The sequence below is a fragment of the Callithrix jacchus genome, chromosome 1 (assembly GCF_049354715.1).
Source record: "Callithrix jacchus isolate 240 chromosome 1, calJac240_pri, whole genome shotgun sequence".
NCBI lineage: Eukaryota > Metazoa > Chordata > Mammalia > Primates > Cebidae > Callithrix > Callithrix jacchus.
Window position 1 is genome coordinate 213,885,983 of NC_133502.1, and position 128,902 is coordinate 214,014,884.

Genomic DNA, 128,902 nt, shown 5'->3' on the forward strand with positions numbered 1-128,902 from the left:
GGCAGGTGGGAGGCCGCCAGGCATGTCACTGCCTTGGGACGATGGCCAGAGGCCCTGGCATGTGGCTGTGATGGGCACAGAGGTCCCCAACCCGCCCCCCCACCACACACCAGGGGAGCGGGAAGTGCATGGGCCCCTCTCCAGGGTTGTCCTCAAACCCAAGGCTTCCACAGCCCAGAAGGGGTCGCCCTATTCACAGCCTTGGCCTCAGAGATGGGGTACAAGCGGGCCTGGCAGCTCAGAGCTCCCGGCGCACCGCCTCCTGCTGCCACACGGTGTCGCTGTCAGGAAACTCACAGTCCGATGGCAGGGGTGGCCCGCGGGGGGGCAGGGGATGCGGCAAGGGTGGCAGGCTACCCGGGACGGGCGGATGGTGGGGGAAGCAGGGCGGGGCGAGGGATGGCAATGAAGGAGACACTGACTGCCCGGGGCAGGGCCCTCTATGGCTTCCCTGGCAGGGCACGTGGTCCTCCTGGGCCTTTCCTCCACAACTCACAACAAAATCATGAACCGTACCCATGACCGGGGTGGCGAGAAGATACCCAGAACCCAGGCTGGGCCCTCGTTCTATTCACCCATCACCCACACCTCTCTACAATCTACTCACCCTATATTATATATTCAATATGGGGGAGCATTTTCTCTTTGCATTTTAAAAGAAATGGAAACAAGACTTTTCCTGGGCCCTCAGCTCTGCGGCTTGTGCTGATGTGTGACCTGAGAAAGGCCCCTGCCTCCCTTTGCTCCCTCTCTTCCCCCTCACTGGCCTTGTTCTAGCCCTGGCCCTGCATAATGGCCCTGTCCCTTGGTGCTCGGACTACAGGTTCAAGTGGTAGACTGGCTTTGCAGTCCTCCTAGGAAGGCCCAGCTCAGGGGTGGCCCTTTTGAACCTCAGGGCCCACGGGCCTCACGCCTTTTCTTCCATAGGGTACAGCTGTTCTCTGGTGGCACTGCCTGAGCTGGGAGGGATCCCTGGCACGTGGCTGCTGCACAGCCTGGGAAGCTGGGGCCACCTCGAATGTCCCTGGTCCCCAGCTCTCCTCCCTAGACTTTGTTCTCAAGGCGGCTCATCCACAGCCCTGGGCACTCTGATCTGGTACCTGCTTAAATCCTCACAGGCACCCCAGGAGGTGGAAGCTACAGTGACCCCACTGCAAGACAGGAAACAGACTTGGTGAGCGGAGTGACTGACCCAGGCCTGTCGCCCCCAGAGCTGCCATGGGCTCCCTCCTCCCAGGGCCCTCCTGCCTGTTTTTTGGATGAGTTCTAGCAATCCCATCTCTGAGTATGGCCAGTCAGCAGGGAGGTTTTGCTCAGCTGGAAGGTAGGGAGGGACTTGGGATGAGTGAGGCCATCACCTCCTCCAGGAAGTTGCCCCTGACTGTAGGGCTGGATCTGGGGATGCTGCTGACCCGTACACATGGCCACTGTGTGTCCCTGGCAGCTCCCTGACCAGGCCCTGCGCTCTATAGGGCCAAATCCTGCCCCAACGACACAGTGTGGGGGCTGGGAGAAGAGGCTGGCTCCTCTGGACCTTCACGGTCTGCTCAGACACAGACAGGAGCTGCGGTGGCCAGAGGTGGGTCTGAGCCATGGACTGAGGATTGGGGGAGCCATGGTGAGCAGGAGGGAGTCCTGGTGGAAGTGAGCACAGGCCTGAGGGAGGAGTGCTGGGAGGCAGTGCAGGCAGGGGACTCAGAGGTCTGCTCCGGAAGGACGGGGCTGCTGAGACTCTGAGGCCTGGCGGCGGGAGTGGGGAGGAATGGAAGTGGTGTTCACAGAAGTGGCCAGACATGGCTGCTGACTGATCACGGGGTGAAGCGGAGTTGGTCAATGCCCACGTGTCACCCATTCTGGCCCCCTTCTGTCCAGGGGGCATGTCACTCGTTTCTAGCTGCAAACTCCTATGCAGCTGTCGAGACCTGGCTCAGATGGCTCCTGCTTTAGGAAGCCCTCCCTGCCCTTGGGCCCCTCCTCCATGCTCCCTCTGCTCGTGGCCCACAGTGTGGCAGAGGCTCTGGGAGGGCAGGCAGGCATGGCACAGACGGGTTTCAGGGCACGGGGTGCCGGTCCGCCCAGACATGGCCATGCAGGGCTGGGTTTGCCTGCAGAGCCAAGAGGGTGCAGAGTGAAATCTGGGCCAAGGCCATGGTCTGTGGCAACAGGAGGGACGAGGATGGGCACTGAGGCAGGAGAGGTGTGGCCGGCTATGCCCGCACTTCCCCCCAGGTGCTCTTGGTGGCTGGGCCAGGCACAGGCAAGCCCACACGCCCAGGCCAGGATCGCTGGGACCAGCCCATGGCAGCTGCTGGCACGAGGGCCTGAGGCCTCCCAAGAGAATGGGTGACATTTGAGATGGTAGTCGGTCAGAGGAATTACAGGTGCTCCAGGAACTGTCCTAGGCGAGCATGGAAGGACAGGTGCATTCAGACTCTGGTCAAGGTGTTCAAGGCATCGAGGGGGCCTCGGGAGCCAGGCCCCGGCAGTGCTCTGCGCTGCTGACCTGGGATCTCGGTGGCTGCCTGCAGGGACCTCTCCACTAGGGCTGGTTCCCAATGCTCAGCCCACCTGGCTCAAAGCAGTGTGAGAGGGCAGAGAATGGGCGGGGGCCGGGGTCCTGAGCCCATCCGAGGACTCAGGAGGCACCGGGAGGTGGGAGCAGCAGCTGTGACAGGCGAGCCTGATGACCCCAAATAGCTCGTGGCCAGGGCCTCCCCGTGTCCCATGGCAGATGTGCTCCAGAGGCTAGTCCCTGGGCTTCCAGAATGAAAGGGGCCAGTTCCAAGTTCATGGTCAGAAGAGCTTTATTGCATCCAGGCCCCAGATGCCCACCCACCTCTGGCTTAGGCCCCCCTGCCTGTCACTGAGTTTGGAGGCAGCCCTCCCGTGGGGTCACGTCACTGGGCTCCTCAGGGAAGGCAGTAGGTTGTATAGTTATCTTCTGAGGGGCAACATCACTGCCCTGAAACCACACAACCTACTACCTCACCCCGCCAGGCCCGGCCTCGCCCTGCGGGAGGGCCCACCAACCCCGCCCAGCATCGCCCCCACCTGGCGGTCCTCAGCCGCCAGAGCAGAAGGGCTGGGCAGGCTCAGGGCAGGAGGGACAGTGCAGATGGCACCCCTGGAAGGGGCAGCTGCTGCTGGCTGGTCTCAGGAAGCCCCTGGCTACCTGGGCCTCAGTTTCCCCAGGTACAGAGGAGCCACCATCTGCCTTCAGGCTGTGCCCATGTGGGACCCAGGGAGTGTGTAGAGCTGTCGCTCTCACTTCCTGCTCGGGAAAGGGGCCTCAGCCTTCCTTCCTCCACAGGCAGAGGCCCTGCCACTGAGCTGGCCAGGGTGGGGCATGTGCTGGGTGCCTGGGCTGGTAGGCAAGGCCCACACTCGCGGCCCTGTGACCCCCAAACATCTTGGCCACCCCTGGCCCCATGGTGCCTTCTCCTGGTGCTCAGCGGAGGGTGTGGCCCAGTCTCCGGCTCAGGGCCACCCAAGAGCCCGGCCTGATGTGGGGGGTGGTTGAGGGACCGAGGTCGGACAAACAGCCACGTGGGTCGCACTCTCAGTGCGGCTGGGGCAGAGGGTGGGTCGGCTCGGCTTTCCTTTGCCCCGGCTGCTCCACACTGCATCTCCTTCCAGCCTCATTTGCTTCCGTTTTACAGAGGAGGAAACAGGCCCAGAGAGATCAGGGGCCTGTCTCAGGTCACACAGCAAGTGGGGCCTGGGCCTGTCAGACTTAGTGTGGGCAGCTCCTACCCCTGACTGCTGCCAAGGCTGTCCCCAAGCCCACGCCTGCCCCTCCCCAGCCAAGGTCCCAGACGCTGTGTCCGCCGCAGATATTACAGCCACTTCAGGAAAGACAGTAGATTGCATAGTTACTCCACAGGAGGGCAGAGCCCCAAACTATACAACCTACTACCTCACCCCAAAGGGCAGTCGGTCTCGGTGCGGAGGTGGGGCTCCATGGCTTCCGGAGGCACCTCCTGGAGTAGGGGAGGAAAGAGGGCTGAGGGGCGCTGAGGGGCCTCAGGGCTCCCGTGGCAGGGACATGTGGCAAGAGACAGGCCTCTCTGAGCCCCACTGATCCCGGGCCTGGCGCAGGCTCAGCCTCAACGAACGCTTGCTGTGGCCACCACCTTCCTGGGGGAGCCCGGGGAAGAGCTGAAGAGGCAGGCACACCTGTCAACCCTTCTTACAGGTGAGGAGACTGAGGCCCAGAGAGGCAAGGTGACCTTCTCGAGGTCACACAGCCGGGGGGTTGGGGGGAGCAGAGTGACGTCCAAACATTCTGCTTCCTGCCAAGTTAAACCACGCGCTGGCTCTCAGCTCCCCTGCACCAGAGTGGACTTGGAGGGTCAACCCCAGCCCTCCTGCCTCAGCCTGTCCTGAGCAGGCTGCCTACTCCAGGCAGGCACTAGGCTGGGCTGGAGCATGTAATCCTCACAGCTCTGGTGAGGCTGAGATGATGGATCCCACTTCATAGTGGGGAAACTGAGGCTCAGGGGAGCTGTATCTCTGGGCCCAAGTGTCTTTGCTCCCAGAAGCTGGTGGGGGAGGGGTCTGCTTGCTCTCCGGCCATTGCCTCCTACTCCCTCCCGAGGGCCACTGGAGCAACTCCCAGCTCCTCGGCCAGCAAGGAGACCACTGAGGCTCATGCCCGGTGCTGCCCACTCAGAACTGGAGACGAATTTGCTGACACCCGGGAATGGGGACCAGGAGGGCCCCAACGCAGCCTGGCTCTCCTCCATCCCGGCACCATCTGGCTTCGGGTAACAGACATCCCCTGTTCACTCAAGGGCTCGGAACAAAAGCTATGTGAGAGGGTCTGGGGTCCTGTTCCCTGTCCCAATTCTGGATCCCCTGGTGGGTGGGCAGGACCAAGATGTCCCTAAGGACAGTCCAGGCAGAGCCAGCCAGGCTGGGACGGCGGCTGAAGGGACAGTGGCTAAGGGTGTCCTTGTACCCTCCCAGCAGTGGTGAGTGGCCGAGGTGGGGAAATCAAGGCCACCCTGTGGGGTGACTCAGGCTGCCATTCACCTCGTCACCAGCTCCCACTCAGGTGTTCCATCCTGAGTGTCCCTGCGTCTGCCCCGATCTCCGCCCCTGGGAAGCGCCTTGGGGAAGGCTGTGGGCCGGGGTGCACTCAGCATGAGCTCTGGGCTACTGACTTAGTTTCTGAGACTCCCACCCCCTCAGGCTGGACTGGCCATCTGTGCTGGCTGGGTCCCCTCACCTACTAGGTTCTGAGCCCTGGTTCCGGCAGGTTAAGAGTGGGTGGGCAGGACGGCCCAGCGGGTAGCACTGTGGGCATCCAGGCTGGCCTCCGGGCTATGCTCTGGGCAGGTCTCATGCCCTCGTGAGCCATGGTTTACCCACTGAGGCACAGGATCAGCTGCCAGGGCCCCCATCATCAGCTGTTGGAGCTGGAGTGCAGGTGGGGACCACCGCAGATTCCACCGGCCCCAGCCTGGCCCCCACTGGTACCCCAGGCCAGGACTTCAGCCCCCTAGAGCCTGCAGTGCCCACCATGGGGGCCCCCAGCCCACAGGTCGGGCTCTACAAGGCAAGGCAGGGAGAGAATAGGAGACAGACCCCTAGTCCACCCTGGCCGTCACCACAAGTGCTCTCCCCCTGGGCCCCCAGCCCCACCTTGGAGAAGTGATGGCTGGGTGACAGCAAGGGCTGCTGCAGGGGCTTCTGTCCCCAGGGAGCCCTTGAGGCAGGCCGGGCCCTGGAGACAGGCAGTACACACGAGAGAGCCCAGAGCCAGAGTCCTCGAGTGTGGAGGTGAGGCTTCGCACCTCTTCCATTCAGACACTCTGCCACCAACCACAGCGGCTTCAGGCCCTGCCCAGCCTGAGGGGCACACCACCATGGGCAAAGGCCACCATGTCCCAAGTGCATGGTGGGCAGATGAGGTGGGCCACCTCGGGGAGTTATGGGAAGACAAGAGACATAGCTTCCAGGGAGGGCACAGCCTGGGCGAAGGTCCCCATCTAAGGACCTCTGTGCCTCAGGGCGGGACCCGGAGAGGACTGGGAGTGTCCTGGCTCTCACGATGGCTCCTACCTCCAGAGCCAGAATGGCAGGAGGCCCAGCTCACTGCGAGGAAGGCTGGCCACAGGCAGGAGCTCCTAGGTCAGCGCCACTTCTTGACCTGTTTGGTTTTAAAAACAAAAATGACAAGTGTCAGCTCTGGAAGAGATGTGGCCTCGCCCAGCCCTGAACCCCGTTGCGACCTTGGGCAAAGCCGTGGATAGAGTGGCCTCCGTGGCCGGCCCTGGATGGAATGGCTTCGTGGCCGGCCCTGTGTCGGTTGGACAACGCCAGGTCACTGATGACCAAGACCCAGGCCTATCGTTGTGTGGTCAGTGGCCAGGTTCCCCTGCTGGGTAGCCCGTGCCCTGTCAAGCTGGTACCTCGATGTTCTAGGCCCTAGGGGAGGGTGGAAGGATACATGGACAGCCCAGTGCTGCTTTCCTGGGCGCGTGGCCTGTCAGCAGGTGGCTAGACCCTGGAGGGAGGGGTTAAATCCTCACTGCACTGAGGAGGATGCTGAGGCTCCCGGGGACTGTGGCTTCTCCTAGGACCCAGGATGAGGAAGGTTTGGGGTTTCCCTATGAGTAGAACCCGCTGGGAGGGGCTCACAGGATCCAGCCTGGGGCTGCAGGGACCCCTCAAGGGCTTGTTCAGTGAATCACAATTTTACCTCACTCCGGCCCATTCTGGCCAGAGTGCCCTTGCAGGACGGGCACGGGGTGTGAAGGGCAGAGAGGCACATCCAGGCAGGAAGGGAATGGGGGTCCACAGGGCTGTGCCCAAGAGCTGGATGGGAGCAGACAGACCCTATTCCTTGCAGCCCTATACAGTGTGACCTTGAGGAAGGGCAGCCCTGCTGGGGATCAGGAAATTCACCCACCAGGCTACTGGGGGGCCTGCGGGGACACCGGGTGGGGGGTGCCCTTCCCTCCTCCTCCGTGAGCACCAGCCCTGCCTGAGCTCCCAGCCAGCCAGTCCGTTTACCACTGCTGCCACCCTTTCTACCATCTCTGCCCCTCCCCTGCGTGCCCACAGCCCTGGCTCTCTCCCAGAGCAGCAAATGCCCTGGGCAGGTCTCTGCTCCCAGCATTGCCTGGCCCATCCCTCTGCCAGGTGCAACCACCCTGCTTTCTCCTGCTCCTTTCCCCAGAGGGCCCTGTGCTCTGCCCCGAAGAGCTCTGGGACTCACATCTGGACCACCCTGGCCTGCAGCGGTCAGGGAGCCTGAGTGTGGCAGTGCCCACTCCCGGGGACTCTGAGGAGGGTGTCTGATACATTTCCTGCACACCCAACCATGCTGTGCTCCTCAGGACCAGGACACAGACGCTGTGACCTCACGGGCTCCACCCCCACCGCAAGAGGACTAGTCTGGAACAGGACTCCAGCCGACAACCAGGGCTGTTCTGGGTGTGGGGTGGGGAAAGATTGACGTTTCCATGTGGTGACCCCCCCTCAAAAATGTCATTTCTGAGCTGCGGGGGAGAAGGCCCCAGTTGCATGTTGTGGGGTGTGATCTCTCGGCAGCCCCGGGGGGGAGCACAGGCCTCGGGCCTGGGGAGGCAGCAGGAATCTCCCCTTGCTCAGGAGGCTTCAGACCAGAGAGACCCTTCCCAGCCAGCCTGGACGAGAGCTGAGCGGGCCACACAGTGTGAATGACTCCCTGAGCAGAGCTGACGGGGAGTGAGCAGTCGGCAGGCGCTCTGCCATCTGCCAGCTGCCACCTCTGGGGCACTGCCCTGGCCCCACGGTGTCTGCCCATGGGCTGGGGAGGGGCCAGGCCGGCCTGGGACAGGTGTGCGGAGCCCTCGGTGGGCAGGTGGCCATTTCAGGGCCAGGCGGATGTCTGGAGCAAGGATGTCTGACACCTCTGGAGGCAGACAGACGGTGTCACCCCGAAGTCACCTCGGGCTTGGCTCAGGGCCACCGGGAGCTGGACCCCCCCCAAAGAGGCTCCCCCCACCACCCTGATTGGGTTTCTCCCCAAAGCGGCCAGTGTCTCTGCTCAGCAAGCGGTGCCAACAATGGGGTCTGGGAAAAAGACGGGGAGGGGCGGTGTCCAGGGGCTCTGGCGGGAGGCGGGCCTCCCAGAAACACGGCCAAGAAAGCTAACGAGACTCCCGCAGCCTGCGGCTCTGGCTCGGCTGAGCAGGGTGGGGACCAGGGCAAGGCTTGGGAGGCGTGTCAGAGGAACCAAAAACCCAGCCATCAGCAGAAATGTCTAACTGCGAAATTGAATAAAAAAATAAACAGAATGCAGAAAGGCCCATGATCTAAAAACATCAAACTTAAATCAAGATGGCACGGGTAAGGGTTACTGACCTCTCTCTGGCCCCAGGCTGCGATACAGCTGGGCCGCCCAGCAGCCTCACGGTCCCCAACGGCCCGCCACGGGGACGCCAAGGGAAAGCCAGAGCTGGAACTGCGCTCCTCGGCCCCGTCCTCCCGGCCCTGCACACCCCACGCAGGTGCGAAAGGGGTGCCCCAGGGTGGGGCATGCACCCAACCTGCCTTCCTTTCAGGGCTGGCCAGGGTCCCAAGGTCCCCTTGTCAGCACCCTCCCTGTCTCTTCCCCAAAACTGACACCCGTGTGCTCCGGGTCCGGGTCTCCCACTGTTAGGGGTCTGTGCCCTGTAGAGCTTCCTGCTTTCCTGTTCTCTCCCAGCCACTAAGTTCTCAGTGGGGGACAGGCTCGGGGAATGCCCACTCCTCACGGCTGGGGCCAGGCCCACTGTGGCCACACGTCCTGTACCTAGAACAGGACACGAGGCCCAGCAGGCACCAGCACTGTGACCACAGTGTGCGTGTGGAAGCCCACAAGAGTTATGCAGCTCCCAAGACACCCAAGGGCTGGCGCCGGTGGGGGAGGACCCTGCCCTGCACACGTGCTCGCATCCACGGAGCACAGGCCTGGGGGCCTCCAGGCCTCGTTCTGACCTGCCTCTGTCTCCCTCAGTGACGGGCCTGGGATGGGGCAGGTGAACCCCTCTGGGCCTCAGCTGCCTCCTCCATATGATGGGTCAGGACGTCAGCCCCCAGGGCTGTGGGGAGACTCCGGGGAAGCTGCTCTTCAGCGCTCCAGGTCACGCAAACAGGTTCGCTTGGAGTCCAAAGGGGAAATGCAGGAATGCAGAGCCTGCTCTTCTCCCGTGGCGATTTCCATCTGCTGTTTAATCATTAGGCATAGTTTCAACCTCAAAGGCGTCTACTTATCGGAAAACATTCTTAATTTGAGCCACACTCTGGGTCACAAGGTGGGGAAGACAGGAGAGAATGGGGGGTGGCGGCATGGCGGTGACCAGATGCAACCACATCATTAAAAATACCCCAGCCTGAACCCTACCCTGAGGTCACCCACCAGCAGCAACTTCTCCCCTCACCCCTGCCCCAGGACTGGCCCTTCTGCGGGTTGGGGGCGCTTTTCCTGCTGGGAAGCCTGGAGCTCCCGTGCCCTGGGAGGCTGCGGGCCTGGCCTGGCATGTGGGGTGACTCTGGTCTGGGCAGGCAGGCGGGCGGCATTCCTCCTTCCCATCCGCAGCTGGGTTTCCCCAGGACGAGGGCAGGGCCTGGGCAAACTTGGCTTCATGGTGACAGAATGTTCTGTCTAGGAGCTGCAGGGAGAGGAGTCTGGTCGGGGTGTGGGGTGGCATCCAGAGACATTCCCAGGCCTCAAGGGCTTGGCTGGGTGACCAGCAGGTGCCTGGGTAGGGGTCTCCTCCAGCGCAGAACTGACCCACGGCCACGTGAGGAACACATGCCACGGTGGGGCCCACCCAGCAACCCCCATGACGCCCAGAGGACCCACACTGACCCCTAGAAAACGCACACAGTTTTATCAAATGCCATTTCCTGCTTCACGAAGAGATTTCTCATTGCAGGCAATGATGTGTGGCCAACCCCACAGGGCTCCCTCAGGTCCGCCTGCCTCCTCCCCGCCTGGCCAGGCCAAGGGCACAATGTCCCCCACGGCCGACACCCAGTGTCTCCCTGATGCTGCTCTGCAGCTCCTGACCCCCAGGGGTTTCCTGGAGACCATCCAGGGCTGCCTGTCCCTTCGGGAATATGCCACTTCCCAGGGGGGAACAGGTCCTCCACTTTCGTGTGTCACAGACCTTGGCTGACTCCACCACAGGGGAATCCCGGCTAGAGTGGGGGTCTGCCCGCTTCCTGATGATAGCGGTGCCCATCTCTAGGTCAGAAGCTGGGCTGGCCATTCAGAGACCCACCCCCGGCCAGTGTCACAGGCGAAGTGGACAAGGCCTGAAGGTGTCTCCCTGCAGATCCATGCAGACCCACACGGACCCCACACCTGCTCACGCTGCCCTTGGCCCCGGACTCCCCCGCCCGCGAGGCTACACTGGCCTGGCCCTGGCTCAAGGCTTCTCTGTCTGCTCAGCAAGTCCGCCTCAGGGTCGGCAGGGCTGGGTGAGGGACCAGGACTCTGGGGCCGCCTTGCCAAGGGCTGGCTGGTGCCAAGCCTGGGGCGGCCACAGCCAAGGCCAGGCTGGGTGGGGGCCGGTGCTGGGCTCTGTCCAGGCCGCTCAGGGCAGACAGGCGGGCCATGGCCACCCTCCCTCACAGGCCTCGCCAAGGCCGCTGCCACCTCAGTTACAAAATGGCGGCGGGTCGGGCGGCCATTTTGCAGAGCACTTGGAAGACAAAGACCGCCAGGGCGCGGGCGGGAGAGGGGCGGGGCCGGGAGGAGGAGAAGGCACAGCCACTGGGAAAGAAGTGCAGCAGCTGCCCTGCACATGGGCCCAGAGACAGGCAGGTGGTCCCTTTCTGGAACCTTCTTCTGTCCAGGCTCCCAGCAGCCAGGGCATCCAGAGGCCTTGTTGTCCCGTCTAAAGCTCTGGAGGTGGCCCTGGGGGGCTGCAGCCTGCCTGGGGCACCGATGCCCTCCCACCTTGCAGCCCAGGCAGCCTAGCCTGAGGCACAACCTCTGGGGGAGGCGGCAGGGGCCTACTGAGCCTGGGCTCCCAATTCAAAACCTTTCTGTGCCCCCAGACCTGTGGAGGGCGGCTCCTCATGTGCCTGAGGTTGGAGCGGTCCACAGACAGGTGGCATGAGGGCCTGGCCCAAACTCCAGCAATCGCTGTGCCAGGAAGTGACTGCCACAGGGACACCGGGGGCGGGGGGCCTGCTCCAGGGATTGGAGGCTGTTCCCCCGCCTACTTCCACAGCACCCGCCCCACAGCCTGGAATTTTCCGGGCCCTGACAACAAGGGTCGGGCCCACTTGGCCCCTCCTGGAGCCCTGCCCCAGCCACGCTCAGCACCAGCCACTTCCCAAATAAGCCCCAAGCCCATCCCGCTCATCTGTCTGGTAACCCCCTGTCTACTCCCCACTTGTGTCCCCTTCTCCAGCCTCCTCTGGACAAGGGCACGAACCCCACTGCCCCTAACAAACACTCGCTGGGCAGAGCAGAGCCTGGCAGGCAGCACCCCCAGATCCAACAGATGGGTGGCCCCAGGGTGCCACAGGGATGCCTTCCTGCCCCCGCCCAGCACTGGTCTCCATGTCTCTTCATCAGATCTTATTCAAAACCGGCAGACACAGCGAGGCTGCTCCTGGGCTCCTGGGCTCCTGGGCTGGGGGTGCAGCCACGTGGCAGTCCCTTCTAGCCTGTGCAGAGCAGAAGCCTATGATCACCACCAACCCCACTGCACAGACAGGGAGGCCAAGGCCCAGAGTGGCCGAGCTGTGGCTGGCAGCGGGGTGCTCGAGGGGCCACTGGGCCAGGGGAGGATACTACTCACACACCTGTGGACTCAGCCCAGGCCTCTGATGGGGACCACCACTCTGGAGCCACGGGCAGGGCCTGCATCAAAAAACAAGGATGAAATTAGGGAAGCCGGCACGGTGCTCACCCAGGAGGAGGGGCTGCCTGGGTGACACCGTGCAGCATTGAGGGCAGCTGCCACCGTCCCCATCACTGTGTCACCCATTGCCCTGACGACTCTCTGGTTGTGAACAGACAACCACCTCGCCTACTCCCGGGGCCTCTCCCACACGTGGCTGTTCCTTGGTGGGGCCAGACCAGCCGTACGATGCAGGCTCCTGAGCACATGCTCCCGGCTGGGGACCTGGCCAGTGTGAAAGGTTTGCCACTGTGACACGCCAGGCATCCACCAAAGCCCCTCACACCTGGTGACTCACTCAGTCCTTGTGACAACCTGATCTTCAGATGCAGGAATGGAGCAGCTGTTCCTTTCCCATAGCCACAGCCAGTGCAGGAGCGACCGTGCTCCCCATGATTCAGGGATGAGGGGGCAGGGACTCAAAGACGTTTACCTGCCTGTTCACAGGCACTAGGAGGTCCTGTGTTGGGTGAGCCCAGGGAGCCCCCAATTCAGGAGGCCCAATTTCCTCTTTCAAAGACAGCCAGGAGCCTCTGGCTCTCCAGTTCTCAAGGCCACCCACCTCTGGCTGGGTGGAGGAGGGCATGTTGTACCCTGGACTGCTGGAGCAGTGAAACGCGGCTGCGGGGTGAGCTGAGAGCCTGTTCCTTCCCTGTACAGAGCTGGACATGGTGTGCTTTCCGCTCACAACTGTGTGGGGAACAAGGCCCCTAGCCTGGGCCATGCCTGAGGCCAGGTCCTCAACCAATCAGGCCAGGGAGGGAAGCCAGAGCTGTGGAGGTGGCCGCCTTGGGCACTGCCAGGAGCACTGGGGTTGGGGGCCTGGCCCGCCCTGGCACCATCCTGGCAAGGGCCTGAGTGGCAGGGCCCGTCCCTATTGCACAGCCAGGCTTTGGAAGGCTTGGCCCAGACCCCAGACCCCAGACCTCAGTCCCTCCCCACTCTCAAGAGATCTGGCAGCCCCACACCTTGGCGAGACCATGTTCTGGTACATGGAACCCAGAGGTGTGTCTACTGCAGTGCAGGTTGGGGCTGGGGTCCTGCTCTGCTGTACGGCGGCCTGGTGGCCAAGGCAAGCCCCGAGGGCTCTTGGAGCCTCAGGTGAGGGGCACTCAGCAGGGAGGTCAGGAGGAGGGACGACTCCTCATGTCCCGCTCAGGGCTCGGCCCACGGGAACTCCTAACAACTCTGAACCGAACCCAGAAGGCGTTTCACCCGGGTACTGTTGCGTGGCTGTGCTTGCCCCCTGCCCCATCCCTCGTCACAGTGAGGGCTCAACCTTATGCTCACTGAAGTTTCTCACAGCCAAACAGGGCTGCTCAGAACCAACAGGGAGGTGTCGTGTGAGTGCCACCACTCTGCATTTTGTCCATAAGGACAGCCCTGACTCTCCAGGATTCAACTTAAGATTTCTCAACCCAGAAGGAGATGAATTCAGCGGAAGCCAGACACACTTCGATAGTGTCGAACAAGTAACAGGAGCTCTGCAACACCTGATTGAAACTCGGCTGTGTTAGATGATTTTGCCCAGCGGGAGGCGAATGTTTCAGGGAGGGCTGGGCTAGGCCACGATGTCTGACAGTTATGTGTATTAAATGCTTTTTTGACTGACGGTGTTTTCAATTTACAGTGGGTTTCTCAGGACAAGCCCCATCGCAAGTCAGGGACCGTCTGTACTTTCCAAGGGAGTAAAAGATCACATGCTTCTGTCTGGGTAAAAACAGGCATCCGGGGCCAGGTGCGGTGGCTCACGCCTGTAATCCCAGCACTTTGGGAGGTCAAGGTGGGCGTAACAGCTGAGGTCAGGAGCTCAAGACCAGCCTGGCTAACATGGAGAAACCCCATCTCTACTAGAAATACAAAAGTTAGCCAGGCGTGGTGGCAGGTACCTGTAATTCCAGCTACTTTGGGGGCTGAGGCAGGAGAATCACTTGAACCCGGGAGGCGGAGGTTGCAGTGAGCCGAGACTGCACCACTGCACTCCAGCCTCGGCTACAGAGTGAGACTCTGTCTCCAAAACAAAATAAAAAATAATTAAAAAAATTAGAAAAGGCATCTGGGTATTTGACATGAGAGCAAACCTCTGTTCCCTTGACCTGCACCTGGAGGCCACCTGGGCTGCTGCTCATGCCCTTCAACCTCTGAGGAGGAAGTGCCACTCCACTGTCTGCAGAAGCTGCTGAGGTCACACCATGGGCCCCACAGTCCCTCCTCAGGCTGTGGAGGCCAGGTCCACTAGGCAGTCTCGGAGCTGGCTGATGTGGCTTCTCAGCGTGGCTCTGCCATGGGGTGCCAGGCCATTGCCCCGTCCCACGCCTGGGTTTCCCATGCACGCACATCTGCACCCACCCCCAAAGGACAGGGTGGCCTCTCCATCAGTAGGAACCTAGGGCACCCAGGACAGGAACAAGTCCCTTCCAGAAACCAGCCCCCACGGACTATCAAGGGGGCCGCATGGCCACCGGCTCTGGTTGGGGCTGTGGATCCTGTTGTCTGTCACCAAGTGTGGGTGAGGCACTGGCTAATGGCATGGTGTGGCCAGCAAGATGCCACCTCCTGAGTGTGAGGCCTGAACAGCCCATGAGAGGCAAGCAAGGCCAAGGGGCCCACACGGCTGAGGCTTCCCTGTCCTGGGCCAAGGCCTCCAAGGTGAGCAGTTTGGGACACCTATAAAACAAATGCTGCTGAGCGAGTGCCTGTCCCCAGAGACCTTCAACGGCTCCCCCAGTCCAAGCCAGCACCCCAGAGGCCCTCCACAGCCCCAGCAGCCCCCAGGCTCTGGCTCCGCAAGAACGGTGTGGGGTGGTAGCCCTGCCTTGCCTGTGGTCCTGACGGAGGGTCAGTGTGACCCTGTGGTGATGACTCTGGCACCCGGCATCTAATGAGCACTAAGCAGTTACCATGTGCCCCACCTCATCCTCCACTGGCCATGCACACTGGGGTGCTGGTTCCAGCCCTGAACTGTCCACTCTCCCCTGCAGGCCTCTCCTCCTCCACTCCAGGCCCTTTCCCACACGTCCTGAGCCTCAGCCGCTGCACACTGTGGCCCCTGCCCATGATCCTGGGGACACACCCTCACAGCCTCCTGGACATGTCTATCTGAGCTTGGGAGTCAGAGACCCAGAGGGGCACCTTCCGTGCCCAAGCCTGGGTGAGGGACACGCCTGTGGTGTCCGTTTCATCTGGACCCTGGAGGCCACCACTGCCGCCGTGGGGTGTTGGAGGGATTACACTGGATGGTGGCCAGTTGTGTACACGGGGAAGGCTGGGTGCAGGTGGGATGGGGTCCCAGGGGCAGGCCTGGCTTATGGTGGGTGCCAGGAAAACCCTGGCTCCGTGGACCAGATCACCTTGGCCAAGACCCACTAGGTCCCTGTCACATGCCTGGGGTCAGCTGCTCCCCCAGGCTGGTGTCCCTGTGACAGCCCCACAGTTCCAAGGGCCACCCTGACCTGTGTCTCCTCTTACCCAGGCCCAGCCCCTCTCCTGTCCCCTATGCTGTTCTCTTTCCTCTGTTACTCCCCATCCCCTCTCTCCTCTGTCCTGCCCCTCCTCCCTGAGTCCCCCAGGAGCCTCCCCCCACTCCCCACCTGTGTCCTGCCCCACTCTCTGCTCGGCTGGTAGCCTGGCCCTGCGTGCAGACACAAAGGCCCCGGGGCAGCGTCTGCAGAGTCTGGCGGGCAAGGCCGACCTGTAAACACGCCGGGACCCAGATGGCAGAGGGGTCCGGGCCAGACGCCGGCTGCTCTGCTTGCACACAGCAGCCTGGGGTCCTCTCTACATAGCCTCGGGAGGTGGGCCTGCCCCTGGCCATGGCAACGGTGGAGGGGGGAGGATGCCAGTCCTGCCCAACACACATGGCCGCATGGATGCCCCAGGAGGCGAGAATCGTCTGCGACAGTCTGCACTCGGGGGCAGGCTTGCCAGCGGAGGGGCCCCAGGCTGTCTGCAGCCTCTGAGCACTTCCCAGTATGACAGGCCTGCCCCCAGCCATGGCCACAAGACAGCCATGACAGACAGCAGCAGGCAGGTGACGCCTTACCTGCTGAGCCCTCAGCAGACACTGTAAATTGCCCCCTAGTCCCTGGTCCCTCAGGCTGCCCTCGGCCTCCTCTCCCAGGGCCCTTGACACAGGATCCTCCCAGGGCCCTTGACACAGGATCCTTGCAAACAGGAGCTTCACTCAACTCAGGCAGGAGGGAGCCCAAAAGACGGGGCCAGACCTGGACCAAAGCCGAGTTCTTGGAGCCCTGGTCCCTCAGCTGCAGACAGAGGACAGTAGGCGCGAGGAGGGCTGAGGCTGGGCCAGACCCAGCAGAGCCCATGTGAACATGCAGGAGCATCTGCCGGGGTCCTCGGCCCCCAGAGGTCTGTGACTGGTGCACGTACAAGGGCGTGGTGTGTGTGGGCCTGGTGGAGGGTGGAGTCAGGAGGGAGGCGACTGGGGATCCCCAGTTTTCAACACTCAAAAACTGTACTCACCTGAGGGTGGACACAGTCCCTTGACCTTCAGGCGTCACCTGGCGCGGTGGCTAAGAGTGGAAGACCAGGAAGGAAAGGGAAATGCTAATGGAGTTTTTATGGTGGAGCCCCCGGGGTATGGGGCGCTCTTCCCGCATCTCTTCCCTGTCGACTCTGGTCCCCACTGCCCTAAGGCTGCCGTGAGGCCTGGGCCCAGCTCAGGGGCTGCCCGAAGCCCTGGGTGCCCACAGGCCACCTGGACAGCGAGGAGGCGGGGTGGGGAGAGTCCCCGTTGCCAGGCAGGGCTGTGGACAGCAGGCCAGGGACCCTGTGCTCCACTCCCTCACTCCTGGGCCTGGAGTGGGGTCTCTTCTACCCATCAGGGTCAGGCTGAATCCCTCGGGTACTCTGGGCGGGCAGACCAGGCTGCAAGGTGGGGCCTGGGGGCTTTGCTGGGGTTTCGCCCTCTCTGCCAGACCACCCATTTGCAGGCTGCTTCTGAGTGGAGTGAGCCTTTCCTGCCCGGGGGAGGGTGAACACGAAACTACCTGGGCCGTGAGGTCCCGGAGGGTCTTCCCGCGTCCACAATGGACTCCTGACGTCTTGGGTGGTACTCTGGGGTGGGACCACGATCTGCAAGACACAAGGAGACCAGGAAGTCAGCTCAGGAGGTCTGGTAGCTGAAGACTGGGAGGGAGTCAGGGTGGCCCCTCCCTCCACCCCTCCGGGACCCCTCGTAAGCTCCTGCAGGTGGGCCTGACCCAGCGATCCCTGAGGTTAAGAACTTTCCTGGGAGGCTAAGGGCCGCGAGGAGGACCTCGACCTCTGCCTCTGCTCCTGCCTGATGCACATGCCCAAAAGCAAACCCCCCGCTGGCTCCTGCACACCCCACCGTGGACCTGGATGTCCTCTTGTCCAGAGGAAGGACCAGTGGGGCTTGGGGTGCCGGCTTCCGGCAGAGTGCGGTCTCTCCCTCTCAGTGCTCAAGGAAGCACCCCCCCCCACTCATCCTTGCCTTGGCGCCTGCTGTTCCCTGGGGCTGGTGTGTTCTCCCACCATCACAGGCCCAACTCCTACCCATCCTTTAGGTCACCTTGTCCAGGGAGCCCTCCTGAGTCAGGGATCGCCCCATCTCTAGCATTGAACTGGGGTCCCATGCACGGCAGAAACCATGTTTTACGTGGCTTTGTCCCTGGGCCTGGCACAAGGTACCTGGCACCCAGGATGTCAGGAAGTGTCCCACTCATCCCCCTCCCCACTCATCCCCTCCCCACTCATCCCCCTCCCCACTCATCCCCCTCCCCACTCATCCCCCTCCCCACTCATCCCCCTCCCCACTCATCCCCCTCCCCACTCGTCCCCTCCCCACTCGTCCCCCTCCCCACTCGTCCCCTCCCCACTCGTCCCCCTCCCCACTCGTCCCCCTCCCCACTCGTCCCCCTCCCCACTCGTCCCCCTCCCCACTCGTCCCCCTCCCCACTCGTCCCCCTCCCCACTCGTCCCCCTCCCCACTCGTCCCCCTCCCCACTCGTCCCCCTCCCCACTCATCCTCTCACTCCTGGAATGACACCCAACATCTGGGACTTACAAGGTACAAATGGGACTTTGGTTCTTTCCCAAGAGGTGACTCAAGTGGGAGACCCCCCAAGACTGACTGAGGGAGGACATCAAGGCCCAGGAGCCGGCATTCACCCGGGGTGACCCTGAGGCCCGCTCCTTCCCTCCCCATCCTGCCTCCACTCAGGCCTGCAGCTGGGTACCGCTCGCTATTGGTGAGGACTTGAGGGCAAACCGGAGCCATGGCTGGGGTTCTGCGGGGCCTCAGGCCAGACTCAGGTGGGGTGCTGAGCCCTGAGTGGGGGTGGGAGGAAGGAGGGGTTCAGGTCCTGAAGCAGGAGGGCACTGCACAGCCCTGCACAGCTGCACACCTTGGACACCAATGCCCCCGGAGACCGCTTTCTCTCTCACGCCCCCGGAACCCTCTCCAGGCCGAGGCTTCCCGGCTCCTGTGGAACCTGGGTTGCAAGAATGCTTGGCTGGCTGGGTCGGCCTAATGTGGCCATCCCCAAACCCTATCACCTGAGGATGGGGGCCACTCTCCTCTTCGACAGCTGAGAGTGTGACTGATGCTGGTTCAGGGAGGAGGGTGGGGACAGGAGTCCCAGGTAGCTGCTAACTGGCTAGAGCAGCTCCTTCTCAGCAGCACTGCTGGCCTCGAGTTGGTTTCATCAGGCCTCCGAGGAGCGGGACCTGCTGGTAGTGTCCCACGATGTGCTCAGTCACACACGGGGGGAGCCTGCAGCCAGCCCCCTACCCCAACCCTCTTCCCATCCCACAGAGGCTGTGCCACAATCAGCCCATCTCTGAAAATGGGAACAGGAGCCTGATGTCCCCAGGTGGGCAGTCCATGGTGACAATGTCCATGCCCACGGAGGGCTGGGAGGGGTACGGAGGGCTGGGAGGGGTCCCACAGAAGCCACAGGTGACAGATAGCGAGGTGAGGTCAGCACAGGCCCAGGTGCTCCCACCTCTCACACAGCCTGCAGGGCCTGCTATGGCACATGCTGTCCTAACCCTTAGGAGAGGGCCCTGAGGTCACAGAGCCCATCACCAGGATGGCCGGGACTCCCTCTCCACCTCTCCCACCAGCAGCCTGGGCCAAAATAAAAGCCCCCACCCTGGGGACCAGTGTGCCGTGATATCCAATCTAATAACCGTGGGTCGCCCTGCCTGCCACCCACAGAGATGCCCCTCTGCAGCCTGGTTAGGAAATCCCCTGTGCCCACCCTTTTCTACTGCCCTGGGCTGGGACCACCCCAGTGCTCTGACCTGGAGCAGATGGGACAGCAGTTCTAGGGCGCCCAGGAAAGTACCACAGACTGGGGCTCCCGAAACAGCACAGGCCCGGCGGGACATGCCCCTGCTCAGGTTCACAGAGCTGCCACCAGGCAGGCCCAGCCTTTTTGCAGCTAGCCCAATTTAATGTATCTCAAACCCATGTTTTTTCTTTTTTTTTGAGACGGAGTTTTGCTCTTGTTACCCAGGCTGGAGTACAATGGCGTGATCTCGGCTCACTGCAACCTCTACCTCCAGGGTTCAAGCAATTCTCCTGCCTCAGCCTCCCGAGTAGCTGGGATTACAGGCATGCGCCACCATGCCCAGCTAATTTTTATATTTTTAGTAGAGACGGGGTTTCACCTTGTTGACCAGGATGGTCTCGATCTCTTGACCTCGTGATCCACCTGCCTCAGCCTCCCAAAGTGCTGGGATTACAGGCATGAGCCCAGCCTGAAACCCACGTTAACATCAGAAGTCAGACTTCAGATTATGAGAGCTAGGGGAGGGGAGGGGAGCCGAGACAAGCCCGTTCTCCCGGGTGGTGAGTGGAGAGAGACAGTGAGCTGCCGCGGCAGTGCCCGAACCCCTGCCTGCCCACCGCCACTCACCAGCGGTCTCCCTCCTCTCTGCCCGGTTTTCGTCACTGGGTTCTTGAGATGAACGAAGGCTTCATTACCTGCCTACGGAGACTTTAAAAATCTCCGGAAAATGCACTGCTCCCTCGGGCTGCCTGAGCCTCCCAAGGCTGTCCCTGCCCTGAGCCCCACACCCTAGGTGTGTGGAACAGGGCCAGCCTAGGCCATCCAGGCTGGTGCTAAACCATTAGAATCAACACTGGGCTGGGAAAAATGTCCCCGAGGCCAGTCCCCAGCCGCATCCCAGCCCCCTCCCTGCCCGGGTCCACGAGCACCCCTAGGTCCAACTGCAGGGTCCGTTCCCATCTCAGCTCTGTCCTGGTCATGCTGCACAAGCTCCTTTCCCTCTCTGGATCTCACTCTCTCTGTAAGATGGGGACAATGACACCCACCTTCTCGGATTTACACCAGGCAAGACGACGCTCCTTGCCTGGGCATGGTGGGACTGAGTGGACAGCAGCCTCCACTCTTAATACCCCAGGGAGCTTTGAGTAAATGGGAGAAGTCACTCCAGGCTGCCCTGTCTAGAGAAATTCCTCCCCTGTCTGTCTTCATACAACTGACCACCAGCCTGGGCCTGTGGCAGGAGGGGCCTGGGAGGAGGCTCCAGAGGCCGGCTGGGAGATGTGGCAATAAATGTGGCCAGCAGGACCTGAGACTGTGCTGGAGGCAGCCCAGGAGGCTCTGAGTGCCAAGCTGCAGGGCCTAGGCCCGGGGGTCAGGACTAGCCAGGGACTCAGTCTCAACTTATCTTCGGCATTGAACTTGGTCCCTCCCTCTCCAAGGTCACACGTAGGAGAAACATCCTCCCTGCACGGTCAGGCACACCAAGTGCCCCTTAATCTACATGTGAAGATGCTGTGGTAAGGACTGAAGTCTGGCCTGGGTGATGCTGTCAGATACCCAAGGCCTCAAAAGAACCCCAAGCAGGCCGGGCACGGTGGCTCACGCCTGTAATCCTACCACTTTGAGAGGCTGAGGCAGCGGATCACCTGAGGTCAGGAGTTCAAGACCAGCCTGACCAACACGGTGAAACCTCATCTCTACTAAAAATATAAAAATTAGCTGGCCACGGTGGTGTGTGCCTGTAATCTCAGCTACTCAGGAGGCTGAGGCAGAATTGCTTGAACCCTGGAGGTGGCCATGTCAGTGAGCTGAGATCATGCCACTGCACTCCAGCCTGGATGACAGAGCTAGAATTAGTCTCAAAACAAACAAACAAAAAAACCCAACAATTACAAAAAAACCCAAGCAGTTGGCAGAGGTCAAAAACATGTGGCAAAGTTGCAGGCGGTCAGGTGCCCCAGCTTCCTTGCATAAACCAGAGCTGCATCCCCTTCTCAGCCACTTCTCTTGGGTCTAAACGGCTCCAGTAGGGACCCTGGGGGTCTGATGGCTACCAAGGCGGCTGGTGTGTTCAGGGCACAGGGGGAGTTCAAATCTCCAAGAACGTGGCATCTACTGGCAGAGCTGCCACCCCTGGAAGAAGCACAGGCTCTCGAGCCACACACATGTTGCATAGAACCTTCTAGGCTCTTCAGCCTTCAAGAAGTGGGCCTCTCCTCTCTGAGCCCCAGCTTTTTGTCTTTTTTTATTTTTGAGATGGAGTTTCATTCTTGTTGCCCAGGCTGGAGTGCAATGGCTAGACCCTGGCTCATTGCAACCTCCACCTCCTGAGTTCAAGCGATTCTCCTGCCTCAGCCTCCCAAGCACCTGGGATTACAGGCATGTGCCAATGCACCCTGTAGATTACAGGAATGTGCCAATGCATGTCTTTTTAGTAGAGACGGGGTTTCTCCATGTTGGTCAGCCTGGTCTTGAACTCCTGACCTCAGGTGATCCGCCCGCCTCGGCCTCCCAAAGTGCTGGGATTACAGGCGTGAGCCACCAGCCCGGCTTCCAGCTTCGTATCTTAGAGGCAGCTATTTACACCTACTCTGTGATCTGGCGCCACAGTAAAGAGAAAATGAACAGACATGAAATTCCCAGCGGCTTGCTGGGCACACAGTAGGTGCTGACACGAGGCAGCACCAACGACTGCTAATTACCAAGTTGGGTCTGGAAAAGCAAGGCACGGCGACACGTGGCGGTTCACACACCCACCTGGGGCCTCTGTTCCGTTAGGGTGTGTCCGAGACACTGCCAGTATCTGCAGTGGCAAAATGACGGGCCCGAAGTTCTAGATGAGAGAACTGAGTCCTGCCTTCTTTACAGATGCTGTTTTCAGACCCCCCGGGGTCTGAAATTCTAACCGCTGCATTCTAACCAGTACCCGAGGCTACACGGGATGGAGTCTGCCCCAAAGTGGCAGCAAAGTTGCTCTCATCAGCCACGCCAAACGTGGGGAGCTGGCCTCGCAGCGCCCCTGTGCACCCCAATCTCTAGAACATCCCTTCCTTCCCCTTCAATCAGCTCTGCTCCTTTTAAATGGTGGAAATAAAATGTGCCCGGCAGACGGGTGCTGCCACCCCATGACCTGCTGAGCATTTTGCAAATGTCTCTCTTTTAGGGGAGAACATGCTGTGATAATTTGGCCAGGCTAGTGTCGCTCTGGTCAGATGATAAGTTTTGTAACAAACATTTTTTGCCCGTTCCAGAAGGAATGGGTGCTCATTCAACAAACTTATGGAAAACTTAGAGAGAAAACGTGGCAGCAAACACCAATAACCCCGCGCCAGGTCCGGCCCGTAGCACCCTGGCCTGTGGGGGTTCCCATGTGCGTGTGGACGTGAGCTGCCTCCACCCGCCTGCAGAGCCTCTCCCATTGTGAACGGCCACAGCAGAGTCAGGCAAGTCATGTTATCACAACTCAGGAGCACAGCTATTGTCTCAAGCTTCCCACATTTAAAGAGGCACTGCGGCCGGCGCGTGAGCACAGTGGCTCACGCCTGTAATCCCAGTACTTTGGGAGGCTGAGGTGGGTGGATCACCTGAGGTTAGGAGTTCAAGACTAGCTGGCCAACATGGAGAAACCCCGTCTCTACTAAAAATACAAAAAAATTAGCTGGTCATGGTGGCGGTTGCTGTAATCCCAGCTACTCAGGAGGCTGAGGCAGGAGAATCGCTTAAACTCGGGAGATGGAGGTTGCAGTGAGCCAGGATTGTGCCACTGTATTCCAGCCTGGGTGACAAAGTGAGACGCTGTCTCAAAAAAATTTTTTTAAGTTAAGAACAAAAAAAAAATTAAAACTAAAGAGGCACTGCACAAACATCTCTGTAATAAATCTCTCCTCTGTCCTTCAAGGGAGGCCCCCAGATGTGAGATCCCGGGTTGAAGCCCAAGAATGTTTTCATGCCCAAGGCAGCCATTCCACACCTGGACCCTCAGAATCCTCTAGAGACCCTCCACATGTGAGAGGTCGGGGTCAGTGAGATTGCGGGAAGCTGAGGCTCAGAGCAGGGGAGTGGCTGGCCCAAGATCACATGGCCATGTGGGACCCAGGCCCACTCGTTGATCAGCCGTGAGCTCCCCAAGACACACTTTAAAAGCCTTCCCTGAACTGCCTCTGACCCTCTGGACAAAGATGCCAGGCCCCAGGCGGGTGTGTGGTATCTACACGCTTGTTCATTGCACCTGAGAAGGTGCAACATGGGAAGACAAGGCCGTGGTGGCTGCGACGGTTCCTTATGGAGGGACCAGGTGAGCCAAGGACCCAGCTGCCAGGAGGGGGCAGGTGAGAGGGCCCAGCAGTGTGTGGGGGTGCTTCCTGGAGGAAGAGGATGTTCGTGAGCTGCGATGCAGAAGAGGGACTGTGCCACTGCCCACGTGAATGCACCACTGCCCACGTGACACCTGACGGGTCAATGGGTCCCCGCCCTCCACACCTAGCAGTCGGAGACGAACAGGCCCTGTAACCCTTCTGGGCCACCTCTGTTTGTGAATATTCCCCAGTGAAACCCCCAAGCAGTGGCCTCAGTTTCCCTGTAGCCTGGCGCACACAGCTGCCCTTACCCCACAGCCGGCGGGACGGTCCCCCACCAGCCTGCCTGCTGAGTGCAAAGATGCTGTTTTTGATGAAGTGTGGCTTCACAACCTCTCGGATCAGTCCTGAAGGGGGAGCTGATTGAGTGGAGGTGGAAAAATAAACTTGCCGGGGCAATGCCACCGCTTAGTGGCTTCTGACCTGCCACTGAGCACAGGCAGGCAGGTCATGGCTTTCTTCTGATTCATTTACTCATAAAATGTTCCCCAAAGCCTGTCCCCAGTCAGGCTAGTACCAGGCTTCAGGGCCCACAGCAGGGCAATGGGTGAGCAGAGAGCAGGGAGGGCTTCCAGGAGGAGGTGACACAAGGCCACATCTGGAGAGGTCGAGGATGGTGGTATGGAGAAGGTCGGGGTTGGCTGTTGAGGGTCTCAAGAGTCTCTTGAAGGGGACACTGGACCTTGGCCAGGAGAAGGACAGGAGCCCTGAATGGCAGGAGATAGGGCAGGATGGGCAGAGGCCTGTTTCTTGACCATCGCCACTACCACTCTGCCCTCGTCCCTTCTTCTAAGGAGGGACAAGGGCCTCCCCAGCCCTTCCCATCTGAGGCCACTGAATGTGGCCATGGCAGAGAGAAAGGCCTAGGATATGGGCCGGTGGCCAGGCTGGCTCAGGCTCTGCTGTTTAGAGGGTCGCACGAGGCTTGGCCTCCTAGACCTGGGCTTCCTGGCCCATAAGATGGGGCCGGTGATCCATCAAGGTTCTGTGAGATGGCTCCGATGACAGATGTCCGTGCCCAGCACACAGAGGAGCCATGCCACCTGCCCAGGGACTGTTGAGGACCCAGATCCTGGAGACAGGGCAGAGCATGGGTGCTGGGCCTACCGGTGGCCTCTGTCTTCCCCGTGGCCAAATCTCCAGGGCTCGGGGCACTAGGAGGGAGGGGACAGGGAGCTGCCAGGAGCGGCCTGCCTGGCTGTAACTCACCCGCCACGCTTAATAATCATGTGGGCACTTAAGCTCCTCTGTCTTCTCTTCCCCTTTCCCTGGGGAAATTTCCTTCATTTCCTACATTATCCCGGGCTCCCTGAATGTCTAAATCAAGCCCCCGCCAGGGCTCTGTGGTGACGCCCTCGGCCTACTTTTATTGGGAGGGTGGGATGGGGGTTGCAAAGGCAGGGTGGGGGGGCACAAAGGCGGGGTGGGGGGCGCAAAGCTTGGGTGGGGGGGGCGCAAATGTGGTGGCCATCTGGATGTAGTCACTCAAACCAAGGTTTCATTCTTGCCCAGGACAGAAAACTGAAAACGCCACCAAGCCCACCCTTTGAGCTACAGTGACGATGTCCCCAGGGCCCTGCAGCTGCATCCCCTGTCACTGGGACCAGTCAGCAAAGCCCGGTGGCTTCAGGCAGGAGGCAGAGGCAGAAGCTGAGTGGGGAGCTGACTCAGCCCCTTGGTTGAGATGAAGAGGAAACGCCACCTCTCGGGCTACCTGGGACACCAGGGCAGGGTGACTGTCACCCTGGAGACCAGCCAGCAGCCACTCCAGGTGGGCCTGACCACAGTTAGCCTGCCCCTGCTCTCCCATCATGGAGCTGGGCTCTCTGGGATGTGTGGTCTGCCTTGCTCATGACAAGGATACTGGGTGGACACAGTTCTGGTGCCATCTCCTGCCATTTATCCAGCTCCAATCCTGCCTCTCATCCGGTCAAACTCTCACCCTAACTAGGAGGTTAAGGTTACTAGCCCCATTTTACAGATGAAGATACTGAGGCAGGGGGAGGCAAAGCAACCTGCCCATCCCGTGGGCTGTTCACTCCCTGCTGCCAAGAAGCTCTGCCACCACCTCCTGGGCTCTGCCCCTCGTCTGTGAGTGGGAAACATGTTCCCAGGCTGGTGCCGGCACCCACAAGGCCCAGGGGAGGCCAACGCGCAACACCACCCCAGGCAGCAGGAGCTGGGAGGTCCCATGGGGAGAGTCAAGCCGGCCATTGGCAGGCCAGGCAAAAGGCCCCAGCACCATCACCACCTCCCCGCTGGAGACGCCCGACTCCCAAGAGCTGGATGAGAAAGGCACCACCAGGACATCGTCTGGGCTGCGGCCACCTTGCTGCTGACCCTAACAGCCCAGCACCCCCAGGTCTGGCCTGGTGAGCGCTTGCAACTCAGCCACGAGGTGGTGGCAGCACCTTCTCAGGCCTCCCTGGGCTCCCTGGGCTCCCTGGGGATGAGTCGGCCAGGTTTTTAAAAGCTGGGTCTCATTTTCTGCCCACATTTCTGACCTCCGGAAACCTCTCAGGGAGTGTTCCCGAGCCCTTCGGATTCCGGTGCTGGCACACTTCCTGCCTCCGCTCACTGTGTTCACAGCCAGGTCACTGGGTGCTTGGTTGACGGGTACTGCTGCCCAGGCTTCTGACTGCGCCTTCTGTGCTGCATGTCCGTGGGCTCTGGCTGGCTCTTGACCCCTCAAACAATCATCTCTGGTCAAATTCTATGACTCCTTCCCTCAAAAAAAACTCTTTGCAAACAAACAAGAACGCCAGTTCTGAGAACCTGGCAGTGCCAGTGCTCCTGCGGCTTCATTTTCTCTTTCTCTTTCTTTCTCAGCATTGCAAGGAACTCATGAAATAGTTCCACCCTCTCATTTTACAGATGGGTAAACTGAGGCCCAGAGAGAGGAAGGGGCTTATTCAAGGGCCGTCAGTGATTCTACGGCCCAGACAGATGGGAGCCCAAGGCCCTGACTCGGACACAGGGCTGAGTCCTCAACACCAGAAGCCAGCAGCCACTGGTTTCAACAAGAAAAGACAGGGGAGTGGCCATGGCACTGGGCATCAGGTGCTGCTGGTGGGTGTTGGCCAGGGCGGGCAGGGCCCAGACTGCTGGGTTCCCTGGCACCAAACGACTGGTGCTCTGTGAATGTGAGAAGAAACCCCCAGGCGAAGCCTGGAACTTCAGGGGCAGAGCTCAGGGAAAGCAGGCCGGCTCTAATGGAAACCAGTCAGCGGGCCAAATGCAGCAGGAGCCCCCCCACCGTGGTTTCCATGGGGACGGAGCCCGGGAGGCGGAGCTCTGGCATGGCTGCTGCAGCAGATGTGGCCTGTACAGGGCCGGCATGGGGCGGTGCCTGGCAGTGGGGCCCTGGGACGTGGCAGGCCTGAGGGCTGGACACAGGAGCTCTGCAGCTGCAGCCTCGGAAGTCAGCTTTGGGAAGGAGCCGGGGACTGTAGGGCTGTCACCTCTGGGAGGCCTCCTGGATTCCTAGGATGTTCCATGCTAACTTCTTGGCCCCGTCTGGTACTGGCCTCTATCTGGTCTCCGTTTGGTGCCTGCGTTTGCTGAGAACACGAAGCCTGCCTCTCCATGAGGATGCCATGCCTGTGGGCCAGGTGCAGGCAGCGCAGGGCTTAGACTGTGGGTCTGGGCTCCAGTCCCTCTGGCCAAGGCCCCAGTGCTCCCCCAGGTCCGCTCTATCCCATCACTCAATGGTGCTGTTGGACCTCTTCCCATGGCCGTCCCAGGGCCTGGCACATGATGGGTTCCATAGCCTCTCTGAGCTAATCCTCTGCAAAATGCAGTGAGCTCAGCACTACTCCGAAACACAAGAAAACCCGTGGGCTCAGGGCCACGCGTGCTGCAGCACACGAAGATGATAGGTCATTCAGGAGTGTGAACCACGCCGATGGATGGGGTGGGGTCTCCAGAAGGTTCTTGTGCCCCTGCCCTGATGTGGTCCCCATCTGCCCTGGCGGGGCTGCTATCCTGTGAGCCCATCCTGGTCTGGCGCATGGTATCGGGGGCACAATCTCATACGGTGCCTGCCTCTCAGCCGCAAAACACCAAGAACAAGGACGATTGCGGCTCCCTCCTTACCGCTGCCTGTGGCCACACTGTGTGCAGTCCGATGCCTGCCAGCACACCAGGACTTGAGGGCACAGAGCCGGAGAGTGGCAGGTTGCCCTGGAGCCCAGCACAGTCCAAACCAGCATGCCCTGAATGCAGGCGCAATGGCCACTTAGCCAGAGAGGTCTCAGGGCCTCAGAGCCAGAGTGACCCATGCCCCCAGTACAATTCTGGCTCTCCCTGGGGCAGAAGGATTCCAAGCTGAAGGAATGGTCCTTCCTCGTGCTGGGGGTCCAGAGAGAACCGGACAAGGCCAGCATCCAAGAGAGGCTGAAGAGAAACAGGGATCCGTGTGGTTCTGTGCAGGCGCAGGTGTGGGAGGACCTGGCTTAGGGAGTAGCTGCTGGCCCTGTTACTCTGCGGAGATCCCTCGGCCTCCCTGAACCTTAGTCTCCTCATGTAGACAACCATTAACACCCACACCCCACTAGACTGGAACGTCCACGCAGACAGGGGCCCGTCTGTCCTGTTTCCTCCGTATTCTAGCCCAAGAACAGCACGGTGACATGCTGGCTCCGGATGGCTGTCGTAATGAAATGGAATTGGCAGATGACATTTAAAAATGGACATTTATAAAAATGGATGGAAAGCACCTGGTCCGGGGTCTGGCACTGAGTAGGTACTCAGCAAAGCTTGACACCCCCGCCCTGAGGGTGTCAAGGCATCCAGCATGCACCGAACGCAGCCCCAACTTTCTCCCCTGGACAAAAGCAGGGGGTTTCCGCCACCCAGGATCCCCTCTGCTCCTGCCCTGCTGGCCCCGTCACCCTGGCAGATGGATACGCTGCGGAGGCCACATCTTTTCCTCCACGGCACCTGGCCAAGGCTGTGGCCGCCGTGGACCGGCGTGGCCTGCCACATTGCTTGGCCCCAGGAGATCCCATTTGCAAGTTGCTTCCACAATGTGGGTGCCTTGGGCCAACCCCCGTGGATTTGAGTCATTTGAATCCATCGTAGGAGACAGCTCACCCCAGTGCTGGAGGCCTGAGCCCCCTTCGGCCCACCCACCAGGTGCTGGGAGTCTCCACAAGTGCGGGCATCGCGCAACTTACTATCTCCAGCTGAGGGGACCGTCTCCACGCCGCCCAGGCTTCCGAGCAAGGCCACGCGGACTTTAAAGAGCGTCCGCTGCAAGGTCACAGGCGCCAGTGTCCGCTCATCCGAACCTTGAAGCACCAGGCCCAGGTGGAGTCCTCCTTCCATGGAGTTGAAAGAAGCCTCCCGGGTGGAAGGCCCGGGGTGGGATCCCTCCACCCACGTCTGGCCGGAAGCGTGGGCACGCCCACTCCAGGAATCCCAGGGCGGGGCCCGGGCTCCCAGGAAATGGGGCCAGAGGTTCCCTGGCAGGCACTGGCGCAACCCGGCTGCCTTCCCAGTCCCCGCCTCCTGCGGATTCCTTCTGGGGTTTTGGGAACGGCTGGCCCAGCCCACACCCTGAACCCAGCCCGCCTAGAAGCCTGGAAACCCAGAGGTTCACACAAGCCGGTGCTGGGACCCTTCTCCAAGACCACCCGAAACTGCGGCACACCTGGCATCTGGGTGGCTGCTGGATAACGCCATCCTGTTAAGGTCATGGGAAGCCAGTGGGGAGGGTTTGAAATGGGCTAAGAGGGCCCACCGCAGAGCCCGGGCCTCCCGTCCCGTCTTCCTAAGGCCACGGTGCGGGAAACGCCAACAGACCAAGGGCTCCCAGATGAGGATCTCATGTGGCGCCTGCAACCGTCTATTGAGGCGGAGGCTGGAAGCCCCATTTTAAAGACAAAGCTGAGGCCTTGTGGTAAGAACCACTTTTATCAAGGTCTGTTTCATCTGAAGGCGTGCTGGGCACTTACGCCGTCTCATCGGACCCAGTCCCTGCTATGCTCCCTATTAGGAAATGGGGCCACGAAACTCCCCGTGCCCCGGCACGCAGGCACAGGTGTGTGCATGTGGGCAGACACACAGGCCTGCCTGGGAAGGCCTGGCCAGCTGGCTGCTTCTTGGAGAAAGGCCGCTAGCACGCTGACCGGCCCACAGAGGCCTTTGGGGCCGCTCCCTCCCTGGGCCCGCCTTCCCGGTCCTGTTCTGGGCCTGCCCACGCCGCCATTTCCTCTCTGGGGCCTGCAGGCCTCACTTCCACTCCTCCCAGTCTGCAAATGGCCGGCGCCCAGAACCGCCTGTCCACAGAAGGAAGCAGCAGTGCGTCTGGCCAGGGCCCAGCGTGCAGGCCACCTAGCCAGGGCCGCTCAGCAGTGCCGAGTGCCCATGAGAAGCCCATGCCTGGATAGCCAGTCCACCCCCATCGGCTTCGGCTAGCCCCGGGCTGGGGAAAACCACCCTTCACAGGCATCCCTGGGGCCTCGGAGGCCCATGGCCCAGTCATCCTCAGGGGTGGGCTGAGGGCTCCGTGGCCCACTTAGACAAACGCACCTCCAAACACCAGTTCACGTCTTCTGACGCTGCTGACCTGCCAGGAGTGTCAGCCAGTGGAGAAACGAGAGGGCGCCTCTACACGCATGCAAACGTTACACGCACATGCCTGTGTGCAAGCACGCTGTCCACACCCGGGGCAGCACGCACGCCAGTGCGGAAACACTCACCGGTGGATGCTGTGGCAGAACCTGGGCTTTGGAGGGTGGCAGGGCTGGGTTCAAGTCCTGGCCCAACCCTGATCAGCTGATTGAACCTTGGGGAACCCACTTAGCCTCTCCGAGGTTTGCTGCCTCCCCTGGTGGAACGGAGGTGATGATCATGCCCCACTGCAGGCATCGTCTGAGTCTCAGAAATAAGGCAAGGAAGCAGTAGCATTTATGGGGTGCTCACCATGATCCCAGCTTTCCATGGGTTCAGAAAGTTGACTCTTACTGCCTCCATTTTACAGATAAGGAAATGAGGCTGGAGAGGTGAAATCACTTGCCCTGGATCAACACGGCCCCAAATCAAAGACGACCCGATCTGAACCCGGGCTTCGGGTCCCAAGGCCACTGCTCTTCTGAACACAGGTGCCAGGGCACGCAGCGGGAATGGGAATAGCAGCAGGGAGTGCTGCTGTTACTATTACAGCCATCGCCATGCCCACGGCTGCTTAGAGACTCTGTGGCCCAAAGGCTGGGGCCGTTTCACGTGGCCTCATCTTTTAGAGTGCCCAGACCTGGACCAGATCCCAGCTATGGAGGCAGGAGTCGACAGGCTCAAAGACCAGACTTGGAAAAGAAGATGTGGTTTAAAACTGCCAGACAATGCCTGTAATCCCAGCACTCTGGGAGGCCGAGGCGGGTGGATCACAAGGTTAAGAGATCGAGACCATCCTGGTCAACAAGGAGAAACCCCGTTTCTACTAAAAATACAAAAATTAGCTGGGCATGGTGGTGCGCGCCTGTAGTCCCAGCTACTCGGGAGGCTGAGGTGGGAGAATCGCTTGAACCCAGGATGAGGAGGTTGCGGTGAGCCGAGATCACACCACTGCACTCCAGCCTGGGTGACACAGTGAGATGACTCCATGTCAAAAAATAATAATAATAAGGCCAGGTGGCCGGGCGCGGTGGCTCACGCCTGTAACCCCAGCACTTTGGGAGGCCGAGGCGGGTGGATCACGAGGTCAAGAGATCGAGACCATCCTGGTCAACAAGGTGAAACCCCGTCTCTACTAAAAATACAAAAAATTAGCTGGGCATGGTGGCGCGTGCCTGTAATCCCAGCTACTCAGGAGGCTGAGGCAGGAGAATTGCCTGAACCCAGGAGGTGGAGGTTGCGGTGAGCCGAGATCGCGCCATTGCACTCCAGCCTGGGTAACAAGAGTGAAACTCCATCTCAAAACAAAACAAAACAAAACAAAAAAGCTGCCGGACCGCAGAGCAGGCTCCCGAGCAGCTCCGGTGAATCTCATCAACTTTTTACTTTTCCTATTAGTTGCTAACATCTCCGCCAACAGGTCCATCCCCGAAAGTAAACAGGCTGCAACAAAGCGCTTCTATGAACAAACGGACGCGGTGGCTGGAGCTGGCGGGAGGCAACACCGGAGGCGCACCCTTCCCTCCTCCCGGCCACCGCCACTGAGGCAGGAACGTGGGAACTGGTCTCAGCCGGCGAGGAACTGCAGAGCCTGAATCCGGAATTTAGAAACACAGAGGCAAACACACATAAGGGAAAAGAAAGAAGCCTTCACTGATTGCACCGTAACATGAGCATATTTGCAAAATAAACAGTTATCATCATTTGCAGATTATTGTGGCTGTAAAGGCTGCTCTGCCCTCCAGGTTGATACAAACCGATAAATTCTGCCCTTTGCTATCTTGGTGAGATAATTTTTTTTAAGTTTATGGCTACTCTGTATTTTACCTGCTGCATTTCTTTGCTGGTGGAGTTTGGATGTAAATGTATCTTTAGAGCATCCTAAATATAAATTATCTGATTTTTCATAAAGGCCTCAAAACAATATGTAACTCAACATAGAACAGTTAGAGATTTAACACCTTCCCTATAGATATTAGTAAGATACTAAAATTGTTAAGATGTTAAAATGAAAATCAAAAGATAGTCAAAACCACAGCCACGAGTCCGAATTTAAAACTTGTGTTCCACGGCCTGTGCTGCAGCAGAAGAGGAAAATTGGTCATTAATTAAAACACTGATGGGCCTTTGACACAGGGCATGTGGGGTCTTAAAAGATGCAGACCAAAAATTCAATTAAAGTTTAATGAAGGTGATGATCGCTCTCTGCCGAATTTTCCAAGGGCTGAGAAGATCGTTGAATAAGTCTTGTTTCTAAACACAAATGCAACTTGTTTATTTTGACCCCAGTTCTTCGAAATTGTCGACTCCACAATTGAAATATGCTGTGTGTTCCAACAAGTACCCGGCAGCCGTAATGACAGACCAGCCCATCTGTGCTGCGAGAATGTATAATTTCAGTCTATAGTGGAATTTATATAGAAGCGATGATGTGAATAGTGCTTTGCGTGGTACTTTCTTCAAAAAAAAATCCTGCCGAGAAGCGCTGGGAGCCATGGAGAATGCTGAGATTTTGGCCTGATTTTTTTAAAAAGCAGAATCCATAGCATTTTACTGATTTTGAGGTTAGAGGGCGAGGGTCGAAAGTTATCCAAGTTAAAAGCTTAGATGATAGTTGATCACATGCAACGGTCCCAGGTGCCCGAAGTGTACACGGGACAGCGAGTTTCTCAAGCATGTGAAAAACACTAGGTAAATGTAACTGCACTGGCAATACTAATTTAGAATGAAAATGTTCCTTTATGTGAATTAACTGATTTTTCTGCTACTTGCCCCTATCTTGTCCAAAAAAAAAACCCAAAAAACAAAAACAATAAATTAATGATCAGGAAATCTGACCATCTCTCAATCCAGGATTTAGGATTAAGGGTCTATTTGCCAACATTAATTATACACAAAAATGAGTAGCCAGCTATTAAACATGGAAATTCTTCTAAAATGCTGAACTCCCACTTTTCCCCTGCCCATTCCCTATCTCCTTGACTCTTTTGCTTTTAAATTGTATTATGCTTTTTTTTCTATTACTTTTATTTTGCCACCAGTGTTTTATTTGATGCTTGCTAAATATTTGGGTGGCACGAATCCTCCAGCTTGCAGCAGAATGTGGCTGTCATGTCAAGAAATGTTTTAATTATCTCTGCTATATATGCCTGTTTCTGCAGCCCCAACCCCTCCAGTATCGACTGCTGGCTCATCTAAGAACAAAAGCAGCCGCTGAGAGCCCTCGTGTTAGCTGAGCTCCGTTTTCAGATTTGGTGCTGTCTGCCGAGGCCGGCCGCTCAGACCGAGACCGGCGCACGCAGGGCCCACGCACCTCCAAACTGGGAAAACAAAGATGGATTTCCATGGGAGTTTTCCTCTCAGTGCCATTTTAGAACTTTCCGGGTCTGATTTTCCATTTTCCATAAATCAAGACCCTGGCTCCCCTCAAGGGTGGGGAACCAGGCCGCATCCAAGGATGCTTTTGTTAGCCTGCCAGAGCATGGAGGTGGCCACGGAGCAGTGCTCTGCAAAGCCCACCTCTGAATCAAAAGGGTCAGTGCTTCTGGAGGGCCAGGGACCAAGGGACACCCAGGCAGCCACTGAGCCCAGCTCCTGGACAGCGGTGGCGAGGTGGCGGGGGACACAAAGGTCTTTGAGGGACTCTCAGCCCTGCCGGCCACGTTTCAGGCCCTGGACAAGCTGGGTGTCTCCCCCAGCAGCTCTGCAGGTGAGGACCCCCTGGCATGGGATCCAGGACATGGGCAGGCCACGAGGCCACTCAGGCCCCCCTGAGGGTCTGTGTAGCGGACAGTGCCCACACGTGCACACTCCACATGCAGTCTGCGGGCAGGGCGGTAACAAGACCGGCACAGCACTCTCAGGTGGAACCCCCACGTTGAAACAAGTGCTCGAAAACAAAGCCCGCAGCAACCGAAAATATTTTTCCCTATGCTGAGCTGAGGCCAAAAGGAGCTTGCTTTCTTTTTCTTTTTTTTTTCCCAAAACTAAAATGAAAGGGAGAAAGAACTAGATCCCTAAACTGTGGACATGGAAACATTAAAGATGCCGGACAACATAAAAGGGGCTCTGTTTCTAGATGCGAAGTCCTCCCTCCCGGGGGCCGGCCTGGCCGTGCCTGCCGATGAGTTTGCTGGGAGGAGCCGTGGATGGTCCTGGTGGTTTTCCCTATGCCAGTCCTGGTGCCGTCAAAAATTAAAATAAAATAATAATAATGAGGCCTCCGCACAAACTGACACGGCCAGGCAGGCAGGAGTAGGCCGTGGCTGTTAATGCTTCCCCAGGCATTTGTTCCCACCATAATGGAAGACGCAGCGACTGTGAAATGATAAACATTCATTTTTATTGTGATTTCTAAAGCCTGTAGCTTTGAATCTCGAAAGCAAATGGGCTTGGCTCCTGCATTTTCCCTGCAGTTTTTGGCAGGGCATCCTTCTCGGAAGATGGAGGGCTCTGAAACAGAATTCCGAGTTTGGGGAACCAATTAGAGGGAGGACACATAACAGGCACCGGGGCACAAGATGGCAGCACCCTCGGCTCGTCTTCACGACAGAAGGAAAGAAGGTGACTTACCCGAGGTGCCGGAAGATGGAGGCGCCTTCTCCAAAGCCAGGAAGTGAAAATGACATCCCCGGGCCTGGCCCATCACCCGGGCGGGGGAGGAGGGCAGGTCCCGCCCGCCAGCAGGCTGTCTGGTGCCAGCCCTGGCCGCAGGCCTGTGGGCCCCCTGGTCTCCGGCCGCCGCTGTCCTTCGGTCCAGTGGGCCCTGCTGGCACAGGGGGCAGGGCTGCCAGGAGCCATGTGGCGCTAGGGGAAGGCCCCACTGCCAGCCCCGGAGTACGAGGAAAATGCTACTTTTGTCTCCTGCTCTCATCTGGCACTGGCTGCCCGGGGAGGGGGGGCAGAGGCGGCCGCTGCAGCTCGGCCCCGCCCACCGGGAATTTTTGAAAGATGCTCGTGGGTGCGGGAGGATGGCAGACGTGGCAGTGGCGGGTGGGCCGGGCCCCCAAACCCACCACCAAAAAAGGAGGAGGCTGGCCAGGCGGGAGAGGGAGGAGGAAGCCAGCGTATGGCCACTCAGTCGCCGGCCAGGGAGGATATGGGGAGCGGCCGCCCAGGCCTGGCCAAGACGCCAGCACCCTGTGGACGGGCAGCACTGACTGGGCGCCATGCTGTGGGCGCCTGCCTGGCCGGGCTGCTCCGAGGGGCTGGGCGTCCAGGCGGCCTGGCTCGCTCCAGGGATAGAGGCCGCATTGTTCCCACGCCGGGCTCAGCAGGCAGCAGCCAGTGCCCTGGCCGTTTCCCCAGGGTGAGGCCAGAGACCCCACCCTGAAAGCTGCCCTGGCTGGGGCCCTTGCAGTGAACCGTCTCCTAACGCCCCTAGAGGCTGGCGCTGCTATAGCTGGGAGTCCAGGCTGCAGCTACAGTGGCCCTGTGTCCGACTAGCCACTTCATCATGGGCAAGCCTGCCTCAGTTTCCCCATCTATAGAATGAAAGGGGATAATGGCTCCTCCCGCTCAGGGCTGCTGGAGTGGCAGAATTAACAACATGCACAGAGCCCCAAGCCCCATCCAAGCACCCAGTGGGCGCTTGATACTGAGGGGGCTGAGGGTGGCCAGGCAGCCACAGCGGACAGGGTGCCAGGGGCGGAGTCCAGGCCCATCAGCCCCCACTCTCGCACCCTCACTAATCTTTGATTTCACCAAAACCAAACCTTGCCACCACGTCAGGGAAACATCCCAGTCCTCTTGCCCTACAACTGGGGTTGGCAGGCCTGGGGTTTCACTGTGGCTCTTTGATCTGGAGATAAAATACTGGACCCCATTGCTCTCTCCTGCAGGCATCAGGCTGGGTCTGCTGGGCCACACGTTTGTCCAGCTCTCCCCTGTCGCCCTCTGTGACCGGGAGCTGCAGCAGTGACCACAGGGAGCAACAAGGCTGGGAGTGTGGGAAGGGGCTCCCCAGGAAGCGGGGCTACCCACCCCATGGCTGTCCGGGTGCAGGCAGGGCCAGCCCTACACTAGAGGGGACGGCGTGGAGTGACCACCGTCTGGCTCTGAGCCTGACTCCTGGGCGTACGGGACACATCAGGGCCTTTCTGTCAATAAGGACTTGAGATAAAGAGCGGTCTGGGTGCACTGTGAGAGCCCAGGGGACCGTGAGAGCCTCCTGCAGTGGACAGGAGCTGCCTGCCGCCCGGATTCTGTTTGATATTAACACTGCTTTACGCCTGCTCAGAGCGGGTCCTGCTGAAAGCCAAAAAAAAACGGGGTGGGGGTGAGTGAGCAAGGAGGAAGCTGCCCAGGAGGAGCCCTCAGTCCTGGGCTCTGGTCTCACTCACGCACATGGCCACGTGACCAGCTCGCCAGCTGATGCCAGAGACAAAGCAGGTAGGATTCCGATGCCATGCGCCCCACCAGGAACGCTGGGAATTCCATTCCAGCAGCGGCTTGGCCTGGCTGCCAAGAGCCTGGCCCTGGGAGGGAAGGGTCCCCCATGCTCCACAGCATGGGGCCTGCCCTGCCAGCCAGCAACATCAGGAAGCCACTCAAGATGGGATGGCAACAGTAAGACCCACAGGGGCATGGCAGAGGAGGCAGGGCCTGGGTGACGGCTGCAGGAGGAGGTGCCCGCCCCCCAACCCACAGGACTGCCTCAACCAGAAGTGGCCACTGCTGTGCCCAGCTGGCTGCCCAGGAGATAATGGCCTCTAGAGCAGGCCTACCGGCCATCATGGGAGTCAGGCCACGAGGGCGGTGGGCCTGGACTCCAGCCGGAATCAGGCCCTTCTCAGATGGAGCTCCAGGCAGCAAGGCTAGGGCACCATTGTACTGTATGGGGCCAGAGTCCCCGGCATGCCCTTCTCCTGGCAGTGTGGGGAGGGCCCCACAGGTGACACCCATGTAGGCCCACATGCTCAGTACACACGTGCCCCTGCAGGCCAGAACCCACGCGGTGGGGCAGGGGGGCTCTGGGGACAAGCAGCCCCCACCCAATTTGCCACAGCTGCCCTTAGCGTCAAAATACACGGAAAACTGGAGCGCCGGCACCATCATTTTATTATAATTTAAAATGTAATTATAAAAGGCTGATTTGAATGTAAATATCTCTCTTAAACACGTGAAAGGGGATTCTAAATTTAAGAGCCCCAAATCAGCAGGTAAATATTTCAGCGAAATGCTCTTCCTGCCATCTGAAATGCCAGAACTAAGGAAAGGGCGTTCCGCAGGAAAAAAAAAAAAACCCAAACCCGGTTTTAGAAAGCCAAAAGCAAAAGGGACGATTCTTTTTTAATCTGGAGGGAAAATTCTATCACTGAATTAAAAAAAAAAAATTGTTTAGCCTTTTTACTGTGTGGCTTTCATGCACAAATTTGGTTAATGGCAAACACTGGTCCTATTTTACAACACCAACCGGTGACCCGGCGGTCACATCTCTACTCAGAAACCTCCTTGGCGCTAGCTGGACAGTGGGCACAGCCACTCTCTCCACACGGGTTCCTGGGTGGTCAAAAAGAAGAGACTCCCCAGTCCAGATGCCAACGAGAAGCTTCCCATCCCCAATTTTCGTTTTACTTTCAAACTGCCTCCCACCACGCACAAAAAAGTGACTAAGAACCTGGTTTGGGGGTTTTTCTGCCCATTGTCACAAGATTTCATTCTTTTTCATGATTTTTATATTACCAATTCTCCCTATTGCCTCAGAGGCTCCTGGACACCCTGAAAGGGAGCTCCCTTCTGAGTGGGCTAATGTCGAGGGCGACAGGGGCCATGCCGAGAAGTTCTCACATTGGAAAAAAATAAAACGTGACAGCCGACTGACAAAAAATGAAACCTCATTTCTGAAGCCAGATATTAGAATGAGCCAAGAAAGCTTGGGTGACCCTGGTCCCCCACCGGACCAGGGACACTCCCTCATCTGTCCTCCTTCAAGGCCTTGCTGGGGTGTCCAGACAGGTCCCCCTAAGGGGCTGGGTGTCCCTGGCCGATGAGCCACCTCAGCCTTCCCAAACCTCCCCCTTCCGATGCTTCGCTTCAGGCCCTGGCACGGCCCACCCCTCCCAAAGCTGCTAACCGGAGCCTGGGCTCTGGCCTGGCTTCCCGGGCAGCTCCTCCGACACCTCGCAGAACGGGCCGGGGGGACAGGTCGTGCGTAGGCCTGGGGTGAAATTCTCTTCATTCTATCAATTCGGAAAATATTCACAGAGCCCTAACTCTGGGCCACGTTTGTCAGAGTTACAAAAACACCCTCTCCAGCCCGGAAGGGTGTTTGCTCGTGTCGGGCTTCACCAAGTCGGGGCAGACTCTCCCGCAACCTATGGGCCACTCCCAAGTTCATCTGAGAACGGAATTTGGGGAAGAGCAGACCCTGGAAAACCACAGCTACTGGCCCCAATCGCCCTCTCGATGGCCCCTCCCTGAGCCCTGTGGGGACAGAGCTTTCCTCTTCCAGGCTCTATTTTTCCTCACTTCCATGTTGTGACCCAGCTAGCTAAGGCCCTGGCTAAGGCCGACTGGGCCTGGCAGAGGGAGGCCCCATCTGCCCACGACCCCAAACCTGGCCATCTCTCCAGTACTTGCAAGGGCAGCCCTGCGGCTCTTAAAAATAAATCGCAGAAGAAAACAAAATGAACTCATGCAAGTTTAACCTCCGCTCAACAAAGAGAGCCAGATGTGCCCACAAAAACTGTTCAGGAACCATGGGGCAAGAGGCTTTCTCTTTTTCTTCTCTAAATCTCTGTCCCCAACTACATGTCTGGGGCCTGCCATTCCCGGACACTCGAGCTCCATGGACTGTCCCAGCCCAGGGAACGCTGGGCGGCCCCGAAAATAAATATTTCCCATGAAAGATCCATTGTCTCTGCTTGGAGACAATTGTTGCTTTTTCTCCCTGCTCAGCTCTACAGCATCAGAAAGCATGACCGACGCCATTTAGGGCTCTCTCTTATTCCAACAAGATGTTTTCAGCAAGGACGATCTTGCTGGGTCTTCCTGAATGACCAGCTAGGAGGGAAAATTCTCCAAAGCAAGCACTTCGGTTAACGTGCCAGGCCAAAGAACAATTTGCTCTTCAGAGTGGTGAAGCCGTCCCACCAAATCACCAGCCAGGACGCTGGTGGCCGCTGCGGCCGCGGTGGGCCCTGTGTCAGGACGTCCTGCCTCTGAAGGAGGGGGCACAAAGGTCAGACCCCAGGGCCAGCACCCACACGTGCCTTCTGTCCTGCCCCTGGGAAGGAATGCCTCCTCTGTCAGCACTTGCCAGGTCCCCAAGGTGACCCTGGCCTCATCCTGTGTACCCAATGTGATGTGTAAGACGCATCTGGATGTCACTCACACCAAGCCCCTGTGACGAGGGAAGCGCTGGCTCTGTGAGTTCCCGCCAGTCTACCTTGGAGGTAACATCAAGGTCCACTTTTACCCCCACCTGTAGGGCCGGAAGAGGAAACTTCTTGGTTCATTTTCTGGTGAGACCAAAGTTGGATTCTCTGTTACTTCGAATACCACATAATATAATACATAAAATAATAGTAGTGGTAAGTAAATAATAACTCAACAAACACAGGGATTATTATTGACAACAGTACGAATGCCAATAGCCGGAGCCATTTATGCCCCGCTCCCCGACAACGTGCTGGAAGGGTGCTTTATCAAAACAGCATCTGAAGCCTCCGAGGTGGGTTCATACTCTTCCCACTTTACAGCTCAGAGTCCAGGCTCAGAGGAGCTCAGAGGTGCCAGGTTCACCCAGGGAGGGGCAGGGGCAAACTGCAGCCCAGGCTCTCAGGCTGCAGCGTGCTAGAGTCTTCTCCTCTCTCCCAAAACATTCAGAGAAACTTCAAGACCCAAAGACAACACCCCAGGGAAGCATGGTGGCTTTACCAAGTTTCTTGCCTGGCCTGAAAGGACCCCTCCCTTGCTAGAGACCGTCCTCCAGCACAGGCATGCACCTACACCACACGAGAGGTTCCCCTGGACACCCGGCCAGGCAGGGTGCCCATCTGGGTGGGCAGAGCCCTTCCCAGTCCCTCCCGGGTCTCACAGTCTACCTTCTGGTCAGGCCCAGTCCATGCTGGGCCGGGACAGGCCCCAGTGCCCTTTAGGGGGCCGGAGGGATCGAGACAGTTTCACACAGACAGCCTGACCCGGCCGGGTGCAAAGCACACAACAGAAAGTAACCCTGCTGCAAAGCCCCACCCCGTTCCTGGGGGCACGGCAAACTGCTGGCCTGCACCTGCTCAGGCGCCGGGCATGAGGACCTCACCAATGCAGAGGGGCGCTGCCCAGGCAGAAACCAGCGTGTCCCCGCCAGCACCCTGCAGACCCTTCTCACCCAGGAGCGTCTGGGGCCCAGTGAGGCGCCAGCGCAGGCAGGGGACCATCCTGGGGCAGGCTCTGGTTTAAAACAAAACAAGGAAAACCAAGGCCTGTCCTTCCACCAGCCCACACCACAGTCCCTGTGGCCCTGGCCCCCTGCTTCCTATGTTCTTGATGTGAAATCTACAAGCAATAAAGACAGACAAGCGCCAGTTTCATTTTCAGAGCCTTCTCCTTTGTGTGTGTGCCCTCAAAAAATGAATAGTGCCAAGATGGGAGAGCCAACACCGCATGGGAGCCCCTGGTGGGACCCCGAGACCCCATCAGGCTGAGCTGGCTTGAGGAACACGGGCAAAGGCAGGACGGGGCCTCACCAGGGCCTCCGTGCCCGGCGCCGGCCCCACTGTTGGCTGCAGAATCTTGACCTCATCCCATTTCATGGACCGGGGGCACACTGTGTGGCAGAAGACGGGGGCACACTGTGTGGCAGGAGACAGGGCTACAGGGCTTCGGAGCTTTGACGAATAGCAGCCCTCGCTCGGTGGCCCTGGAGACTGCCTCCTCCGACGCTCAGGCCTTTCCCTGGCTCGCCCCGTGTCTGGCCCCTTGAGCAGGAGAGCCGGACACTGCTCATTTGGGGACACCCTGCAACCTCAGCAGAGCGCCACACCATGCCTGCCCTCCACGCCGTGTTCCCAGTCTCCTGTGGCCTCGGGGAAAATGTCTTCAGCATTTTACAGGCAAGGCCCTAGTGGAACTTGAGCTTCTTCTAATTACCAACCTCATCACCACCAATGCCATGCCAAGCAGAAGCTCCCGGCTAGCACGGCTGCCTTCTGCAGCGGCACCCCGATTCTGAGATCGCCCCCAAATGTCCCATCCCGGGTTTCATGTCTGCTAACTGCCTCTGATAAAGTCATAAATAAAAACTCAAAATGGGGCAAGGGGGCTGTGGGGGAGGCAGCCCAGAAAAAAGACACCCAAGGGTAGTTCTTCCAGCACAGAGGTAAAATTTCCGCCTCCAGCTGTGGCTGGACTGGACTGAAAAGGTCCCCTCAGTCCTTGGGGTTCGTGCGGGGGGCACTAGGCAGCCGAAAGGGAGGGACGCATGAGGCAAGCGTGGAGTATCCGGGCCTCTGTCCATGTCCCGGAAACACAACCTCCAAGAGCCCCCTGATGGCCCTGGGGTGTTATGGAAACAGGCCCCCCATTATTTTGTGGTGAAAGCACCCAGCAAGGTTATCCAAACCACATCAATAAGGTGGGAGAGTAGGCGAGAAGCTGTACCTGTGGCACAATCAGAGTTAAAAGCAAGCTCAATCCCCCACTGTTTGGGGTTTCATTTTAACCCTGGCCCTGCACACACGGACAAACACGTATTTTAAAACCCCGAAGAGCTAGAACCATGAACTAAAATAACATGAAACTATTGCTGGCCTGCAGGCTGCCTCGGCTTTTGAAACCCAACTTTGAAAAAATCTCCGCATTACCTTAAAACCCTATGATCACAACAAGCAAGCATTCCTTCATCCCTTTCTTGCTCCCCACAAACTCCCCAGGGCCCCTGGCTGGGCCTGTGTGTGCGGTACCTATAAAGGGGCATTTATTACAAAAAGTTATGAGTTGTTTTTTGTTTTTATGCCACCGTAAATAGCAGCTGCCACACCAGGGCCTTTCACTGAACCGGCCCAAATGGCGCCAACGCCGAACCGAGGGTCCCCTCTTAAATCATCTCTCCCCAAGTGTCTGACCGGGAGGGAAAAAATAAGCAGCGTGGGTTTAGAAAGTAAATGAAATATTGCAATTTTCCAAGAAAGAATTGTAGCCTCCCAGTAACCTTTCCAAACACATCACACACACACAAAATTCTAAAAACAGATGTTTTCTCTTTTCTTTCTATTGTGTTTAAGATGTCTGCTAACGCTTATTTTAGGTGTTCAGCAAAATTCTTTCTGGCAAATAGCCTGCACACCTGAGATTAGAAGCTGTGCTTCACAAATTCCGAGATCCAGATGAAGGCCGAGTGGAGTTCTTGCAAGCTGGTGCGGCTTTGGGTTCAAGAGCAACCTCCTCGGTGCGTTCCCTGGTCTGCGGAAGGCCTGCCCTATGCAAGGGTCCCTCTTAGAGATCCCTTCATTAATATTTAAATACTCACTAAGTAGCGAAAGTGAGAAATGCACTTACCGTTCTCGGGAGTCGCCGTGAACCCGATGGTGACCTGGAGCGCGCACAGGTCGACAGCCCTGTCCTTGCGGGAAGACCGCGCCTGGCCGCCGGCGCCGCGCTCCCGTGCCCAGAGCTGCACAGGCCCTCAGCCAGCGGTCCTAAGTCCTGGGTTCCAAACGCTTCTCCTCTTCCCGCATCGAAGCGGCGGACGGCAGAGCAGTGCCAGTTCCCGCAACTCTTCTCAGGGTGTGACGGCTCTGGACCGCCGCTGGCGAAGCGCACGGCCCAGGCCCCACTTTCTCAGCCCCGCGCTGCTCCTTCCCTTCGGGCTCCGGCTTCCCGGAGCTTAGCGACCGGACTGCGCCGGAGAGTGGCCCGCAGGACCCGGTCACCGCGTCCGCGCGCGCCGCAAGGGACCTTTGTCCCGGACGAAAACGAAAGCGCGCCGGCCCGGGGGCGCCCACGCCCTGCCGCGGAGAGCCCGGCCGGCGCGCCGCGCGACTTTCTCCAAGTTCACGTGCATTCCGAGCGGGCGTCGCGGGCCAGGACTTGCAGAGCCGGGCCGTCGGGCGGGCGGCGGGTTGCAGGCGGGCTTGGGGACGGCCCGGCGGGGCGGGCCGGGGCACAATGGGCACCGCCGGGCGGGCGGGCGGGCGCGGGGACAGCGTGGGCCCGGCCGCCGAGAGGCCGTTCGTCTGGCGCTGCCAGGGCGCCGAATGCTGCGGCGGCTTGGCACAGACGCGCCGCGCGCCCGGTGCATGCTAATGGCCGGCGGCCGCGCCATGAATTATTCAGCAGCGGCGCGGAGAGGGCGAGCGCAGCGCGGAGGGCGACCCGGGCCGCGCGTCCCCCGCCGCTGCGAAGCGACCGCGGCGACTTCCCAAACTTTCCCGGGTCGGCACCGAGGATGCGGCCCCCGCGGCGCCGCCGTCCCCGCCCGAGCGCGCCGGCCGCGCTTCCCCCGTTGCCGCCTATTTTATGTCTTTTGTCTCGGAGTTGGCACCTGTCCCAGAGAGCGCGTTTCCCTGCCCACCCCTTCGCCGCCGGATCGTAGCGGGGGAGGGAGTACGGGGGACCCAGGGAGGAGGGGACGGGGAAAGCAAGGCGCCTGCGGGCCCCGCAGCCCGCGGAGACCGCCGGAGAACGGCGGCGGTGCCCGCGCTCCCGGGCACCCCTGTTCTGCGGGAAGGTCGGGGCTGCAACCGCGCCCGGAATACCAACGAGGCCGCTCGCGGCCCCCGCCGTGCCCGCTGCGGGTGAGGACCGGGCGCCGCCCCTCCTGGGTTCCCCCCTCCGCCGCCCCCCACCCGGGACAGCGCGCGCGGGCGGGGCGGGCGGCGCGAGCTGCGGATTCGCCGCCCGGGCCCCGCGCCTCGCCCCGCAGCCCCGCGTGCGCGTCCCCGCGGGCACGCCGCCCCGGGCGCTCCCCGCCAGCGCGCCCCCGCTCTGCGGCCCCTCCCGCTGCCCGCCCGGGGCAGGGGCACCGCGCCGCGGGGACCCAGAGTCCTTCCGTTTCGCGCCCCGGTGCCCGCGCGGCCGAGGCGGGGGGGCGGGCGCGAGCTCCCGGCCTGGCCCACCCCCGCCGCCCTGGCACCGAGGCGGCTGCTGGGGCGCGCTCGGCGACTGCGCTCCAAGGCTCCGGCTGCCATGATTGCGGGCAGTGGGTCGCGCGCGCACGCTCGGGCCCGGCTCGGGGACCCCCGGCGGACCGACGGTCCCTGAAATCCCGGCAGCCTGGTGCCCGCAGCCCCGAGCGCGCCGCTGACGGTGGCCAGGCTCTCTGGACCCTTCCCCGTGGGGACAGTGTGCGCCGCGGAGCTCTCGACGCGGCCCCGGGACAGCGCTCGGGGCCGACGGTGGCAGCGGGCTTCCCCTAGGGCGGAGTGCGGACACAGGCGACCCGGCGGCGGCTTTCCGGACACCTCCAGAGCGAGGGGTGCCCAGAGGGGTGGGAGTCGGGACCCGGCCCACGGCGGGCCGGCGAAGGCGGGGGTCAGCGCACAGTGCCTGGAGATGTAAGAGGGGCGTGCAAGGTGCCTGAGCAGTTGGGGGGTCGTTCAAGGTGCCCAGGGAGGCGTGGGGGGGGCACGGTGCCCGGAGCTGCTGCCCAGCTCCGAGCGCGCTCTCTTCCTTCCCGGTGGAAACAACTTCCTGCGCCCCCCCCTCCCCGACTCAGGGCACAGCAGCTTCGGGGAGAAGTTCAAGGCCCCAGCTTTGCTCTCTTGGAGCCCGATGGCGACACTGCTGGCCCCAGGCCACACGGTTCCTTCCCAGGCCCTCCTGGCGGTGGGGACCGGCGGGCCTCCAGGGTCCTGACACGGGCTAGAATGCCACGGAGGCCGCGGCGTCTTTTCCCACCCGCTCCACGGAGGCGCCTAAGTGGTTTCCAAACCGCAGAGGGGCCGACCTGGGCCTCCGGTTCTCGGGGACGCACGCGGACACAGAGTCACTGTTCGCAGACCCCGTTCCCCTGCCCGGGCATGCCCTGGCTCTGAGCCGCATGGATCTGACTGTCCCCAGACGCCTGCGATGGCTCGTTGACGGCCAGGGTCCGAGCGAAACAAGGCCTCCCGAGTCCCATCCCAATGTCTCTCTGTGCCTGTCTCCCCCCACCACCCACCCACCACCCCCCCTCCCGCTGCCGGCCTTGGCATTCTAACTAGTGTCCCTTGACGTCACATCTCGCCATTTCTGCCAACCAATTGAAACTTGCTCGTTGTCATAAAAATATATATACTTTTTATGCCATTGGTAAATTCAAAAGTTCCCCGTGTGCCCTGCTTCCCAGGAAACTTCATTTCACGTTGGATTAGACTACCCAGGAGGGCAAAGCTGGGCTGGGGCAGCTGGGCCACTCTGCCAGGGCCTCGCTGCCCACTAAGCTGCCTTCCACGGCTCCCTAGACCACCATGATTGTGGCTTTGAATTGTGCCAGTCACCCTGATACACACACCACTGCCTTCACCCCATGACACCCAGAATTTGTGGTGGGGGAGGAAACTCAGGGTATGTTAAGAAACCTTCCCAATTGCTTTCCTGGGAGTTTGGGGTTGGGGGTTGCCTCTTCTTTCTAGAAGCTAAAAGAATGCTAAGGATAGCTTTATTCTTACTTTTTTTTTTTCCTGTGGGAAAACTCAGTTTTAGAAAATGGAGTAGAAATGTTTACCAGTTAATCTTTTCAGTGGAATCCAGACCAACTTTCACTTTCCACAGCTGCCTGGTGTCTTCACTGTTGAGTGGGTTGCCCTCTTTTTCTGAGGAAGGGCCTATGTCTCCCCATCATCTCCCAGCTCCAAGGGCTGTGGGGCCCAAGCTGGAAGCTCAGGAGCTCTGTGCTTCCCCAGAAAAGGGCACAGCTCTCCCGCAGGCTGAGACTCAGACATGCCACCTTCTAGCAATACAGCAGGGGAAATCAATCCTGTCTAGCTCAGTGCTTTATAATTTTCTTTCTTCACTATTAAAATTTTCAGCCCCAAATAGGAAGTGTGGGGTAAGAACGCACATTCCCACAGGATGAGTCTGTGCCCAGCAGTGCCCAAAGCCCCTCATATGCCACTGCAGCCCCTCCTAACCCGGCCACACCAAGGCAGAATTCAACCACTAACTGCTCTATAAACTCCCCCTGTACCCCATCGTTACTCTATGGTTCAACTACTTTAAAAAAACATACTACAGATATTTTGTGGTTTAGCAAGTTTAGGGACTTCAGAAGAAAATGCTTTAGAAACTGGGCTGAGGGCAGAGATCTAAACATCATCAGCGCCAGGCCTTTCAATATGGAGTCCTGTTTTTCCAAAATAATGAGCACGCCGGTAACTACCAAATGGGGATTCTGTACATAAATATATGGTTACTATTCTCAATAAAACTGGTCTCAAGGGCAAACTCTAGAAACGATGCATTCCTCTGAGATACACATCCAAGTGAAAAAGGAGGAAAAGCCTGCATCCCAATAACCACACTATAATCTATTTATAATCACTTTCCTAAACACTATAAATATTATAGCTAATGTGATATATGTTTTGTGATTAAATGGGTGGATTAAAACATTGAATTAAAAAAGCCACAAAGAAAAAGAGATTATCTTCTATTATGCCACTTACAACTTTTGTTCCATTGGCACAAATACGAATTTGACAAGTGTATCATCAGTGAGCGCACTGACTAAATGCCAGGATATCAGCTTTGTAATTTTCACCTGAAATCACTGTATAATCACACTGGCTTGCTAACCTTTTTATTAACTGATTTTTTTTTTCTTGCTCTCAAACCGTAATAAGTTAATTTAATGGCCTTTTTCCCCCTTTCCATTTTTATTTGGTAAAGCAAGAAATCAGATAAGTCAGAACAATATTCACGAACACACAATCTTTTAAAAAAAATCCCCCCTGTACTTGGCAAGAATTTACATATAATTTGATTGCAAATTCGGAAATCAAATGCCGCTTTATTCGGTGAAAATAATAGCACTCAGGTAGTTCCACTGGATACTATTCAGGTTAGATTGTTTTTTGTCTATTTGCCATCATATTATTTAAAGCAAATAATAATATTTTTTAAAGTATGCTCAAATTATCAACAAGAAAACCTGGAAAATATACACTGCTGATGAGTATTACCATGGACAAGTTTCCAGGAAGAAAAGCCTGGTTTTCGCCTGCGGGCCACAGCCGTGCCTGAGGTCACACGTTTGAAAGTAAGGTCCAGGGAGGCTGCCGCCGTACTCGGAAGTTTACAGTATCAGGCTTCTACAGTGATTTTTTTCCTGATTTCTCCCCAGATCTGCCTAATGGGAATGCAGTCGGCTACTTCCTGCTGCCTTGCTCTCTCCGCCAGCCCCTGGCCCACAGTCCGGCCTCAGAAGGCTGGGTGGGGGGTGGGGGGTGGTGGGGGGGATGCTCTGGTTTAGTTTCTTTTTTCTCAACGGATCGACATTTAATAGTTTAGATTTTTCAGTATCCAAGACATTATGGAGACGTCATAAACAGATGCATTTAATCTAATTAAAGTGAGGACGACGAGTGTGAGGGAAGAATTACATTTTCACTTGTGTTCCAGACATTTACCTGCACCTCCAAGAATAATGATGTTTTTAAAGCCGGCCCAATAAAGTTGAGATTGCAAGTTTTCCGTGGCTCCTGGATAAGATGCCACTTCCATCATCCTAGACAATGTGCCTTTTGAGGAGCTGCTCAGCAGCTCTGGGGACTCTGGATAAAGGCAAACCAGGCTTATGATTTTTTTTTCTTTTGCCTTTGTCTCAAAGTAGTTTGCAGGTTTGAGAGTCCATTTTGATAGGCCTGCTTCAGCACGGCATGTGCTCCTGCGGCAGGATGGGTTTATTTCCACTCTCAGCTATTCATACGCAAGACCTCTAAGCATCAGTCCGCCTTGGACAAACATGAGTTTATAATTTTCATAGAAATAAAACCGTGAAAGATAATTCAGAGTCAGTAGGGTCTCAGGCTGGGAAAGGAAATGTGAGGGCATCCGTGAAAAGGGTTCTTTCCTTCTGACATGATGAAGCATTTTTGCTTTATTTCACTGTTTTTTGTTTCTGTCAAACTTGGCATTTGTTTACCGGCAACAATAATGAAACTCTGACCGGGGACCGAGCCCGTCTGAGGACAAAAGCGTCCGCCGGACACTGCACTAGTGCACCTCACCCGAAAACAGCAAACAGAAAAAGCCCCACATGCTGCCACCATTTTTCTACCTTCTTTCTTTTCTTTTCCGTGTAAAGACCATGCTGAAGTGTGCCTGCCTCTGTGAGTGATGAGCATCAGCCTTCGTGGTGCCAGCTTCACACGTGTGCCGTCACGTCTGGGTCTAAACCTGTGTAAGGGGCGCTTTGTCACCTTTAACAGGCTTTGGAAGCTCACACATCCTCGTTTCACGTGTGGCGCCTGCATATGTATCTCAGAAAGAAGTCTAACAAGCTGAAAGCATCCTAAAGGGATTCATGATGACTTTTCAATTAAGAGGAGTGCTGGAAACAACCGGAAGTCCACGAGAAGTGTGTGTTCCATCATATGTGAATATATTGTATCTAATGTTCATAAACACACGCTAGTGTGGAAAATGTCCCCAGAGGAATGAGGAATTACAGTTGTTTTCCACTTCAAAGGAGTACCAACAAATCTGAAAATATGAATTAAGGATGATGGGCCGATATCCCCGATTATATATGCGTCTATCAAATGCCAAAGCTAGATTCTTGGCTTTAAATGAGGAATGAGCAAAGGCACCACGCAAACTCAATGTTTTAAAAATAAAAATGTCACCTTTCAAGAAGTGGGCGCTGAATTAATTTTAGTTGATTGATTCTACAATTGTTAAAATGGAATCATCAGAAATTGGGAAGTTAACATTTTTCTGAAAAGTTTATGTGCTACTTATAATATTTTATTGTACAGGGCTAGATAAATTCCTCTAGAATAAGGGGAAAAAAAGAAAGGAGAAAAAAATGATTTTGAACTCAAATGATTTGTTAAGTTGGGAGGGACCACAGGAGCTTTTTCCTGAAATCAAGATTTCACAGATAACTTCTTTAAAATTACTGTAACAAACTTCAGCTGCCCGCAGATGGAACTCATACTGGATTTGGGATTTGGTTTTGGGGAATTGTCAATTACAAGTTGTTTGGAATTTGACCACACTGGTCTTACTTATTGAAAGACTCCCATTTTATTTTAAAAAATCAAATGTGACTTCACACACCCCGGGTGACTAATTCATATATAAAAACAGTTTCATTTTCCTGTGTCCAACTATCTTAGCTTTTAGATCTGGTTAACTTCAAGGTTAAGGTCAGATTTTTCATATGAGCCCTTTCTACAAAAAGAGAAGAAACGCTTTAACTAAACTTATCACTACAAGAAAATATTTCATTGCTGCCCTCCCCCCAAAAAAAACAAAACGCTAAAGAAGAAAACCTGTGCTTTTTGTTTCTGGCTATTTTATAGGTCAACTTTAATTTCTAATTTTAAAAGAAAATGAAGTTCATTTTTTTAATTCCAAAAAAGTGGTAATGTAAGCAATCAGACAAGAAGAGACAGGGACCTGGAAAATAAGTCTACGTAATATTTACAGGATGAACCTGTATTTTAAAAATCGATTTCACAATCGTCAGAGACGTAGATAGGTATTTTCACTCCTGCGCTTGGTTTTCAATGACGCACAGAGGCGGGGGTTTTTTAGCATCATCAAAGGTTTGTACCTCTGCTAATAATATTTTATCCATCGATTTTTCAACTCTGCATGCTAAATTTGATTCTACAGTTTAGAATCTTGCAAGGTGCTGCTTCCCGAGTGCTCCTTGCCCGTTGACTTTCTGCCTGAGAGGAGGCAGTGGACACAGAGCCGCACGCTCCTTCCCTCGCTCTTTCCACTTCTCCCAAACTGGAAGTCCCTCGCACGTAGAATGCTGGAAATTTACAGAAGGACTCCAAGGCTCCCTGAGAAACTTCTCGGGTTGGGAAAAACCTTGTCAACGCACACCTGGACCTACAGATTTGGAAAAAGTAACTGGCGGTGGCCAAAAACCAAACACTCAACCACCCGAACACAGTCTGCAAGAAACACAGAGTTCTTTGACGTGACAAGAAGAATTATAAATAAAATAGCTCCAAGGCAGACAGGCTGAATGAGCCCTTTAAGACAGCCTGTTGTTGCCTCAACGTTTAATGCTTAGAATATTAAATGTTGCTTCCGTGAGGAGAGTATCCTGGGATACGTGTGCATGCACGCATATGTATGTGTGTGCATACGTGTGTATCTGTATGTTTGTGTAGTGATAAATGTTTTGTGGCCTTGATGGCGTGGGTGCTGATCGAGGGCCTAGTGGAATGCCCCTAGCCTAGAGGAAGGAGCAGGCCCTACCTGGGTTACTCCCTTCCTCATTACACGAGCGCAAACACCAAAAGCCAGGGAAAACAGCACTGCTGTAGACTACAAGGGCAGATCTCGGATAGAGAAGAGCTTTCTCTGCTGTGAATGGTAAGCCAGGCCGGCCTCATTTATCATCATCAGGACAAAACACAAGCAAGTCGGTGTCGGGAGCGCGGCGCGGCACCAGGGCACCGGGGAAGGTGTGCCCTCTGCCAGGCAGCTCTGGAGGACGCATGACGCCATCCCCCGGGAGAGAAGGCCCAAGAGTGTGGAACGGGCTGGGGTTTGAGCGCAGCAGACACGTACCCAGTCCAAGTTGGGCAGGTCAAGGAGGGCTGCAGGCGACAGGCTTGGACCCCAGGATAAACACTTAGGGCTGTCTGGCGTATATCGCAGGAGGGTCTCCAAACTGTCCAGTCCAATCACCCAAAGTGGGGGCCATCTCGTTGTCATGTCTGAAGGCCTTCAGAGGCCAGGGATGCTCTCTGTTTTGACTCCCTCTCTCACCGTGCTCAGGCCGCCTCTTTCTCACAGCCAGTGCAGAGGGTTTTGACACCACGGTTCGAGTCAACAAAATCATCCGGATCACTTAGTAAGTGCTAGGTGCCATGTGAGTCACTAACCATTTGAACCCTAAAACAACGCACTCGAAGTAGAGGTTTTTTTCTAAGGTAGTGGGGACAGCACCTCGCATGTCCAGAGCAAGCACTTTGTCATTTACGCAATGCATTCTCACCTCGCCTCATGTGACTCTTCACGGCCGTGCGACAGACAGAACAAGAACTCTCCTATCTCTTTAAAGACTGGGGAAACTGAGGCCCAGGTGAGTGGAGTGGTGACTAGGCCTGATACTGAACAGACTTGGGGACCCAACTGCTGTGTACACACGTGCACGTTGCTATTTTTGTTTTTTTAAGGAAAACATCACCATCCATCCCTTCACACTCATACACACATAGGCTTATTTTATGAACAGTTTCCAGGCAAAACAGAGCCCCATTGAAATGTAGGTCCTTAGCTGGTCCGGCTTTGGCAACTCTGCCCCCACCTTCCCTTCAGTGGCTTCTACCATCCGAGGTGCCCACCCTTCCCTGCCAGGTGCATCCTGATCAGCCCCCAAAACTAGACTGGGACTAATAGGTCTTGGGTGTAAAATCACAGACACAATTGCCCCACTGGAGTCCGTGTCACAAAGCTGCTTTGCCTAAGCTGAAGGATCATAATAACCTCGTCCTCTATTCTCATCTGCCGGACTGCCAGCCCCTGCAACCAGAGCCTCCCTGGCCGGGCACCTGGGGTGGTTCCAAGCCCCACTCAAGCCTCATCCCTGCTTACAGCGCTCTGTGAACCTGGCAGCCACCTGCCCCAAGGTCTCAGTATCAAAGGCTGATCAGTGTTGAGCACATCCTGGGAGAAGTCCCACCATCTCATGTCTGCAAGCACGGCTGAGAGAGGGGTGGCAGGGTCCCCAGCCTGGGCATCAGCATTCCACGGAGGCAAACTTATGCTGATCAGATTGGATTGTTGCTCCTCAGGAAGGAGAAAGGCTATGTAGAAGCAGTGGCCTCGGGAGGAATGCCCAGAAGTGAGGAAGGCAGGTAAAGAGACACTGGGCTGCTATTTGGCAGTTGTTCTATGAAAGCCAAGAATCGTAAGGCATGTCGCCCAGGGGCCCCGGTTCCCAGATGGAGATCTGCCCTGCACACCCGGAAGGTGACTACCACACCTGCCTCCCCCTACTCATGGCAGGACCCCTACCCAGCTCCATCCTCACAACAAACAGCTCGGCATATACGACAACTCCTGAACGACACGCCTTCCCAAAGCCACATTCCACGTTAGAACAGTCCACCCTGCAATCGAGAAGCTCCAAAACAAACTCAACATGAAAAAAAAAAAAGCTTCCTGTGCAAAGCGTAGCACTATTTGCAGCTGGGGAACAAAACTGAAATAATTGAGAATCAGGCAGAGGGCCCTGCCTGGCCATCCGCTCCTCTTCAGAGGCAGAGACTCAAGACAGTCCTTTTTCTTCTTTCCTTTTTGCACCTAAGTCCAAAAGAAAGTACCTTTAAAAATCAGACAGAATCCTTACAAAAATTACAAGGAGCTGAGTCTCAAAAGCTTCTTGAGATAAAAATAAGAACCTTGTCCAACATTTGAGGAAAAACAAAACAGAAAGATGCGAAATGGTCGAGGCCTGAGTTTCGTGTGAGCGGATGCATTCATGGCCTCAGCATCCTCCTCCGGTCTAGAACATTCCCAGGTGCTGAAAAGATGGTGATTTGGAGGGAAACGAAGGTTGTGGGGAGGGAGCCCACGTGCAGAGGGTCTGATGGGTTCCGTCTTCCCACACCAGGGGATGTGGGGTTCTCATAGATGGGGCGTCTTTTCTTTCCCATGTGACAGGCTTCCAAGCAGAAATAAAGAGCAGAGAAAGAAAGACCAGGACTAATAAACCTCTCCTCCTCTGCATCCAGGCCATCTGAGGTCCTTAAGGGGCCTGCAGAGGCGGCTTACCGGCCCCGGGACCCCGGGAACAGTGTCGCCGCGGCCTCCCCCAGCCCGCCCCAGGCGACAGGCACCCACGTGGCCGCGAGAGTGCGCGGGGACCTTCCGCGGACCAGGAGCACCCTTGGCCCCGGGGCGGGAGGCACGGGCCGGTCTCAGCCAAACAGCGTCAGGTCTGGCCGGGCCAGGGCCCGGGCCCGCAGCGGCTCTCTATGCCGGGAGGCCTCGGTGCGCCTCCTCCAGGCAGCCCCAGGGTTCGCGCGCCAGGCAGGGCAGTGTGCCGCACCAGGCCTGGGGCTCCGGGTCCCCAACGGGCAGGGCGTCCGGTCTGCAGCGGGGCGGGGCGGGCCACCGGGGTTCGAACCGAGGCCCAAAGTCGGAGTCTGGGGCCGGGGTCCGAGTCCAAGTGCGGGCGGGGCACCTGGTCCGCCTGGGCAGGGACGAGGGTTCGAACCGGGGTCCCGGGCCGGGGTCGGGTCGTTGGTTGGCGGGCGGGTCCGGGGCCTGAGTCCGAGGGCGCGTCCCAGCCGGAGTCCGGGGTGCGGTCGGAGCAGAGGCGGCGGCACGCGCCCCAATTAGCCGCGGGCCGGGCGGCGGGGCTGCCCCATTGAGGGCGAACAAAGGGCGCGACCCCGGGGTCAGGAGTCGCGGGCGGCGACCGCCGCTTTGTTCGGCGCCTGTTTACTTTGCACAAGCGGAGCTCACAATATATTGACTAAAGCGGATTAGGGGGTCGCGCCCCGGAGGCCCGGGCGGGCTGCGGGCGGCTCCAGGGCCCGCGGGACCTCCCAGCCGGGCGCGCCTGGCCGAGCCGGCCCCGTCCCCGTCCCCGCCACCCAGGCGCCCCCTGCCTCGTCTCCGCCCCTCTCTGCCAGGGAAACTGAGGCTCCGGAGGGCGGGGCCCGGGGAGAGGGGGCTCTGCGGCCGGCGGGCCGCCCCGGGGACCGCCCGGAGCCAATGGGACGCGGTGGGGTTGCCCTGGGCCCTGCATTTTAAAGAATTCTGCCCATCCCGATACCGCAGGTCCTGGGAATCCATTTTACAGGGAAGCAAGTCGCACTTGCCTGAAGGCTAAGAAATATTAGTTGGAAACATGGACAGGTTTTTCCATATAACAAAAATCCTGGCACATTATGGTTAAGAAAGAAAATTCTTGTCTCTTAATGCAAGCGGTGCGCTCCTGTCGTGAATAGGCAGGTGACTTAGTGCAGAGAACTATTTTAAGGGCAATACAAGCTTAAGAAAATAATTGTTTTCTTTCTTTCTTTCTTTCTTTCTTTTTTAAATCAGGCAACTGATGAGTCTAAATAAACCGCTAGGATTCCCACTCGAAGACCACAATGTATTATCTGACACTGTGAATCCAGGTTCTATGGACTTCTTCAGTAATCAGCTTGCAGAATCTTTTAAATTGTCTTTAAAACCCAAACGGGGGAAGCAGAAAGCCCAAAGTGAAAATCAGGCAGCATGGCTCGCCATGGGAGGGTGGTCATCCCACCGAAGATTCAAGAAGAAGACTGTCGTTTCTCCCTTCTTAATGCTATTGTTAGGAGACAAAAACACTTCCCCAGTCCACAGAAAATCTTCACTGAGATGTTTCTGCCTTGCTGTACAAGTACATGTGTTTGAACACTCATGTAGTATTTGATTAATAAGCTACCAACATACAACTCTCTTATGAAAGAAAGAATAATATTGACTTACTATTCCTATTTGTTGGCCCAACGAATACTTCTGCTGTATGTATCATTCGTCCCCAGTGACTGAAAGAAAACGTGCCATTTGTCTCTATTTGTCTGTATTTCTATAACGAGCCTTCAAAAATGGCTTTTCCCTGATTATAAAAATACCATGTGTTTAAGGAAAGCACAGGGAAGCACAAAGTATATGCAATTTAAGACTAAAATACAAAGATAGGTAAGACATAATTTCAGTAGTAAATAAAAAATACGTGTTAAGTATAAAATACACAAGAAAAGGAAAATTCACCTACATGCCATTATCCCAAAATAACATCCTGTTGTATTTCCCTCCCAACTCCTGCTCAGTGCACATATGCAGACAGGGACATGCTTCACATACGTACGTGCTGTAGGAAAGTGTTGTACCCCATACATACCCATGCCATTCCAAACGCTTTGCCAACACCATATTTTTATTTTTATTTATTTTTATTTTTTGAGATGGAGTTTTGCTCTTGTCACACAGGCTGGAGTGCAATGGTACGATCTCGGCTCACTACAACCTCCACCTCCAGAGTTAAAGTGACCCTCCTGCCTCAGCCTCCGGACTAGCTGGGATTACAGGAACAAACAACCAAATTCAGCTAATTTTTGTGTTTTTAGTCAAGGCAGGGTTTCAGACGTTGGCCAGGCTGGTCTCGAACTCCTGACCTCAGGTGATCTGCCTGCTTTGGCCAACCAAAGTGTCAACACCGTTTTAAGGGTGACACAATGTTCCATTATTTAGCTGTGGGATAATTTACTGTCATGTCCCCTATGATTCTCTATGTCATGTCTTGCTAATATTTCTATACTGTAACTAACACTGCGAACTATGATCTCGCCTGTGAAATTTGTCTGCAACTTGAGTTTGTAATAAATCTTGAATGATCTGTTGCTAAGACGTTGAGGCCACTACACTATTCTAAGGGGTTAAGGCGGACCTCACAGACTGCATTTCTCCTATCACGAATGTACTGGCTATTCTAAAAATGCCTTTGGATCAGTTACTCAGAAGGCAATAGGGAGGTCGGTGTGGTTCCTGTCCAAGGCCTGGTTCTGGGACCGGCCAAGGCATGTGCATGATTGTGACATGGTATTGGGGGACTGTGCTCTTGCACTGAAGCTCTGGTGGATTTCTGCCTACCACACCACTTGGCCCTAATGCGGGTGTAAGCCAGGGCCATAACGCTGAACACCTTGGAAACATTATCCAAACAGTTCCAATGAAACTTTGCACGTCTAAGAAGTGGTTTGTTTTATTTGGTCCAAGCATCTATCTTTCTTTCTTTCTTTCTTTCTTTCTTTCTTTCTTTCTTTCTTTTTTTTTTTTTTTTAGACGAAGTGTTGCTCTGTCGCTCAGGCTAAGTGCCGTGGTGCAATCTCAGCTCACTGCAACCTCCACTTCCCAGGTTCAAGCAATCTCCTGCCTCAGCTTTCTGAGTAACTGAGACTACAGGCACACGCCGCCATGCCCAGCTAATTTTTGTATTTTTAGTAAAGACAGGGTTTCACCATATTGGTCAGGCTAGTCTGGAACTCCTGACCTCAGGCGATCCACCCGCCTTGGCCTCCCATAGTGCTGGGATTATAGGAGTAAACCACCATGCCTGGCCCCGAGCATCTTTCTTTGCTGAGAATCCAAGCATTGAAGCTGCTTTTTACACGCTTTCCCCCAATCCATGTTGCCGTGTCCCTGGATTTTCTGTCAGGGATGGCCTGCGTCTTCCCACCTCCCAGCCCGCTCCCGCACGGGAAGGCCTAGCATGCTCACCTCCACGGCCCAGGCCCTGCGAGAGACTGGGTTTCATGCCACTCGCTCCCGTTCCCTGACGTCCTGAGCCCCCCTGCAGGCCTGGCTTTGCCATGGGGCTGTGCTGGCCGTGTGTCAGGGCTGCCCCAACAGGGCTCCCAGCATGGCAGAACAAGGAGCCTGGGTGCTGGGGAGCCTGAGGTCTTTTCCCTGAGCACCCAGACCCTGAGCGGGGCCCCCGAAGGAGGCAACCAGAGAGAAGCAACAGCCACTGAGGATCAGAAGGGCCAAGGCGACAAGGAGGACCAGTCATAAAAGCCCACGGCGTTATCTGAAAACAGATGCTACAAGAATTGATGAAAGCCACTCAGCAGAGAGCAGAGCCTGGAAGGAAACACAGGAAAATGCGACCAGAGCTTGCCTCTGCGTGGGAGAAAGGATGAATAATTCTTCCCTTATGTGCGTTTTTCTATATTTTCCAAATTTTCTATAGTGAGCATATGTTCCTTTCATGACCAGAAAAAGGACTATATGACTGATATGATCGTATTTATTATAAGTCAAATAGATAAATTTCATTATGAGAATGAAGTGAATTATTGTTAACAGTTGCAAGATTAACATAAACAATCATCGTCGTGTTTGCCAGAAAAGTTATTAAGATGATAGCAGTTGTTCTCGTGTCTCCAGCACGTCACCCTTCAGAGAAACTTTCAAACAGAAAATGAAACCGGGCAGCTCGGCTATGCAAATATTGGTGGCTGTTGTCAGATTCCTGCAACAGCCCTTGACAGTGGGCTGGGCTGGGTGCCGTTCTCATTTTAAATCCGGGGAGCGGAGGCTTGGAGGAATAAAGGGAACAGCCCCAGGGCTTGAACAGAGCCCTGGGGTCCCCCATCCCCTACTGTAGCTTCCGGGCTGCTTTCCCTGGGGATCCAACCTGTTTCCTGTTGTCCCCAATCTTAATTTTTTCCCCACTATTAGAGGTAGTACCAGCATCCAGGCTGGGACTGCAATTTGTGAAGATTGCATTGGCTTCTTTAAAAGAATAATATTTGCACGGGTCTCTCAACCACTCGAGGGGCACTATCTAGCTTGCGGGTCATGCTGGGAAGTGGCCCGATTGCCTGTGACAGTTACTTAGCCAGGCAGGGACTGTTATCCACATGATGACATTGGAACTGAATGCCACACTCCTCCTTGGAAGTAAAAGCTGTGTATAGGACAAGGACTCGGGACACATGCGTGGGACAATCTCTGTGGCACGAGCCCAGCCCGGAAGAACTCCTTCGTCAGAAACACCCCTTTTCTGACCTTAGTTTTGAAAAATGGGCCATTTCCAGCCCCTAATAACGGAGAGGGAACCAGTCTCCAAATTCAATGTACTTGATCTTAAGTATCTTTCTTTAAAAGTGAGTCAAAAGGCTAACTAGCATACTGTTGTCTTCTCTGTAAGGCACTTTCTAAATTTGGATTAAAAAAAAAAATCGTACTCTAGCTTGAAAATCCAGTGGCTCTCAGAATGCAAGGAAGATACACCACTCTTTGTGCTAAAATCATCTTAAGCGGTTTAAAATAAATCAGAACAAAATGATGTGAGCCGAGCATATGTCTCCCATCCTTGTTTTCTGAAGGCCGAGTGGGCCGAGCTGCCTAGCACAGACCAGTTCTGTCCGAAAGCTGCCTGGGTCCAGATCCCCGTGGTCAATGATTTTAACAGAGAGGCACAATGTCGCCTGGACAAAGAGAACTACGTCTTCCGCCTTCCAAACACAGCCTCAGTTCTAGACAAGGATTACATTCTAAAATAAATCATTACAGAATATAATCAACAGGTAAGATGAGTACATTGAAGACATATATTTCCTCCAAGAAAAACGTCTGGCACTTGGGATTTTTAAGCTGTAAGTAGATGTGCACATTTTCAAAAGACCTTTCTTTTCCTTCCCTTCCTCACACTGGGCACAGCAAAACATCTCTGCCTTCTAAAATAAAAACACATGCCACTTTAATTTAGCGAGGAAAAGGCAGAATGCACGATCTTTGCAGATATATATTTTTTAGTTAAAAAGTGAGACTGAGAACTTCATTTTATACCTTTTAAGGGGAAGTCACCCTCCTCCCCGTGGGTCAGTAACTGAATGCCAAATCACAGCAAAACATCGAATTCCATCTCCAAGGCTCTAGAATCTCCATCTAGAAGGAGAGATTTTAATTGTAACCTCTAAACAGCAAATGCTGACGTGAGCCTTGCTTTCAGAGAGTCTCCAGACTGTGCCAGAACATGACTAATTTATTTTATCTTATCCATCTATCTATACACAGGATTAAAATATTCATATCAGTCTGTTCACTTTAAAATGTGCAGCTCCAGACACCAGCTCCAGGGCCACTCCTTAATTTCTCACAGTTTTGGCTTTTCATTGTTTCCAGAAATGCACAGTCCTTGAATGGCGAGTGCTTGCAAACGCTGATGAAATCTTTAAGTGGGGAGCCCTGAACACTGGGTTCTCTCACTAATCTGAAAATCTCCTCTCAGGCTGCGTGGACGCTGCCCGGCCACAGTGACGGAGCTTTTCCAATGCCTGCTTCCCGAGACGGCCCGTGAAATCATGCAGGCCCGAGCCCGGCTTCTAGAAGGAGTGCGCCTCTGGCCAGGGTGGCTGGTGGAAACCAGAGCGTGGCCAAGGGAGCCCCGGCCAGGCTGCCAGGTAGGCAGCAGGCGGCAGGGGGTTAATGTGGGGAGCAGGCAGGGGTGGGGTGGGTGGGAAGCCAGCTGGGGAAATGGGGGCTGCAGGGCCCAGCCCGACCAGGCACAGACACAGGGGGCTCTGTCTGCCTGCCCGCTGCCCTGGCACTGTGACTAACCGCCCCACTATTGTGAGTCTGAAGTCAGCCCTTTGTGTCGTCCCCTGGTGTCTGGGAGCACAGCCGAAGAAGCCTTTCCAGCAGCCCCCCTCATTCTGGAACCTGCAGCCCCAACACCCATTCTTTCAGCTCTCAGGGTTGCTGGGGGCTGATGAACCAGTGGAAGCATCCCTCTCCCCAGCCAGGAAGGGCCACCAGCAAAAAAGACGCAGAAAACCAGTCTCCACTACTCTGGGTGGGGAAGTGGGGGGCACAGGGACCTGGTAAACCTGCATGCCCACCCAGGTAGCCCCTCCTCCACATGCAGCAACTGAGCCCTTGACATGGGGAGAGGCCGAATCGAATGTGAAAAAATGGCAGAATACCCCGTTCGTAGTTTCATCTAAGCAACACATTGAAATCGGATTTGGGAAATGCGTATTAGATTACAATGAATTTTGGTACTAACGGGAATCTCACCTGCTTATTTTCACTTTCCAACAATGTGGCTATTAGAAGATGCTAAACTACAGACGTGGCCCTCGTCTGTGGCTCACGTTGTTTTGTGTGAGCTCGTGGGTTTGGGGGTGCAGGAACCTTGAAGGCTGCTTTCTCCTAGGGAGACAATGGCACTCCCCATGCATCATTGTCAGGAATACCAGGCCCTCACAGCCACACTGTCTCCTGACCCTGGCCTTGCAGTCCCCTGTTTTGAGAATTGGGACTTACACATGCTGGTGTCTGGGAGTCCTTTGTCAAACACTCGCGTGCACACGAGGACACCTGCACACTGATATGCACCTACACCGACACGCATGGACACACACACAGCCCTGGCTCCCGTCGACCGCAGGCTGGAGCAACCTGTCCCATCTAGCCTTCGTGGAAGCCAGATTCAAAGGGCACCCAGGTGCGCCAACCTCCCCAGGAGCCAGACGTCTGACCCTTTGTCCTGGGACAGACAGGACCAACCCAGGACACTCCTGCCTTTCCTGGGCTGGGGCACTTTTGGCTTCCTGAGCCCCTTTCTCTATTAATACTAAAAATCATATTTTACGACTGCATCAGCTTAAAGACCAATATAACCAGGTTGAATTCATTATCATATATTCATTATTTTTATAGTCATTTTTTTCTTCTGATTTTAAAAGAAATTAAAACGAAAGCATGTCATGAGTCCTAGGCTCTGTGCCTTGGCGCGGCGGCCCAGACCATCCCTCTGAGCCCCGTGTCTCGCCCAGCGAGGGGCACTTAGGGCTTGCCTGCCGTTTGCCCAGTGATTAGTCACCTTCTGAGCTCATTCCCTAAGTCCTGCCCTGAATCTACAGTGTGTGAAGCCCTCGTCTCCCACATTATTTTTAAAGCGGAAATCAGAAGGAAGGCCTGGGATGCCAGTGTGGCTGAAGGCCCCAGGTCAGCAGGAACCAAGACCCCACACAGCACAGGGCTGGGGCCTCCAACCCGGGGCCGGGACACCATGCTTAACACCAAGAGGAGGCCAGCAGACTGGGCAGTGACTGGTACCGTGAGGTGCAGCCTCCAAGGGCACCAGGCCCCCACTGCCTTCCATCCTCCACCCTGATGCAGGTGCCACGGGGCCCCAGGTTCTGGATGGAGGTGCCGAGCAGGCTGGGCTTTCTGGTCCCCCAGAACCAGCGTCGGCCGCTCTGGCCTTTCCCTTCTCAGGGTGCCAAGGCGCCAGGCCCGGGTCCAAACCCTGCTCAGGAAGGATGGGCCGGTGCAGGAGATGGTTAAAATTCTGCATCCTTTTTGCATCCGCCTCCAGAGGAAGCGCTGCTTTTTTTTCCCCCCTGAAGCAGGGCGGGGCCGGGGAAAAGCTGAGAGCAGCAATTTGCAGGCCTTGGGATGTTTTTCTCCTTGACAGCCCAGCCCCGCCTTGCTCCGGCCCTTCCTCCGAGCCCTGTGGCCACGGCTCGGGCTTGGTGTCTGCCACTCCTGCTGCTGCTCCTGCCCGGGCCCCTGCACACGCATCCTCCCCTCAGAGCCCCAGCCAGCCCCAGTCGGCGGGGAGGCCGGCTGGGGGCAGGCGGGCAGCGATGCCCGTGTCGGCCGCAGCTGCCTGGCACTGCCCTCCTTTGTGCCTGCCTCCTCTGCCAACCTCCGCTCTCCCCCCGCACCCATGAGGCCTGCTCCTGGGCCTGGCCGCTGGCCTGTTGCCCACCAAGTGCCCACCCTGTGCCCACCCAAGGTGCCCTCACCTTCTGGGCCCCAGGCCCCTGGCCTCAGATTCTGCTGGTGCCCAGGTCGCCGGGCCCCGTCCTCTGTGCTCTGCGTTCGCCCCACCCTGCTGCCCGAGCTCGGCGGCGAGCCTGGCATGGTGCCAGGCTGCCTGGGAGCCCAGCCCAGGCAGGGCAAACTTTCCAGTGAGGGTGTGTATGGTGGGGGGGGCTGCAGGGTGAGGGTGGTGCCAGGGGAGGGAGAGGGCCCCAGGTGCCCGGCGGTCGGCCCCCAGCCCCCAGCCCCTGGCCAGCCTGCAGGGGCCTCCCCTGCCTCCCGACTCCGAGTCCCACAGAGGCGCAGACAACATGAGCGCTTGAGTCCCAGCAGCCATGTGCAGGAGCCGGCAAACAAACAAAAGCCCTTATTTATTTATTTAGTTCACACACCCAGATAAGGAGGCGCCTTTTGTGCACATAATTTCACACACATCAGAACGGAGGCGATGCCACGGTACTCCCCACAGCCCGAGAGCCCCGGACCGCTGCCCGGCCCTCATGAATAATTGCATCGCCTCGGCCTGGGCATTTCCATATTTAAATCGGACAGCAGCATATGATTAATTAAGAAGGAAAAAGGCAAAAAGGATGAAAAGCAGTGGGGGTAGGGAGCCGGACACTCTGGGCAGCGCAATGTGCCAAGGTGCCCGAGGCAGCTTAACTCCTCCCATGCCAGGGCTGAGGGGGAGGCCACAGCAGGAGCAGGAGGGGAGGCTCCCGAGACCCTTGGCCTGGAGGGGGGCATGCCCTTGGCCACCGTCCTGTGTCGAGTGCCACCCCAGCCTCACATGCCGCCCGGGGAAGGTTCTCTTCCTCCAGTTCTTATTCCAGGAAGCTCAAGCTTGCTCAGGTCAGAATGTGCCATGCCAGTGCTGGGAAAGGGACACACCTAGGCCCCGACCCCACGCCCCTGCCACGTGCAAGTTGCAGTGCTGCCCCCTCAAACTCTCACAAGCCCCCTCCTCCAAAGAGCTGTTCCCTGGTTCTTCTGGCCCTGAGAGCAGCTGGCCCGTCCCGGGAATGGGGCAGGAAGGCCTGCCGCCCTTCTAGAAAGATTCTGGGCTAAGTAAGTGCCAGGGAAGGCACTTATATTCCTAAGACAAGAGGTGGCCTCGTGGAGCCCTGGATTTAGAGTCTCGCCATCAAGGTTTGGCTTTATCCTTTGCCAACTGTGTGGCCTGAGGCAAGTTATCTGGCCTCTCTGGGCCTCAGTCTGCCTAGCTGCAAAATGGGAATGATATGAACGCCCACTCTTCCTGCCCCATGGGGTCCAGGCAAGCAGAAGCCTCTCCTGGTTGGCAGAGAAACTGCCTGAGTTCGTTCCCAGCCCCGTTGTCCTTGTGGGGGGGCTGAGGTTTCAGTCAGATCCCCAGGACCATGCAGTCCTGCCCTGCCGAGGCCCCAGGACAGAGGTCAGAAATTTGCTGAGAAAATAATCTGAATTCTTGTGGCCAAGAGTGTCCTAGGGCCACCAGGCCTGGCTTGGTTGTGGGGGGCCCGTGTGCCCTTGAGTGTATGTGGGAGTGTGTGGAGCAGGAGGGCTCTGGGGCAGGACCAGCTGCCCAGCAAGAGCCTCCTAGGGGGCCTCTGGGGTCTGGGTGGTATTATTATCAGCCCGCTTTGTGGCTGGGGAAAGTCAGGCACAGAGAGGTCAGAGGAGCATGCCCGAGATCACACCAAAGTGGGGGGCCTGGGATTTAAAGTCTGAGCACCCCAACTTCCATCCTAAAGCTTTGCTTTGCTTTTTTTTGAGACAGGGTCTCACTCTGTTGCCCCAGCTGGAGTGCAGTAGTGTGATCACGGCTCACTGCAGCCTCGACCTCCCAGGCTCAAGTTATCCTCCTGCCTCAGCCACCCAAGTAGCTGGGACTGCAGGCGTGGGCCACCATGCCAGGCTGATTTTTGTATTGTGTGTGTGTGTGTGTTTACCTTTGCTCAGCTTGGCCTCAAACTCCTGGGTTCACGCAACCTTACTGCCTTGCCCTCCCAGTGTGCTGGGATTACAGGTATGAGCTACCACGCTCAGCCCAAACCCAGGGCTCTTAACCACCCTACTATGCACTGTGCTGGCCCTGGTCAAGGGAGAGAATTCCCATCAGGCAGAAATGTGTTACAGAGAGGCAGCTAAGCATGCTCCACAATGGGTGGCACAGTCCCCCTCACAAACCACCCCTCAGATCAAACCCCGGGGAACTCTGTTCCCTCCAGCCCGTGGGCAAGGAATGCATAGCACCAGGCAATGGAGCTAAGAGGCCTGCACTCCTCCAGAGAGCTGTGTGTCTCTGGGAAAACTGACGCGCTTCTCTGAGTCTGTTGCGACAGCTTTACCAGCAGAGGTATGAGTGCAGGCCTTCTTGGCTGCCTGTCAGTGGATGCACTGGCCTGTGCCCCGGGCTCTGCGGGGGCCACACTGACATTGCCACACACCCACCCTCCTGCTCATGCAACAGCCCGTTCACACCCGGGTTTCCACCAGCCGAAGGCTTCTTGGGAGGAGCGGACTCTTCTCCACGGACAAAACACAGCCCCTTTGAGGGCCCCAGCTTCCTTACCTATGAGATGAGGAAAGAAATCTTCACTTCCCACTGGGCTTGGGGGGATGAAAAGGTAACCTCCATAAAGTGGCCTCGAGTGTGGGGAAGCCACCCAATAGGTGACATTCCCCACATCCCTCCCTTTCTCCTAGGCCCAGAACTCTACAGTCCTCAAGCTGGTGTCCTTCCAGGCTAAAACGCTTCCACCCCAGAGGCAGCGCATCACAGGTGCGGAAGGGCCATCTGTGGAGGACAACACAGGGCCTGGCCTGGGGTCCCAGGCAAGGCCTCTGTGGCCTCAGTTTCCCCAGATCCTTCCAGGTGTGACCTTGTAGATGGCCGCTATTCTGGACTCACAGCTACTGAAGGGGAGAAAGAGGGAAGGAGGCATTTCTTCAGTTCCCTGGAGAAGTTCAGATGCTCAGACTCCCTGATACCATCTTTGCTGGGCAGAATAATGTCCCCAAGATGTCCAAGCCCTAATCCCTGCAACCTGGGAAGGTGCTACCTCACCAGACCAAAGGGACTTTGCGGGTGAAACTGAGTGAAAGATCTGCAGTGGGAGGGCAGCCTGGATTGTCAGGTGCACCCAGTCCAATCACACGGAGCCTTAAAAGCAGACTCCTTTCCAGCCGTGGTCAGAGACAGAATGCTCTGGCTTTAAAGACAGAAGAAAGGACGAGAAGCCAAGGCGAGCAGGTGCCGCTGGAGGCCGGAAAAGGCCAGGGATGGATTTTCCCCCGGAGTTCCAGGAGGAACCATCTCTGCCACCACCTGGATTTTAGCCCTGTGCGGGCTAAAGGACAGTGCGGGCACAGACCTCATCAAAGGGTTCACACGCCTTGCTCTCCTGCGCTGGGCTGGTACGGGGGCCACAGATCTGATCCCTGCCCTCAGGAGCCTTCGCCATCTGGGAGACGCCCGGCAGAGCCTCCCTCCTCCTGCTGCCCCGCCCTCTCCTCCTGCCACTGTTTGTTGAGTGCCCCCTGTGAGCAGGCACCAGGCTAGCATCCTCCTCCCAGCCCCGGCCTGACAGGCTCAGCGGTCCGGCCACCTGAGCAGCCACACGGGACCCCCGAATCCTGCCCACGGTTTGGCAGGACAAAGGGTCTTTTCTGCTTCATAGTCACTAGTGTGTCCTCCTCACAATAAGGGTCCCCAGTCCTCGTCTGTATGGGGGGACAGAAGGTAGCACCTCACAGATGGCTATAAACAGGGCAGGCCATCGGTGCTCAAGACTGGCTTCAAGGCCAGGCGAGGTGGCTCACACCTGTAATCCCAGCATTCCGGGAGGCCGAGGCGGGCAGATCATCTGAAAGCGGGAGTTCGAGACCAGCCTGACCAACATGGAGAAACCCTGTCTCCACTAAAAAATAAAAAATTAGCCAGGCATGGTGGCACACGCCTGTAATCCTAGCTACTCAGGAGGCCGAGGCAGGAGATCGCTTGAATCTGGGAGGCAGAGGTTGCTGTGAGCCAAGATCGCGCCAATGCACTCCAGCCTGGGCAACAAGAGTGAAACTCCATCTCAAAAAACAAAGACTGATTTCAAGTCTTTGGCTTTGCTACCAGTCAAGTCAGCCGTGGGAAGAGTTGCGTTTTTCTCTTAAAATGAAAGTCAAATGTGGGGGCTGAGGTATCACTGCACAAGGCGTGGGGGCTGAGGCACTTGGGCAAGGTGGTTTTTCAGAGACCACCCCAAGAGGCTGCTGGAGCCAAAATGTCACCCCTAACGACCTAACTGGGAGCTCTACTGCTAAAGCATGCTTTCACGCCCCCCCCCCCGAAGTAATCAGGGAAATGCAGACAAACGTTCCTGGAAGCGTTATCGTTAATGGGGAAAATTGGAAATAACTGGGAAGAACTCAAGTGCCTGATAATTAGGGGTTAGTTTAGGACATCTGTCCACCGGGATCCCAAATAGTCATCAAAGTCCACTGGTAGGACAGCATCTTCTGACTTAGGAAAATATCATGATAAAATATTAATGAAACAAGCAGAAGATAAAATGATACACCTAATAAGATGCTAATTTTGCTTAAAATATGTTTTTTTTTTTTTTTTTTTGAGACGGAGTTTTGCTCTTGTTACCCAGGCTGGAGTGCAATGGCAGGATCTCGGCTCACCACAACCTCCGCCTCCCGGGTTCAGGCAATTCTCCTGCCTCAGTCTCCTGAGTAGCTGGGTCTACAGGCACGCACCACCGTGCCCAGCTAATTTTTTGTATTTTTTTTTAGTAGAGATGGGGTTTCACCATGTTGACCAGGATGGTCTTGATCTCTTGACCTCGTGATTCACCCACCTCGGCCTCCCAAAGTGCTGGGATTACAGGCGTGAGCCACCGCGCCTGGCCTTAAAATATGTTTTGACAGGCTGGGCGTGGTGGCTCACGTCTATAATCCCAGCACCGTGGAAAGCCGAGGCGGGTGGATCACCTAACGTCAGGAGTTCGAGACCAGCCTGGCCAATACGGTGAAACCCCACTTTTACTAAAAATACAAAAATTAGCCAGGCATGGTGGTGTGCAACTGTAGTCCCAGCTACTCAGGAGGCTGAGGCAGGACAATCGCCTGAGTGAGGGAAGTGGAGGTTGTAGTGAGCCGAGATCGCGCCACTGCACTCCAGCCTTGGTGACAGAACAAGACTCCATCTTTAAAAAAAAAAAATGTTTTGACAAAAGCAGGGTGAGGCCTTCCCAGTGCCTATCTCTGAGTGTGGTGTCACAGGTAATTGAAAAATGTGTTTCTTTTGTGAGGACTCAAAATGTTCTAAAGTTAGCATGGAACATCCATGATGGCACCAAAAATAAAAAATGAATGCCAAAGACGAGGAGTTGTACTCCTTCAGTGCAGATGCCTTTGGTCCTTCCCCAGGCGTCAGGATGCGTCACGAACACACGTGAGGGAGAGGGCCAGCTTTGTGGGTTTGCGACCCATACATACCACCACACCGGTCACTGAGCTTAGAAAGGCCCTGCACTCAGAAGGGTCCCAAGCTGTCTAATGCTTACCACCAACAGCATCTTGTAATTCTCAGGCATTTTCAAACCAGGGCACCACATTTCCATCTTGCCCTGGACCCTGCAAACTCTGCTGCCGACCCTGGCAAGGCGCCCTGGGCCCGAACACCTTGACCTTCCGCTCCTGCTTCCTGAATGCAGCAGCCAGCTTTCTGGGGTAGGTTTCTTTTCCATGCAGTGACTCCTTATATTTTTTCCTGGTTTTCCAAAATTAGGGTCCCAAGGACACTAACCTTGGCAAATCAAAGCCTATATTGGCTGTCCCCTGGGACAGTGGCTGCCTTGTTAGGAGGTGGGTGGGGTCACCAGCACAGCCCTGGCATTGCTAAATGGGCTGTCGGCAAAAAGAGGAAACAGGGCTCTGTTCTGTGAAAACACGCATCCATCATTCGCAGCGCTTTTTCTGGAGACTGAACTCTTTCTGTACACCTCACCGCATTTTCAGAAGTTTCTTACAAGGTACGTGTTTTCTCCAGCAAAACCAGGTGCCTCTGACTCAGGGCCACCGCCTATGGGCCGGCCCCACATGTGTTTCTACCAGTTAAGGCTCAAAGGTGCCTGGGTGACTCTGTTCCACAGCTTCTGTGGCCACACTACCAGATAGGTGGTGAGCTGCCTGTCTCCGGAGGCATTCAACAAAGGCTGCACAGGAAACACCTTCCCTGGCATTAGCCTAGAGAACCTGACCTGAGGATGTCATTGCACAGGGCATCTGGCAGCTCCTAAGGCAGGGCCATGTCGTCTCACCTGTCTGCGCTCTGTACTCCATACAGGAGTATAGGTCTGACCAACTCAGACTCTGACTGCCCAGCCCTCTCAGCAGGAGGCCTCAGTGACTATTTCCTTCAGGGTAAAGGAACAAACACCAGAAGGTGGGGTGAGGCAAGTGATGCAAAATTGACATGAGATGCCAGAGAGAAATTCCTAAGCTGCCCAGAAGCAGGTGAGGTATGAGAGAAGCCAGCAGCCACAGGCCTCCTGGAGCCAGCCACTGAGTGCCTGCTGTGTGCTAGCGGAGTGCTGGGTGTCACAGGGATTGTCACCATTCTCCTAACAATGTAACTGAGGCAGAACTCTTTTTTTTTTTTTGAGACAGAGTCTTGCTCTGTCGCCCAGGCTGGAGTGCAATGGCATGTTCTCAGCTCACTGCAACCTCTGCCTCCCAGGTTCAAACAATTCTTCTGCCTCAGGAAGCCTTAGCTTCCTGAGTAGCTGGGACTACAGGTGTGCGCCACCACACCTGGCTAATTTTTGTATTTTTAGTAGAGATGGGGTTTCACCATGTTGGCCAGGCTGGTCTTGAACTTCTGACCTCGTGATCTGTCCACCTCAGCCTCCCAAAGTGCTGGTATTATAGGCATGAGCCACCACGCCTGGCCAGCAGAAGTCTTATTAAGCCCCTTTTATGAGTGAGGAAACTGAGGCCCAGAGAGGTGAGGCTACCCAGCCAGAGGTACTGGCAGGGGAAGGCAGGCCTGCCTCAGTGCAGAGCCGCCCTGGAAGCCCAGGCTGGCGGTGTCCTGCACTCTACCACCCGGGACATCAAAGTTTCAAGCTCAGGTTCACTTTCTGCATCCTCTTTTTTTTTTTTCAGATGGAGTTTCGCTCTTGTTACCCAGGCTGGAGTGCAATGGCTCGATCTCGGCTCACCGCAACCTCCGCCTCCTGGGTTCAGGCAATTCTCCTGCCTCAGCCTCCTGAGTAGCTGGGATTACAGGCACGCGCCACCGTGCCCAGCTAATTTTTTGTATTTTTAGTAGAGACGGGGTTTCACCATGTTGACCAGGATGGTCTCGATCTCTTGACCTCATGATCCACCCGCCTCGGCCTCCCAAAGTGCTGGGATTACAGGCGTGAGCCACCGGGCCCGACCTGCTTCCTGTCTTTCCTTTATTATTCCCTGAATGAATGGACATAGAAACTCCCCCAGAGGGTTTGGGGATGGGGCAGGTCAGGTTCCTCATTTTAGGCAGATTTTTAACTTTAAATGGGCTGAAGCAAGTGCTAGTTACCTGGACAGCTCATGCCTGTGGAGGTTGCCCCTCCCTGTGGTGCTGGGTTCTCGAGAAACAAACTCTCCTCCCTCCCTGCTCCCCAGATCCATGGGGCCTCCTGCTCAAATCTTGGGCTGGGGCCAGGGTCACTAAGAAATCTGCCTTCCTTTGAACACTAGCCAGTTCATGTGTACACAGGGGTTGCAACCTCGGGGTTTGGGGGGGCATTGATTGGGTTCAATCTGAGAGTGTTTCCTCTGTCCCATTATGTGTTCAAATTTTGGACATTTCATGTACAAATGTGAATTTCTTCTGAAGTCAGAAGCTCTGCCAGTCCCAGCCCTTACCCTCATGGCAGCAAGAGGCTAGACCCACTGGGCACTCCCCCTGCCGTCACTACAAACCCTCTCTGTGCCTCAAACGATGCCTGTAGGCTGCCCTGTGACAGCCCTGCCGCAGAGTCCAGGGACATGATGGGGTGACCCCTCAGACTCTGGCCGCCCAGCCCTCTCGGCTTGGGTGCTCCCCTAGGGGGGACCCTGGGAGCATAGGCACCCGGGGATGGAGCCAAGTTAGCAATGGTCTCTTGAATGCTGGGGACCTGGCCACCGCTGGGATCAAGACCTGGGATCAAACTGGGAGGCTTGTGGAGGCCCAGGCCCAGGACAGCTCTGGGAGCTCCCAGGGCTTTGCAACCACCCATGGGTAGGGTAGGTTTCTACCCCGTGAGTGTCCAGATCAGACCACTCACAGGGACAGAGGCCTTGTCTCAGGCAGCGAGAGGGGCATACAGAGAAGCTGACTGGAGGTGTGGGCCCAGCCTGTTGCAGGCAGGAATGGGGGAGGCAGCAGGGTCCCCCACCTGCTCCCTAAGGCACAGGCCCTGCAGGGTTCCAGCTTCTCTTCTTCCCTGGGTCCTGTCCATGGCTGTCCTGTGCCCCAGCACCAGCCAGGCTCACTTGGCACTGTAGCTGCCCCAAGCAGAGCCGACATGGCAATTAGTGGCCAGGGGGTCTTGCTCAGGAGGGTCACTCAGGACAACCAAGGGAAGCCACTCAGGATGGTGCCTGGGGGGGGGATCAGGAGCAGCTTTCACTTGAGCCCCAGGAAGCAAGCATTGCAGCGGCCAGGGGCCTGCCTCCCTGTGCTGTAGGGGGTCCCTCATCCCACAGGCCCTCACCTCCTGTGCTGCCCCTGGGCGGCCTGGCCTCAGAGGGTCATCCAAGGCCCCTCCACCTCTCCAACCAAAGGTGGGGAGCAAAGCCCAGGGAAGAAAACACCAGGAGAAAACCAGAGAGCTCTCCTTTCCCTTTTAAGAGCCCTGACGGCCTCAGCCCTGAGCCCGAGGGGAGGGAAAATGTCGGGAAAGATTCCCTTCCGAACTTTCCGAGTCTTTGTTTGGGAGGCCCGGGGGTGACTTCGCCAGGCCGGGCCGCGGGCTCAGCCGTGCGCTCCGGTGCAGTGGCCGAGGCGACCTGGCGCCCGCCACCCCGGGGCACGCCCTCGCGGTCGAGCTCGGACCCCGACCCGGACCCCAGCGCCGCCGGGCGAGGGCGGGAGGGGCAGCGCTTACCAGATCGTCCCGAGCGCGCCGAGCGCGGTCCAGGCGGGCGCAGCGCTGGGTCAAGTTCACGTCCGGCCCGCGGGCTGCCCGAGGTCCCCGGGGCGCGGCCGGGGGCAGCGGGAGGCGCGGGAGGCTGAGGTCCCAGGTGGCCGCCGTGGCCGCCCCCGAGGCGCTGCTGTCACCCCGGCCGCGCCCCCCAACTTTCTGCACAGTCGCGGAGCTGGAAGTTTCCGGGCTCCGCGGACGCTGGGCTGGGTTTCAGCCGCGGCTCTGAGGTTGGCAACAAAGAGGGAAAGAAGGAGGAAAAGCAGGCCGGGCAGGGGAGGAAGAGACCCGCGCGGAGGCCGCGGCGCAGAGCCCCAGAACTTCCAATTCTACCCAGGCGCTTTTTTCGTTGTGTTTTTTTTCTTAAGAGGTAAACAAGCAAGCCCCACGCCCCAGTCCTGCTGGGCTCATCTCTGCGCGAGTCCTCGGCACCTGAGTGTTTTAAGCCCACTGCCAAGTGTTTTGGAGAAAGGTTTTTTTGCGGGGTGGTGAGGGTGGGCACGAGATGCTTCCCAAAAGGTTGCTGGCACGCAGCCCATGTCCCCAGTGAGGGAGCAGCAGGCAGGGGCTTGGAGGAACACGCTGTCTTTGTCTCTACCCGAAGCACCCGGCTGTCGGTCGCCCATGATCCCTAGAGCGGAGGGACTCTTGTGACCCCTGGTGCTCCAGGAGAAGGGGTTCCATGCTGGGTCCTGGGCCCAGATCTACCCTGCCTTCAGCCCGCAGTTAGTTCTCCACCTTCGGGGATGATCCACGGGCCTGACCCGGCTCCCACAGCCCAGCTCCCTGGCACCACCGTTTTCTACCGTCTTCTCCCTACCTGGCTTCAAACCTCCCAGGCCAGGATTCTGAGGACACACCTGGGCTGGGGGAGGCAACTGAGTAGCCCCCAGGTCTAGGAATCTGCAAAGGTGGCCAAGCATCATCCCTCGAGACTGCAAGGGTCCTGCAGGCACTGGGAGGCACAGAACTTCCGGCTGCCAGCTGGGCCTGAGGCCTCCGTGTGTCTGTCCTTCCACACTAGACGTGTTTATGGAGAAGACACTCGGGGCCAGGCCAGCTCCTCCAGAGCGCCCTTGCAGGCTGAGGAGAATGGGGATTTTTTTTTTCTTCTATTTTAAAGAAAAATGAAGAGGCTATGGGAGCCCGGTTGGGGACTGGGGTGGGAAGAATGTTTGTCTTTTGTCCCACAAATGTGTGCGGTGCCCCGAACCGGTGGAGAAGCTCTCTCTTAAGTGGATATTCTCCCCTCAAAGGGCTTCTCAGACGCCATCCTCGCCGAGGTTGGTTCCGGCTTCCACACGTGATTCAAGAAAGAGGCCTCAGCCCCAAGAGCCCCTGAGAGTACTGCCCACTCCCCCTGGAACCTTCCAGAACCTGACACGGGGCTGAGGACATAGAGATGGTGGAGGTGGGCTGGCGGGCGCTGGCTGGGGTAGTGTGTGAAGCCCTTGTTTTTGGAGTTGCAGATGATTGTCAGCTGACGGTTCGTTTCCAGCATTCACAGGGGACCTCCTTAGTGGGAAAGTAACCTGCCAGAGAACCCCAAGATCCTTTTCCACAGGCAGTAAGATGAATGTTTTCCTTTTCCTTTAAAAAAAATTTGAGGAGGGGGTGAGGGGAAAACATTTTTAATATATATTTTATTTAAACCAATATATCCAAAATATGATCAGTTCAATATGATCAAGATAAGGATTAGTGAGATAATTTTACTTTTTCATACTAAATCTTTTTCAAAATGTTTGTGGGTACACAGTAGTAGTAACTGAAGTTTCTTACGGTGTTTTCACAGTAACAAGCCTTGGTGTCAGTGGTCTGCAATCTCCCCAAGGCCTACGGTCAGCCTCGCCTGCTCCACAGCACAGTGACTGAAGCTCCATTAGGGTGTGGGCCAGGTGTTGACGTTTCTTTTTCTTGTTCTTTTTTTTTTTTTTTTGAGACAGAGTCTCGCTCTGTTGCCTAGCTGAGCACAGTGGCGCGATCTTGGCTCATTGCAACCTCCACCTCCCGGGTTCAAGCTATTCTCCTGCCTCAGCCTCCCAGCATGCTGACATTTCAAGAGACTCGGCAGCCTCCCGGTTCGTAGTGAAAGCTCCTATGCAGGCCCTGGCCCTTTCCTGGGAAGGGAAGCCTGACTGTCTCCCACTGCGTCCTCATTGGAACTCCATTCCTGAGCTGCGACCACTATTTTTAGGATTGGAAAATGCACTGGGAATGGCTCATCTTCCTGAAGTTTGAGCTCATTTGTTTTCTGACTAGTGGTCACTGGTGATTAGAGTGTGTCCCAAAGGAAGCTGTCGCCCTAGTCCTATCATACCAGGGCTTTGTGGGCGTGTGGCCTGCCCAACGGCAGAGGCCCCCTGTGCGGAAGGGCCCACACTCAATGCTTGTCCCTGATCTTAAAATTCTGAGTCATTCCTGATCAAGGGAACCCACATTTTCATTTTGTCCCAGGCTCCGAGAGTCACATCACTGATCCCGACTTCGGCTGTTGGTCAACTGCTGCATAAATAAAAAGGTAAAAATCTAGGATTTTATTATTTCTTTTACCACAGAAATAATTTCAGATTCTATGTAAATAAGATACAAATATTTTATTTTATTTTTTTATTTTTTGAGACGGAGTTTTGCTTGTTACCCGGGCTGGAGTGCAATGGCACGATCTCGGCTCACTGCACCCTCCGCCTTCTGGGTTCAGGCAATTCTCCTGCCTCAGCCTCCTGAGTAGCTGGGACTACAGGCACGCGCCACCATGCCCAGCTAATCTTTGTATTTTTAGTAGAGATGGGGTTTTACCATGTTGACCAGGATGGTCTTGATCTCTTGACCTCGTGATCCACCCGCCTCAGCCTCCCAGAGTCCTGGGATTACAGGCTTGAGCCACCGCGCCCGGCCTGATACAAATATTTTAACTGAAGATCATTGTATTCAGGGAAAATGTTCACCTTTAAGAGATGGGGCCGGGTGTTGTGGCTCACACCTGTAATCCCAGCACTTGGGGAGGCCAAGGCTGGTGGATTGCTTGAGCCCAGGAATTCCAAACCAGCCTGGGCAACACGGTGAAACCTTGTCTCTGCAAAATATACAAAAATTAGCCAGGTACGGTGGTGTACACCTGTCACTCCCAGGTCCTCCAGAGGCTGAGGTGGGAGGATTGCTCAAGCTTGGGAGGCTGAGGCCACCTTGTCTTAAAAACAAAGGCAGGAAGTCGTTATGAGCACAGCACAATCCCTGTCCGTCCCTAGCTCTGCCGAGTGCTGCCTCAGGGACCCTGTGCTAGCTCCCACCTGCAGGGTGTTCTGAGGAGCCATCGGAAGAGCCTAGCTGGAGATGTGGTACAAACCAAGAATTCGATAAATAGTGCCCTTGATTGTCACATTTATCATTTGACATGTAGGCTCAGGTGCGGCTTGATTACCTTCAATGTACTTATATTTTATTTCTTCCCATTATAAAAGCAATACACACTGTTAAAACAAGGAAAGAAAACATTCCCTCCTTGCTGCTGCTCCAGAGACTCCAGCCCATCACATGACAGTGTATTTCTTTACAATTAGAGAAACAGATACACAACTGTTACATTTTAAAAACTTTTTCTTTTACCTTGACTTATTTTTAAGGGGAAACACTAGTGAGGCCTCACAGAAGTGAGCAGAGCTAATGACCCCCCATGTGATGGAACAGTTCTGAGCCTGCCATACTTCCAATGCAGCGTTCACCTGCAAGTCTAAACCCAGTCTCCGTGGCTGCCTGTGTGCAGGGACCGTGGACTGTGAAGTTTATGGCATGAAGGCACTGGGAGAGAACACTACATCACAAAGTGTCCTTAACCTGCTGCTGCCTCAGCTTTCCCATTTGTGACTTGGTTTAAAAAAATTTTTTTTGACAGTTTTAGGCTCTTATTTTAACTTCCACAGGCTGTCGTAGAATCTGCTCAGCCAGGGAGGGGAAAGGAGCCGGCAATCAGGTCTCCTCCTGGGCACCTTTGTGAGGCCAGCTGGCGAGAGTGGGGGGTGACACTGAGGTCCCGGCAGCTCCAAATGCAGGCAGGGCCCTGTCCTCAGAGAAGGTCACAGCGTAGCCAAGCCCAGACAGGTGGATGGGCCCACGGCACACACAGGAACCTGGAATGGAGGATGCATGCAGGAGGCACGGTCCATGACTCCCCAGACCACACTGGATTCAACCCCTTGGGGCCCAGAAGCTTCAGGAAAGGTTTACGCGGCCACGGGGTCCCAGTACTCCAAACAGGAAGGTCTGGCCTGGGTACAGGGCTCCTCCTGGCTGCCCTTCGCCATGAGCACCAGAAGTTCTGCAGTGCCCAGTGGGCACAGCAGTCCCTAAGAATGACCCAGCACTGAAGCTGAGCCAAAGAACTTGGGGAGCAAGCCACACCCCCTCACTCTCTCTCCATCTGCTCCAGCGTTGCCAGGGGGTTGCCTTTCGCGGGAACCGGGCTGTCCTCAACACCCTGCCCTGGAGCCCAGCCCCATGTCTGTGGCCTGCTACAACTAAAAAAGGAAGAGCTTTGTTTGCTTCTGTTTATAAAAAGTGTTATGTATATAACAGATTAAACCTCATAAGCATATACAATTATTAGTCAATTAACAATAAAATTGCTAAGAATATGGCAAGCAAAAGAGACTCCTCTTCCACACACAAAAGTGCTCATTACAGGAAAGTCCAAATAAGAACTAGTAAGAGGATAAACGTATTTAGAATTAAAAAATTAAAAGAAAACAATTCCCCATGAGGTGATTATGTAATTACCGAGTGCATTTGGGGGAAAGTCCTTCCACTACGTTTTCCAAACTGCGTGTGTCTATGTGCACGTGCATATTCCCGTTCGCACCTATGTGAATGGACCATACCATGTTATAACACAAACATACATTCATGATTACATCACGCCGTACATTATTTTACACTTCTTGTTGAACAGGTTGTGAGCATTTTATGTCATTATTATTCTCTACAAGATTTGAAACATAAAATATAAATACCAGTTAATTTTTGAAATCAACCTTATTGAGGTAAAAGTTCCATGTGGCAGAATCCCTCTCACCTCTACTGTTCAATGAGTTTTGACAAATGTATGCAGGCGTTATTCCTATTACCACCAAGATCGAGAAAGCAAACAGCCATCACCACAGGTTCCCTGGGGCCCCTTGCAGGCAATCTCTGACTCCCTGGCAGCCACTAACCCGAATCCTATCACTGTAGATCACTTTTAATTTATTTGAAAAAAACCGTTAAAACTCGTGGAGTATGAACTCTTCCTTGGGATCCTGACGTGTGTCTACATTGCTGAGTCTATCAATAGCTCCTTCCTTTTCACTGCATTGGAATATTTTATCATATGCCTATTGATGTTTGTTTACCTATTTATCTACTGATGGACAATTGAATTTTTTTTTTTTTGAGTCACGGTCTCACTGTCGCCCAGGCTGGAGTCCAGTGGCACAGTCTTGGCTAACCGTAACCTCTGTCTCCCAGGCTCAAGTGACCCACCTCGGCCTCCCAAAGTGCTGGAATTACAGGCATGAGCTACTGTGCCTGGCCTATTTCTGATTTTAAAAAATGTGGCCGGGCGCGGTGGCTCACGCCTGTAATCCCAGCACTTTGGGAGGCCGAGGCGGGTGGATCACCTGAGGTCAAGAGATCGAGACCATCCTGCTCAACATGGTGAAACCCCGTCTCTACTAAAAATACAAAAAATTAGCTGGGCATGGTGGTGCGTGCCTGTAATCCCAGCTACTTGGGAGGCTGAGGCAGGAGAATTGCCTGAACCCAGGAGGCAGAGGTTGCAGTGAGCCGAGATCGCGCCATTGCACTCCAGCCTGGGTAACAAGAGCCAAACTCCGTCTCAAAAAAAAAAAGTTTGCTATTGTGACTAGAACTTTGTGAATGCCAATTAATTTTTACAGTGTTTTAATGAGCAATGTGACCAGCACATGCTGTGAATGCCCACGCGTATGGGCATGGCCTGTGTGTTTCCCCCCTGCAGGACCTGAGATGGGGAAACCAAGGGCTAGGGGATGAAGAAAGGGGCCAGAGGCCACATAGCTGGTGAGGAGCAGGCTGGGGGACCCGCCTCTAAACCCCAGCATGCCAGGACAGCATGCTGCCGTACTCTCACACTTGCCTGTATCAGAAATGCTTGTCATTTTCCCATGCAGAGAAATTTCCATGAAAATCAAGTTGTGGGCTGAGAGACGAAAGGCAGCTTCGTGTTAACTACGCAGGCTTTGGTTTGCTTCCTCCACTGAGCTCACCGGTGTGTGTGAATCTCTCTGTTTTCAGACATACACACACACACCCCAACACCAGTGACAGTGATCCATTCGTGGCTCTATAGTGCCTTTGGAGCAGGAAGCCGTGGCTACTGACTTTACAGTCGTGGCACAAGCTGGCTCTGGACAGGAGGCCCTGGCTTGGCTTCTGAGCATCCATTCAGCAGACTTGTCTTAAAGGATGACTGATTATTTCCCAAAATCAAATCTCCCCTATAGGACAAAGTTCAGGCAGCTGGGAGGATTCAAAGGAATGATCTGTCCCCAAGATGGCTGCTTCCAAAGAGGTGTCATAGCCAGTCTGTGAGTGGCTGTGCCCAACAGAAGGCAGGGGGAGAGGAGGTGCTCCTTGGAGTACAGGGACCCTGGGTGTCTGTAGGCGATTCTTGGGCCACTCTAAAACAACAGCTCAGCATTGAAACTGAGACAATGTTTGATTTTGCTCACTTATTAACTAGCTTCTAATTATGTGTCTGATGGGGCTATTCCCATGATCTCATTTAATCCTAAACTATTGTTATCCCACTTCTACAGACGAGAAACATGAGGCCCAGAGAGGTTAAGAAACTTGCCCAAGGCCACACAGCAGTGGGTACTCAGTCCCAGAATGCCTGTTCTTTGCAGACATCAGGCTTCTCTTCTGAGTTAGAGGTCTCTGCCTGGTTGTGGCTAGCAGGCTCCAAAGAACACATGTTCATCTTAACTCGGGGAGAACCCTAAATTATTATTATTATTTTTTGAGACGGAGTTTCGCTCTTGTTACACAGGCTGGAGTGCGATGGCGTGATCTCAGCTCACCGCAACCTCTGCCTCTTGGTTCAGGCAATTCTCCTGCCTCAGCCTCCTGAGTAGCTGGGATTACAGGCACGCGCCACCATGCCCAGCTATTTTTTTTTTTTTTTTTTTTTTGTATTTTTAGTAGAGACGGGGTTTCACCATGTTGACCAGGATGGTCTCGATCTCTTGACTGCGTTATCCACTCGCCTCGGCCTCCCAAAGTGCTGGGATTATAGGCATGAGCCACCGCGCCCGGCCAACCCTAAATGATTCTTGTGTGCTCAGAAGAGACAAATGGTCCAGGCCCCCCACTTCCTGTTCAGGTCCCTGAGGAACCTTCCTCCTCAGACCACACCCCACTGCTGAGCAGACCACTAACACTTGTCCTTGCCCCCTTTCAAAAGGTGAGTGTCAGCCCCTGAGTTGAGCAAAGAAGAATCACCTCCGCTCAGCCCTTGGTCCACAGCCTCCCTGGTCTTGAAGTCAGCAAGCCTAAGGAGGCCTCTGTCCATGGGAGATGAAACAAGGAAAGGAAGGGCCCATTCTCTTAGAAAACATGTGTTTTCTGTTTACAGAGGGGCCTGTCCAGTTCCTATGCTTTGTTCTTTAATATGGAGCCAAAAAAAAATCAAATGTGGAGCTTCCGCTCTGAGGTACACTTGGGGGCTAGAAGGTCTGGATTGCTGTGGCTCATTGTGCTGGGGTGTCCTGTCTGCTGCCAACATCAAGCATATACCAACCTCAAAAGCCAAGGAAAAAGCCAGACTGCCCCTCTGCATTGCCAGGAAGGATGGGTTACAGATGGGAGAGACAGCCTCAGTGTCCTGGGGGCTGGCTTGCCACTGTGTGTGGGCACACTGGGGGTGTTCTGCCATGCCCTTGTAGCCCTGGCACCACAGGCCCGGCAGGCTTGGTGCCACACATGGGCCATCCAGGGCTCACTTATTTCTTCATGCCCTTTCTTCAGATGCTGGGCAGAGGGCATCCTTTCCCATCTCAAGCAAAGGGAGGCAGCCAGTATTCGAAAATCTGGGGTAACAGGTAGGTGAGGATCTTCAGGCAACTTGGGTCAAGCTCAGGGATGCTGAGAAGCTTGAGACTTAGCTCTGGGTAAGCGGATCTTCCGGCTGGAGACGAGGCAGCAGTGAGCTAAGGTAATCAACAGGGCTGGTGGCCGGCTACACCTATGAAGGGAAATTCTTATCACAGGATGCCGGGTCAGCACACAGGCTAACCGCTGGGATTGAGAATCGGGGATCTAGGTCCAAATCTAGGCTGTGCCCCCTTGCCCTCCAGGGCCTCCAGCAAGCTGCTTCTCTGACCTCAGCCCCTCACCTCTGAAAGGGGGTGGCATGTGAGGCCAGCACGTTAATACAGCTGCTAGGAGTACTGAGATAACACGTTTACGTGTTAAGTCCAGGATGGCCTGGCTCATGCTTTCCCATACACGGCAGCTGCCACTGTCATGCATGTCGGGGCTTCAGACTTCACCGAAGGGGCGATCTGGCTAGACAAAGCTCATCAGCCTAGGCTGTCACAGCCAGTGGAGAGGGGTCCCGCAATCCCTCCCACCCAGGGCAGACCCTGACTAGGACCGGAGGACGCCTCACTGGGCCACACCTTCCTCCCCGTGCAGAGAGGGTGACATCTGTAACCCTGGTTGACAACAGAGCCTAGGGTTCTGATGTCACTTTTCTGTCCGAGGTGTGCGTTCCGCGCAGGCCGACACGCGGGCTGGCCCCCGGCCCAGTGCATAGGCTCCGCACCTCCGACCTCTCGGGGGCTGCAGCAGGGCCTGGCACGCGCGCCCCCGGGGCCCCGCCGCCGGCCTCTTTCATCTCCGCCTACCCGCTGTCCCGCCTCTACGTCCCGCGCACCTGGGGGCGGGCGGGGACAGCAAAAAACCAACGCAGGAAGCGCGCACGACCTCGTCTAGGACCAGCGCCCCTCCTGGGCGGAAGCCGCGGCGCCTTGGACTGGCCGGGCCCGCCAGCTCTTCCGTCCCGCCCCGGAAGCCGGGACGAGGACGCGACGCGCGGCGAGGACGCAGTGCCGTAGCCAAAAGGGCGGGGCCTGGTGCGACCGGGGGGCGGGCCTCGGCGCTGCCCGTTCCGGAAGCCCAAGCGAGGGTGAGACAAGCCGTGCGGACGTAGCGCCGCAGCTGAGGAGGCGGGGCAAAGTCTGGGGGCCGGGTTTCTACGTGCAGGGGGCGGGGCCTCTGGGGGGCCATCTCTTAGATCCCACGACGAGGGCTGTGCGGACGTTGCGTCGCAGTGGGGTGGGCGGGGACTGGGCGGGGCCTCTGGCCCTCTCAGAAAGCTCAGGCGAAGACTCGGAGGGCGGTGGCTGTGGGGCGGGGCCTGGCTGGGGCAAGGGCGGGGCCTGGGCCTGGGCGGGGCCTGCGTGGCGGGCCGTGGGGCTGATTCCGAACTTTCGCGCAAATTAGGTCTCCACTTTAAACAACTTTTGCTGTTTTTTTTCCCCCTCCCTAAACCAGATAAAACAACCAGACAGTGGAAGATTTGTAAAACCTAGGCGAGTACAAAGTAAGAAAAGGAGAAACCTTTCCGAGTCACCAAGCAAAATACTGGTCTGGAGTATCTTTTCATCTAACTATACGGATTTTTACATAATCAGGATAACTTTGTATATACGCTTGCGGCTACCTTTAAAAATAACATTTTTTTTTTCTAATTGCAAGACTACACGTTTACTGTATGGAATTTGGAAAATTGGAAAAAATTACAAAGAAAAAAAGTAGCCTGAGATTCCCTCACACGAGATCACCATTGTTAACAGTTGACGTTCTTTCTTTCTTTTTACACAATTATGCATTTGTTGAGACAAAAAATAGATCATGCTGTAAATACTACAACTTTGTCTTTTTGACCATGGCTATATTCTAAACGTTACACATCATTTAGTGTTCATCCACACTTTGTGATCATACACAGAGGGGTTGTATTTTATTTAACCCATATGAGATTATTGGATATTGATTTTACTTCCAATTCCATCTCTTACTTCCTTCTTTCTTTTATAATAAACATTCTTTGAGCTAAATCTTTGTGCATGTCCAGTCCCTAGATGTGGAATTGCTGAGTCAAAGCATATGAACACGAATGCTGCTTGTACCTCCCTTTATCTTTATGTGTTCCACATTTAAAAAGTAATCAATCAGTATTTTAACAATCGGTTTAAACTCGAGTACTCTATATACAAAAAAGATCTCTCATTTGCAGAATATATAAAGAACTCCTGGCTGGGCGTGGTGGTTCACACCTGTAGTTCCAACACTTTAGGAAGTCAAGGCAGGAGAATTGCTTGAGCTCAAGAGCTCAAGACGAGGCAGGTGGATCACCTGAAGTTAGGAGTTCACGACCAGCCTGGCCAACATGGTGAAACGAAAATTAGCCGGACATGGTGGCAGCCTGTAATCCCAGCTACTTGGGAGCCTAAGGCAGGAGAATGGCTTAAACCCGGGAGGCAGAGGTTGCAGTGAGGTGAGATTGAGCCATTGCACTCCAGCCTGGAAAACAAGAGCAAAACTCTGTCTCAAAAAAAAAAAAAAAAAAAAAAAAAATGCTGGGCATGGTGGCTCATGCCTGTACCCGAAGCACTTCGGGAGGCCAAGGCAGGCAGATCACGATGTCATTCTGGCCAACATGGTGAAATCCTGATTCCACTAAAAATTTTTTTAGTATTTTTAGTAGAGACGGGATTTCACTATGTCGAAATGGAATTTCAACATCCTGGTCAACGTGGTGAAATCCTGTCTCTGCTAAAAATACAAAAATTAGCTGGGCGTGGTTGTGCACGCCTGTAATCCCAGCTACCCCGGAGTTTGAGGCAAATCTCAGCTACTCGGGAAGCTGAGGCAGGAGAATGGCTTGAACCAGGGAGTCAGAGGTTGCGGTGAGCCGAGATCCTGCCACTGCACTCCAGCCTGTCCACAGAGTGAGAATCATCTCAAAACAAACAAAAACAAGCTGGAGACCAGCCTGGGCAACATAGCGAGAATTCATCTTTATAAAAAATGTAAAAACTAGCCCTGTTGGTGGGAACGTTAGCATTGCTAGTGGGAGTGTAAAATGGTGCAGCTGCTGTGGAAAACCGTATGAGCGCTCCTCAGAAACGTAAACACAGAACCACAGGACCCAGCAATTCCACTCCTAACTATAGACCCCCCAGAGTTGACGACAAGAACACTAACAAATATTTGCACACTTTTGCTACAAAGCAGCAGCATTATGCATGATGGACAGAAGGTGGAAACAGCCCCAACGTCCATGGGTAGATGAACGGGAAGGAAAAGGCAGCTTATATAGGTGTGCAATGGAGTACTACTCAGCTTTGAAAAGGAATGAAGTTCTGACATATGCTATGACGGGGATGAACCTTGGAAACACGGCACAGAGTGAAGTCAGCCAGACACGAAAAGGCACACAGTGTACAAGTCCACCTGTCCGAAGTCCCTCGAGTAGTGAAATTCATAGAGTTAGAAAGGCAGGAGAATTGCCTGAACCCAGGAGGCGGAGGTTGCGGTGAGCGGAGATCGCGCCATTGCACTCCAGCCTGGGTAACAAGAGCGAAACTCCATCTCAAAAAAAAAAGAAAGAAAGTAAAGCAATGCTTACAGGGCACTGGGGAGTTATTATGATTATATATATTTTTTGAAACAGAGTTTCACTCTGCCGCCCAGGCTGGAGTGCAGTGGTTCAATCGCGGCTTACCGCAACCTCTGCCGCCCAGGCTGGAGTGCAGTGGTTCAATCGCGGCTTACCGCAACCTCTGCCTCCCAGGTTTAAAGGATTCTCCTGCCTCAGCCTCATGAGTAGCTAGGACTACAGGTGTGCACCACCACGCCCAGCTAATTTTTTATATTTTTAGTAGAGACAGGGTTATACTGTGTTGGCCAGGATGATCTCAATCTCCTGACCTTGTGATCTGCCCACCTCAGCCTCCCAAAGTGCTGGGATTACAGGTGTGAGCCACCGAGCCTGGCCCTGGGTTACCATGTAATAGGTGTGGAGTTTCAGTTTGGAATGATGAAGGAATGACCAGGGTAATGGTTGCCCAGCAATGTGAATGCACCTAATGCGCTGAAATGACAAATTTTGTTATGTATATTTCTTGTGGGGGTGGGGAAGAAAAGATATTTTTGAGATTCTGGTCCCAAGAATCTTGCATGAACCAAGGCCTGTACACATAACCAGCTCCTGACCCTGCCCAGGTGGTTGGGGACAGCCCTTCTGGGGAGCCCAGCTCTAGACAAACAGGGCTCAAGCCAGGCTTCACACATCCGGCATTTTCCATCCTAATTTCCAAGCTGGGAGAGAGAAACTTGCTTTGTGGAAGCACTGAGTCACTGTGAATCTTACTTGCCGGTTTATTTCTGTGCCATTGAGACACACACACGCAACTGACTCCCTCTGCAAACGTGAGTGATACATATTCATCGTCAGCAAGTATGCAAACACGGGAAAGCACCCCTGAGAACATAACAGATAGAACCCCAACTCCGAGAAACACAGCTGACATCCAGGGGTATCTTCGTTCAGCCTTTCTTGTCTGTTCCTAATACATACTCAAAATCATCGTGGTCGTACGTCACGTTTATGCAGCAAACAACTCACCTCCTCTTCAGTGTTTCTCGGGCACACTTTAATGACTGCAGAAGAATCCACTGTTCACATGTCCCATATGTAACTTCTTTTCCTCACTCTTGACGGTTGGCTGTTGAGGTGGTTTGCAGACCTGCTGCTGTGAATGTCTTCGTGGTATATCTCTAATACTTCCCGGGGCACTCCCAGGGGAATAATTGTAACGTCACCGAGGATTCGCTTTTTAAAGGCTTTTGAATATAGTATGACCCATCAGCACTTCAGGAAGAGCGGACAGACTGCTTTTGCACCGACATCTCGGGAGTGTGTGGGCGTGTTTTACACAGAGGTGTCTTATCCCACCTGGCGAGACCCAGTATGGGAGGAACAGCACTGTGGGGGGATAGGCCCTGGCTCCGGGGCTTTGGTCCACGGTGGGTCGCTGCCTTTTTGTCTTTGCTGAGCAATCACTCCCAGAGAGAGTGGGCAGGGAGGTCTGGGCTCTGAGCTCTGCAGGGGCAGTGACCCTGGACACAGGCTCCTGACTCTGGGGAAGGCTCCACTCTGTGACCCTGGAAGCCACGGAATACTTTTAACTGCTTGTTTGCTGGTGCCGTCAGGACTGGGACGTTTTCTCAGGTGTGGGTATGACATGCCCTGCACATTTCCACCAGGCCTCTCGGCTCTTCACTCTGGCGTGGAGAGTGGCCCTGCAGGTACGGACTCCATAGTCCTCCATGTGCCTTTGAGGGGAAGCAGGACCCCGGTATGAAGCAGCCACCACCAGGATCCCCCTGCAGCCTCCCACCATCAGGCCCCCCATCATGGCAGCATGGGGGTGTCTTGCAGAACACTCCGGTGGCCACCCCACCCCGCCCAGTCACACAGGGCCTCAGTCCCAAACCAAGGCTGACCTGGGGCACCCAGGGGTCTCCCCATAGTGGGCACTCATCACACTGGGGCACGCTTCTGCATCTGTCCATCCTGAGCATGAGCCAGGGCCCTAAGGCCACTAGATGCACAAGTCCTGGCTGTCCTTCCTAACACCCCCCTGTAATTCAGCCTGTGCTCCTCCCCTCTCCATGGCCACACTTTCCCTCACCTGAATAGTGGCCTGCCTGACTGCAGCCTCCCCCCAGCTGCTGCCAGAGTGGTTTCTTAAATCCACAGCTCCTGTCCCCACCTTAAAAACAAAACAAAATTCTTTTAAGAACCAAAGCAGGGCTGACCCCCTGCTTCTCTCTCCAGCCTCACTACGTCCCCACTTTCTGATCACTGATCATGACTCCCTGCCCCACGCCCCACTTGGCTGGGAGAGAACTGCTTGCCTTTTCTCAAATGCTGTTCCATCTGAAGGGGATGCGCTTCCCACCCTCATGGTGATAAGAGCTTCTCCCCTCTTATTCCTACTGGGAATAACAACAGCGGCTGACACTAATGAGCACTTATCATGTGCAAGTCTCCACTCAGCTACCACCTCCTCCGGGAAGCTTTCTGGGATGGATCCCCTAGCTACGACAAGCCACTCCTGGGGAATAGGCTCTTCTTGCCTATGGTGACAAGACAGCAAGGACTGTGTCTTGAGTGTCCTCAGTGCCTAGCCCAGGGCCTGATGTGAGTGCTGAGTCACGTCATGTTTGGAGGATCAAGTCCAGGATAACACAGCCTGCTTAAAGCAAGCGGCCAAGCACTGAGACACGGACCGGCGCCGGTCAGAGGTTCATGCAGAGCATCCCCTTTCAAACGTGATCATTCAGAAACAGGATGGCTTGAAATTTGTTCTTGACAAAGAAGGATTAAAGGGCAGTGGAAAGCTGGAAACAAGATTACACATTCACGTCACCTGATAGCACAGGTGTAACTCCCATAACCTGCCTCTAATCAGCTTCAATGCTGAGTCCTCAGTCATCACCCTGCGCCTCCCGGCTCTGATGCTGAGCCCAGGATTTCAGTGCTAATTATGGATGGTACCCACCGCCTGATCAGCAGAATATCCACAGTGCAGCGTGCCCTGGGAAGGGAGGATGAGTCTTCTAGAACACTCCACAGGCTCAGTGCAGACGCTCCACTTAGGCTGGTCATACATCATGGATTCCCTCCTCCGAGGGTGGCCCCAGGCTTGTGCGCACACACACATTTGTTCCTGGCCTCACATGTGGGGACAGACAGAGGGCATCTGTGCCTTGTCCCCTCTTATCTATTCTCATAAACGTCCCTGCGTCTTGGAGTCAGGATTGCTTGGGCCCAGGAGGTCGAGGCTGCTGTGAGCCTCCAGGCTGCCCCAGGGGTCTCCCCATAGTGGGCACTCATCACACTGGCCAGCCCGATACTCATCTAGGTTGACCTCTGAGAACCGCCAGGTTAGAGGACCCCAGAGCAGCCAGGGGACCAGGACAGAGACCACCTGGTCTAGGGGGGTTCAGGAAACATGTGGTCTGGACAGGAAGGGATGCTGAGACTCCTCTACCCATATGGAGGCCCAACCCTGATCATGATTCCAATGTTAGGCCGGATACCACCACTAACTGTTTTCCAACCATCAAATATGAGGACCACATGGCAAGTTTTCCATGAGGCTCTGTTTATCCAGCACAAAGGAATGCCCTTTGTCCTGAGACTGCCTTCCTACTTTTTTTTTTTTTTTTTTTGGTTTAAAGATATTCTTTCAGAAAGGGAAATTATAATTATTTTTCTAAAGGCTCTAACATGGAAAAATAGAAAGTTGGCAATCTCGTAGTTCTGCAATACTCCTTTGAAATTTGACCAGCCTATGAATTCCGGATGTCTGAGAACCCCTGTGTGCATGCTCCCTGCTGAGGCCACCAGGGAGAGTCACCGGGTCACTGCTCCCTGTTTAGAACCTGCAGTGGCTCCCTATTGTCCTAGGATCTACAGCCAAATTCCTTATCACGGCATCAAAAACCTTGGCAGGTGGGAAAAGGGAGGAGGAAAGGATCAGGGGCAGCTTCCTGGAGGAGGTGGTATCTGAAACAAGCCTTGTAGTACGAGCTTCCTGGGAAGGGGTGAATAGAGAAGGGAGGGGGAGCCTGAGAGGGCATTCCACGGGCAGGAGAACACCACGTTCAGGACAAAGCTGAGGTGGCTGGAAAACAGCTGGGGTGGTATCTGGCCAGCCAAGCAGGGACTGGGTTAGGGACGCAGAGGAAACTGAAGCCAGCAACACGGTGCTAGGCAGGGTGACATCCAGGGTTCTAAGTGAGTCTTTTTTTGAGACAGGGTCTTGTTCAGGCTGAGTGCAGGGGTCACATCATGGCTCACTGCAGCCTCCACCTCCTGGGCCCAAGCAATCCTTCCTCCTCAGCCTCCCGAGTAGCTGGGACTACAGCCATGCACCACCACACCCGGCTAATTTTGTAGTTTTAGTAGAGACAGGGTTTCACCATGTTGGCCAGGCTGGTCTCAAACTCCTGACCTCAGGTCATCTGCCCGCCTCGGCCTCCCAAAGTTCTGGGATTACAGGCGTGAGCCCCCGTGCCCGGCCTTATTACTGTTATTATTATTTTTGTAGAGACAAGGTCTCATACTAATGTTGCCCAGGCTGGTCTCAAACTCCTGACCTCAGGTCATCCGCCCGCCTCGGCCTCCCAAAGTGCTGGGATTGCAGGCGTGATGGACTGCATTCGGCCCTAAGAGCTTCTTAGAGCAGTGAGGCACATGTCATTACGTCTACTTCATATTTAAGGTTCTCTCTGTTTAGAACCTGTATTGCATACTGAGAGAGGATTGGGGAAAGGCCTCGAACCCCCAGCCTGGATTTTCTGCTGTCTGAGGGTCTGTCTGAGGCTGGCTTCCCTCCTCTGGTGTCCCATTTCACAGCCTCACCTGGTCCCTCCTTCTTGGGCCTGAGACTGGCTGGGGCTGCCTGTCTATGGGGCCCAGCTCCTTGTGCTCTGAGTGGAATGCACCCCGGAGTATGATGCCCCCAACACTGGGGGCTGTCTCTGGTATCAGGTGGGGCTGCTGACTTCACACGTGCCAGGAGAACAGATGCCACAGGAAGTTATGGGTCCTTGGCAGCCTCATGCCGAGAGGCCCCACGTCTGCAGCCCCAGCCTCTAGACCTGCTGATGGGCATGCTGGCCAGGCTCTGTGCACCTGCGCACAGCTTTCTGCAGAAAGACAACTTCCTCGCTTCCCCAGAGGCTTGGGCGTGGGGATGTTCCTGTTGGACGATGGAACCCAGACACTTAGTGGGGATCTCCCAGGAGAAGCCTGCTCCCACCTCCCAAGAAAGGCTCTGAGCCTCTTTCCAAGTACTGGAAATGCCAAATACAGTGGCCTGTGGCCATCCACCATCGAGCAGAGTAACCCACACTGGTGGGCATTCGCCTATCCAACTGTGCGGTCATTCAATGCGTCCTGGGTACAGCTGTGCTGTGGGAATCCAGGAGTCCCTGTCCACCAGAAGCTCTCTGACTAGTGGGCGGATGATAATATCGCCTGGGCAGGGCCTCACTGTGGGAAGGATGATGAGGGCAGCACTCTCCGAGGGCCAATCGGGCCAGTCCCAACTTGGAACACTCAGCTCCGTTACTCCTCAAGGCATCTCTGGAGACGGCAACCCCAGACTCAGCGCTTGGGGTTGACTGTTCCCAGGCCAGCAGGCTGGATAATAGCAGAGCAGGCAGGAGCTGGGGGAGTGCCGTCTTTACCACTACCCTCCCAGCACCTGCCGAGAGACCCCAGCTCAGGAAGTGCCTCTAGAGATCATGGAAGGCAACCTGCCTCCTTGTTCAGGGGAAACTGAGGCCGGGAAAAGCTGCCCCAGGCCCCACTGAGAGTTGTGTCAGAGCCCCAGCAGGGTGGTAGTCTCCAGGCTCCCCAGCCACCCATTCCTGCAAGGTGTGCCCGCCTTTCTGGCAGGGCAGAGGGCACTCACTGCAGCTGGAGAGGGATTCTCCTGGCAGGAGGGGTAGAGGTCGGATGGGGTGGAGGCACCTGGCAGCTAGGGTCATGGGGGGGGCCCTGGCAGAGTAAGTGGGGTCTCCTGACATCAGGGGAAGCTGGGGGAAGGGTCTTGGCAGGAGGGGGCTCCCGGCAGGGAAGGTGAGGGGCTCCCAGGCCGGGCTGGGCCGCCCGCCCAGACGCGCTGCCAGGCTGATTAGCATGGGCGAGGGGCGCTGGCGCGGGGGCGCCGCCGGCCAAGCTGGCACGTCCCTCACGGGCCCAGCTGGCCGGGCCGAGACACAAAGCGCCTCAGACGGTGGCGGCGCTCGGCCATTCACGCGCAGGGGCGGCCCGGGCGCGGGCGACGAGGAATTCCCGCCGCCGGGGTGAAGAATAGCGCCTGGGCCAGGCGGGGCTGGGCCGCCCGGTGCTCCTGACCTTGAACCTTTGTGACTGGAGCGCATGCAAATCGCGGCGGGGCCGCGCCAAGCCCCGAGGGCGCTGCACCGCCCGGCGTGTCCAGGGAACAATGCGCCACTGTCCCCGCGCGGCGCCGCGGGCTGGGAACGGCGCGGAACGCCAATGCGGCCCCCGGCGCGGCGGGGCGCGGCCCACGGAAGCCTGTGTGTGCGGGTGTGTCGGCGTGTTGGCCTGGGCTGAGCTCGACCCCCGGCCTAGCCCCGGACCCCGCGGCCCTGGCGACCCTCCTGGAGGGCGTCCCTTTGTGACCAGGTCCAAAAGATCTTAGACTTTTGTAGGTGACTGCCTCTTCCCCCTTCCTGCCCTTCTTATTTTTCTTTTATGAGATTGATTTTTTAAAATCCTATAAATGATCAGTAAGGAAATAAAGGCTGCCGCCAATAACCGTCCCACCCAGGGAGAGCTCTGCTACCTGGAGACAGGCTCCCTCACCTCTCCTTCCGTGGGCAAATTATTCCTCACAGCTCAGGATGAACTTTTAATTCAGCGTCTTGACTTTTTCCTGGAAAATAACATTTGTCATCCACTGCTTACCAATGTCCTTTTTAAAAGCTGGATGGCTGGCTCACGCCTGTAATCCCAGCACTTTGGGAAGCAGAGGCGGACAGATCATGAGGTCAGAAGTTTAAGACCAGCCTGGCCAACATGGTGAAACCCTGCCTCTACTAAAAATACAAAAATTAGCTGGACACGGTGGCACGCACCTGTAGTCCCAGCTACTCAGGAGGCTGAGGCAGGAGAATCGCTTGAACCAGGGATGCGGAGGTTGCAGTGAGCCGAGATCACGCCACTGCACTCCAGCCTGGGTGACAGAGCGAGACTCCGCCTCAAAATAAATAAATAAATAAAAGCTGCATGGTACTGTTCTCCTGAGCTGTGCCACAGTCCCTGCCGCTGCGTGTCTCGGTCACAGGGACAACAGCTTGTCAACAGGGTCTTCTGGGGCCTGTCAGGGGATGTGCAAAGGGAAAGGGACATCACCAAGAGCTGCAAACTACGACGTGCTAAACTAGCCCAGAAAGGTGCCAGGCCCACATGTGGGTCCTGCGGCATCCATCCCTACCTGCTTAAACATGGTCTGAACAGACGAGACAGAAAAAGCACACATGCCAGGTAGGCAGGCGATTCGAGCACCTTCTGTGAATTTGGATTGGGCACATTTTCGACAGGAGACAGCCACAACCCAGAGTCTGATGTCCCAGCCTTGAAGCTGACTGTAGGCTCGTCACTTGTCCTCCGGAGACTCGGTATCCTCACTTGATTAGGGGTCTGTGAGCCCCGCCTGCCCATCTTGCGGAGGCAGTGAGGGTTCCTGCGCATGCACTCAGGTTCATTTCTGCCAAGGTGCTGGGGAGCTCAGCTCTGCCATGGCAAGGGCTCAGGACAGGAGGAAGAGGTTTAGAGAAGGTGACACTGGGCAAGATGCTCCCTGTCTGGGCCTTAGTTTCCCCAGAGTTAAAAGAGCAGGTTGTAGAGATGCTCTCTAAGCATCCTTCTAGGTTCCCCAGATATAAATGAATAAGATCACCCTTTCAAGGATGGAGATGAGGTACAGGGTGGCTGGCATTACTGGCTTTCAGCAGCTGACTCACAGATGCCTCCTTGGGCTACACAATGGTACAGACCCCTGCCTCCCCAAAGGCATGAGACCCTGGTCTGCCATTTGGGGGCCCAGAGCCTGGCTAGAGGCAGGAGAGGTGGGGAGGGATAAAAACACAGACGGTGAGTGTGGTGAGAAAGGAGGCATGGGGGGTGGGCATGTGTGTGGGAGAACAGAGGAGGCAGTGGAGGAGTCCAGGAAGGCTTCCTGGGAGGTGGCTGCCTGAGTTGAGCCTCAAGGAGGAGGAGTAGCTTCTCATCAGAAGAGAGTGGAGAGCACTCCAGGCAAAGTTGCAGGCAGAGGGAGCATTCCAGGCAGAAGGAGCACTGCAGGGAGAGGGAGCACTCATGGAGAGGGAGCACTGCAGGGAAAGAGAACACTCAGGGAGAGGTTGTACTTAGGGAGAGGGAACACTCAGGGAGAGGGAGCACTCAAATGAGAGGCAGCACTGCAGGGAGAGGGAGCATCCAAGGGAGAGGGTGCAGGGTGCACTCAGAGAGAGGGAGCACTCCGGGAGAGGGAGCATCCAAGGGAGAGGGTGCAGGGTGTACTCAGAGAGAGGGAGCACTCCGGGAGAGGGAGCATCCCAGGGTAGGGAGCACTCAGGGAGATGGAACATTCTGAAAGAGGAAGGACACTCAGAATTCACTCTCAAGAAGTCTCTTCCTTGGGCAAACTGTCCAGTTTTCCTGCATTCAGACATTCTGCCTCACGGTGCCCAGCAGGACTAGAGACACCAACCTTAAAATAAAATATGGAAGTCGGTCCAGCTAAAGGAAATGTCAGGGTGGGAAAATGAGATGGGGGAAGAGGGTGAGTTTTTAAAAAATGCCTGCCTTGAACTCCTAAGGAGTTGCAGGCTAGGAGTCCACTAATTTCTCAGTCCCAAGATTTGAGCGCCTTTAAGGAGCAGCTGGTTGCACAAGAGATGGGCAGTTTGATTCTGGCCCCAAAAGCCAGAGGCCTGTGAGCTGCATGGCATCAGGTCCTCGCCAAGGGCCCCTAATATCAGGGTAGGAAGCATACAGGGTGCACCCATCAGGGGCTGGCTGAGTGGCAGCTGGGCCCTACTGACAAGGCTGCCGCTCTCAGTGTGTGCAAAACCAAAAGAGGGGAGGGAAGCCTCAATGTGGCTGGACACACTGGACAGTGCACTCCTATCCACCTATTCCCAGTCTGGAGGACACCTGGGAAGGACCTTGGCTCAGACTTGGGAGTCAGGGAAGGCTTCCTGGAGGAAGGGATGGTGAGGGTTGCTCTAATTCTGGCAGGGAGGTAGAATCGCTATAAAATGGGAATAACAACAGTACCAGTCTCCCAGGGTGGGTGTGGAGAAAGCAGACCTGGTGCACAGTCAGTTCTGGCGACCAGCGCACAGCGTCCAAGCCCTCATTTTATTGGATGTCTGACTGCTCCAGGGGCAAGGCTGGGACATCCTGAGGGCGACTGGGGAGGGAGATCCAGTTCTCAAGTCCTTTGTACTCCTGCTAGTGAAATATAACTTCTGAAACGAAATGTGTAAGTCATGATTGATGGATCCTCACTCCCAAAGACGCGTTTGGAAAAAAAAAACAAACAAAAGCTTTAAAGGCTGCAGCCCCAAGGCGACTGTGTCAGCCTCACTCACACCTGGGCACTTTGGAGAGTCGGAGCTGGACAGGGCCCTGGTTTCTGGTGAACAGAAGGGGAGACTGAGGCTCTGCGGTTCTTATCTAAAGCCAGGATGGGCCAGGGTGAGACCCAGTCTCCCGCCTTCTCGGTCTTTCCACTACTTCACCGGATTCCTCAGAAATTAGCAATGGAAAAGCCATCCCACGCTTGGGAAGGAGCAAGTCAGACTTTCCATCCCAGCTTCTTGCAAACACCTGGGGCTCGGTGAGTCCCCCACACATCCCATGCAGAAGAGCTGGGCTGTGTCACCCTGGGCGGTTAATGAGGAGGCTCTGGTGGTGCTGACATCAGGGGCAGGGCTTCTGCGTGGTTCGGCCGCCTGGGCTCCAGCTGGCAGCAGTGTGACCTGCCCCTTTGGCTGCCACCGCCCCAGGGCTGGGCGTTAGGCAGAGGGGCTGGCTCAGTGGGCAGCTGGCAGGGCTGGTGGGGGCTGGCCAGAGGGTATTGGCAAGGTCTTCGAGGTCTCTGGGCCCAGGAGGGACGGTAGGAAATGTGGACACTTGGCATCCTCCCACCTGTGACCTCAGTGGTGCGAGGGGAAGGAAACAGGCCTGGAGCCGCCTGCCTGGCTTGACCCTGGCTCGCCACTCAGGGTCCCATGGGCCTGAACAAGCTGTGTCACCTCTCTGGCCTCAGTCTCCTCCCCTGTGAAATCGAATAACAGCCATAGGGTATAATGTGAAAACTGCAGGGATTTAAGAATTAGGTGCCCGGCACAGAGTGAGTGCTTAGTAAACACCAGCACCCTAGACTCTCCCTCCCTCCGCACCCTGACCTGCCAGGCCTGAGGCCCCAGCTGCAAACTGCTCCACGTGGATGGGCTGGGAGCTTCCTTTCTTCCTCATTCCCTCTCTCTCTCCCTCCCTCCTTCCCTTCCTTCTTTCCTCCTTTCTCCTGCTCCTGCATCTCTCCCGTCTCTCTCTTCCTCCCTCTTTCCCTTCCTGCCTGCTTTCTGCAAACTTGATGACTGTCTGCTTCTGTGCTGGTCTCTGTGCTACTTTCTACAGACAGAAAGTAAAATTAGCCAGATCTCGACACTGTGACTCTGTGCTTAGAATCTAGTACAAAGCAGCAGGCATCGGCCAGATGACTCGCAGCGGCACTGACCAGCGGACCTTTCTGTGAGGCTTGAAATGTTCTGTAGCTGGACTTTGCAGTGAGGCAGCCACCAGATGCATGGGACTGCTGGACACTCGAAGTGTGGCCAGTGTGATCCAGGAGCTACATTTCAAATTTCATTGACTTTTAACTGATTTGCATTTATATGTGTTTATTTATTTATTTTTGAGATTGAGTTTTGCTCTTGTCGCCCAGGCTAGAGTGCAGTGGCGCTATCTTGGCTCACTGCAACCTCCGCCTCCCAGGTTCAAGCAATTCTCCTGTCTCAGCCTCCTGAGTAGCTGAGACTACAGGCATCCGCCACCACACCCAGCTAATTTTGTGTATTTTTAGTAGAGATGGGGTTTTGCCATGTTGACCAGGCTGGTCTCAAACTCCCAACCTCAGGTGATCCACCTGCCTTGGTCTCCCACAGTGCTGGGATTATAGGTGGGAGGCACTGTGCCCGGACTATTTATCCATTTTTGAGACAGAGTCTCTGTCCCCCAGACTGGAGTGCAGTGGCGTGATCTTGGCTCACCACAACCTCTGCCTCACAGGCTCAAGTGATTCTCCTGCCTCAGCCTCCCGAGTGGCTGGGATTACAGGTGCATGCCATTACCGCCCAGCTAATTTTTTGTATTTTTAGTAGAGATGGGGTTTCACCATGTTGCCCAGGCTGGTCTTGCACTCCCGACTTCAAATGATCTATTTGCCTTGGCCTCCCACAGTGCTGGGATTACAGGCATGAGCCACCACCCTGCGCCCAGCCTGCATTTATATTTAAATAGTCACACATGGCTAGTGGCTACCATGTTAGATGGCACAAATCCAGAGTTACAATCCCATAGCACCACCCCATATTATTTCCCCATAACACTTACTACACTTATTTAAATCTGCGAGTTCATTTTCTGTGCGCAGTCCTGCCACAACGGCACGTACCTTAGTCTGCTTGGAAGCAAAGCTTGAGACAAAGACTTGCCTGCAGACATTTCGGCTGGACATGAGATCTCAGGGAAATGGTCAAGTCAGCCGCGGCTGCAGGAGGCCCGTACCTGCTCCGGTGGGGGTTTCCGGGGATCTCACGAGGCTTATCTCAGAACTGTTCACTCAGGAACTGAGAAGATTTCTCCATCGGCTCAACGTGTCAGCAGCCGGGGCGGCTCCGTAGACGTTAACCTTCCAGCATTCCCAGGTTGCATGAGTGTGACTGCAGACTCATGAGTGGGTTCCACGAGGAGCCCTGAGTCGAATGTTCAGAGAAGCACCTGCGCAGGAAGCAAGAGATCTCCAGCGCGGGCCCAAGGCAAGGCATCGTGTGGCTGCCGGCACCCACCCGAGGCTGGACGAAGCCACTGAAGACCGTCTGTGGTGGGAATGGAGGAGCCGGGGTTGAGACCTTGAAGCTGTGCATCACAGGGGTCTGGTGCCTCCCTCACGGCTGCGTGTGCCCTTGATGACGCCTAGTCTGCCACGGAGTTCTCTTCAAGGTGGCGGCCACAGCAAGCTCTGCAAGTTTGAAGACAAGATGATTAGTGGGAGTCACACTCTCCACTATGCAGCCGGTCTGAGGCCGAGATGGATCTCGATCATCTCGATCCTCCGCCACCATTCCAGAAGAGCACTTCCACGGGCTGCTGTGGGGCCCTTGCCTTTCTCTCCGGGGGTCCGAGCCCTCAGTTGCATTTGCCCTTGCTGGCTGTGGCTGCTGCCATTGCCAGGTCCCTGCTGGGGCCACCTTGGAAGTGCCCAGAGGCACTGCAGTGAATCATCTGGCTCTGAGCGGGACTTCTCTTGAGGTCAGGGCCAATGACTCTGCCAGGCTGGTGACTCCTTTCTTTGCCTGTTGGTCCACTGGCATGAAGAAGCCAAAACGACCAAGAGGTCACTGAAGCCTCAAGACCTGTAGTTTGTCACCTGGTGGCAGAATCTCCCTGTGGGCTCCGGGACCTCGAACTTAACAAAGTCAGAGGATGTGGGACGGGTGAGAGAAGCCAGTCTCTCCTCTGGGACCTAAGCCTTTCCCTTGGTTCCTGGACCTTTGAATTCTTAGTATGGTGGACACAGCACAACACGCCAGGGTTGGTCTCCCACCCTTTGGCATTGAAGAGCACTTGCCACTTACTGTTCGCCAGATTCTGTTTTATCGTTTGTTTGTATTTTGAGATGGAATCTCGCTCTGTCACCAGGCTAGAGTGCAATGGCATGATCTTGGCTCACTGCAACCTCCGCCTCCTGGGTTCAAGTGATTCTCCTGCCTCAGCCTCCCAAGTAGCTGGGACTGTAGGTGCATGCCACCACACCCAGCTAATTTTTATATTTTTAGTAGAGACAAGGTTTCACCTTGTTGGCCAGGATGATCTTGATCTTTTGACCTCGTGATCCGTGCCCCGCCTGTTCACCAGCTTTTGAAGGAATGAGCAATAGGTGTCTGAACAGAAGATAAGTTCCACGAAAACAGAAGTCTCGTGTCTGCCTCATTTACCGCTGTGCTCTCAGCTCCTAGACAGTGTTGGGCTCAAATCGTGACTCAGTAAATGTTAGCTAAATCAATAATTTCCAGTGCGATTTAATATCAGATCGTCAAGTGAATTCTAGAGCAAACACTTTTAGAACCTCACAGGGCTGTCACTGGAGCAGGTAGATCAATAGACAGAATGGAACATCTAGAAAGAGGTAAAGGTACGGGATATATTTTAGTGATGGGCTCTTGCTGTGTTGCCCAGGCTGCTCTTGAATTTCTGGACTCAGGTGATCCTCCCACCTTGGCTTCCTGCGTGGCTGGGACCACAGGCATGTACTGTGGAGCCCAGCTTGCTTGGGAATACATATATATATATATATATATATATATTTTTTTTTTACAGAAGGAATTGATGGAGCAACAGGCAACCATTGAGAAAGATGAAATGAAATTAGATCCGTGTCTCTCTTCTTGCACCAACATAAATTTGAGATGGGTTAAGAATCTTAAGGTTAAAAACAAAAAAGAAATCATAAATACACCAGGAGAAAGTATACATAGATATTTACCTAATTTTGAGGTTGAGAAATATCTTTCTTTTTTTTATTTTTATTTTATTCTTTTAAAGATGGGGTTTCACCATGGCCAGGCTGGTCTCGAACTCCTGACCTCAGGTGATCCACCCACCTCGGCCTCCCAAAGTGCTAGGATTACAGGCGTGAGCCACCGCACCCGGCCAAGAAATATCTTTCTAAACAGTGAGACTCACATCAGGGCGAGAAAGGAAAGAATGGAGGGTAGATGTACAGTTTGTTTCCATGCACAGGAAGAAACAGTATCAGCAGAGTAGAAAGGCAGACAACAAACTGGGGAAAACTATGTACTGGTCAAAATAGTTCTAATATAACTGTACTTGTCCATTTTCACACTGCTACAAAGAAATACCCAACACTAGGTAATTTATTTATTTATTTATCTATTTACTCTATTTGAGATGAAGTCTCACTCTGTCGCCCAGGCCGGGAGGCAGCGGTGACGTCTCACTCTGTCGCCCAGGCTGGGAAGCAGTGGTGCAATCTCGGGTCACTGCAAACTCCACCTCCCAGGTTCAAGTGATTCTCTTGCCTCAGCCTCGAGAGTAGCTGAGACAACAGGTGCATGCGCTACCACGCCTGGCTAATTTTTGTATTTTTAATAGAGACAGGGTTTTACCACGTTGGCCAGGCTAGTCTCGAACTCCTGACTTCAAGTAATCCACCCACCTTGGCCTCCCAAAGTGCTGGGATTACAGGCGTGAGCCACTGTGCCCGCCCAAGGCTAGGTAATTTATAAAGGAAAGAGGTTTAATTGACTCAAGTTACACATGGCTGGGGAGGCCTCAGGAAACTTAGGATCATGGGGGAAGGCGAAGGGAAAGCAGGCACCTCATTCACAAGGCAGCAGAGAAGTGCAAAGTGAGGGGAGAAGAAGCCCTTGTAAAACCATCAGATACTGTGAAAACTCACTCAATATTATGCGAACAGCACGGGGGAACCACCCATAATCCAATCACCTCCCATGACATTCCTACAGTTCAGATTACAATTCAAGATGAGATCTGGGTGGAAACACAGAACCAGACCATATCAGTAACATGTGAAAGTCTCTTCGTTAACGAAGTAAGACAAAATATTTGCAAATGACATGGGAAGGAAACTTACAGAAGAGAAACTTCAAATCGCCAATACAAATGTGAAAAATGTTCAATGTCAAAGGATCCAGATTAGACTAAGATACAATGTTCAGCTATTAGATTGGAAAAGCGCTTTAAAAGATCATCAAAAATACTTGCAAAAAAATTGTGAGTACCAGGGAGTGTTCAGGGAATGAACATTCTCGTGTGTTCTGGTGAGACAGAAAATTCTGAAAATGTCCTTGAGGCAAAGTGGGCAACATGAATTCACTAAACAAGTATTTCCTAAGCTCCTCTTTGCCTCAGGCACGTGGTAGCAACGCACAGTGTCCCTGCTTTCATTTCCCTTCCAGTGTAGTACCGTAGATAGACATTACAGGACAAAGTACACGAACACGTTCACAGTTGCTGCAGTTGTAGAAAGTGCTTATAAATGTGTTTAACCAGGGGTCCTAACCTGGCCAGGATTACTGGAAAGACTACCCTAAGGTGGTGATGCTTAAGCACAATGAAACAAATTTGGGGAGAAGAATAGTGAGGGAGACTGGGCAGAGGAAGTGGCAGCGTGAAAGCTCTGATGAACTCTGGGACAGGTTCGGTTCCCTACTCTGCCGCACCTGTCATTCCTGGAGTCCTTGGCCCTGGCTGGTTTTCCATGATTCCACTACTGATACATTAGCTACAATACCCAGTTTTCAACCAAAAATTACTAGACAAAGAAATAGGAAAATGTGTTTCATAAAGGAAGCTAACAGGTGTAATCTCTGAGCCCAGAATTTAGATTTGGCGGGTATAGACTTCAAAGCATCTTCAAATGTTATAAATACATTTGAAGAATTAAAAAAAATACAGGTTCATAGGAAAATATGTTGGAGGAATTATAGGAAAATATGATGTCAATGAGCGGACAGAGAATTTGCACAGACAAATGGAAACATCAATGAGAATTCTAGAGCTGAAACGAACAGTAATGCAATTTTTAAAATTTACTAGATGGGCCCCAGTTCTGGAAATGGCAGGAAAACACAGGATCAGTAACTTTGAAGACGAATCAGCAGAAAATATTTAACTCAAAGAAAAGAGAGAAATAGAATCGGAGTAAAAAGGCTGGGTGCAGTGGCTCATGCCTGTAATTCCAGCACTTTGGGAGGCCAAGGTAGGTGGGTCACCTGAGGTCAGGAGTTCGAGACCAGCCTGGCCAATATGGTGAAACCCCATCTCTACTAAAAATACAAAAATGAGCCAGGCGTGGTGGTAGGCACCTGTTATCCCAGCTACTTGGAAGGCTGAGGCAGGAGAATTGCTTGAACTTGGGAGATGGAGGTTGCAGTGATCCGAGATTGTGCCATTGCGCTTCAGCCTGGGTGACAGAGCAAGACTGCATCTCAAAAAAAAAAAAGGCCGGGCGCGGTGGCTCATGCCTGTAATCCCAGCACTTTGGGAGGCCGAGGTGGGTGGATCACGAGGTCAAGAAATCGAGACCATCCTGGTCAACATGGTGAAACCCCGTCTCTACTAAAAATACAAAAAATTAGCTGGGCATGGTGGCACGTGCCTGTAATCCCAGCTACTCAGGAAGCTGAGGCAGGAGAACTGCCTGAACCCAGGAGGCGGAGGTTGCGGTGAGCCGAGATCACGCCATTGCACTCCAGCCTGGGTAACAAGAACGAAACTCCATCTCAAAAAAAAAAAAAGAAGAGAACTTCAGTGTTCTCTTGGACAGTACCAAGCAGCACAAGTACATGTAATTGAGTCCCAGAAGGAGAGGAGAGAGACATCGGGGCAAAATAAATTTGAGGGAATAATGGTTGAAAACTCCTCGGTATTAGTGGAAAGCATTACCTTGGAGAGCCAAGAAGCTCAACAAACCCCAGGCAGAGTAAAGTAACTCCTGGGCAAGTCACAGTCAAGTTTCTAAAAGTGAAGAGCTAAGAAAAAATTATGAAAGGTTTGGAAGAAAAATAATGACTTGTCCAATAAGGAAAATTATGACAGAACAGCGAGTAGCTTCTTTAAAAAGAGGGAGTGCACACGCCTGTAATCCCAGCACTGTGGGAGGCCGAGGCGGGTGGATCACGAGGTCAAGAGATCGAGACCATCCTGGTCAACATGGTGAAACCCTGTCTCTACTAAAAATACAAAAATTAGCTGGGCACGGTGGCGCGTGCCTGTAATCCCAGCTACTTGGGAGGCTGAGGCAGGAGAATTGCCTGAACCCAGGAGGCGGAGGTTGCGGTGAGCTGAGATCGCGCCATTGCACTCCAGCCTGGGTAACAAGAGCGAAACTCCGTCTCAAAAAAAAAAAAAAGAGGGAGTGCAAATCAGAGGCTGCCTCATTTATCCAGTCAGAGGCCCGAGACTATATATTAGTGAGAAGGAAAGACAATTGATATTTAGTGATATATCAAATAGGAATCCCTAGAACTGAAGGAAGAGGTGAGCCCTCAGACTGGAAGTGCTCAGTGAATGCCAGCTAGGACAAATGGAAGAATGAAAATTAAAATCTCAACATGCCACTAGAAGGTAAGTCATAATGACTTTCAGAATATCTAGGAAAGAGAGAAAAAAGTATCTAAAGCTACTAGTAAAAAAATCCATAAATCTACTAATAAGTAAAAGCTACTGCTTCTAGAGAAAATTCGTCAGGTTGACATCGGATCCTGATCAGTCATAAGCAGTATTCCTATTCACCAGCAATTGCGAGTTAGAAGATGTAACAGAACGGAAGTGTCCCATTTATGGTAATGCGAAAATACACAAGAAACTTGACACTAAATCTCTCAGGAATATACTTTTTTAAAAGAGACAGAGAGATGGGATTTCTGTGACAAGCCGATTCTATAATTCATATGGGAATGAAAATGTCCAAGAATAGCCGGGACTATTTGGGAGAAGAAGAAACAAGATGGTGAGAACTTGCCCTACTAAATTATAAGATGTATACAGGAATTAGGCCGGGCACCGTGGCTCACGCCTGTAATCCCAGCACTTTGGGAGCCTGAGGCAGGCGGATCACCTGAGGTCAGAGTTCCAGACCAGCCGGGCCAACACGGTGAAACCTCGTATGTACTAAAAATACAAAAATTAGCTGGCCGCGGTGGCACACACCTGTTATCCCAGCTACTCAGGAGGCTGAGGCAGGAGAATCACTAGAACCTGGGAGGCAGAGGTTCTAGTGAGACTGCACCATTGCACTCCAGGCTGGGTGACTCCATCTCAACCAAAAGAAAAAAAGAAGGAAGGAAGGAAGGAAAGAGAGAAAGAAAAGCAATACTTTAAGTCGACTTGCAAAATATTGAGCGTTTCTATATGGGTTGCAAATGAGATACACTCAGCACAAATCACAGATGAAACCAGTGATCACAGACGTGGAAATGGGCTTGCGGGAGTGTGGGTGTCCCTTCAGCAGTATGCTGAGTGGCATCTGTCTAGTGACCCCACTGGGAACGATCTGATTCTATGGGGTCCTTCTTCAACTGTTTGCTATGGACTAAGCTATTTTTTTTTTTTCTTTTTCTTTTTTTGAGACAGAGTCTCGCTCTGTCGCCGGGAGCCAGGCTGGAGTGCAGTGGTGAGACCTCAGCTCACCGCAACCTCCGCCTCCCGGGTTCAAGCAATTCTCCTGCCTCAGCCTCCCGAGTAGCTGGGACTACAGGCACGCGCCACCACGCCCAGCTAATTTTTGTGTTTTTTTTAGTAGAGACTGGGTTTCACCATGTTGGCCAGGATGGTCTCGATCTCTTGACCTGGTGATCCGCCCGGCTCAGCCTCCCAAAGTGCTGGGATTACAGGCGTGAGCCACCGCGCCCGGCTGGACTAAGCTATTTTACAGCTCTATCAGGGGAGAAGTTAAGTTATAGAAAACCAATTATAAGGCCAATGATCCTGCCCACAGAATGCAAATGAATTTTGCTCCATAGAGAGTGAATCGAATTCTGTCCCGTGGAAAAGATAATCCCAAACTGTATTGCCCCATACAATAGATAGTAAGCAGTTTGCAGCAATAAGCAAATGTGTTCCAGCTTTCCTTGTTGCCTACGTGTCTGTCTTTCCGATTCTCCTTTGAACTGGTTTTAACATCTTACTGGTTTCCTTACAAATGAATTAAATTAAATCTTAGGTGTGTTCAATTTTTATTTGCATGAGAATCATGATTTTGCCTCTAAACATTAATTTTTATCTATGAGAATTTGAATTCATAATATATTTAAGTACAAAAGGAGCTCCTGGCCAGGTGGGGTGGCTCACGCCTGTAATCCCAGCACTTTGGGAGGCTGAGGCGGGCGGATCACCAGGTCAGGAGTTTGAGACCAGCCTGACCAAGATGGTGAAACCCTGTCTCTACTAAAAATACAAAAATTAGCCAGGTGTGCTGGCAGGTGTCTGTAATCCCAGCTACTCAGGAGGCTGAGGCAGGAGAATTGCTTGAACCTGAGAGGTGGAGGTTGCGGTGAGCCAAGATCACGACACTAGACTCTAGCCTGAGCAACAGAGCAAGACACCAGGGCGGGGGAAAAAAAGGAACTCCTATACATTAACAAAAAGACAAAAATCCAATTAAACACCAGTGAAGTTTTTACACAGAGAAGAAATAACCTCATTAGTAATCAGAGAAAGTAAAATTAAAACAACAGCTTCTCATTTTTCACTCACAGCAGGTTTCAGCTGCTCTGAAGCTGTGACCATTGTCAGGGTAGGGCCTGGGAACTGGGGAGGGGCTGGCCTGGGCAGACTTATCCGTGAGGTCTGAATATCTTTAAAAGGAAAGATCCTCGGGCCTCCTGGGGGCGGGGTGTAGGGCCTTAGGGGACGTTGGCAGTGGCCCAGGTGAGAGGGCTCAGATCTGGGTATGTGTCATTGTAGCAGAGAAAGTGCGTGGGGGAGTGCGGATGGCTTGGGGCATCTGGGGTTCTGGGCAGTGACATCCCTGGAGGCCGACATCTGCCTCTGCCCTGAGGCCTGCAGGAGTCCAGTCTCTCTCATGCCAACCCGAGAGACAGAGGTCAGAGGTCATGAGGCAGCCTCTGTCCAGAAGTGGCCAGTGCTGCGGCTCAGCTCCCACAGGTTGGGACATTAGGGGAGGTGTTCTTGATCCCAGCAGGGTTACACCATGGAGATGTGGGGCTGCTGCAGGAGGCTGGGGGTGGAGGTCTGCAGCTGGGTGGACGTAGGCTAGCCAGAGCCGGCCGAGGCTCATACCTGCTGCCAGTCCCATAGTCCATGCCTGCTGCTGCTGGCCCCATCCTCTCCACGTAGCCCTCCTCTCTGGGCAGCTGGCCTCAGAAATGCTGGAGAGGACCCCCACCCTCACCCCGCACGGTCCACCTGTAATCCAGCACTTTGGGAGGGTGAGTCGGGTGGATCACTTGAGGTCAGGAGTTTGAGACCAGCCTGACCAACATGCTGAAACCGGGTCTCTATTAAAAATACAAAGTTGGCTGCGCGTGGTGGCTCGTGCCGGTTAAGCCCAGCTACTTGGGAGGCTGAGGCAACAGAATCGCTTGATCCCGGGAGGCGAAGGTTGCGGTGAGCCGAGATCACGCCACTGCAAGGCAGCCTGGGCGACAAGAGCGAAACATCGTCTCAAAAAAAAAAAGAAAGAAGAAATATTGGAGGGGACGTGGGGTCCAGGCTGGGCAGGGCTGAGGGCGTAAACATGAGTCTGGAGCCGGGTGAGGTCACGGGAAGAGAGGCGGGACAGGAACAGCGCCGTGGGTGCCACGCGAGACACGGGTGGGCGGGCCCGCCAGGCACGGAGCCGGCTGCCACGGGGTGCGGCAGGAGGGAGCTGGCTGCCGCCATTTCGGTGGAGGGGGCCGAGGCCTGTGCCGGGGGCCGGCCGGGGTAGAGCCCGTCCCGAAGGCCCGGCGTGGGACGGAGGGCGGGAAGGTGGCCGCGGGTGGAGTGGGCGTGGCGCCAAGGGCGGGGTCCCCTACCAGGGAAGGGAGCGGCGGCAGAAGCGGAGACAGAGGGAGGGTCCCAAGGAGGCCGAGGGAACGGGCAGGCCCGGAGGAGCAGGCGGGAGTGCGGAGGGGGCGCAGGGTCTGGGGGCGCAGAGGTGCAGCACGCCCGCCGGGAAGCCAGGGGGCACCGCAGCGACTTGCCCGGGTTCCGGGCCTGACTTTCGCACGCCCCGCCCCGCCCCGCCCCGCCCCGCACCTGGACGGCGACGATCCGCGGGGCCCGGTGGCGCCTGGGAAGGCGTCCTGGGGGAGGTCCGAGTTCCCGGAAAGTGCAGGTTCCAACGCGGAGCGGGGCCGGGCGGGCTCCCGGGGCCGCTGGGAACGCGCAGGGCGCTGACTCAGGCCCTGACTCACCCGGGGCTGCCCTTCGGGGATCCGGGGCCGCGGAGCCGCTCAGCTCTGCCCCCCAGCGACCTTTCCTGGGAGTGTCCAGGGCGGTTGTCCTCCCTGGGCGGGGGCACTTCTTTCCTCCTCCCAGAGTTCAAAGCCATTTTCTGCGCTGGTGCTCGGAGTTCCGCCCTCCTGGGGCCGCAGGGCGGGTTTCTACAGAGGCCTCCACGCTTGGACCGGGACGAAAAGCCTCCACCGTCTTCAATGCAGGCAACCAAGCTGTTCACGGACCCCCAGTGCCATTCCCTCATTCATGTGCTCATGTGTCCCTCATGCACTCATTCATTCCTTCATTCATTCAGCCCATGTGTTCACCCAGGGCCCCGCGCAGGGTCACGGACGCTGCCACGGAGGAGACGGACGCACCCTTGGCCTGGAGGGAGCCCCCTATAAATTTCACTGCCAGCAGCCGGGAGGCCGGTGAAAGGCTGTGGAGCCTGAGGCCGGGGAAGGCCTCCTGGGTGATGAGGGCAGAGGTGGGCAAAGCGCGGTGGAGGCTAGGAAGCCCCAAGAGAAGGCCCCAAGGCGTGGTGGGTTTGGGCAGATGAGGGCAAGGGGGTGGGGATGGGCACAGACCCCCAGAAGGAGGCCGAGTGCGGGGCTGCAGGACACCCGGGGCCGTGGGACAAGAAGGAGGCCCTGGGGCAGTGCCCACCTGTGGGTTCCCGCCTTCTGCCCCGCATCTCGGAACTCCCTCCTGGGCACACAGCCCTCACTTGTGGCCCCTTCAGGGTTGGCCCAAAGGTCCTGGCTTCCCTGGGTCAGCCCCATCCGATCCGGAGCACAAGGCCTGGCCCATTCTACTTAACTCAGCCCAGCTGTGTCCCTTCGAGCTGCAGAGCACGCATGGGGTCAGGCACGCACAGGGTCCAGTTGCTGCCCCTCCCCACCCCTGTGTCCTTTCCCTCCGTCCCCAGCGTTGACTCTAGGGCAGCGCTAACTGACTTCCTGCTGGTTTGAGCTTTTGGGGGCCCACATGGCTGCCAGCTCGGCATAGCGTTCAGCTGCCCCCAGGCTGTGTGGCTGAGACCCCATGAATTCCCCGGCAGGCAGGCGAGTAGTCCAGCCTCAAGTGGGGAAGGGGCAGAGGGAAGGGTGCTGGGAACGCCGCTGCCTGGGAGCCCTTGGGGACACAGACAAGGGGGTTTCTGCAGACCTGGGGGCTGCTCTGTAGACAGCACCCCTTGGCCTGGGCCCCTTCTCTGTCTCCTTTCTCCTTAAAATCCCCTGCAGACCAGCCCAGTCCCTCAGCTCCGGGTCCTTGTACGCTCAGTGCCCCTCAGCTTCCCACGCTGCAGAGTCACAATGATTGGGATAACAGGGTCCCGTCATCTCTGCCTCTGAGTTCCAGGATGACAGATGCCATGGTGACCCATGTACTGGCAGAGGCCTCTCCCTGAGCTCCTGTCCCACTCTGGGTCTCCCCAGAAGACAGCCTAGAGCAAAGATTCATGTCAGCACAGCAATCACGTGCGGGGGTGGGGGGCCCCGGGAGGGAGGGCCTCGGCCAGTCCAGTGCATTCTACTGGCAGAGCCAGCCACCACCTGGGCCTGGGCTCTGTCTCAGGAGCCAGAGCCAGGAGGGCAGCCCTCTGAGTTGCCCCCGTAGAGGGCTTTTGTCCCCAGCCCCTCCCCTTCCCGGGGAGGACCGCCTCCCGCACTGCTCTCTGGCATTCTGGGTTTGCCTGGCTTGGGGCCAAAGACAGCATCTGTCCACAGTAGCAGTAAAAATATCCTTCACACGTGGGCACAGGACTGGCCACTCTTTAGGGGAGCCCCTTGGGAGGGTGGGAGGCCCACGGGGTATGCGGCTACTGAGCTCCAGTCACTGCGGCTGAACAGAGAAACCCTCTTCCTTTATCTACTGAGCTTGTGCTGTCTTCATTCTCCTGAATGGCTGGGCAAGGGAGCTGTGTGCCCAGAGGGCAGAACTGGGGTACTGCCTGCCCCGGCCCTCCCAGCCCCGCCCCTCCACTCTCTGTCGCCGCCCCCCCACCGCCAGCCCTAGCTTGTTCCCCAGAGACCCAAGGGACAGGCTGTGAGGCCTGGCAGCTCAGCTCTGACGGGCCTAGTCTAAACCGATGTTCCACCAGGGAGGCCCATTTGGCTGCCGGGTTGCCTAAACAGCCCAGCCTTTGTCCAGGGCGGTCACAGGCGCTGTTTGCTCAGTGCCTGGCTTGTTTTTCCCAGGCCAGCTAGGCAGGCAGAGGCACCGGAGCCATGGAAACAGCACAGACCACCTGTCCTGCCCCAGCTCCGCTCCCGCCCGGTTGCTTTCTCTGCCCCTGCGGACCTCCTGGCGCGCTGGCCCTGCCCCAGCTGGGCCCTGGGCAGAGCAGGACAGTGCCTTGCCCCCGCCCACCCTGGGACTTTAGCTGGGCCAGGCACAAAGAGAGCCAAGGGGTTTCTGGAGCTCTGGAGTCCCTCCAACTGCTCTCAGCACTCACCAGACACAAGCTCTGTGGACCATGGGGACTCAGGGCTCCCTCCTCTGCCTCCCTCTTCTTTCCTCTCTCCTGGGGAGGGGCGAGGGACAAGGCCAGCTCAGGGAAATACTCTCTGATCAGAGTTGCCCCAACAGGAAATAGGCTATCTTGAAAGGTGGTGAGTTCCCCGTCATGTGAGGCATGCAAGGGCAGACTCTTGGGGCTGCGACAAGGGAATCCTTGTTGTATGGGAGGGGAAATAAATGGATCAAGTGAGTATAGAAAGAGCGCTTTCTTTCGTTCATTCATCCACTCCATTTCTTGACTGACTCATTGATCTGTTCAGAAAACACCAGTGGCATCCATCCTTTGGCCTAGACTGGGTGCCAGGTTCGGATCATTCAGCAGTGAGATTCCAGTCATGACCCCCGCTTTCATGGCAGGCAGAGTCATGTGAGTAAGAGGACGTGGGGGAGACACACGTGAGAATGAACAAGGCCTTCGGGACGTGGGGTAGGAGCTGAGTGGGGTCAGAGAGATTATGAGTTTTGTGCCCTATTCCATGGGTAGCGAAACTGAGGCACAGAGGGATAGTCATGACACAGAAAACCTGGATCACCCCCCAGAGCTTCTGGGTCCACAGTCATCCAAGCTGCAAAGCCCCTGCGAGCCTGACAGGGGAGGCTCCTCCCAGGTGTGGGGAGTGGCTTAGGAGTGCTCCAGCAACTTCCTGTCCCAAGCACTGCTCATGGGCCAGGCTGGGCTGGGGAACGCAGAGAGCAGTGGGGAGAACCTGATCTTGGGACTGACTCCCAGGTTGGGACAACCTTGCTTCGAGGGGCTGGCTTTAAGTACCAGGAAGTTCTGATCTTCTCACCTGTTATAGTTAATTAGTGCTACCAAACGAACAGCCCCAAAACAGTGACTAAAACCGCAGCCACTTTAGTACGCTCAGGAATTCTGTTCTGAAAGGGCACAGTAGGGACAACTCCACTCTGCTGTGTCAGTTCTGTACCCCACCAGAGACAACTCAGATGTCTGGGGGCCGGGACACCTGCGGCTGGTGGATCCACTTCCAAGATGGCTTCTGCATTCACATGGCTGGTGCCTGGGCTGGGCTGGCTAGAAGGCTGGAACTGTCAACCAGCATACCCCCATGTGACTCCTCATGGAGCTTGGGCTTCCTCACAGCATGGAGGTCTCAGGTTGTTGAACTTCCTTCTTAGATGGCAACTTAGGACTCCAAGTTATAAGCCATATGGCCTTTATGAGTGAACCTTGAGAGTTACCCCTCAGCACTTCTGCCGAATTCTCTTGGTTGAAGTAGTCACAAGCCCACCTGGATTCAAGAGGAGAGGCCATAGGGCCCACCCTTCAATGAGAGAAGGACCAAGAACTTTGCAGCCACATTTAACACTGCCGCACTGGCCTCCAATTTCCTCCTTTCTTCTCTGAAAATTCTACCATTTGCCAAGGTTGGGCTTAAGTTCCAAGTCAGAAAAACTTCCTGCTCATTCCTATCCCCAGTGGTACTTCCTGCCCACCGCTGCATCCTTCGTTATGATTGCTCTAATAAGTACCAGGGACAACCATGAGTGCCAACCCCTCACTTGGCAACGATACCCATGTGTTCACACATGTATGTTATTTGGTTCTTACAGCAATCCTGTGAGGTATTTTAGATGGGAGAGTGGGCATCTCACATGGAGTTTTGCAGGGTGAGTAGGAGTTTTCCAGACGGACAGAGTTTGGGAAAAGGTGTGATGAGTTTGGGCACGTGCAATCGGGTGGGGCTGAAGGACAGTGTCACTGACTTGAGGGAAGAGGTTTCTTAGTGGAGAAGCATACCACACAGTCCTCTGTTTTAGGAAGACTCCTTTGGCCCAGACCGTGTGAAGACTGGAAGCTGGCCTGGGGGAGCTGGTGCTGGGGCTCACTCATGGACCCCCACGAGTGCCTGTCTGCCTGTGCCTCCTACGTGGTTTCAGGAGTCCTTACCACCTTTCTCTGGGGTGAGCATTGTCAACCCATTTTACAGATGAGAAAACCAGGCCGGGGGAGGTGGCTCACACCTGTAATCCCAGCACTCTGGGAGGCTGAGTCAGGTGGAACGCTTGAGCTGAGGAGTTTGAGACCAGCCTGGGCAACACAGGCAGACCCCGTCTCTACAAAAACAGACAAACAAACAAAAATTAGCCAGACAAGGTGGTGTGCACCTGTGGTCACAGCCACTCAGGAGGCTGAGCGGGGAGGACTGCTGGAGCCCAGGAGGTAGAGGCTGCAGTGAGCCATGATTGCACCACAGCACTCCAGCCTGGGTGACAGAGCAAGACCCTATCTACAAAACACACACACGCACACCCCAGATGAGAAAACGGAGGCACCAAGAGGTGTTTCTGGAATCCAAACTGGGCAGGAAGGCCAGGAGCAGAGCTGGGAGCAGCCCTTGTCTCCCCCACAGGTAGGAAGCTCCTCCGACCTCCCCAGCGCCTCAGCTGCCCCTGCAGCCCCACCCCTCTCAGCCCTGACCCTGTGGTCCACAAAGGCCCCTGCAAGCCGGCTGTGGGTGGCAGGGCCTCGGGCTTACTCCAACGGGCAGCAGGGAGTGTAGTCACCTGCTCATTCACGTTCAGTGCTCTTTGTGGCTACGGAAGGCAGAGGACAGGTGCTGGGGTGAGGAGGGCTGGCCTGGGGGAAACCGAGGCCTGGGACTGCGGGGTCAGGGCTTGGTCTCTGCCGTCGAGCTTGCTTGCACCTGGCTTCCCCTCATGCCTGGCCATTTGGTTCCGGCTCTTGAAATAGATCCTCTGCCCACCTGGTAACTGGCGGGCCACGGGCTGTGCCACGCCACCTGCCCGCTGCGGCCCGGCCCAGTCACCCCGAAATGCTGACAAAAGCCAGCTGCTCTCCCAGCAGTCGATCGGCAGGCAGACACCCGGAGGCGTGACGCCTGCCCTTGTCTGGCACCGAGGCTGCCAGGAGGGCGCTGACAAGCTCTCCCCTCTCCCACTCCCAGGGCGCTGCAGCTCCTTTCTGGAATGGCTTCCAGATGAGGTAAAGCAGCTCAGGGCGCGGGAGGAGGCCGCTGGGAAGCGCTGCTGGCCAGGCCCCAGCTCCCCGGGAAGATGGCTGCCGTGGCCGCCCTGCCCTGCAGGCCTGATGCCACCACACAGGGGCCAGGCAGGCTGAGAGCCTGAGCCGGACTCCAGGCACTTGGCGGCTTCACTGTGGAGTGGCCGGGGAACGCAGTCACTCACTCATCTCCCGGCCCGGCTGGCAGGCCTCAGCCCTGGCCTGCAGCCTCACCCTGATCTGTAGGGGCCCCTGCCCTGCGAACACGCCACCCCCATGCACATGGGGGAAACAGAGGCGGTGTGCGGGGTCACAGCAGGAATCAGCGTCTGTTCTCGGCCACGGCGCTCGGGGCAAGGGCAGGCTCCCTCTGTGCACCGCGCCGGGTCTGGGAACAGCAGCATGAGCTTGCTCAGACCTGCCAAACAGCTTTTTTCTGGAACATGAGTCTTCCGGCCACAGAGCCCAGCACACAGGCCACTGGCCCTCCTGAGCTGCGGCCGGATGCTGGGTGGCCGAGCAAGGAGGCGTCCCCACCCCCTGCCTCTCCTAGTGCAGCCAGGCCCCCCTGCAGGTGTGACCTGCCTCACAGAAGCTGTGGGAGAGGCAGGAACTAAGCAGGGAAGTCTCCCAACGGGGTGACTCACTTCCCTCATCCCCGTTTCCCCCCTCCCTACCAGGGTCTGCGCTGGGCACGCCCTAGGGCCACAGGAACCAGCATGGCCCGGCAGCCCCGGACCTCCCAGATGGAAGGAAGGACACGGAGAACTGGAAATGGCGTTGCATAGCAGGCCCCCGAGGCAGAGACATCGACCTGGCACCTGGTGCCCGGCCCAGGAGGGCCCCCTGACCACTCCTGTGGGCCCTGGGAGGTGGAGGAGGGTCACTTCCCCCAGGGGTGGGCAGAGTGGGCTGGAAGGACCCAGCTCTGGGTGACGCTGGGACCGTGCTGGGCCCCGTGTGGGCCAGTAGCGTCCCGAGCGGACCTCGGCTCTGGCAGCCCCAGCTGGGCCTGTCTCTGACTCGAATTTGTTGCAAAACGTCAGCCAATCCCCTGCCCTGGCTGGGCCTCAATTTCCCCATCTGCAGACAGGAGGTGGGCGTGGGTCTGGCGGCCAGGGCCGCAGCTGAATCTCCGGGTTGGAGATGTCTGGTCGGGTGCAGCGCGCCCTTCGAGCACAGATGGGGGCCAGGCTGGCTCCAGGCGAGCGGGAGGCAGCGGTGGAGCCGGATCCGATGTTGGCCTCGAGTGACCCTGCGGGCCTCCTTGTCGCCCCTCCTTGCAGGAAGCACGGGCTCCAGCTCCCGAGGGCGGAACGGCTTCCCTCTGCTGCCCTCTGGTGGCTATAGCAACACATGGCAGCGCCGTCCAGAGCCGGGACACCCCCACGGGCCACCACCAACGCCCTCAAAGCCATGAGCTCCCCCAGGCCCATGGGTGTCATAGGGCTGGGGCCGCCCTCTCTGGGATCCCTGGGTGAGAGTGTCACTCGTGATATTTCACTGAATCCTCACCCCCTCCTACACACAAGAGAGGGAAGATCATAATTGCCACTTCTTAGCTGGGTTGTCCGTTTCAGGGTCGGAGCCTGCAGGAAGCTGGGGCCAGAGATGTTGGAAGTTGGACGTTCCAGGGAAAAGTGCTCCCCTGCCCTCTACTCAGCAGCCACCTGGGGCTTCTGAGTGGGGAAGACTGAGGCTTATTATTCTTTCGGGGACGTTGGGGTGGTCGTTAAGATGGGACCTGGCTTCCTAACTGAGGGAAGCTGAAGAGAAGGGCCCAGTTCATGGGAACAAGGTGGGGGTTTGGGATCCCCCGAGGGCCCTGGGTGCAGGAGACAGGGCTGAGGGGCAGGAGGGTGCCAAAATGGCCAGGCCCCCAGCTGCGCTCCTGGGGCTCACACCCACACTGCCAATGCCATCTTGTGTCCCCAGGGCAGCCGGGTGGAGCTGTACCACCTCCTTGGGCTTCACCTGCAGGCCTAGGCCCTGTGCTCACTGAGCCCCCACACCCGTCAGGCGGGCCACTCCGAGAGGCCATGCACCGTGTCTGCCGCATCCAGGAGTGAGGCTTCCACGCAAGGAAGGAGGTGGCTCAGAGCCCTAGCAACCTACCCAAGGTGAAGCACATGGGGCCACACTGGGGGACTAAAAGCTGGGTTGGCCACCTGAACCCCTGGGGTCCTGGCGTCTCATTTCCAATGTCACCATCAGAATGGAGGATGGGGGCTGGGCGCAGTGGCTCACGCCTATAATCCCAGCTACTTGGGAGGCTGAGGCAGGAGAATTGCTTAAACTCAGGAGGTGAAGGTTGCAGTGAGCTGAGATCACACCACTGTACTCCATCCTGGGTGACAAGAGCAGGACTCCGTCTCAAAAAAAAAAAAAAGAATGGAGGACAGGAGGCTGAGCTGTGCAGGTGCTGCTTGCGTGGGTTCCTGTGCTGGGACTGCCTCTCCCATTTCTCACCTCCCACCTCCATCTCTGTGACACCCTTCACCCACCAGGCCCCCGTGAAGTGTGTTTGGGCTCTGTAGACAGACTCCATTCTCCCCAACCCGCCGTCCGGCTCCTGAAGCCCACTCCTGGCCTGCCAGCACGATGACCGCAGAGCCGCTTCCACCGTTAGAGTCAGAAGGGCTCTCAGCCACTAAACCCAACTGTCAATGTTTGCTGATGGAGAGACAGACCAGATAGAGGGAGGACTTGACCAGGCCCAGGGCAGCCAGAGCCCCACTGGACCAGGACCAGAATCCCAGGGACCCATCACTGGCCTAGAGTCTGAGGCCCTGAATCTCTGGGAATAAACGATGGCAGGCGGGCGGGAGGTCGGAGGCCTTGCAGCCCACGGAACCTACACCCCCCCCACATCTCATGGAGCCTCCCCCACCTGGGAAGGAGAGCGAGTGACCCCATCATGCTGGTCTGATGGGTGAGTGATTGGCAGCTCGAGGCGGGAGCGGGGAGGCCTGGCCTGGCCAGCAGAGAGTGGGCGCCCTGGGCTGGGATGGGTTTGCGGCTCCCCTCTGTCTAGCTTTTCCTGGGAGACCTGGCCTTGGAGGCCAGCCCCTGAGGACCTCGTAAGGCAGTCAGTCTTGCTGTCACGCCCAGTGCCACTTTGTATCCTCTCTCCCCAGCCCCCTCTGCTCTAGGAGATTCTGAATGAACAAGCACCTGGTGAGCGGGCACGTCTTGAGGTGCATCCTTTGTGGGCAGATTCCGAGCAGGTGCTCCGACGCGGAAGGTAAGTGTGCACACTTGGGCCATCTGGGTGTGACCATCTTGCTGTCCTGCGATCCAGGGGACAAGAAGAGGTGACATGGCCCAAGGGGGTCCTGCCACAGACATGCCAGGCCGGCCTGCGTACTTGGCCACGGGTCCTTTAGCTGCTGATCTAGTGTCCTCGGATAGGATGCCTCGTGCTGGGAGCCAGGCTCTGCTGACCCCAGCTGTGCATCGTCGGGCAGCTTACCCAACCTCTCTGTTTCTTGTCCTTCTGTGCCTAGAGTGATGATAGGTCTTGCTTCCCGGCATGCATGGAAGAGGCTGAGGAGAACAGCTGGTGCCCAGGAAACGGGGACACTCTGGCTAGGTCTCAGGTGCCATGGCCATTGGTGCTCATGCCGTGGGCCGAGGCCAAGGAATCACAGAGGCGTGGGATGTGGTCCCTGCTCCGGGGCTCTCCCAGTCAGAGGGGCAGACGTGTGACTGATATTAACCCTCCTGGGTGGCCTGGGGTGAGAGAGAGTGACGCATCCTTGGGGGCCTTGGGGATGGCGGCCCTAGGAGGGGACTCCCCTGGCCCTGAAGAGGAGTGTGGCATCCCAGGTAGAGGGGCTGAGGGGTGAAGCCACCTCCATGCTGAGAGCATGCTAAGGGCTTGGTGTGGGGTACTGTGGGGGCCCAGGAGAAGGTCTGAGTTCACCCTGTGAGTGCCTGTGGCCTCAGGACTAGGAAGGAAGGACCATCTATCTGTCCCTTGGCAGATGGCCACGGTGCCGAGGGCAACAACAGGGTGTGCTCTGCCCCACAGGTCCCAGTGCAGATAGGGGGTGTCTGTGCCCCATCACCCCGTAGTCTTCCTCACGCTCTTCTGGGCTGCTCTCAGGTCCAGCTCAGGGGCATCTGGGAGGGGAGGGGCCTGAAAGCCTGGAGGCTGCAGCTGGGAAAGCCACCAAGTCATTATTTTGGGTAAAATCAGAACAAATCTGCCCATGCCAATGGCCAGGTACCCTCAAGGCAGCACACGTGACTTTGCCGCTTGGGCCTGGGGAGTGCTGTCCCTGAGATCCAGGACTGGGAGGGTGACACCGGCCACCAGGCCTGGCCAGCAGGAGTGGCTAGTATGGCTGCCTCTCACTGTGCCCGTCCCACTCTCAACATCCGGCTCCATCCGCCTCTGGCCAAGGCCCGCTCTGTTTACGCTGCACTGTTGTCCCGAAGCCCTCCACACCCCCGCGAAAGAGTCTCCCTCCATGGCCTCTGTCCCTTCATTCCCCCATTAGCAGTCACCAGGGCAGTTTTCTTAAAAGGAGACCATGCCCGGTCACAGTCATGGCTCTCCTGCTGCCCCAGGAGAGGTTCAAGCCTTCAGGGCACCTCTCAAGGCTTCCGAAGTGCACCCCACCCCTCTCGTCTCCCCGAACTGCCCATTCCTCTTTGACACCCCTGCTCTGCTGGGCTGGGGATGTAAGGTCGGAATGTGCCATCTGGAGCAGCCAACCCCTCACCCAGGCTGTGTACCCGGGAGGCCTCACTGTGGGACCCAGGAGCCAGGGTGGGGAAGGGGGTGGGGGGCTGCTGCCATCTCCACTGAGGACTGTCCCACCGGTGGCCTTGAGCGGCCCCCAGTCCTGCGTGTGGGGCAGCCAGGCTGCAGGGGGCCTGGACCCTCAGCGGTGGCTGTGGATTCAGCTGTCGGGTTGGCGCCGGCTCCCCTGCTGGGGCCAGTCTTTCTGGAACTGCAGCCTGCAGCCCTGTGCCCACTGAGCCAGCGCAAGGGCAGTGACCGTCTCAAAGCAGCTCTTTGCTGTGGAAGTCTGAAGGGGCCAGCCCCTTGGCCGGAGACCTGCGGGTGACAGCTGGTGGCCCTCTCGGCTTCCTGGGGGAAGCAGATAGCGTGGCCCCTCCATGTGGGCCACTTGAGGAGCGTTTCATAACAGGACAAAGGCGTGGGCCCAGCTCAGGAAAAGCTAGGAGGGAAGGAGCCGTTCTCCGGGGCTGGTGGCCAAACAGGGAGGGAGCTGCAGCCGCTGGTGACGGGGACCTGCAGGCCTCCTGCCAGGCTCCTCGAACCAGCAGAGAACCAGCAGAACCGGGCAGGCGGGTCCCAGCACAGGGAGCCAGCGGACGTGCCCACTGGGTTGGCCTCCAGGGCCGGCTGGAGCAGGCAGAGCGAGGGACTGGGAAGGCTGAGAGAAAAGCGACAGCAGGGCTTGGAAATGCAAGCCTGGTGGCTGCAGTGTGCTCCAGGGAGGGCCGGGTAAGGTGGCCAGGGCAAAGGGCGGATTTCCTGTTACAGAAGGAGGGGAGGATGCTGCGGAAGCTGGACCTCCCATCCAGCGGCCTCCTAGAACCTCACCACACCCCGTCCAGGGCGGCGCTCATTCTCCTCTGGGTCGGCTGGGCCTGCGACCGCCCTGTGATGAGGTGGTGGCAGTGTCATGTGAGCCCTGGACCGGTCGGAAAGCCTTCACTCCTGCCTGGCTCTCCAGGGGCGCCAGCTGGTGGAGCCCAGATGATACCAAGAGAGGAAAGACTAATTCTAGCCCAGCCCTGCGGGGAGCGGAAGCCAGGCGCTCCCACTGTGACCGTGGAGCACGAGAAAGGGGCTGTTGCCAGCATGTGCACTTTGGGGTAACAGGAGCAAGCCCCAGGCCTCTCTGGGCTCCTGGACACTCTTGCACCTTCTGGCCCACATGGGCTTGGGGCTCTCGAGGCCACAGCGGGTCAAACGGATGCCACTGTCTGCGCGCACTCCAGGGAGCCCTGGTGTCCCCGGCCTCGATCCACTTGCATCCGGGCATCGCCTGCCCAGGGCAGAAGGGGCAGGGGACATCTAGGGGTGGGGTGGGGGGAGGAGCTTTCTCTTTTGCTGAACAGACGTGAGAGGCCTGGACTGCCCAGCGGGGGCCTCAGCCATTAGTTCCCCAGGCACCTTCAGAGCCACTGGGCCGGGGGCCGGCCACACTGAACGCTCAGCGCCGTGCTCCCTCCGCAGCTGCCCGGCCTGCAGGGAGGAGCCCAGCTGGCCAGGGGTGGGGAGGACAGAGCTGAGGGTGCTAGGAGCAGCCACCAGACAGAAAACCAAGCCCCCCAGCGCAGGCCCCACGTCCGGGAGGCACCTGGATGGGAGGACAGGTCGCCCCAGAGAGGTGCACACGCGGGGCTGTGGAATAAGGTCCCCGTGCAGAGCCAGCGACTGCATTGCAGGGACAGACGGACCACCACATCCGCACGCAGTGCTGGCTCCCTCCTTCCGTCCCCTCGTGTACAGGATTGGAAGAGTGACAGCTGAGACCCCGACCTCAAGTGCCCGGGCTGTTGTGAGGAGGAAGCAGGGGGTGCAACAGGCACAGGCTCAGGGCCTGGCAAGTGGGGGCTGTTTCACCTGGAAGCCCCGGAGCCCGGGACAGTGCAATGCTCTGATTGTGTACAGGCTAGGAAGGAATTCCACACGCTCTTTTCCCCCGGCATCCCCAGTCCGCCATGGGAGGGAGGCTTCAGGAGTAGGACCCATAGGACTGCATTGCAGGGACAGACGGACCACCACATCCGCACGCAGTGCTGGCTCCCTCCTTCCGTCCCCTCGTGTACAGGATTGGAAGAGTGACAGCTGAGACCCCGACCTCAAGTGCCCGGGCTGTTGTGAGGAGGAAGCAGGGGGTGCAACAGGCACAGGCTCAGGGCCTGGCAAGTGGGGGCTGTTTCACCTGGAAGCCCCGGAGCCCGGGACAGTGCAATGCTCTGATTGTGTACAGGCTAGGAAGGAATTCCACACGCTCTTTTCCCCCGGCATCCCCAGTCCGCCATGGGAGGGAGGCTTCAGGAGTAGGACCCATAGGCTAGTCATGTATGTAAACTGCCCCTTTCCCTTTTTGCCTTTGCTGCTGGGAAGCTTGAAGCCAAAGCTGTGGGCTCATCTCTGGCTCCACTTAGACCCATCTTCTCTCCACCTTCCCTTCATTTTTCACCTTTACTTTTAAATACATGCTCTGTGGCAGCTTGGTCGCACCCCCAAATCCCTTCTGGACAAGGCGATCCCTGGCTCCTTCCTTCGAGCTCCTTGGTTTCTACAACCCTTGAGATGCCCCCACCCCGCAATGGAAAATTCCACCCTCTGGGAAGCGTGGCAGCAGGTGCCTGGGACGCACCCACCCGAGCCTGGGCTTTGAATCCCTGCCCCATCCACGCAGTGTCAGTGTCGCCTAGCCACTTGCACGTCTGCTTCCTTCGTGCTCAGTGCATTTTCTAGGGCAGGTGCCAGGTGGTAGCTGTCAACATCATTTCTGTTTTCTGCTGCTGCTTTGCTGGCCTGTCTCCAGCTGCCTGGCCCCCAGGCTCGAGCTCAGCAGACAGGAAGTGCATCCGGAACATCCCCCTACCTCTTAGCTGTCCCCTCTCATTGGAGAATGCCCCTAGATGGCACCTCAGGCCTCTGTCCTGGGTCCAGATTCCCGAAGGGCCGGTGGCTGAATTCTTTCTTTAAGGAGGAGGAAGCAGCCAGGCTCGAGTCATTTCCCTGGTAAACTAGGCCTTGGCGTTCTCCCTTCCCCTCCCTCTGGGTGGAGTGGTGGCCGACATCCTCAGTCAGGGCAACTGTGGGTCAGTCACCCATAGGCTGGACAACCAGACTGTCCTGAGAATCTGCAGGGGGCTGGGCTGAGTTGGCCGGCCAGGGAGGGTCCTGACTGGGGTTGAGGGGCCCTTGGTGGAGGCAGGGCGGGTCTCCGTGTCCAGCCTCTGCCCCCCAGCTTCCAGAGGCAGAGGGGGTGGGGCAAGTGGAGGCTGAGCGGAGGGCTGGGGGCGGGTTGGGGGCCCAGGCTTCCTCCTGCAGGCCCCGCCTGCCCCAGCAGCCTCTGCTTCCGCCACTGGCCTGGCAGACAATGCTCTGGTGGGGAGTGGGGGCCCGGGGCCAGGGCCGTCCATCCCCCCAGCTGCACAGGAAGGCAGAAGTCAGAAGACCAGTGTGTCCTGGAGTGAACCCGCTGCCCAGGCGCTGTGGTTTAGGGCTTTGGATTCCCAGAGGAGGCCCTTCCAGTTTCACTCAAATTGGTTTCTTTCAGCCCTAAAATGAGCAGGGCCCAGGGACCCTGTGGGGGAGGGGGGAGTTGGAGGGATGGGCCTGGGAAAGTCTCTGCCTTGTCTCCCCCCTCTCCTGCAGCCCTTTCCCTCCCCCGCCCCCTGAAGGGCCTTTGCACGGTGGCCTCCACCCTCCACCTGCAGTGCCCTCTCCAGGTCCCTCAAGCCTGCTGCTTCGGGGTCTCAGTCCAGGGGTTCCCTGTGGCCTGCCTGCCTCTCCATCCTTGTCTTAGAATCCTTCCTGTCCCCTCTCCCCTGACACAGGCCCTGACCTGTTCTGTGACCTCCTGTCTGTGTCCCCAGGTCCCCTTAGTCATTCTTACTCTGCCTCTCCTGCCCACTCCCTCTCCTGGCACCCTCCCCTGAACCCTCAGGGCTCCACTCCTGTAGTCCCTGGGCACCGCTGCCCCCAGTCCCTGCCCACCCAAATGGCATGTGCCCCTCTGTCGCCTGCACACCACATGGCAACACACCTGTGTACCTGCCAGTTTCGCTGGCCGTGGAAACGCCCTGGATGGGCAGGGTCACGGCAGGAGCCACCCCTGATGCCACTCCTGGGCCAAGGGAAGGGCAGGCTCTGTGACAGAGAGGTCCTGTACAGGCAGTATGGGACCTGGGGTTCCTGTTCCTCGGCACAGACCACAGCCGGCAACCAGGCTGTAGACCAGGAGGGCAGCCCCACCGAGTTCCTCAAAGAGGCTCTGGCCCTCTGAGTCAGCGCAGGAAACAGAGTCCAGAGTCAAGCAGCCCTCCCTGGACGGGGGCAGCCTGGAGCTCCCCTCCCTGGACGGGGGCAGCCTGGAGGTCCCCTCCCTGGACTGAGATGGCCTGGAGGTCCCCTCCCTGGACTGAGATGGCCTGGAGCTCCCCTCCCTAGATCCAGATGGCCTGGAGGTCCCCTCCTTAGATCCAGATGACCTGGAGGTCCCCTCCCTGGACTGAGATGGCCTGGAGCTCCCGTCCCGGGACCCTGATGACCTGGAGGTCCCCTCCCTGGACCGAGATGGCCTGGAGCTCCCCTCCTTAGATCCAGATGGCCTGGAGGTCCCTTCCCTGGACCGGGATGGCCTGGAGGACCCCTCCCTGGACCCTGATGACCTGGAGGGCCCCTCCCTGGACTGGGACACCCTGGAGGTCCCGGTGCCTGCCCCACTGCCACAGGCCGGAACTCAGCTCTGTCCTTGGCCTCAGGCCCAGCCCTGCCTGCTGCTGGCTTCCTTTTGACCTGAGTGTCACCCTGGGGCCTTACATGGAACTTAACCTGTTCCTGCAGGTGGCTCCCAGGGCCCAGCTATCCCCTCTTTGCCTCTCAGACTCAGCCAAGTGGCACCGCCTAAGGGAAGCCCTCCCTGATCTGCCTTCGGCTCTCCCTGTTACATCCGGCGCCAACGAGCTCAGAAGCGAGCGGTCTGTCTGTCTGTCTGGCCAACCGGTCTGTCTCTCCTCTGAGCTTGATTTAGCAATTCCTGGACTGAAAGGGACTGCTACACTTTGGAGCTGATTTTGGTATTTTCAGGCCTCTCACCGCAGGCCTGGCACATGAGGCCCACATGGAGATGCTTGTTGGTTGACACTTGCGGAAGGAGGGAGCTCTGGAACCTTCCTAGATGCACCGAGCTTGCCCCTGCCTGCCTGCCCAATGCCCCCTTGCCCTGGCCACTCACGGTGTGGGGCTGGTTCAGGAGCCCTCTCCCTCCTGACCCTGAGGTCCTGGGGGAAGAGCGCAGGTGAGATTGAGCCGTGAGCAGGAATGGAGCACAGTGCAGCGCCCATTCACTGTCACTGATGCCGAGACAGCAACCACAGGGAGGAATCATACGACCACAGGAGAGAGCAGGGGAGGGCGTGGAGAGAGCGGAGCCCGTGCACGTGCGAGCCGGTGGGAAGGTGAACGGTGCAGCTGCTGTGGACACCACAGAGAGAGCTAGGGCCACCGTGGCACACAGCAGGCCCCTCCTGTGCGTCGGTCCGGGAGAAGAGGCAACAGGGACTCACCAGACACTCGCACCCTGAGGTTCACACCCGCACCACTCACAGAAGCCAAGGGGGACCCAGCCCTGCTGCACCCCGGGGGTGGAGGAACAGAACGGGTCTGTCCACACCTCTCTTGCCACCTTGGGGCTGGGCCTGGCCCCTGCCGTGTGCTGTGTGTCCTGGGTGGCCAAGTGGGTGCTTCTGGGGCCTGCAGACCCCTCAGCCCCTGGGGACTGTAGCTTCAAAAGCTCATCCTGCTTCTCCTCATGGGGACAGCAAAGGCCCAGACGCCATGACCCCACCTGGCCTCAGTGGGGACATTGGATAGGGGTGTAGCCAAGTGTCCCCAGGTCCTACAGGGTCCTCTTTGAAGCCCTCCCAGGCAGGCAGTACTACAGAGGGGCGAGGGACTTGCCAGGGTCATACGGCCCAGCAGCCTGCAAGCCAGGTCTTTGGGAACCCAGGCCCTGCACTCTCCCGCCCTGTGTCCTAAGGGCAGGACAGATCCCCTCATCCTGGGAGTCCCAGCTCCCAAGCCCATGCCTGGCGCCCACCAGGTTTTTCCTCTGCCCTGGAGTGCCCTCTGGTGGGCCTGCTGGGCATTGTCAGAAAGGAGGTGGAGGAACCAGGGACTGGACAGATCTTAAGGTCAAGGATGGGGTGAAGGTCCAGAGGCCAGGGACTGGCTGTGAATGAAGAGCTGCGTGAATCCTGGGAGCCTGGGGGAAAGATCTCCGGCTTCTCAGGAGGCACCATTGCACAGATGGAGCCTGGGACGGTGAGGCCGGGATGGGAGGCCCACATTCAGGCTCCATGTTCAGGGTCTGGTCATAAGGTGGAAATGGGGTCAGTGGGGTCCCAGGAAGGAGCTTTCAGTGCCCTGAGGCCCTGGATATCACCAGCCTGACCTCGGAACTGCCCCTGGGGCCTTGTCTCACAGGAATCCAGATCATCCTTTGCAGGGAACATTGTGGACTCCAGCCTGGGACAGGCCACTTGCTGGCTTGCAGGCTCAGACAGCCGTGAGAGCACAGGCTGGCCTCCCTCACCGATACTGCCCAGCTGCTGACCCCCAATCCTGGTCCTGCCTCTACCCACTAAGGACACACTCACCCCTCCCCTCGCCACAGAAGAGGTCCTGTGACTCTAGGACTGAGAAGGGTGCCCTGAGGTCACCCAGCACCACACCCCTCCCCCCATGGCTTCCATGGAAAACTGAAAGCCAAGAGGGAAGGTCCTGTCCAGGGCCTAGAACATGATGAGGGCCCATCCAGGTTCCAAACTGGACCCAGTGGGTAAAGAAGAGATCTTGCTCTTTTGGATTCTCTAAATCAGCACCACTACCAACAAAAACACCACCACTACCACCACTTCCTCCACCATCCACCCCCTCACCTGTATCACCACTACCATCATCACCATCACCACCATCATTACATCACCTTCACCACTACCTCCACCACCACCACCGTCACCTCTGCCGTCACCTCCACCATCATTATATCACCTCCACCACCACCACCGTCACCTCCACCATCACCACCATCATTACATCACCTTCACCATCACCTCCACCACCACCACCGTCACCTCTGCCGTCACCACCATCATTATTTCACCTTCACCATCACCTCCACCACCACCACCGTCACCTCTGCCGTCACCTCCACCATCACCACCATCATTATATCACCTTCACCATTACCTCCACCACCACCGTCACCTCTGCTGTCACCTCCACCATCACCACCATCATTACATCACCGTCACCATTACCTCCACCACCACCACCGTCACCTCTGCTGTCACCTCCACCATCACCACCATCATTACATCACCGTCACCATTACCTCCACCACCACCACCGTCACCTCTGCCGTCACCTCCACCATCATTATGTCACCTCCACCACCACCACCGTCACCTCCACCATCACCTCCACCATCACCACCATCATTACATCACCTTCACCATCACCTCCACCACCACCACCGTCACCTCTGCCGTCACCTCCACCATCATTATGTCACCTCCACCACCACCACCGTCACCTCCACCATCACCTCCACCATCACCACCATCATTACATCACCTTCACCATCACCTCCACCACCACCACCGTCACCTCTGCCGTCACCTCCACCATCATTATGTCACCTCCACCACCACCACCGTCACCTCCACCATCACCTCCACCATCACCACCATCATTACATCACCTTCACCATCACCTCCACCACCACCACCGTCACCTCTGCCGTCACCTCCACCATCATTATGTCACCTCCACCACCACCACCGTCACCTCCACCATCACCTCCACCATCACCACCATCATTACATCACCTTCACCATCACCTCCACCACCACCACCGTCACCTCTGCCGTCACCTCCACCATCATTATGTCACCTCCACCACCACCACCATCACCTCCACCATCACCACCATCATTACATCACCTTCACCATTACCTCCACCACCACCACCGTCACCTCTGCCGTCACCTCCACCATCACCACCATCATTACATCACCTTCACCATTACCTCCACCACCACCACCGTCACCTCTGCCGTCACCTCCACCATCACCACCATCATTACATCACCTTCACCATTACCTCCACCACCACCGTCACCTCTGCCATCACCTCCACTACTACCACTTCCTTCACCATTAACCCCCTCACCGCCATCACCACCTGCACCAATCATAACCATCACCCCCGCCACCACCATCATCATCATTGCCAACAAGAAGAACATTTGCCAAAGAAGCCCGCTCATTTCAATGGTCACCACTGGGAAGCCCATGGCAGCCGCGGCCATGCTGTGTGTCTCTGACAGTACCTCAGGCACCGCTCTGCACTCAAGGTGCTGGGGGAAGGCAGAGTGCAGACAGCCCTGGTCCAAGACCTTCCTGGAAGCTGTGCCTGAAGAGACAGACACCGTGCAGTGGGTCCAGGCTGAGATGGGAAGGCAGAGGGTGTGTGCAGGCAAGGGAAGGGAGCATCTAAGGTTACACTGGACAACCAGGAGGGCTCCCTGGAGGAGGTGCCAGCCATCTCAGTAAGCTGAAGAGGAGTCTCCTGGTGAGAAGGTTGTGTAGGAGGGTGCTCTAGGCAATGTGCCCCAAAGAGAGCATGAGGGGTCTTTAGGGAGAAAGGGTGATGGTAACCAGGGCTGGAGCTCAGTGCAGGTGGGTTTGATGAGAGTGGGTGTGCTCCTGGGAGCCCCAGGGAAGTGCCTGCAGGGGACCTATGGGGCAGGGCCGTCCCTATCACCCCATTTTAGAGCAAAAGATGGAAACTTCTGGGAGAAGTCCACTCACCCAATGCTGATTCAAAGCCAGTGCCCGTGTGGCCCCATGCGCAGCTCTGCAGGCTTTGCTCCTGCTCACCTTGGTGCTCTCCCTCAGCCAGGAAGATGGTTTCTTGGACTGTCTGCCTGGCTCACCCTTCAGGGCTCAGCAATGGCTGTCCTCCTCCAGGTAGCCTTCCCTGAACACCCCTGTCTGGCGCATGTTTTTTTGAAGCGCTTGTGGCACTGGGTTCTTAGTAGTTTCTGTGGCATGTTCCTTCAAAGGCAGAGCCACCTCTGATTTGTCCCCAAGACCCTGGGGCCTGGCCATCAAACACAGTTGATGCCACCCCTCACTCTCCTGCTGCCACCAGTCCTGGCGAATGAGCCCCCGGCCCAAATGGGTGAGGCTGGAAGCTTGACCATGCTTTCCTTGCTGGGATGGAACTGCAGGCCCCTCTGTGTGTCCCTCATCTGGCCTTTTCCATGCCCGCCTGACCTGTGCTATGGGTCCTGGTAGGAGTGGAGGAAATCTCAGATCTCAGAAAGTCTGTAGCTCTTTCTCTGGGCTTTTATCTTATTTTTTAGAGACAGAATCTAACTCTGTCACCTGGGCTGGAGTGCAGTGGCACAATCTCAGCTCATGGCAACCTCTGCCTCCCAGGTTCAAGCGATTCTCATGCCTCAGCCTCCTGAGTAGCTGGGACTACAGGCGTTCACCATCACACCCAGCTCATTTTTATATTTTTAGTAGAGACGGAGTTTCACCATGTTGGCCAGGCTGGTCTTGAACTCCTGACCTCGAGTGATTCACCCGCTTTGGCTTCCCAAAGTGCTGGGATTACAGGCATGAGCCACAACACCTGGCCTTTCTCTGGGTGGAACTTTTTAAAGTTCCACCAGGGCTGAGTACTGTGGCTCAGAACTTTAAAGTTCTCTGGGTGGAACTTTTTAAAGTTCCACCCAGAGAAAGGCCAGGTGTGGTGGCTCATGCCTGTAATCCCAGCACTTTGGGAAGCCAAAGCAGGTGAATCACTTGATGTCAGGGGTTTGAGACTAGCCTGGCCAACATGGTGAAACTCCGTCTCTACTAAAAATATAGAAATGAGCTGGGTGTGATGGTGAACGCCTGTTGTCCCAGCTACTCGGGAGGCTGAGGCATGAGAATCGCTTGAACCGGGAAGGTGGAGGTTGCCGTGAGCCAAGATCACACCACTGCATTCCAGTCTAGGCAGCAGACTGAGACCCCATCTCAAAAAAAGAAGAAGAAGAAAAGGTTCCACCACCAGAAACAGCCCTGTGGGATGGATCCTGTACTGTAATGCATCTATTTTCACATCTCAGTGGCCCGCGGTGCCCTGTGACTACAGCACCAGGTGGAGGCAACACGATTCAATGGTGTGCAGGTAGCGCACTCTAAAATTTCAGTTTCACTTGTGCGTGTTTTCATCTCCTGGGATCCGGATCCGTTTCCTCCTGGCCTGGCTGAATGAGAAGAACACATTCGAGCCACTTTCACTGGCGAGGACGTTAGCTTGACGTGTATGTCTGAGGCATGTTGATTTGCATCATGATTCCCATCCTGTGAAATCTTTGCCATCTCAGTTCCAGTTCCTGAAAAGAGCGTTATAAAAAGCCCCAGACCCTTCTTTTGTCAGGGACCATTTCCCACCATGCAGGGAGGGCAAAGGCACCTCGAGTGCTCAGGGTGACATGAAATGCAGCTAACAGTGCATTAAAAGTGGGGAATGTTCAGGAGCGGCAGCTCTTTGTGATCTCCGGGCCAGGAAGTAGGGCACGTGGGCAGGACCCACCTTCCCAGAGGATAGGCCCTGTCCCTGGCCTTGGCCTGGACTTTCTCACTGCCTGCTTCCACAGGGATGTTCACCTACGCCCTCCACCCACCGCCTCCCCAGGGACCCTGGCTGCCCACCTGAGGGTAACGGCTGGTTTGCCTCCCACACCTGCCATCTGCTCCCTCCCTTGGGTGTAGCAACTCTGAAGAGCAGTCAGCCCCAGTCCAGGTGGGATCACTGTCAATGCCGCCTCCAAACTCCAACCGCCCTGGCCATGCCCTGGTCTCAGCAGTTACTGTCACCCACTGGTTTAGCTGAACACTTAGCACGTGCCAGGCCCTCACTTAAGGTTTCATGTACCCAACAATCAAGGTGCTGGGTGCCCTTTCACAGATGGGGAAGCTGAGGCCCGGGGTCACAGAGCCTGGGGCCCCACCATCCCGGTCTCCAGACTCTGTCCCCAGCGCTCACTTTCTGTGCACCGTGAACCCAGGATTGGCTGTGACAGCACCCTGCTGGGTAGACAGTGTCGCCTCCTTAAGCCTCCAGGTGATGCTGACATTCACCCCTTTGGATGAGGTGTCCCAGAGAGGAATGGCTGGCCTGGATCCCACAGAGTGTACACGGAGGACCCAGGTTCAAACTGGACTCAGTCTGAGCCATTGCCCGAAGCCTTACACAGCTTTATAGCCTTACAGCTATGAAGGCATTTTCTGAGCCTGTGTTGGAGCCCACCCTCACGCCCTGGCCACTGACTGCTGGTGGCTTGTGCAAATTCTCAGGCTGACCTGGGGACCCCTGTGGAGGGGGGCTAAGAAGTCCAGGTCTGTGTGCTCACCTCCCCAGGACCCTGCAGGGAAGGAAGATTGTGTGGCACAGCCAGGGACCCCAGGTCATGGGTCTGATGTCAGACCTGCCAGCTGTGGTCACCCCGTAGGAGATGGCACAACAGCCCTGGGGGACCCCACTGTCAGCACCAGAGTCCTTGGCTCCTGGGGCCAGCATGCTGGGGTTCAAACCCCTGCTCGGCAACCATGTGATGCTGGCAGCCTCCCTGGGCCTCGGCCTTCCCACCCTTAAAGCAAGAGGTTCAGACCAGACCAGCGGTTCTTGTCACTCATGGGTCCTGCGTGGTGTGGGCTGAGCAGGCCCAGGATCACGGCTGCAGGTTTGCTGAAAAGCCAGTTGTTTATTTGGGCTGTTCTGATTCCTGCAAGCAGGAGCTCAGATGTGCTTGTGGCTCAGCATAAGCCTGGCCACTCGGGCCCTGTCCTGGGGCATCCACGGAACAGGATGAATAGAATCTGGGTCCTCCATACCCGAGTCGAAAGCTCAGAGCTAGGCCAGTGGTTCTCAGCTGGAGCCAATTCTGCCCCCTCGGGAGACGTTCGGCAATGACTGAGCCCACTTTTGGCTGCCACACCTCAGGGGTCGCTGTGTGCTACAAGCACCTAGCGGGCAGAGGCCAGAGACGCTCTGAGCATCCCACCTGGCACAGGACAGCCCCCACCAGAGAACGATTCAGCCCTGAATGCCCGTGGCGCGGCCACAAGAAACCCCAGCTGACAGGCTGCCACGCGGTGTCAGACCCTCGCCTAGAGCGATGAGGTCCCAGTGGTGGCCTGGCTTTCGGTGGCCTTTGCGGCCTAACCCAGCCTCAGCCCTGGGTGCTGAGTCAGTCCCACTGGGTCGTGGCACTTGTGGAAGGCGGGCTTTACGCAGGGAACTCTGGAAGTCTTGCATTCAGCCCTGGGCATCCATCTTCTCCCCATGAGGGACTCCAGCAGGGAATCGAAGAACCCTGCATTCTCTTGTTGGAGGCGCTGGGAAGGGCCCTCCCTCCTCCTGCCTCAAAGCTCAAACCTGGATCTTCCATCAGCAACCACCAGTGCAGGGTAGAGGGTGGGGAGGGGCAGGGTCAAGGTGACCCTAGTGGAAGGAGAAGGAGGTAAAGGACTGCCCAGGGCACCCTGCTTTTGCCCACCAGCCAACGCAGCTTAGCCAGGGTCCTAGAGCTGCCCCATCAGTGCCGTGCTGGTCACCACGGGCGAGGAGTGATTATATGTCGGGGACACGGAGGGCCAGGAACTTCCCTCCCAACTCAGGTCCTTGGCTCTCTTACTGAGGAAGGGTTCACCGACAAGCACAGACCAGGCCTCGCCTGGGCTCCAGATTCTTGTCTGGAGAGACAGGGGCTCACCTCCGCATCAGCCTCAGCACACCTGGCCCCCTTCACTTCCGCTGTCAGCCCACTGCCAGGCTCAGGCAGCTGGAGTCTTGGCCAAGGTGCAGATGGACCCACCATCCAGTGGGCTGCCAGCACAGCTAGAAAGAGCAGGCGGAAGAAGGTGGAAGAAGCCGACTAGCTGAGTCTTCTGGCCTCCATCTATCTCCCGTGCTGGAGGCTTCCTGCCCTTGAACACCAGACTCCAAGTTTTTCGGCTTTTGGACCCTTGGACTCACACCAGTGCCTTGCTGGGGCTCTGGGGCTGGAGGCTGAAGGCCGCGCTGTTGACTTTTCTACTTTTGAGGTTTTGAGACTCGGACTGAGCCGCTGCTTCCTTGCTCCTCAGCTTGCAGATGGCCCATGATGGGGCTTCGCCTCGTGATCACGTGAATCAGTTCTCCTCAATGAACTCCCTTCATACGTGCACCCATCCTGTTAGTTCTGTGAGAACCCCGGCTGTGGGAAGCAGAAAAGTCCTTTTTGAAGTTTCCTTTCTTGTTAAAGAATAAATGTGCTCATAACTTTGTGAAGCCCTATCCTCTGTAGCTGTTAGACACGCCACGCTTACGGGCACGTGGTACATTCTGTGTCCTTGCACTTTAGCCAACACATCTGTGCTGGACGTGCTCACGGGCATGTCCCAGCTCTCCACTGCTTTCACCTGTTTAGAAAAGTTTTAAGTTATTAGCCAATCGGTTTTAGTTTAGATTGTGAGGTCTTAGGATTCTTAGGATCACCCCAGGCCCACTTCTCTGAAATATCTCAGAGAGCAATGGGGAGCCATGGAAGGTTTAAACAGGAGAAGCAGCCTGATTTCGTTTGCATTATGGAAGACTCCCCTGGCTGCTGGCTGGAGGGTGCACTGCATGAGGTCAGAAGAGGAAGCAGAGGAGCAGCTGGGGCCTATGTCATCTTCTGGGTGGACTCGGACCAGTAGGTGGCGGTGGCGGAGGTGGAGGGGTAGGAGCAGGATCTATTTTGGAATGAGGGCCAAGGCCCTGTGGGTGGCTTTGGTGCGGGAAGCCGAAAGGATGAGGAAGTGAGCGCGGCTCCCCGAATTCCATCTCGAGAAACTGGGATGAGGCTTTGGAGTGGGGGAATCAAACTTCCAACGGGTGACAGTGACACAACACACCCTGCAGGCAGCACCCGGGGAGGCGGCTGGGTCACAGGTGCACTCAGGTGTGTGGGTCCCAGGCCTGTGTCTTGTGACCTCTGTGTCCTTACCTCCCCATCCAGCCTGCCAGCCCCCAGAGGTGGGGGTCTGTTCTCTCCACATCCCAGCACCTCACTCCAGACTGGAACATGACGGGTGCTCAGGAATGCCTGTCCAGTGCGGGGAAAAATGAATCCAGAGCACGAGGGTGCAAACGGGCCCTGCTTTACAGGCTCACGGGGACTCAGGGGGGTCCAGCAGCTGGGACAGGCCTGGCACAGCAGCTGTTCACTAAATAGGAGCTGTTATTATTATTTAAATCCCTTCTAATAGTCATCCCATCCCCACACAAAACACACTTCCAGAAGCCCCTTGCCAGGGCACCAGGGAAACTGTCTGTCCCCAGGGTAACACTGAAGTCATCTTTCCTTTTATGATCTTAGATCTAGGGTGACAGACCATCCCTGTTCGCCCGGGACTGAGAGGTTCCTGAGATGTGGAACTTCCAGTGCTAAAACTGGGAACATCTCAGGCAAACCACACCTAGATCTGATTCCATCATTACAGCCCACACTGGTCCACAAAGAGCAGGGTGAGGGTAGGGGGGCATGCTGTCTCCACCCACAGCAAACCCATCCATCCATCCTGTATTAAACATCCATCCATCCATCCATCCACCCACCCAGTATTATACATATCCATCCATCCATCCATCCATCCATCCATCCATCCATCCATCCATCCAGTATTACACATATCCATCCATCCATCCATCCATCCATCCATCCATCCATCCATCCATCCATTCACCCACCCACCCAGTATTACACATATCCATCCATCTATCCATCCATCCATCCACGCAGTATTACACATATCCATCCATCCATCCATCCATCCATCCATCCATCCACCCAGTATTATACATATCCATCTATCCATCCATCCATCCAGTATTACACATATCCATCCATCCATCCATCCAT

General features: G+C 56.2%; 3 protein-coding genes, 3 long non-coding RNA genes and 1 other non-coding gene across 13 annotated transcripts; 2 read left to right on the forward strand and 5 right to left on the reverse strand.

Moving 5' to 3' along the window:
* Nucleotides 1-2,786: 2,786 nt before the first annotated feature.
* On the reverse strand, nt 2,787-35,025 carry LOC144578433 (uncharacterized). 3 transcript variants are annotated; one of them, XR_013524205.1, is made up of 5 exons: nt 28,707-35,025; nt 16,904-16,988; nt 16,377-16,426; nt 11,797-11,854; nt 2,787-6,154 (listed from the first exon to the last, which is right to left on the reverse strand). XR_013524205.1 is itself a non-coding variant. In XM_078343618.1 (4 exons), the coding sequence occupies exons 1-4, from the start codon at nt 28,855-28,857 to the stop codon at nt 6,137-6,139; spliced, it is 312 nt and encodes a 103-aa protein (XP_078199744.1). In that variant the 5' UTR covers nt 28,858-35,025; the 3' UTR covers nt 2,787-6,136. The 3 variants fall into 3 exon arrangements, 2 of the variants coding, with proteins under 2 accessions (XP_078199744.1, XP_078199741.1); XM_078343618.1 differs by lacking the exon at nt 16,377-16,426; XM_078343615.1 differs by lacking the exon at nt 16,377-16,426 and having other exon boundaries at nt 2,787-11,658.
* Nucleotides 34,104-45,205, reverse strand: LOC103787805 (uncharacterized). Its single transcript, XM_017964176.4, has 4 exons — nt 45,136-45,205; nt 42,643-44,795; nt 34,717-34,909; nt 34,104-34,596 (listed from the first exon to the last, which is right to left on the reverse strand). The coding sequence occupies exons 1-2, from the start codon at nt 45,203-45,205 to the stop codon at nt 43,138-43,140; spliced, it is 1,728 nt and encodes a 575-aa protein (XP_017819665.2). The 3' UTR covers nt 34,104-34,596; nt 34,717-34,909; nt 42,643-43,137.
* Nucleotides 45,206-46,848: 1,643 nt separating this feature from the next.
* Nucleotides 46,849-61,656, reverse strand: LOC144578436 (uncharacterized). The gene is made up of 2 exons (XR_013524215.1): nt 61,566-61,656; nt 46,849-58,695 (listed from the first exon to the last, which is right to left on the reverse strand). It is a non-coding gene; the product is annotated as an uncharacterized LOC144578436 (long non-coding RNA).
* Nucleotides 61,299-63,595, forward strand: LOC100415298 (PRR34 long non-coding RNA). The gene is made up of 2 exons (XR_143898.6): nt 61,299-61,736; nt 63,523-63,595. It is a non-coding gene; the product is annotated as a PRR34 long non-coding RNA (transcript).
* On the reverse strand, nt 61,922-70,759 carry LOC144578437 (uncharacterized). Its single transcript, XR_013524217.1, has 2 exons — nt 70,704-70,759; nt 61,922-64,135 (listed from the first exon to the last, which is right to left on the reverse strand). It is a non-coding gene; the product is annotated as an uncharacterized LOC144578437 (long non-coding RNA).
* Nucleotides 70,751-80,687, forward strand: LOC103787790 (uncharacterized). 4 transcript variants are annotated; one of them, XR_013524212.1, is made up of 5 exons: nt 70,751-71,109; nt 72,209-72,306; nt 72,535-72,820; nt 73,197-73,260; nt 75,166-76,202. It is a non-coding gene; the product is annotated as an uncharacterized LOC103787790 (long non-coding RNA). The 4 variants fall into 4 exon arrangements; XR_013524213.1 differs by having other exon boundaries at nt 72,535-72,580; nt 72,686-73,260; XR_008475286.2 differs by lacking the exon at nt 75,166-76,202 and adding an exon at nt 80,310-80,687 and having other exon boundaries at nt 72,535-73,260.
* On the reverse strand, nt 76,438-80,048 carry LOC128929223 (uncharacterized). Of its 2 annotated transcripts, none has more exons than XM_078343608.1 (2): nt 79,661-80,048; nt 76,438-78,996 (listed from the first exon to the last, which is right to left on the reverse strand). In XM_078343608.1, the coding sequence occupies exons 1-2, from the start codon at nt 80,040-80,042 to the stop codon at nt 78,971-78,973; spliced, it is 408 nt and encodes a 135-aa protein (XP_078199734.1). In that variant the 5' UTR covers nt 80,043-80,048; the 3' UTR covers nt 76,438-78,970. The 2 variants fall into 2 exon arrangements, with proteins under 2 accessions (XP_078199734.1, XP_078199728.1); XM_078343602.1 differs by having other exon boundaries at nt 76,439-78,996; nt 79,690-80,048.
* Nucleotides 80,688-128,902: the final 48,215 nt, after the last annotated feature.

Coding starts and splice junctions, on each gene's coding strand:
- LOC103787805 (XM_017964176.4), bottom strand. CDS start 45,205: ATGGGACTCGGGAGGCCTTGTTTCGCTCGGACCCTGGCCGTCAACGAG. Junction 44,796..45,135: donor ATCGCAGGCGTCTGGGGACA/GTCAGATCCATG, acceptor CTGTGCCCTGAG/TCGGGGAGGGGGGGGCGCAG.
- LOC144578433 (XM_078343615.1), bottom strand. CDS start 28,857: ATGGAAGGAGGACTCCACCTGGGCCTGGTGCTTCAAGGTTCGGATGAG. Junction 16,989..28,706: donor GGTCCCCTCAGCTGGAGATA/GTAAGTTGCGCG, acceptor TGTGTCTTGCAG/ATCGTGGTCCCACCCCAGAG. Junction 11,855..16,903: donor TCCGGGACCTCACGGCCCAG/GTAGTTTCGTGT, acceptor TTTTTGATGCAG/GCCCTGCCCGTGGCTCCAGA.
- LOC128929223 (XM_078343602.1), bottom strand. CDS start 80,042: ATGGCCCCCCAGAGGCCCCGCCCCCTGCACGTAGAAACCCGGCCCCCA. Junction 78,997..79,689: donor CTGTCCCCGCCCGCCCCCAG/GTGCGCGGGACG, acceptor TTCCCTTCATAG/GTGTAGCCGGCCACCAGCCC.